This window comes from Gigantopelta aegis, chromosome 11 (genome assembly GCF_016097555.1).
Source record: "Gigantopelta aegis isolate Gae_Host chromosome 11, Gae_host_genome, whole genome shotgun sequence".
NCBI lineage: Eukaryota > Metazoa > Mollusca > Gastropoda > Neomphalida > Peltospiridae > Gigantopelta > Gigantopelta aegis.
In genome coordinates, this window is record NC_054709.1 from 28,322,664 (window position 1) to 28,466,842 (window position 144,179).

Consider the following 144,179-nt stretch of genomic DNA (forward strand, 5'->3'; position numbering starts at 1 on the left):
ACATGGTTATCATCTAGTATGTAAAATCTGTGTCATTGTAATGGTTTTTCCTAGATTTCTGTCTGGACAAAATGTGAGTAAAATCTAACGAAAAATAAAGGTAGGAGAGCAATTTTTGGTAGTTGTTAACATTTTGGTTCGGACTTTAGGATCGATCCCTTTCGGTGGGCCCATTGGACTATTTCTCGTTCCAACCAGAAGGCCACGACTGGTATATTAAAGGCCTATCTGTAGGATGGTGCATGTAAAAGATCCTTTGCAACTAATGGAAAATGTAGCGGGTTTAGGGCCGTGGTATGTGCTATCCTGCCTGTGAGATGGTGCATATAAAAGATCCTTTGCTACTAATGGAAAAAGTAAGCCTAGTGGGTTTCCTCTGTCAGAATTACCAAACATTTGACACCCAATAGCCGATAATTATTAATAAATCAATGTGCTCTAGTGGTGTCGGGAAACAAAACAAACTTCCACTGTGTTTCTGTTTAGCGTTAGTGGCTACAGCACTTTGGGGTCATTCAAATATTACGTAACGCTCGAGGGGATGGGTGTAGGTCCAAACGTTATGTAACATTACAGGGGGTGGGTGTATTTTATTGTTAAAAATCTTTTATTTTGTTTTGTGTTTTTCACAAACGCTCTGTCACAGATTTCCCCCAGACATCCACCTCTTGCTCCGCCGTGCCTGAAGATCACTAAATGTGGAACAAGGCCCTGGCCGGAAATCAATCATTTTATACTAAAGTACAGTGTACTACATTTGCATATATTGAATTACCATAAAGACGTTTTGCAGCAATTATTGTAGCTGGTGTGGGCGTGTAGTGTAGACTGTAGCGAGCGATGTTTATAATGTGGCCAGGTTATCCTCCGGAAAATTTATTTAAAAAAAACAACAAAAAACAAAAAAACCCATTGCTGGAGCTAGAGGGGGTTCGATACCGAAAGCCTCCACCCGCATACGTGTCTGTGCGAGGTAGAAAAAATCGATCGAATGCTCGCCTGAGGTGCTTGCGTCGCAGGATCGAATCACCTCGGTGGATCCATTCAAGTGATTGGGTTTCTTCTCGTTCCAACCAGTGCACCACATGTGCTTTCCTGTCTATGGGAAAGTGCATATAAAAGATCCTTTGCTGCATTAGGAAAAATGTAGCGGGTTTCCTCTGATGACCACGTGTCAGAATTAACAAATGTTTGACATCCAATAGTCGTCCCCGTCGGTGGGCCCATTGGGCTATTTCTCGTTCCAGCCAGTGCACCACGACTGGTATATCAAAGGCCGTGGTATGCACTACCCTGTCTGTGGGATGGTGCATATGAAATATCCCTTGCTGCTAATCGAAAAGAGTAGCCCATGAAGTGGCGACAGCTGGTTTCCTCTCTCAAGATCTGCGTGGTTCTTAACCATATGTCTGGCGCCATATAACCGTAAATAAAATGTGTTGAGTGCGTCGTTAAATAAAACATTTCCTTCCCTCCTTCCTTCCTTCCAATAGCCGATGATTAATTAATCAAAACAAACTTGTAACTTTTTTTTTACATAACCGTAGATCAAAATGTGTTGAGATAAAATAGTTCTGGATTTTCTTTAAAATCTAACAGCCTAATAAAAACGCTAGCACGGTGTGCTGTGTTATCGTGCACTTTTAACACGAGACTACTCATTAGCAGCTGTTACTTACATTGGGAAAGAGAAAGTTGCTGAGTGGCAGGAGGATGACCTGGGGTGCTATACATCGGCAATAGGTTTTCTTTCAGGTAGATTATCATATAGTGGCGGATCTAAGGGGAGGCCCCAGGGGCCTGCTACCCCACCCCCAAAATTTAGCGACAGTTATATATATATATATATATATATATATATATATATATATATATATATATATAAATTGTTTTCGTTTTTAACGTTGGAAAAACCGAGGGAAATTCTTTAGGATATATGTCATTGCCCCCTCCCCTAAATAGGGGTCGAGTCGAGTCGGGTCGGGCGATGTTTTTAGACGATCGGGTCAAGCATCATACTTTAAACACATTATTTTTTTTACAAACTTACCTCTATGTAAAGTGGTACATTCTGGGAGAATGGCCCATATATATTACATGTATGTATTGCTGTATAAATATCTATATAATGTATGTATGTCGAGGTTGACGACTACATGCACAGATATTAACGCACTGGTGCAGGGGATAATTAAATCCTTTCTAGCCTCACAAATTGTCCCATGCTGTTGCTGGGACTCGAACCTGTGGCTCCGAATCGCCCGCCAATTGCAGACTTGCCACGATACCTTCTGAGCTATTGTATGTATGTATGTATGTATGTATAAATGTATGTATGTATGTTTTTAAAAAACACTATCTTACCTTAAAATATTTCATTTATAAAGCATTAAATACCAGGACTTCTAGATGGGTTTTTTGTAATCCACCAGCCATGGAATCAGTGATTAAAAAAACCCTTTATTAATCACAATTAAATATTCACAAGCCTAACTTTACTTTAAGTTAATACAATTTTACTAAATATTAAAAATAATCAAATATGTCGCCTAAAGAGTTTAAAAACACTAACATTGGAAGGGGGGGGGGGGGGGGGGGGGGGTCTGGCCAGGATATTCATATTTACAAAATAGACATAACTTCAACATTTGAAAAACAATATATTCTTACACACCAGTTGGTGAGAACTCCATGTGTTATTTAGGATTACACATACTTGTTAACACATGTACGTGTGTAACAATTTAAAGACATACGACTGGCTGCTCCTATGTGATGACCAGGTCACCAATGTTATACGTCCAATAAAAAACCAGCGCGATGGAAATCGATTAGACTGTGACGTATGGTTAACCTGACAATCATGTGTGACGCGTAAGTTTTGCAATGGCTGTAAATAACGTTTAGTCGAAACATATGTTAAATTTGCTTATAACCTGGTTTTTGAGGATATGTAAGAAATATAATAAAACATTTGTGTCCGTTAGATACCATGTATCTCACAACTCGTTGTTTAAAAGCGTATCCAACTCGCTTTCGCTCGTTAGATACGTTTTAAAACAACTCGTTGTGAGATAAATGATATCTATCTCAATTTTTACTAGCCGTAGGGCATGGCAACAGTAATTATTTACTAGCACAACACTGAATATCACTAGCCATGGGAGTGGGGATACCATAATCTAGAAACCCTGTAAATACAGATAAATACATCTGAAATGACCTTTCTTCGAATTGTTTCGTTTGGCCATTATTAATAATAAATTCGTACATACAAAATTGTTTTAGACAAAATTCAATATTGAGATACTACAAAACATTACGATGTCCAGAAATACGTTGGTTATAGAGATATTCAGATTCTTAACAAGAAAATGAAAAGGGATATTCCTGAGTTGGCTGCAATATTTAAGATGTTATCAATTAACAGAGACTTTTTAACGATTGTAATTACATATCAAATATATTTTTCTGCATAAAATATTAGTGGAAATATTAGTATATTAAACGTGTTTCTGATCGTTCTAATATTTGTACTAGGTTAAATTTCATTTTATTTCCTAAAATATATTTTATTAGTCGGAAGCATCTTACAATGCAGCAAACTCAGGAATGTCCCTTTAAAAATGCAAAATATTTTATTTGGTGAAAACCTTTTAAAATGGCCACAAACTCAGGATAATGTGTTGAATCAGTGGCCCACGTTTGTCATACTTGCACCACACTCTGGCGGCGGAATTGGCGCAACAAATGACGGATGTAGAGAGGGTGGGTGTTTATTAAAGCTGCAGTCCCTGGAATATTTTTATTATTTAAGCATATAGAATAGATGATTCAGTTCTGTTTGGTACATAAAAGGTCCACCACATCGCTATAGTTTCGCAATGCTCGTTTATCTACATTATCTAGGTCAACTACAAACGCATTGGCCAGCTTTGTTTTTCTTCATTTAGCGGGACGCCAGTAGAACTGGGACTTTACGTAATTTGCGCAGGCGCTGAGCTTCTCACGTGATTTTGAACAAATTTAACTGTCTTGATCGAGGGGTCGTCTCATATCTCCAAAACATATTTATATCCATAGAGGTATGGTACAACACCTTTCCAGGGGTCGGTGGGGGGTTTGCCATGAAATTTTGACAGTGGCCAGCGGTTAGCATACGCGTTACATGTAAGGGGGTGTTACTAATTACGTAACGCTCTAAGGGTAGAGTAGGAGGGTGTTGTGTTCGATTTATGTAACATTTTTCAAGACTATATGTTATTTTTATTCATTACTTTGACGTAAAAAGTGTTTTTTCGGAAAAGCGCGGTCAGTCTAGGATCGATCCCCATCGGCGGGTATATAAAAGGCCATGGTATGTGATATCCTGTCTGTGGGATGGTACATATAAACGATCCCTTGCTAAAAACAAATGTAGCGGGTTTCCAAGGCGCGTATGCAGGGATTTCAGCGGTGTTGGGGTTATAGACTGTGTTGAGCGAAGTTTATATGGGGCCCAGAAAATATATTTCAATTTTTTTAAAGCTTGGGCAGGTAAGGGTTTCGACCTTCAATACCCCCCCCCCCCCCCCCCCTGCACATGTACCCGATTCCTCTCTAAGATTATATGTCAAAATTACCAAATGTTTGACATCCAATTGATGTCGTTACACAAACAAAAAAATAAAAAAATAAAAACAAATATTTACCCTTTCCAAACGAAAGAATATTTATTAGAATTTTTCGATTTTAACACACGTAAAATTAAGAAGTGAAAACGTTCATTATCTACTTTTTACTTAAAAGATATATACATGATCAATGTGTTACTAGTATACAAACTAAACTTTAAAAGTTCTATTAACACTTTATAAAATATTAATTCTGAAACAGGAAGGTACGATTGTCGATAATGCATTGTCAAGATCAAACCAGTTTTAACGAAAGACTTTAGTACCGTATCCTCAACCGAACGTTCTTCGTACAGCGCAAGATTTCTCATTTCATTTTTTGAGACGAACCCTACAATTTCAAATCCACAAACGCACCTGTTAACTGAAACTGACAACAGGCTGTCGTTTGTCCTTTGCCGAGCAATGGCGGCACAGGCGACGAATCGAGCGTATACTTTTGACGATCTCCGTTCATAGCGAACACACACGCGTTTTTTAACAGTGCATTTGAGCTTGTATTTAATATGTGTACATGGTGTTATAATATGGTAACCAGAGACTTTAACGACGAAAACCACATCATGAATAAACAAAGAAAAAGAAAGAAATGTTTTATTTAACGACGCACTCAACACATTTTATTTACGGTTATATGTCGTCAGACATATGGTTAAGGACCACACTTATTTTGAGAGGAAACCTGCTGTCGCCACTACATGGGCTACTCTTCCGATTAGCAGCAAGGGATCTTTTATTTGCGCTTCCCACAGGCAGGATAGCACAAACCATGGCCTTTGTTGAACCAGTTATGGATCACTGGTCGGTGCAAGTGGTTTACACCTACCCATTGAGCCTTGCGGTGCACTCACTCAGGGTTTGGAGTCGGTATCTGGATTAAAAATCCCATGCCTCGACTGGGATCCGAACCCAGTACCTACCAGCCTGTAGACCGATGACCTACCACGACGCCACCGAGGCCGGTTCATGAATAAACAAACAGTCCATTGGGGACCGCTTGTTTAACCCACATCCGGTATCGCTACGTGAATAAATTATAATTGCACGGGAGCAATCGGAAACACTATTGACTGAAAAACTGAATGTAGAAACCCTTGGCAACTCTCCCCACGTTCGCATGCACCAGTGCCCGATCTAAGTGGGGAGGAGGCAGTGGACCGCCCCCCCCCCCCCCCAAAAAAAAAAAAAGAAAAAAAAAAAAAAAAAAAGAAATTGCGACAGAATTTGAGTAACAGCTAATAAAAAGGTCTGGCCTTACGAATACAGGCCCCCCCCCCCCCCCCCCTAAATGTTTTTCTGGATCCGCCATTGTGCATTTTCGCAGTCTAAAGTGATAAATTATAGAATGGACTCAATGGAAAAACTACTGACTCATGACTACGTGTTTTCGAAGCCATCTTAGCGTGTTAAGTTATGATGCCACGTCCTCAAACGCCATAGCCTACGACGGTTTTACGATAGGCCAGTCGTAACACTAAGACAGCTTCGACAATCTAAGCCGAGGTCACATACGTGTTTTGTTACTAAAAATCGAGATACAAAACTTCAGCAAATGTTTTTACCAAACCGTCAGTTATTTCGCAATTTAGGAAGGAAGGAAATGTTTTATTTAACGACGCACTCAACACATTTTATTTACGGTTACATGGCGTCGGATATGTGGTTAAGGACTACACAGATATTAAGGGAGAAAACCCGCTGTCGCCACTTCATGGGCTACTCTTTTCAATTAGCAGCAAAGGATTTTTTTTATGCACCATCCCATAGACAGGATAGCCCATACCACGGCCTTTGATGTACCAGTCGTGGTGCACTGACTGGAGCGAGAAATATCCCAATGGGCCCACTGACGAGGATCGATCCTAAACTGACCGCGCATCAAGCGAGCGCATTACCACTGGGCTACGTCTCGCCCCTCGCAATTTAGGACAACATGGGGTGTATAGCAAGGACGAAGTGACAAGCCAGGTAGGATATCACACCTTTTTCCTGAATGCTGGTCAACTCGCCCCAAAGCCAACTCACCCCAGCGTTTGGTCAACTCGCCCCAGTATTTGGACAACTCGCCCCAAACTTTACTGTCCGTAAATAATTGTGACGAAATTAAAAATGGATGTCTACAACTTTGGTGTCATTTTATTGATTAATATTACAGTTAAACTCTTATATTACGACCACTTATTAAAATGGTTTTATATTGGCGAGATCCAATAATTAATTACAATGGAATGTCAAGCCTATTTTAACGACGTTTTTGAGTTTGTCTCATATCCTTAAAGGAATGGTAGGCACGGTTTGTGGACTCCGACTGGTGTGCATATTCAACAATATTAAATGCACATTATTGCTTAAACTATTGTTATATTTAATTAATAAAACGGTAATGTTATGAGTTGACTAAACAGTGTGGGGCGAGTTGACCAATGGCTGGGGCGAGTTGGTAGGGGGCGAGTTGACCAACGGCTGGGGCGAGTTGGTTTGGGAGCGAGTTGACCATCGACGACGTCAGATTTGCTGAGCTCTGGATATTGTATATCAACTTGTAAAAATATACAGAATGCTAATGCTAATTCTCCGGCATATACATCGGAACGTAGCCCAGTGGTAAAGTGCTGGAAACATGCGTGGTCGGTCTGGGATCGATATCCGTCGGTGGGCCCATGGAGTTATTTTTCGTTCCATCCAGTGCAGCACGCAGTGACGGATCCAGAAAATCCATTTAGGTAGGGGGGCTGGGGGAAGGGGGCGGGACGTAGCCCAGTGTTAAAGCGTTCGCTTGATGCGCAGTCGGTCTGGGATAAATCCCCGTCGGTAGGCCCATTGGGCTATTTCTCGCTCCAGTGCACCACGACTGGTATATCAAAGGCCGTGGTATGTGCTATCCTGTCTATGGGATGGTGCATATAAAAGATCCCTTGCTGCTAATCGGAAAGAGTAGCCCATGAAGTGGCGACAACGAGTTTCCTCCCTCACTATCTGTGTGGTCCTTAGTCCGACGCCATATAACCGTAAATAAAATGTGTTGAGTGCGTCGTTCAATAAAACATTTCGTTCCTTCCATTTTGGGGGGACCCCAATGAAATGAGACGGAATGCCAAAGGAACTTTGGTGGAGGTTTGGAGGGGGATGAAAATTAATATATAATAAAATTATAACTGTCGCAAAATTTGGTGGTGGGCGATCTGGGCCCTGGAACCCCCCCCCCCCCCCCTGGAACCCCCCCCTGGAACCCCCCCCCCCCCCTGGTATATCAAAGGCTGTGTTATATGCTGTCCTGTGTCTGTAAAAGTGTACATAAACGACCCCTTGCTGCTGACGAAACAAAATGTAGCGGGTTTCCTCCAAACACAACGAGTCAGAATTATATATATATACTACTCAAAAGAATTTAAGGGTCAGACGATATTTTCGACATTATTTTCTGAATGTCAATTATATTAGCTAGACCATAATGTCACACATGGTATTGTTCCATTTTGACGAAAGTGGGTCTAAACAACCCATAAATGAATTAAAATCCACTGTCATTGACACTGTCGACTAGTTCTAATGGCGAAAACATGCTTACATTTGCACGTAAATTAGGGCGAAAGCGAAAGGTCTGCTAAGTTCCCATAACTTACTTTTTCACAAAGCGCTTCATTTGCACGCTTTGCATGTGTATTCCATGTTCCCAATGCTGAATTTCCGTATAATAGGAGCTTGCGTTCGTGTAAGGTGCACACTCCAAATTCGACAATGTTACGACATCAACTGACTATCGAAGATCAAGGAAGGGCTATTGCTTGGCTTCAGGAAGGCAATACGCAAAGAAATGTTGCTCTAAGACTTGGTGTCAGTCAGAGTGTCGTTGGCCGACTGTGACAACGGTACCAAGCAACGAATTCTGTTCGAAATCGTCCACGTTCGGGAAGACCCCGAAGCACTACAAATAGAGAGGACCGCTACATCACCAATATGGCTGTGACGGGACATGCGCTTAAATTTGTTTCGCCTGTGGCGATTTTAATTGTGTTAGAGGGCCGTGTGCAGTTTATTGCCCGTAGCCCAGGTGGGCAACTTGTTACGTAATACTCTGCGCGACCGTCCTCGATCGGTACGCCTAATACACACCCTCAGCCAAGTGCGGAGGCCATGTGGCTAGTAGTTACGTAATATCTCCGGTAGTGCTGTTTATGGCCAGGAGATTGCTCGCGGTTGGCAACAGCCAGACTGACGATCAGAGAGAAATATACCGACTCTAGTAGATGTAGAATATGAGATGATACGTGAGGTACCGCCTTGTACCCCCAGGCAAAATCCCGATTTATAATAAATAGCTAGTGTTTTAGAGATATCGAGGAGAACGAATAGGAAGGCTCCGAGGGAACGTTAGTCCGTTTGGACTTTGGTAAATATATTATTTCTGCTCTGTGTATAACCTTGATGTGATTGATGTGACTTTAAATATTTTGATACTGTATTATACCAATATTCTTTAGACAGTGTCTTCGGTCATCTGACGAAGTAAATCGTAGACTTTTTGTTCTAACATTATATGAGTATTTGGTAATATAAAGCTTAGCCAGTCATCCTAGCGGACCTAGGTACACTGTAGGTTATTGTCTTTATTGTGATAGGTACCAATATTAATTCTGTGTCACAAGGTTACTGAATGAGTAGTTAGAGTTAATTAAAAATTAACCAGTTAGGAATGGTGTTGTAATTCCTTTATTAATTAACTTCTCCTGCAAGCGTTTCTCAATTATCACACGCGTGGGTGTTGTGTAACGGTGAAGTGATTCGCATATTGTGTAACTAGACACCTAGAGATTAACTAATTAAGTGATCAGTTCTGGGTTGTTATTATTGCTGTTATTAATTACTACTACGGCTGTACATTTGTCAGCGTAGATTAATACAGATTCCAAAGTGTATTGTGTTTTTGTTGTGTTTCTAGAGAACTAACGTGCTATAATAATATATACTTTATATAAGATCGTATCTCTGATCATACCTAGAGACGAGCCATACTAGGGTTTAACAGCCTGTTACAGAGAGATCTAATAGATATACAGTTAGGAGAGATATTTTGATAATCGTGTTTTATTCAGTTACGGGTATTATAGAATCCCCGTGACAATGGTTCTACGTCAACGCACAACCACTGCACGCCGATTACGTGCACGCCGATTACGTGACAATCTGCGGACTGCGACTGGAACTCGAGTGTCTGATCAAACCATACGCAATCGTCTGAGAGCCAATAATCTACGCTGCCGTCGCCAGGCTGTTCGACCACCACTCCTACCACGTCACAGAACGGCCAGACGTCACTGGTGCACACTTCATCTGCGGTGGCAACGTGTTCAGTGGGGTCGAGTGATGTTCACTGATGAGTCCAGGTTTAGTCTCCAGTTCAACGACGGTCGGGTTCGTGTCTACAGACGTCCTGGGGAGCGCTTCGCTGACGTTAACGTTAGACAACGTCACCGGTTCGGTGATGGCAGCGTCATGGTGTGGGGCGGCATCTCTATCCACAACAGGACCCCCCTCTATGTGGTGGATGGCAATCTGAATGAAATCCGCTATCTGAATGAGATTATCCGGCCGTTGGTTCTCCCAGGCCTTCAGCAGATTGGCGACGGGGCAGATCTGCAGGATGACAATGCCAGACCCCACCGCGCCAGGGTGGTAACGGACTTTCTCAGACAACAAGGTATCGCCAGGATGGATTGGCCAGCATATTCGCCTGACTTTGCCCCAATAGAGCACGCCTGGGACGAATTAGGCAGGAGAGTTCGGGATAACCATGCCCCTCCGGCCAACCTTCATGATCTGGGTCAACTTCTTATGGCAGAGTGGCAGGCCATTCCCCAAGAGTTCTTCAGACGTCTGATCAACAGCATGAGGCAACGATGTGTCGAGTGTATTCGCGCCAGGGGTGGATTCTCACACTATTAAACGAATGTTCTAATGTGTAAAATCCATGTTTAACAACCTTCAACTTTGACAGCATGTCATGTGACTTTCTTGTATACAGTGACGTTTATTTGTGGTTTTTTGTAAATATGGAACAATAAATTAAATTTTTGGTGTAGTTTACATCATCAATCTAATACACTCTGAAACTTATTTGGTTATACATTTTTGACCCTTAAATTCTTTTGAGTAGTATATATATGATTTTAATCGTTTGACACAGGAATTAAGAGTGAAATAATTTTATCCTTGTTATGACTGGTCAGGGGGCTTGGCAATGGGAGGAGTTAAAGCAGGGTTCGAAACTCGCCAAAAAGATATGGTGGCCCAAAAAATAATAATGGGTATTGGCAAATTATAATAAGCGAACCACGAACCACAAGCAACATTTTAGTATGGAATAAATTTATGCAATTCAAATATTAATAGTGGCTCATATGGTATAGCTCTAAAGAAGATATTATTTGGGCGACTAACGCCATTATTGTTAAATATTTAAGTGGCCCAAACGGGGCAATCTGCCACAGACCGTTTCGAGCCCTGTTAAATGTATGAGTAGTCATGCAGTTGTACGTGCAGTGACTTGTTTTAACAGTTCAGGTGACAAATTGGGTTCTAGTTGGTGTCGTTAAACAAAGCGAACATTAACTTCGTTGCCATTAAACGCAAAGGGGCGGACGTAGCTCAGGGGTACAGCGTTCGCTCGATGCGCGGTCGGTCTGGGATCGATCCCCGTCGGTGGGCCCATTGGGCTATTTCTCCCTCCAACCAGTGCACCACGACTGGCATATCAAAGACCGTGGTATGTGTTGCTGTTAATCGAAAAGAGTAGTCCATGAAATGGCAACAGCAGGTTTCCTCTCTCAATATCTGTGTGGTCCTTAACCACATGTCCGACACCATATAACCGCAAATGAAATGTGTTGAGTGCGTCGTTAAATAATAATTAAAAAAACATCGCCTTGCTTCATTTCCGGTTAGGATACAGCTTTATTGTAACAGTTCAGCTGACACGTCGGGTTCTAGTTGTAGTGTCGTTAAACAACACGAACTTCCAACTTCATTACCATGAAACGCACAGCATGCCTAACATGCATAGCAACATCGTTATCTACGAATTGAAACAGGTGTCATTATGATTATAGAAAACTATCCGTGTCATACGAATGACCTCACCAGCAATCAAAACCAAACCATATCCATGTCATTCACCTAGGAAGCAGGGGCGCATCCAGGATTTTGTAACGGGGGAGGTGTGGTGTCCAAAAACAAAACAAATTCGAAAAAGGGCAGGTTTGAGTTTGCTGAAGACAAATGAGCATAATTCCCAAAGGAAATAAAAGAAAGAAAGAAATGTTTTATTTAACGACGCACTCGACACATTTTATTTAAGGTTATATGGCGTCAGACATATGGTTAAGGATCACACATATATTGCGAGAGGAAACCCGCTGTCGTCACTTCATGGGCTACTCTTTTCGATTAGCAGCAAGGGATCTTTTATATGCACCATCCTACAGACAGGATAGTACATACCACGGCCTTTGTTACACAGTTGTGGAGCACTGGCTGGAACGAGAAATTCCCAAAGGAGACGAGATATGTTGGAATGTTCGGGAGTATAATCTCTGGAAAAAAATGTGCAATAAAAAAATGTTTGGTTTGTTTAACGACATCACTAGAGCACTGATGAATTAGTCCTTGGCTATTGGATGTCAAACATTTCGTCATTTTGACATGTAGGCTTCAAGAGGAAACCCGCTACATCGTTCCATTAGTAGCATTTTGCCTAATGCAGCAATGGATCTTTTACATGCACTTTTCCACAGAAAGGAAAGCACATACAACGGCCGTTGACCAGTTGGGGCGCACTGGTTGGAACGAGAAAACAACTCAGTCAGTTGAATGGATCCACCGAGGTGGTTCGATTCTGCGACGCAAGCATCTCAAGCGAGCACTCAACCGACTGAGCTAAATCCCGTCCCTTGTAATAAAGATGCCTAGGGAAGCATTTCCAGGGCAATTTAAAAATAAACAGGCTGGGGGTGGGTGGTTATGGGATCTTTGTGACCCCCCCCCCCCTAAATCCGCCAAAATGCAGATTAAAACAAGTTAGGTTCAGAACATCCCGCACCAATCCCACCCCACCCACCCCCACCCCCACCCCCACCCCCAAAAAAGAAAAAAAGTTATTGTGCAAGCATAGGGAAAATATATAATGGGTCCAGAAGGGGTCACATCGGTTCCGTAACAGCAAGGGATATTTTATATGCATCATTCCACAGACTGGATAGCACATACCACAGCCTTTGATATATCAGTCGCGGTGCACTGGCAAGAACAAGAAATAGCCCAAGGGCCCCCCCCCGTACCACCTCACCCCCCACCCCAAACTGACGATTATGTATCAATTGACTCCTTCCCAGTTAAAAAGCTAATTAATAGACCTATAACCCCATCCCACCCTAAGTTCAGGCTGTAGGAACAAGGGTGCCGTTGGTTGGGAGGTGGGGGGGGGGGGGGGCTGTTTTCACACTTGAGGACGAAAATATAGACTGTTTCTTTTTGTCCTACTCTATCTAAAGATAAAAATGTGGCTTGTGCCCCCACCTCCCTCTAAAAACTATACCCCCACCCCACTAGAGATTGTGTCCCACCGCACCCCATCCTACTCCATATATCGTTTGTACATTTACTGGCAGTTTCTGACGACTTAATAAATTAACTTGATTTTTGCGCTTATATACAGGGCCGTAGCTAGGATTTTTTTTTGGGGGGTGGGGGTGGGGGCATGAATTCTGTACATACCTAAAACTTCACAAACGGTTAAGAAGAGGCGATTTTCCGTTTCTATTTTTACTGGATTTATACACACACACACACACACGCACGCGCACACACACACCCTGCCGCTAGCTACGGCCTTGATATATATTCTGTTATATGTTTCAAGCATATTGATCACTGTACTAAAACAGTTGCCTGGGCTGTCCTAGAGTTAGTCAGTGGCGGCTCCAGAAAATCCATTATGGGGGGGGGGGCAGTGAGATGAGGTCGAATGCCAAGGGAATTTTTGGGGGAGGTTTGGAGGGGGATTGTAAAAAAAAAAATTGAAAATTAATATACAATGTATAATAAAATTATAACTATTGCAAAATTTAGGGGGGACGGGTGGGCCCCCCTAGATCCGCCTCTGTTAGTAGTTTTATCGAAAATGAAGTCAGTGTAGACCTATATATGTATACTAGGGCCTAGTGACTCTCGACTAAGCCATTAAAACTAAATCGGAGCGAGACCATTCGCGTATATCCAATCACCTCCCCCCCCTCCCCCCCCCCCTCTCTCTCTCTCTCTCTCTCTCTCTCTCTCTCTCTCTCTCTCTCTCTCTCTCTGCAATAAGCTTTACTACCAATAATATTTTGTCTGTGGTCCTCGGTGCATCCATTCAGCTGATTGTTGTTGTTTTTTCTCGTTCCAACCACTGCACCACAACTGGACAACGGCTGTGGTTTGTACTTTCCTATCTGTGGGAAAGTGCACATATGAAAGATCCCATGCTGCATTAGGAAAAGTGAAGAAGCGGGTTTCCTCTGATGACTACGAGTCTGAATTAGAAAGAGCTCTAACCACTTATGCCACTGATAGTCCTAGCGCCTAGCTTATAGTCACCCATTGCAAGACTGCCCTTCCCACCGAATAAACCAGACGTGTTTTCACAACCTCAATCAACATTGCTGACGTAAGCCAGCCAAGCAAGGTGAAGGACGCAGTCCCAAATCGTTGACCGAGATATGCTGACACCCCTTACCACAACAATAGAATGATCCTCATTGGTATTGAGGAAGCCTTCATGCATATCCGAATGGCGAGATGGTTTGTTATGAGAATGTGTGTCACAGTGAAAAATGTGCCTTCGCTCGACGTTTAACGGACATGTAAGCCAAACAGAAGTGTCTAAGATGGTGCTGACAAATCGACGAGCGTAGATTTCACGTTGGTGAAGGGTACAGGTAAGAAATGGCGATGTTTTTTTTACCGAGACGATCTAAGCCAAACGGTGATAAAATGGGTTGCTAAAACACGAGGGCTTGTCCGGTACAGGAGTATTGACATTTGGAAGTAGCACGCGAGGTCATTGGTATACACGACCGACATTTGTGAACCCCTTTCTCTCCCCAGTCAAAAAAGTCGCGATGGAACTAAAATAAAGCGTTAATCGAGGACGAAACAAATTACCCTATGTCTGTCAGGGTGTTACGATCTCTGACGTCATCACAGACGTGTAATATTTACCGTATATACCAGAATGTTAGTTCTTTGAGTAAAGATCATTGTATATTATGTATTCCAGATTTTAGATCTTCACGTACTATATTCAGTAAATATTGTTTATTTATTATCACTGTTGCTTAGTTATTTGCTTATTACAGCAATATGTAATAGAAATAACAGCAATAGCAAACGTTTTATAATATATTTTAATTATTATTATTATGGTATTTTTGGGGGGGCACATCACTTGTGATAAATAATGACAGACCACTTTCCTTATGTGAAATGGATGCCATGTTTAGACAATAATTCAGGGGTACATAATAAAAACAAAACAAACTATAAGTGCCACGACTAAGTGGTTATGAATTTGAAATGTTTTGAAACTGGACACTGCATTTAATATTTTTTTGCAAATTTTAAACATCATTTTACTATCATCTTTCAAAAAATTATTAAAATATATCCATTAATTCCCAAGATTTTAGTGTACATAATTTTGAAAACAGAAAGGAATGTCTGTTTAATGAGTACTATTTAATTAGACTACATAAGTAAATCAAACCTATAGGAACAACATTCAGACTGCACCAAAGCTGAGACGATAAAGGGTGTGCCTAAAATATGTATGCCACCCAAAAGGCAAGCCCAAAGTACGTAAAACAATGCTAACCTCAAACCATTTCACCTCACAATCAATAGGACCGGCCTCGGTGGCATTGTGGTTAGGCCATTGGTCTACAGGCTGGTAGGTACTGGTTTCGGATCCCAGTCAAGGCATGGGATTTTTAATCCAGATATCGACTCCAAACCCTGAGTGAGTGTTCCACAAGGCTAAATGGGTAGGTGTAAACCACTTGCACCGACCAGTGATCCATAACTGGTTCAACGAAGGCCATGGTTTGTGCTATCCTGCCTGTGAGAAGCGCAAATAAAAGATCCCTTGCTGCTAATCAGAAAAGAGTAGCTCATGTAGTGGCGACAGCGGGTTTCATCTCAAAATCTGTGTGGTCCTTAACCATGTGTCTGACACCATATAACCATAAATAAAACATTTCTTTCTTTCAAAATCAATAGAATGTTAAGCTATAGTTAGATTAAAACAACTTGAAATGCATTTCTGAATATGTAAAACTCGTTATTAGTTATTATGAACATTAGTACACTAAAAACACACCTTGGTGTACTCTGAACAGAAAAAAAAATCGGTTCTGCCCAAATTAGTGTGATATAAAGCTTGGTGGGGTGGGGGAGGAGCAAAGGTCCCCCAGTTTCTACGACCCTGCTATTTGATATCGGACAAATGGTTATTGACATTTCGTCCCAAATGGTTAAATAATATAAAATGAACATTCGTTCATTCATGGGGCAGGATGTAGCCCAATGGTAAAGCGTTCGCTTGATGCGCGGTCGGTCTAGAATTGATCCCTGTCGGACTCGGTGGACCCATTGGGCTATTTCTCCCTCCAGCCAGTGCTCCACAACTGGTATATCAAGGCCTTGGTAAGTACTATCCTGTCTGTGGAATGGTGCATATAAAAGATCCCGTGCTGTTATCCAAAAAGAGTAGCCCATGAAGTGATGACAGCAGGTTTCATCTCTCAAAATCTGTGTGGTCCTTAACCGTATGTCTGATGCCATATAACTGTAAATAAAATGTGTTGAGAGTGTTGTTAAATAAAACATTTCCTTCATTCATTTATTTGTACTCGTTTTCAAAGCTTCTGTGCAATTAAGGTTCAAGCACGCTGTCCTGGGTACAAACCTCATCTATCTGGATATGTCTGTAAAGGACATTGTTTAGTGGTTAGTGAGTGAGAAGTCTTACATAACAAACTCACTCTGGGTAGGAGCTTGTACTAGAATGCCAGCAATGGGGAGGTGGGTAGAGGGGGGGGGGGGGGGGGGTGTTATTAAATGTGAGGTGACATTGACTTTCTAGACCGATTGTCATTGGGTGTAGTCTTGATAAAACAGACTTTCTGATCCAATTTGTAACCATTCGGAACATCTTATTTCAATGTCATATACATACATATATGTTGGTATCTTTGCTATAGATCTAGATGTGGTTCTTAAAATCAATATTGCTTTCAGGGGTGTCGGAAGCAGTATGGGCAGGAAAGATTTTTTTCTCTTCCTGTGGCACTCCCATAGTATAGATCTCATCATATACATCGTACCAAATTTTAATTGCTTCTTATGTTCCTGTTTATTGAAGCATATTGCATATCATGCTTACTTAAAAAAATTGATAATTAAACGTTTTCAATTTTTTAAAACAAAAATGGAATAGGTGATTTCATAAACTGTCGTACAGGACAATCGGAGGCATTTTCGTTTTGTAGCAAAAGAAGGATATAAAATGTTAAAACATATATGGTCCAGTTAGACGGAGATACCATTGTTAATTAATAGTAACTAAACTAATCAGTCATCTAAATATAATCAAATAGGATACAATATTTCACCTCCAAACCACTGAAATGTTAAAGGGACATAACCTAGTTTTTTAAACACTAAGGCATATTTTTACCTATTATATAGCCATTTTTGATAACTGAAATCATACTTTACTTAGATTTTATGGTTTAGATTACCATTTCCATACATTCGAAGTGTTTTTGGTCATCCTGGTGTTTTTAATATCACAAAATCCATTTCTCATATTTTTATAAACGCACGTGCATCTGAGAAGTAACAGTTATGGTGTCGAGTTTGAGTCTATTTTTAGAGGGCATTTCACCATTTCAAAGTCACAGACTCATGTTTCCCTCACTTGTAACTTTATCCAAATGTGTTACAGGTTTGTAGATTAACTAAACTTAGTGTTAATTTTCACGGGTTGAAACTAGGTCTGTCCCTTTAAGTTTTAATCAGATTAAAACAATTTGAAATGCATTTCTGAATATTGACAACTTTAAAGCAGCTGTTAATGACAATGTACTGAACTACGGTCGACGACGGTAACTTTTTGCACTCTTGTTTTGGCTTCGTACACAATAAATATAGCATATTTTACTGTAATTTCATTTGAAATCCATATTTCGTAAAAGGTACAATTTTTTAATTGCAGGATTTTCAGGTGCATTAGTAATGTTCAAACAAAAAAATTTCAACAGCAATTTTGCATTGAAATTTTTCCAGCATTCTAAAAACGGAAACATTATGTACCCATTGTATGGTTATTGTAAAGAGATGCAAAGTTACGTCATTGGAATACTGACTTTAAAATTCAAAATTAGCTATATTATTGCAATGCTTCGTCACATTAAAATAAAAATTGGTCTATTAACCTTGACCCCTGTCAAATTTCTATAACATGCAGACAACACTGTTTACAGGTCAGTATTTTAAAAAAAATATTCATATTTCTGGACAAAATATTAATTTGAAGTTTTAAAAGATGAAAGAAATAAAAAGGTACCTTTTGTCAAATATATCATATCATTTCCATTGGATATGTTTTATTTATTGTGTATGAAGCCAAAACAAAGGTCCGAAAAGTGACTATTGTCCATCTTAAAGGGACAATCGTGAGTTTGTTGCACTGTAAGATATGTCCGACAAATAAAATATTTCTACGATTAACCTTACATATTAAATATATTTTCTTGTTTACAATATCAGTGACTGTATATTCAATGTGTTTCTGGTTGTTTTAATATAATTTATAAGAAGCCCAAACAATATTTTAGGAAATAAAATAAAATGTAACCTAGTACAAATATTAAAACAACGAGAAACACGTTTAATATACAGTCACTAATATTTTATGCAAAAAAATACATTTGATATGTAATTACAATCGTTAAAAAGTCTGTTAGTCGATAACATCTTAAAAATTGCAGCAAACTCAGGAATGTCCCTTTAAAACGACCTTCCTGCACTCAGAAAAAAACAGGTAAGACTGTGTATATATATATATATATATATATATATATATATATATATATATATATATATATATATATATATACACACAATGTAATACATTGCTGGTTGATTAGCTTTTATATTTTGCTGTTTGGGTATTTTAATTTATGGAATTGTCCAAATATGAATATTTCGTGTTTGTGCTACTTAAATCCAGGGTTGTTTTAAGGATCCGCTCAGCTGGGTCTGTTGCACTAATAAAAGCAGGATCCCCTTCCCAGGATATATATTTTGCAACATCTCGGGGAAGAGGGAAAAAATCACCTGAGATGACCTGGGGCCCATAGCACGTATTACGTGTGCTACTAGGATAAACCGGCTCTGTCTAAATCAAGTTTGAGCCACTGGAAATGAACATTTAGTGGCAATTATTGTTCGACAAATGTTTGAGAAAGACACTAGCCTTCACAGAGGCTTTGGCTAGTGCCCTGTCAGAGTTTCTGCCAGAGGGTAAGACGGGTATGGCGCCATACCCAAATATTTTTGCAGATTTAATTTAAGTTTTGCAGACAAAATTAATAACTCTTATCATTACTGTATGATTTTCTTAACCCTAACCCTAACCCATTTTCTTTCTGGGTGAGACCCCCCCCCATACCTCCCCCCCCCCCCCATACCTCCTATTAACTGCGGTTGCATTCAGCACATACAATTGTAAACAGTCAATTTCATAGCGCCATACCCACAGTTTTTTTTCTGGCAGAAACACTGCCTGTGTATTATAGTAATACAGTTGATAATTTCCACCAGCCCTCACAGAAGCTTTGGCTAGTGCCCTGTGTATTATAGTAATACAGTTGATAATTTCCACCAGCCCTCACAGAAGCTTTGGCTAGTGCCCTGTGTATTATAGTAATACAGTTGATAATTTCCACTAGCCGATAATTTCCACAAGCCCTCACAGAAGCTTTGGCTAGTGCCCTGTGTATTATAGTAATACAGTTGATAATTTCCACCAGCCGATAATTTCCACAAGCCCTCACAGAAGCTTTGACCAGTGCCCTGTGTAATATAGTAATACAGTTGATAATTTCCACTAGCCCAAACCAAATATTTACCAGCCAGGACCGAGAGCTAGTGGATTTGTTGAACTCTGTTAGCGGCCGAGATATATGTTTTTGGACCACTAACAAGTTATGAGCCCAGCCTAGTACTAGTAGTACACGTACCAGCTTTAAATCCCATGGCTTAATCACTTTACCATCGAGACAAGTTAAAAATAACCTTTCCTTTATTTCAAGTTATTTCCGTGCTTATAATCCAATTAAGGTTCAAGCATGCTTTCCTGGGCACACACACCTCAGCTGTCTGCCTAGGATAGAGGGTCAGGGGTAATTGGTTAGTGAGAGAGAAGAGAGAGTAGTGGTCTTACACCTACCAATTGAGTCATTAAAACTCGCTCTGGATGGGAGCCGGTACTGGGCTGCGAACCCAGTACCTACCAGCCTTTATTCCAGGGGGTGAGACGTAGCTCAGTGGTAAAGAGTGCGCTTCATGTGCGGTCGGTTTGGGATCGATCCCCATCAGTGTGCCCATTGGGCTATTTCTCGCTCCAGCCAGTGCACCACGACGGGTTCATCAAAGGTTGTGGTGTGTGCTATCCTGTCTGTGACATGGTGCATATAAATGATCCCTTGCTGCTGATTTAAAAGAGTAGCCCATGAAGTGGCGACAGCAGCTTTCCTCTCTCAATATCTGTGTGGTCCGTAACCATATGTCCGACGCCATATAACCTTAAATAAAATGTGTTGAGTGCGTCGTTAAATAAACAATTTCTTCATTTCCTTTCTTTAATCTAATGGCTTAACCACTTCACAACCCAGACAAGTTAAAGGCATATTGTCACAGATTTAAAGGCATATTATCACAGACCACTGACTTATTTAATGATCTAACAAAGTATTACCTGAACAAAAATAATTTGATTTGTCCCTAAACGTACTTTATTCAACCATCTTCATAACCACCATACTCCATTTATTAATGACATTTTGTAAAAATAATTGAATTATGGCAATGGTCCATAATTCAAAAACTAAAGTTGCCGAGAGAGATGACATGAATTTCACTCCCTCATGGTTCAGTTAAGGTGATGCGACAGCTAGATTTGGTTTCCAACAATTAATGTAAATTTTATTTATTATCCATTTTTAGAGAAATAAGGTCCTTAAATCCGTGACAGTATGCCTTTAAGAATAACCCTGAGAGTGTGGCTTTAAATATAATGTACTACTGTTGAAAACAAGACGTACCAAGCAATAGATAAAATGGTTGTTTATTACCTTAATTGTTATCTTTACTCACCTGACCTGGCAGGTGATGAATAGTTAAGAAGGGTGCACTTGGTGGATTAGCATCCCCAGTTGCTATCTGAGGGAGAGACTGGTAAAAATGATTTAATCTCCTCAGCCAATCATGCGTTAATACACGTAGGTACGCACACGGTCGACAACGGTCATTTATCACACACAGGTTTTGGCTTCATACGCAATGAATGTAACATATGCAATACATATAACATATCCACTATTAATTTTTTGATAAGATATATTTGACGAATGGTACTTTTTATTTCTTTCACATTTTAAAGCTTGATATTTTGTCTATAAGTTACAAAAAATAAAAACATACAGACATGTTAACAGTGCTGTCTGCTTAATATACATAGTGTACATGTATGTAGAACGGCGCACTATTTTAACAGGGGTCTTCGGAAAGTAGACCGGTTTTAGCATTGTAATAATATAGCTAATTTTGAATTTGAATGGTGTCGTATTCCAAAGATGTCACTAAAAACATCTAGCTTGAATCAGCTTTTTAGGGCAGTTTTTAACTGATTAAGAATAAATTCATTCATTCATTGACAATTTTTCAACACTGGTTTGGGCTAGGCGGGCCGTTTGTAGTCCAACTGGTAGACAGTTTACATGGCTAAGGTGGGTGTGGGCAGTAAAACACAAGGCGTGTGTTGGCCAGCCAGATTAGTAACACCCCCGGTGATTTCTGGTTGGACTATACCAATTAAAATCCCATAGGCGACCATGTTAACGTTTGTGTTTAAAAACACTATATGCAATATATCAACCAAACTATGACCCATAAATATCGGTACTACAAACCCTACCTCAAAGTATTAACTGCAGAAAATGGTACCTTTCATGGCTCATTTTCGGTGTAACCAGATGTTTTTACAACACCCCTAGTTTCGCACAAAATTTTAGTACTTCTTTTTACATGTACCCCATACATGTTCCAAGCACAAGGCTACTTGACACAGTGGTGCTACATCAAATAAAATTGCATACATTTTTAGCCCAGATGAAACTAATTTTTTTTACAACCAACACATTCACATTTATAACCAATCACATGACTTGTGATGTTCACTTCTCTGTCAAAAGTTTGGTGCACCTTGAACTTTGACCCAGCCGGAAATTAATTGGTTTAGTGCTACCTATACAGATAACATACATTTTTCAAAAGGTGGCTAATCATGTATTTTTATGATAACCAGGATCTGGTGTCTTCTAACTTAAACTGACAACCTCACTGAAACTGTTGTTTCTACAGTGCAACCTAATATAATGTACACCTCACAAAGCACATGTATTTTGTACAGTTTTGTGCAAATGCAATATGTCATATTTGAAAAAAAATAAAAATAAAAAAATAAAAAAATACTCCTGAAGATATTTACTGTCGGATGTGTGTGTGTGCTCAGCTATATATGTAGACAACATGGATATTCAGAGTACCTCAACTCCTTAAACCTATTCCATTGAAACACAGACATGTACTTGACTGACCCCTAGATTATGAAGACCTTAATAGGCACATCAAAGAAATATCAGTGTTAAAAAAATACAATGTCTGAGGAAGGAAAAATCAACATGACTGCACCTGTATGAAGTAATGACTTAATGTCCTGCACATCACTGTTGGAGGGAAATCCTGTATGCTGAGTGTGGGTATCTTCAATTTACCATGTGCGGGAATTTCAAATCCATCAGCTATGCGGATTTTCAAAATGGGCCATCAAAACTATTGGCAGCCACCAATATTCCTGACTATATTGTATGTATACCCTACTGTAGTTGGAGGTTTTAAATATTTGTGATATCTGGAATTATCATGCAGCTTTTACATATTTATTTTGGATTCATTACTAAAAAAAACCCTGGTTTTAAATGACATAATTACTAATCCCGATCAATACAATATGTATATTGGATGTATTCTTACAATCTGTAATCCAGCATATTATTTAGCTATTAACATTGGATAATACAGCTTTAACAATGAAATAAATTATCAACTTACACCAAGGTAGATAACAAAATCTGGAAAAAATTGTTCTAAATCTAGTATACACTTAAAATGCACTTCATGGGATTTTTTTATTTTTAAAGATTTGATCTGGAGACCTAAAGATATGTTTAACAAGCTTATTGTTATGTATAAATGAGAATAGAAGGCACAATAGTGACCAAAAATGTAATTATGGCTTTGGTAAAGTTTTTCTTCAAATTAAAAATTTTGTTTGCATAAAACTACAAATTTGTCTGAAATATGACTTAACATCCTATAAGTATGTCAAAAGGACAATAAAAATCAAGGTCTTTAAAAAGTTAAGCTTTCAGAAGTACATACATGAAACATTAAAAGGACATTCCTGAGTTTGCTGCATTGTAAGATATTTCTGACTAATAAAATATTTCTACGATTAAACTTACATATTGAATATATTTTCTTGTTTAGAATAGCAGTGTCTGTATATTCAATGTCTTTCTGGTCGTTTTAATATTTGTAAGAAGCCCAAACTGGATTTTGTCTTCAAATAATTTCGTAGTATGATTTTTTTATATTTTAGGAAATAAAATGAAATTTACGCTAGTACAAATGTTAGAACGATCAGAAACATGTTTAATAGACAGCCACTAATATTTAATACAGAAAAATATATTTGATATGTAATTACAATCGTTAAAATGTCTCTGTTAGTCGATAACATCTTTTCAGCAAACTCGGGAATGTCCCTTTAACTATGTTTATTGAAATTAAAGACATTAAGCGATAAAGCATTCGCTCGAAGTGCGGTCGGTCTGGGATCGATACCCGTCAGTGGGCCCATTAGCCTATGTTTTGTTCCAGCTAGTGCACCACAACTGGCATATCAAAGGTCGTGGTATGTACTATCTTGTCTGTGGGATGGTGCATATAAAAGATCCCTTGCTGCTAATCGAAAATAATAGCCCATGAAGCGGGTTTCCCCTCTCATTATCTGTGTGGTCCTTAACCATATGTCTGACGCCATATAACCGTAAATAAAATGTGTTGAGTGCGTCGTTAAATAAAACATTTGCTTCCTTCCTAAAGCGACCATCTCCAGGTTTGGTTATAATGTTGTACAATACAATATGCCACATGTGCATGATAAATTAATGGTTGATTTTGTTTGTTGTTTTTCTAATGATTAAACAGCCTAGTGTAAAACGTACATATGCCACATCCACAACTACCCCTGTCTTATAAAGTTAACATTTGTTTAGCACTAGCACATTGATTTATTAAAATTCAGCTATTGGATGTGAAACATTTTTTTTTTCTGACAAAGGAAATCTGCTACATTTTTCCATTAGTAGCATTTTCCACTGACAGCACATACCATTATTTTTGAGTCAAAGTCACTGTTAGAATAATAAATAAAAAAAACCTAATCAGAGAACGGGTCCACCGAGGGGGTTCGATCCTTGGATCAAAGCATCTCTGGTGGCTGTTCTAACGAGTGAGCTAGATCCCCCACAGTGCTGTCATCTCATCTATAGGTATCGGCCTCGGTGGCGTAGTGGTTAGGCCATCGGTCTACAGGCTGGTAGGTACTGGGTTCGGATCCCAGTCGAGGCATGGGATTTTTAATCCAGATACCGACTCCTAACCCTGGGTGAGTGCTCCGCAAGGCTCAGTGGGTAGGTGTAAACCACTTGCACCGACCAGTGATCCATAACTGGTTCAACAAAGGCCATGGTTTGTGCTATCCTGCCTGTGGGAAGCGCAAATAAAAGATCCCTTGCTGCTAATCGGAAAGAGTAGCCCATGTAGTGGCGACAGCGGGTTTCCTCTCAAAATCTGTGTGGTCCTTAACCATGTGTCTGACGCCATATAACCGTAAATAAAATGTGTTGAGTGTGTCGTTAAATAAAACATTTCTTTCTTTCTCATCTATAGGCAATCTTTCTTCTGCTATTTGCATGTTGTATACATACTATTGTCCTCTTAAATTACTTAGAGCCTAATGTGTTGTGTTATGGTTTTTTTGCTAATATTACATTTAATTCCTATTCAGTATGTTGTTCTTGACATACTCATGGAAACAAACCCAAACCCAAATTTCGTATATATAATCTTTAATAAAAAAGACACAAAGTTTAATTATTTCTTACTATATAATAATTTGTTAAATTTCAAGATTTTAATCTTGCAGAAACTCTTTGCTCTAGTGGTATCATTAAACAGATACTAACTTTAACTCTCATGTACTTTGACAAATTTAAAAGAGGGGTTCTCTTACTAGAATATTTTTTTTTTTTTTTTTTAAATCATAAAAATTAATTTTGCAATTTTAGGGGATGTAATTTTACCCCCTCTATCCTCTGGCAGAAACCCTTCTGCTAGGTGTATTCCACCAAATCAAATCCCATAGACGACAATTGTAACATATGTGGCTAAAACTCCTACCTGCAGTGTATCAGTCAACAGAAACACCATGGATATAAATACTACCACCCCTCACCCTTAAAGTGAATCAGAAAAAAATTGGGGTCAAGCTGCTCATTTCAGAGTTAACTGGTAGCATCTATGACTACCCTAGTTCCACACAAAATTTGAATACTTTTTTTTACAGGTACCCCATACATGTTTTAAGCACAAGGCTACTTGACACAGTGGTACTAGATGAAATAAAATTGCATACATTTTTTGCCCAAATGAAACTTTTTCTCTTTTCTTTTTTACAACCAACACACTGACATTTATCACCAATCACAGGACTTGTGGTGTTAACTTCTCTAACACCTCATACTTTGACCCAGCCAGAAGTTATTTGGTTTAGTACTACCTGTTGGTTGTTGGTCCTGTGGGTTTGAATTGAACTGAAAACTTGTTTAACGTGCTGATATACCACAAAGGTTTCGAACACACCCATCCTGGGCTTATCCTCTGATATCGCCAGCGACTTAGTCCTGGACAGGAAGGAGGAGGGTGATTTTGAGGTGGGCGGAATTTGGAATATAAAATTTAGAAGTTAGATCAGAGACCTATAAATCCACTAGGAGTATGGGTTTGAGTGCTCGGTGAACTGAGGTTAACAGGTGCCTGCAGGTAAGTAGGCTCAAGGTCTTTTAGATGTTACAGTCCTCGATTGTAGATCTATCTTGATGAAACATCTGCGGCCAATACAGATTGCCTGCAGATGCCTGAGCCTAAAAAAAATACCATGTGTTTTTAAGGCCATGTTCCAAATGTTGTTTTAGGTAGAGTACGGTAGATCACCTTTGTTATTTTTCTATTTATTTTTATTTGTCTGTTTGTTTGTTTGTTTATTTAAAATAAAGAAAGAAATCATTTTATTTATTTATTTATTTATTTATGTGTGTCATAGCTCAGTGGTAAAGTGCTCACCAGATGCACAGTTGGTCTAGCATTGATCCCTGTCGGTGGGACCATTGTGATGTTTCTTATTCCAGCCAGTGCACCACGACTATTATATTAAAGGCTGTGGTATGTGCTGTCCTGTCTGTGGGATGGTGCACATAAAAGATACCTTATTACTAATGAAAAATTGTAGCAGGTTTTCTCTCTTAAGACTATGTTAAACTGACCAAATGTTTGACATCCTAAAGAACATTTAAAATAGGGGCGGGGAAGGGGGTGGGGAAACCCATGCAATTGTTCATGACAGTCAGCAGTGCCATGGAGTTTTTAATTTTCCACAGCACTTCTTTGTCTTGGATTATATGAAGTTTTTTTTTCAACTGCATGTTTTTTTTTTGCTCTGGACATTTTCTTAATTGCAGGTTGTTTTTTGGGGGTGGGGGCACGAGCACAGGACCCAGTAATCACCACCACCCCCCCCCCCCCCCCCCCCCCATCCCCTGTGTATTTGCAAATGATTTACATCATCTTATTTTTTTTTTTTTTTTTTTTTTTTTTTTTTAACCTGGCATAAAATTGTGGTTGACCCAGATACATTTCAGGTGAAGCAAGTGTTAGAGGTGTGGGGTGTTAATTTTATTGTCTTCACAGTTTGAGAGAGAGTTAACATGATTGTCACGCAGCAGTTGATCACATGTTTAATATGTGCTGGGATGAACAAACTCAAGGTGAAAGAAAGAAAGTAAGAAATGTTTAATGTGTGCTGGGATGATCGCACTCACGGTGAAAGAAAGAAAGTAAGAAATGTTTAATGTGTGCTGGGATGATCGCACTCACAGTGAAAGAAAGAAAGTAAGAAATGTTTAATGTGTGCTGGGATGATCGCACTCACGGTGAAAGAAAGAAAGTAAGAAATGTTTAATAAGTAAGAAATGTTTAATATGTGCTGGGATGATCGCACTCGAGGTGAAAGAAAGAAAGTAAGAAATGTTTAATATGTGCTGGGATGATCGCACTCACGGTGAAAGAAAGAAAGTAAGAAATGTTTAATGTGTGCTGGGATGATCGCACTCGAGGTGAAAGAAAGAAAGTAAGAAATGTTTAATATGTGCTGGGATGATCGCACTCGAGGTGAAAGAAAGAAAGTAAGAAATGTTTAATATGTGCTGGGATGATCGCACTTGAGGTGAAAGAAAGAAAGTAAGAAATGTTTAATATGTGCTGGGATGATCGCACTCGAGGTGAAAGAAAGAAAGTAAGAAATGTTTAATATGTGCTGGGATGATCGCACTCGAGGTGAAAGAAAGAAAGTAAGAAATGTTTAATGTGTGCTGGGATGATCGCACTCACGGTGAAAGAAAGAAAGTAAGAAATGTTTAATATGTGCTGGGATGATCGCACTCACGGTGAAAGAAAGAAAGTAAGAAATGTTTAATGTGTGCTGGGATGATCGCACTCACGGTGAAAGAAAGAAAGTAAGAAATGTTTAATATGTGCTGGGATGATCGCACTCGAGGTGAAAGTAAGAAATGTTTAATGTGTGCTGGGATGATCGCACTCACGGTGAAAGAAAGAAAGTAAGAAATGTTTAATGTGTGCTGGGATGATCGCACTCGAGGTGAAAGAAAGAAAGTAAGAAATGTTTAATGTGTGCTGGGATGATCGCACTCACGGTGAAAGAAAGAAAGTAAGAAATGTTTAATGTGTGCTGGGATGATCGCACTCAAGGTGAAAGAAAGAAAGTAAGAAATGTTTAGTATGTGCTGGGATGATCGCACTCACAGTGAAAGAAAGAAAGTAAGAAATGTTTAATGTGTGCTGGGATGATCGCACTCGAGGTGAAAGAAAGAAAGTAAGAAATGTTTAATGTGTGCTGGGATGATCGCACTCACGGTGAAAGAAAGAAAGTAAGAAATGTTTAATGTGTGCTGGGATGATCGCACTCACGGTGAAAGAAAGAAAGTAAGAAATGTTTAATATGTGCTGGGATGATCGCACTCAAGGTGAAAGAAAGAAAGTAAGAAATGTTTTATTTAATGACGCACGGAACACATTTTATTGTATAGTTATATGGCGTCAGACATATGGTTACGGACCACACAGATATTGAGAAAGGAAACCTGCTGTCGCCACTTCATAGGCTACTCTTTTCAATTAGCATCAAGGGATCTTTTATATGTACCATCTCACAGACAGGTTAATACATACCACGGCCTTTGATATACCAGTCGTTGTGCACTTGCTGAAACGAGAAATAGTCCAGTGGGTCCACCGACGGCGATCGATCCCACACCAACCGCGCATCGAGCGAATGCTGTACCACTGGGCTACATCCCGCCCCTTATGGAATTGAATGCAATCACAGTCAGCAGGGGGTATTGGGGTGGGGAAGGCCTCCCCAGAAAGAAAATGGGTTAGGGTTAGGGTTAAGAAAATGACACGGTCATTAATTTTGTCAAAAGGTTTTTATTAAAAAAATTAAATCTGCCAAATATTTGGGTATGGCGCCATACCCATTTTACCCTCTTGCAGAAACCCTGATTAATTTCAACCAAGTCTATATTAAAAGGTATTTCTTTGAGCACTGCCGAAACAAATATTTTCAAATGAACTACAGGACCTGCTGTGAAAAAAAACTGAGGGAAGGGATTAATTGTTCTCCTAACTTACAGTACATGTTGATTATGGGGAGCCCTTTAATATATTACCATATTAATAGCACCGGGGGAGTAATGGGGAGCATGAGTGTTGGCTCCCGTTGAACAGCACGAGACCTGTAACTATAGGGGGCGAGACATAACCCAGTGGTAAAGCGCTCGCTTGATGTGCAGTCGATCTGGGATCGATCCCCGTCAGTGGGCCTGCATGTTGGGCTATTTCTCATTCAAGCCAGTACACCATGACTAGTACATCAAAGGCCGTGGTATGTGTTATCCTGTCTGTGGGAAAGTGCATATATAAGATTCCTTGCTACATTAGGAAAAAATGTAGTGGGTTTCCTCTGATAACTACGTGTCAGAATTACCAAATGTTTGACATCCAATAGCCGATGATTAATTAATCAATGTGCTCTAGTGGTGTCATTAAACAAAACAAACTTTACTTTACTTTATAGGCTAAAAATGTCTACTACTGAAAACCAAATCAACACACACCTCAACTACTCATTTTAATTTTTTTTTTTTTAATGGTAACAACCAACAGCAGCCGTAGTCTCATTATGATCTAACAGTAAAGTAAAGTTTCTTTTATTTAACGAAACCACTAGAGCATCTTATCATTGGCTATTGAACGTCAAACATATGGTCGTTCTGACAGTTTTTTAGAGGAAACCCGCTGTCTTCACATAGGCTACTATTTTATGACAGGCAGCAAGGGATCTTTTATTTGCGCTTCCCACAGGCAGGATAGCACAAACCATGGCCTTTATTGAACCAGTTATGGATCACTGGTCGGTGCAAGTGGTTTACACCTACCCACTGAGCCTTGCGGAGCACTCACTCAGGGTTTGCAGTCGGTATCTGGATTAAAAATCCCATGCCTCGACTGGGATCCGAACCCAGTACATACCAGCCTGTAGACCGATGGCCTAACCACACATGTTTCAAGTAGGAACTCCCCTACAGCGCCATGTGTAAGAGGGAAGGAAATATTTTATGTAACGATGCACTCCACACATTTTATTTAGGGTTATATGGCATCAGACATTGTTAAGGACCACACAGATATTGAGAAAGGAAATCTGCTGTTGCCACTTCATGGGCTACTCTTTTCGATTAGTAGCAAGGGATCTTTTATATGCACTATCCCACATACAGGATAGTACATAGCACGGCCTTTGTTACGCCACTTGTGGAGCACTGGCTGGAACGAGAAACAGCCCAATGGGTCCACCGACGGGGATCGATCCCAGACCGACCGCGCATCAAGCGAACGCTGTACCACTGGGCTGCGTCCCGCCCCTCATGTGTAAGAGGGGGGACACGTCTCCACACCCACCCTCTCTGCCACCCCAATGTCAAATTCCTTCCAACGCCCCTGGCTTGCTGTGACTATATAGGCTAAACAATTCTACCACTGAAAACCAAAACACTCTTTTCTCCCCCCCCCCCCCCCTCCCCCCCCACCTCTCAATTATGATGTTTTTTTAATGGTAGCATTCTAACAACAAAACAGCAGCTGAGTGAGGTGCGGAGTTCTGAATATATCATTTTGTTTTCTCGTGCATGTCTCTACGGCTTTCTTTGAAACTTAAGAAAACTCTTGTTTGCGCGTTCACTCTGGCCTGACGAGAGTTATTAATATTTATGTTCCCTCCCTTCATAGAGCTGCACCATTAGCACCCCAAGTGTGCTTTGTGTCGTTCTGCAGCACTGCAAACGGCCGCATGTTGAATGACATTCAATTGAATAATGACGTTGTTCTGTTGTAACGTACTCGAGCCTAACAAAACCCGCCAAGTGGAACAGGGTCATTGAATAGCATGGCAGAGAGTTCATTTCCCCATTGTACACTTGTGTGTTCCGATAATAGTGCGGATAAGGAATGGGATGAGTTGTTGGTTCGGTTGCCACTGCTGTTTTCTGTCCATTGTTTGTTGTGTTGTTATTAGTACGTCTTTGTTTTCTTTATCAAATGGAGCGGTTGGACTTAAATGACTTCTATGGGGGTCTTTTAATTTTCATAGCCACCGACCCAAGTCCCTTGCCATTGTGGTTGTTATTAATATATTTTACATCATTGTTTTCTTTATCAAATGAAGCGGTTGGACTTAAATGATTTCTATGGGTTTTTTTTAATTTTATAGCCACTGACCGAAGACACTTGCCATTGTTGCTTGCTATGTTGTTGTTATCAGTCAGGGCTTCTACAATTGTGTTTTAAATCCACTAGCCACGGGATCAATGATTTTTTTAAATTTACTAGCCATGATTAAAAATTAACTAGCCCTACTTTACATTAAGTTAATATAATTTTACTAAATTATAGTTATAATCAGATATGTCACCTAAAGAAGGAGACAGAGATTAAAAACACTAACCTTGGGGTGGTGGGCAGGCAGGATATTCATATTTACAAAATAAACTTAACTGCAACATTCTGATTTCTTCATTTTTTTCACTAGCTGTCGGGCATGGCAATAGTAGTTATTTACTAGCCCAACATTGAATATCACTAGCCATGGGAGTGGGGCTACCATAATCTAGAAGCCCTGTCAGGCATGGCAATAGTAGTTATTTACTAGCCCAACATTGAATATCACTAGCCATGGGAGTGGGGCTACCATAATCTAGAAGCCCTGTATTAGTATATTAGTACATCATTGTTTTCTTTATCAAAGGAAGCAGTTGGACCTCTATGGGGTCTTTCAATTTGTTTAGCCACTTACCCAAGTCCCTTGCCGTTATTGCTTGCTATGTTGTTGTTAATATAGAGAATAATACATGAGTGACCGTTAGATACCATTTATCTCACAACGAGTTGTTTTAAAATGTATCTAACGAGCGAAAGCGAGTTTGATACGTTTTTAAACAACGAGTTGTGAGATAAATGGTATCTAACGGACACGAATGTATTATTCTATTTCTTACTTATCCGCAAATACCAGGTTTTAGCATCTTTATGGACTAAAAGTTATTTACAGCCGTTGCATTTGTAGCGAACTTACACGTCACAGACACATGATTGTCAGGTTAACTATACGTCACAATGTAATCTATTTCCACTGTGTTGCTTTTCACTGGCTGCTTGGCACTGGTGACCTTGTCATCACCTAGGAGCAGCCAGTCGTATGCCATGAAATTGTTAATACACATACGTGTGTTAACAACCCATGTGTTATCAAAAATAATGCATGGTGTTCTCACCAACAGGTGTGTAAGAAAGTATATTAATACATCATTCTTTTCTTTATCAAACCTGGGCAGGACGTAGCCTAGTGGTACAGCGCTCGCTTGATGCGCGGTCGGTGTGGGATCGATCCCCATCGGTGGGCTCATTGGGCTATTTCTCATTCCAGCCAGTGCACCATGACTGGTATATCAAAGGCCGTGGTATGTGCTACCCTGTTTGGGATGGTGCATATAAAAGATCCCTTGCTACTTATTGAAAAGAGTAGCCCATGAAGTGGCGACATCGGGTTTCCTCTCTCAATATCTGTGTGGTCCTTAACCATGTGTCCGACGCCATATAACTGTAAATAAAATGTGTTGAGTGCGTCGTTAAATAAAACATTTCCTTCCTTCCTTATCAAATGGAGCGGTTGGACTTAAATGACTTCTTTGGGGTATTTTAATTTTTATAGCCACTGACCCAAGTTCCTTGCCATTGTTTGCTGTTGTTATTAGTCAAAGAACATTTTGTTTTCAAAACCTTAATTAACAATATTTCTAGTCAGTTGAAAATTGATTAACAACTGCTGTTTAATGTTTTATAAGTGTGTCGCGATCTTTAATTTAAAACTTGCGTGGCAAAATGCGACACGATACTGAACAAAATATTATCTGTTAGTATATTAGTACATTTTTGTTTCCTTTTTTCCCTCTCGTTCCAACCAGTGCACCATAACTGGTCAAAGGCCGTGGTATGTGCTTTTCTGTATGTGGGAAAGTGCATATAAAAGATCCCTTGTGGCATTAGGAAAAATGTAATGGGTTTCCTCTGATGGCTGCGAGTCAGAATTACCGAATGTTTGACATCCAACAGCCGATGATTAATTAATCAATGTGCTCTAGTGGTGTCGTTAAACAAAACAAACTTTAACTTTTTTATTCAAGATGTGCCGAAGTGTCGTTGTTCAAACAAAACATTCCTTTCATTCTATTTTCACTTCTTAATAGCTTTTTTCGTGAAAGGCCGTGGTATGTGCTTTCCTGTCTGTGGGAAAGTGAATATGAAAGATCCCTTCCTGCATTAGGAAAAATGTTGTGAGTTTCCTCTATTGACTACGAGTCAGAATTACCGAATGTTTGACATCCAATAGCCAATGATTAATTAATCAATGTGCTCTAGTGGTGTCGTTAAACCAAGGGTGGGAATTCTCCTTGGATCAGCGGTTTTCCTCTCATGGAACATTGTGTTTCCTTGCATTTTAATCATCCTTTCCTCCAAAATGTGTTGGATGGCACAGATTTTAACCTAGGATTTCAAGAATTGCCCCTCTAGATTTCCTCTTTTTTACAGTTCACCAATTCCCATACCTGTAAACAAAAAAGAAACTTTTTCTTGAACAGCATCTAGCAGTTACCTTTGCAAGCGTTTCTCTTTTGAATCTATTTTTGATTTTATCACCGTAATTGTATTCAATTTCAGCCAAGCATAGCCATGTTGCCATTTACGGTGGTTACCTGTTGTATTAAATTGTCATAGGTTTTAATATGTTCTTTCAATTTGTTAATCAGACTATGAAGACGGAATATTGCATCACAGCCAACATAAAGTGGTTGACGCCTTTCGTAACTGAACAATTTTACCGGCAGTTTTCAGGTTACACACCGCCATTAATTACTCCATGCAGGTCAATGCAATTTCTGTCAGAATATATGCTGTGAAAAATACAACACTATCACAGGGATGCAGAAATGGAAAATATTTCACTAGCCCGCTGGACCAGAACCAGCTAAAATTTACTAGCCCGCCAGACTTTTTACTAGTCCGTCAGCCTATAGAATATATTACCGGTATTGTTCAACAATAATATAATATACTCTGTCTTCACTTCAAATGTTTTTGGTTTTTTTCTTTCTTTCTTTAATGACAAAAAATTAAGGACACTTGGTAAGTGATCAACATCATGTAGCAAACAAAAACAAGACCCAAACCTTGACTGACAAATCAATAAAAAAAGAGTAATACTCTGGTAAATACTAAGTTTTTCACATTTCTCTTATATAGATGTACAAAATTCGAGAGACCTCACAAAAGTGTTTAACAGAACAATCTATTCAGAACACACCGTGGATTCAATGCAAAAACAAAATATGTATATAACAAATTAAATTAGTCGGTCAAAAAAGACAGATCGCCTTGATTGACAAATCAATAAATTTTTAAATACTCTGGTAAATATTAAGTTTTTCACATTTCTCTTATATAGATTTACAAAATTCGAGAGACATCACAAAAGTGTTTAACAGAACAATCTATTCAGAACACACCGCGGATTCAATGCAAAAACAAAATATGTATATAACAAATTAAATTAGTCAGTCAAAAAAGACGGATCGCCTGTCGGACTGGTAGTTGCATTTTTTAACTCGTCATTCAGAATTGTTAATCGCATTTGCCGAGCGGGCAGGCGAGTACATTTTGCAGCCCTGTATCAAGAGGGTCATGTGACTACTAATTTTAGTGAGACCTCTCAACTGACAAGTTCCGTGTAAAAATAAATCAACATAAGTCGACCAGAATTGTTTTCAGGTAGCAGCCCTCATGCCTGAGCAGCACCTCGTGTTGCTGTTATACAATTTACACTATACCACTTGAACAGTAACTGTTGTTATCAGTCGGTACTACATATAACAAGCAACTTAAACCTTTAGACTACTAGATTAATTTTTGACAAAAACCACATTCATATTTGAATCGGTAAGTATTATTTTTGTGGGTTTTTCAAATTTTTATGATATTTTAGATCAGTTAATGTTGATTAAAATTAGGTAAAAAAAATAAAAAAGAAGAAGAAAAAAAAGTCGCGTTTACTTACAGGCATTTGTGGCCAGCTGTCCACTATATATGTCCATTATTTCCAATAACAGTGCTTTTCTGACCAGAATTGTTTTTTAAAAAACGAACTACGATTCATATCCTAATATTTGGTGATTTTTGTTGTTGGCAAAATGATAAAATTTATTATCAAATTTGCTGTTACAGTCAACGGTTATATGGCGTCAAACATATGGTTAAGGACCACACAGATTTTGAGAGGAAACCCACTGTCGCCACTACATGGACTACTCTTTCCGATTAGTAGCAAGGGATCTTTTATTTGCGCTTCCCACAGGCAGCATAGAACAAACCATGGCCTTTGTTGAACCAGTTATGGATCACTGGTCGGTGCAAGTGGTTTACACCTACCCATTGAGCCTTGCGGAGCACTCAGGGTTTGGAGTCGGTATCTGGATTAAAAATCCCATGCCTCGACTGGGATCCGAACCCATTACCTACCAGCTTGTAGACCAATGACCTAACCACGACGCCACGAGGCTGGTCCTATATATAGAGATTGTTATATGAGCTTGTGTGTCGTACTGATTTTACGAAAAGAGTGGCAGGATTATTTTATTGCTTCAGCGAGAGCGAGGGTAATACATGAATCCTGACACAAGTTTCGTAAAATCAGTTCAACTCACATACGAGTAATAATTTATTTATTATCCATATTATAATTGTGATATATTTTTTTATGAAGAACAGAAGTTTGTTTTCGTTAACGACATCACTAGAACACATTGATTTATTAATCATTGGCTATTGGATGTCAAACATATGGTCATTTCGACAGTCATAGAGATGAAACCTGCTACATTTTTCCATTAGTAGCAAGGGATCTTTTATATGCACCATCCCACAGACAGGATAGCACATACCATGTGTGTGCTTCATGTGATTTTTATTAACTCAGTTGTGATGAAATATATGTATTGACCTACTGTGTTTCAGCGTGATATTCATGGTGGTGTTAATGGCAATCACTGCAGTGGTCTATTTTTTGCAGGCTGCTGGTAACGTGGTGTTGTCGGCACTCCTTCAAACCGTTCCTACCTTTCATTTGCTCATTCGAAGTCCTTGGACATCGTACTTGCTTCGATATGCTGGCTTTGACAACATCGGTCACAGACTTATCAAACAAGTGGACATTGTCGTCGACTCAAGCACAATCTGTCCAGCCGTAATCTTTGAGACAAGAAGGTAAGTTCCATTTCATAGTTATCAGATTTTAATTTTGTGGTGGAGGACTGGACGGCAAATGAGTTGCCTTTGGTTTAATAACAGACTTGTCAAACACGTAGCAGTTGTCATCATCTCAAGTAGAATCTCTCCAGCCGTAATCTTGAAGACAAGAAAGTAATTTACGTTCTAGTTCATAGGCATCAAGTTTTAATTGGGGGTGGGGTATGTACACCAAATGTTGTCTTTGGTTTAATAACAGATTTATCAAACAAGTAGCAGTGGTCATCCCAAAAAGAATCTGTCCAGCCATAATCATAGTCGAGAAGATAAGGTCCTTTGAATTTTAATTTGGGGAGGGGTGCTAAGCAAGTGTTGCCTATGCAGGGCTCACCCTGTCCCTTGCCAAATTAGCGAAATGCTAATTTTAATACAAATTGGCTGCGACTATTTAGGGCCGCATTTTTACGAAGGATATTTTGCTTAAATGCAGGTGTTTTCACAGAGAGGAAACCCACTACATTTTTCCATTAGTAGCAAGGGATTTTTTTATATGCACCGTCCCACAGACAGGATAGCACATACATATCAGCCTTTGATATACCAGTCGTGGTGCACTGGCTAGAGCGAGAAATAACCCAATGGGCCCACTGACGGGGATCGATCCCAAACCGACCACACATCAAGTGAGCACTTTACCACTGGGCTATGCCCGCCCATTAAACATTGTAAGTCATAACCAGGCTTTATAAATTCGTCCCTTAGTCGTCAGCTGATGAAATATTTCTTAAATTAACCATAGTTTAACAATGTTCAAGGAAATGCTCTTCATATCTGAAAAATGGTGAAACCAAAATTTTTAAATTACAAGAAGTGAGAATCCCACCTTTGGTTTAATTACAGAAATTAGGGAATCAAGGTTGCCCAGCAGAAGTTGTCTGCCTGTGTGAATGTAAATTTTTGGCCTTTTTTTAAATATCAGTGTGGTTCTTAGCTGATGCCATATAACCGTACATAAAATGTGTTGAGTGCGTTATTAAATAAACCATTTCCTTCCTTCCTTCCACACAGATATTGAGATAGGAAACCTACTGTCGCCACTTCATGGGCTACTGTTTTCAATTAGCAGCAAGGGATCTTTTATATGCACCATATATGCACATACCACAGCCGTTGATATACCAGTCGTGGTGCACTGGCTGAAATGGAATGAGAAATAGCCCAATGGGCCCACCGATGGGCATCAAGTGAGCGCTTTACCACTGGGCTACGTCCCACCCCAAATAATATGATTGAGTGTAAGTGGTACACAGTGTGTGGAATATTTCACCTGCAGTAGTTACAAGGTTAAAATATGGACAATGCATTTCATGGTATTAGAAATAGCAGGATATAACCAGAAACACTTTGGATGTATGGGAATGGATAATTATCTAAAGAACAAAATCTAGCTTAATGTTTGATTCCAATGATCAAAAAATGGCTCTGATAGTGAAAAATAAGCCATAGTGTTTAGAAACTAGGGTCCGTCTCTTTTAAAAAACAACCTCAGTGTATTGGCTTTATGAATAATATGGTCATACGACCCTGAATTAAAAAACCCATATGTCTGGTTCATTTACATAGATTAATGGAAATTCTTCAGTCCTTGATCAAAGATCATTTCTCTTTTTATGATGGGTCCCACACGTTTTAGTTGAAAGTGGAATCTTGGCTTATGTCCATTTAATTAAATGTCAGTTATTTTAGGTAGATTGTTATTTTAATTAAATGTCTAGTTATTTTAGGTAGATTGTTATTTTAATTAAATGTCCAGTTATTTTAGGTAGATTGTTATTTTAATTAAATGTCTAGTTATTTTAGGTAGATTGTTATTTTAATTAAATGTCCAGTTATTTTAGGTAGATTGTTATTTTAATTAAATGTCCAGTTATTTTAGGTAGATTGTTATTTTAATTAAATGTCCAGTTATTTTAGGTAGATTGTTATTTTGGCTTATGTCCAGTTATTTTAGGTAGATTGTTATGTCCATTTAATTAAATGTCAGTTATTTTAGGTAGATTGTTATTTTAATTAAATGTCAGTTATTTTAGGTAGATTGTTATTTTAATTAAATGTCCAGTTATTTTAGGTAGGATATTGGAAATGATTCAAGGGAGGCCACCTTTTAATTAAATGTTCGGTTATTGGAAATGATTCGAGGGAGGCCATCTTTTAATTAAATGTCAAGTTATTTCAGGTAGACAACTGGAAAGTTTTATAGACCTCTTTGGTGCTTTCTTTATATCCAGTGGGTAAAGGAGGTAATGAGCCAAAATAATATCACAAATAAATTATCAGTTTTCTGTTATTCTAGGGAGATGATGGCACTTCAATCTGCTAATAAACCTTTTTTTTTCTGTCTTCTATTTCCAGAGATGGGTTGGAATCAGCTTTATCAATCTGCATTCTAATAAACTTTTTTTTTCCTTTCTTCTATTTTCAGAGATGGGTCAGAACGAGTTTTATCAATCTGCATTCTAATAAACCTTTTTTTTTCTGTGTAACAAAGGCCGTTGTATGTACTATCTTGTCTTTAGGATGGTGCATATAAAAGATCCCTTGCTGCTAATCAAAAAGAGTAGTAACAGGAGGTTTCCTGTCTCATTATCTGTGTGGTCCTTAGTCATAAGACTGACACCATATAACCGTAAATAAAGTTTGTTGAGTGCGCCGTTAAATAAAACATTTTCTTCCTTCTAATAAACCTTTTTTTTTCTTTCTTCTATTTCCAGAGATGGGCCAGAACCAGTCTTATCCCGATGGCACGTCAACTGCTGTTCCCGGTGAATCCGACTGCGGCAGCAGTGGCAACCACATGTCGGGAGCGAGTGAAACATCCGACGACGCAACCCACAGGGACGGCGTTGACAAGAGAATGGTGGCTGTCAATCAGGCTCAGTCGGTGCGAGCCGCCATCGACACCCTCATCGAGTCGTGCCTCGTTGCCAAGGACGACGGGATGAACGGAGAAACTGTGAAAGCACCTGCCGTAGGGTATTCATTGGAACAGCTCACCAACTTGAAGGAAGATGCAGGAAACGGTAAAAAACCGGGATCGGCCGATAAGAAGTCTTCGATCAAGAAAGAAGCCGACAGTAAGGCGTCTTCGAAAGACAGAGATGACGACTTGACTCCAAAGACATTTGGCTCTCTGATGGAGAAAAGCATCATCGAGTTAATCAAGAAAGGGGATGATGAGCTGGAGGAACTGGCCATGATCGGTGGCCAAAATCAGGATGAGAAACCCGCCGAGGGATCTGTGAAATGTGATAAGAAAAACTCGCCTGGCGAGCAGACTAAGAGTGCTGTAGGTGGTGGTGGTAGTGGTGATAAGACGGCTAACTCTGGCAAGACGAATGCCCAGCAGCAGGCCGCGCCTGTAACCCAGCCCAAGCGAACTGTTCGTCTACAAACCCTGATAGACACAGTCCTCGATAATTCATTGGCTCACGACATGCCGTCCATTTTTGAAAAGAGAAAAAACGATGCTCTTATAAACGACTTGATGATGGGCAGATCCGAAAGCGCATCTAAGAACATCACTCCACCAAAGCCGTCTCAAACTAAGACCTCCAAGGCAACAACAACAACAACAACAGCAGCAGCAACAACAACAACAACAGCAGCTGGTGACATGAAGGAGAACAAGATGATCTTCTTGATGGATCACATAGAAAAAGTTCTCGAAAGGAATTTCGAAGCCAGCAACGAAGAATCGGATAATGACTCCAATCTACAGATTCTGAACCAGTTGTCATGGGACTCTCCGCCCACCTCAACATCCACACCGACCCAGAACACTGAAAGCCCACCCAGGACAAAGCAGAGCGAGAACCAGTCTCGAGCCAGTTCGGGCTCCAACTGTTCGGAGGGGACGATCAGCGTACAGGACATCGTAGACCGAGTGATAAGCCAGACTGAGGTGATCAGCAAGCTGTTGTCCCCGAGTGACTCAGCCGCCACTTCTCGGGCTGGTAAAGAGGCTGGTAAGAACAGCACGGCTTCTCTTGGTGGTGGTGGCGGCGGCAGCAGCAATAATCAGCAGCAGCAGCAAGCTGTCAGTCAGGTTGGTTCAAAACTGACGGAACAGTCACGGTCACCACAGAGTCGGCCTTCTTCTGGATCACATCTGATGGAAGGACATTCGTCAAAAATGTCTGAACGTGACAGTTCCCGGGGCCGGCCCCGGGCATCGACATACGACAGTCATCAGATGTGGAATCTTCGGCACGCTCAGGAGGCAGGGCGGTCTGTCATGGGCCGGTCTCTGGAGAAGAGCTCACAGGAGTATCGCCAGCTCGATGTGGCGACGTCAGGTGGCGAAGGACTTCACGGTATGTCGAAGAACAACAATGGCAGCAAGTCGGTTTCGAACCCAGGTTACGGCGCCGGTCCGTTGGTGCTGCCTCCCTACATGAACTCGCTAGCGCCCACTTCAGGGATCATCTCGTTTGCTCAATCTCCCGTATTCCGCCCTCCCGGTCATCAGATGTTTGTGCCCCGTTACCCAGTGCCCATGTTGAGAGTGGACATGCCGTCTGATGGGCCCCAGGCTCTACCTCCTCATCCTCCTACCGCAAACTGTGCTTGCGTCGCGTGCAAGTTCCACATGGAAGAGCATTCGCCGAAGCATGGACTTCTTGGTCCAGTGAGTCCATCGTCATCAGGCGGGATGCTGTCGCCGCACCACAGACAGATGGACTCCTCCTCGTACTACCAGCAGCGCCTCGCCAGCCAGCTGCACCCGGCCGGACCAGGCCAGCACAATCCTTACATGATGAGAGACTATGGCAGGCCAAGTTCCAACTCTCCCGGTCGACATCCCATGCCCAACGCACCCCAGATGCCGCCGGTCGCCAACAACAAGCAGCAGCAGGGTGTGGGACAGACACAAAAGACCGTTCACTACCCTCCATCTGTGCCTATGGGTGGATTGCCGCGCGATTCCGAGTTCCATGGATATACGAGTTACGAGAAACAGAAACAGGAGATGCTGAAGGTCGAGCCAGCTAGTTATCATGCGCAGCACCTGCCGCAGATTTCTGTACAGAATCCGTTCGAGACTCCCAGGACGGATGTTTATAGTGGTGTAGATCCCAGCTTTCTTGTTGGAAGGTTAGAACCCGGTTTACAAAGGAGCGAAGACTTTGGAAGGGGAAGTAATTACGAGCATTCGGTGGACAAAAGACTGCAGTCACTGCCGCCTCGAACGAGTCCAGCACAAGCTGCGATGCACGATGAGTCGCGGAGAGAACGGGGGCACGCGTCCAGTCAGATCCTTGACCTGACGGTGAAGAACGAGGCAAGAGCTCATGTAGAAAGGGCTCCCAGTAGATCTGAACCAGTTGAAGAATCTTCTGATGAACCTCTTGATTTATCCAAGAAATCATCTGCTTCAGGAATGTTCACAAGCGACCAAGCCAAGAGGCTACAGCAGATTCACACGCCAAAGACCGAACCGGTTGGATTCCGTAAACCTGACCCTGGGATCAAACTGGAGGTGAGCAGCAAACCGCCACCTCACCACCAGCCACACGTGGACGGCAATGCAAGGTACAGTCATCCGCAGCCGAGAGAGGTTCACCCGTACCCTGGTGTTGCAGCTCCGTCTGTGTTCAGCATGAATTCCCGAGTGCCAGGACCAGCCGAGATGGCTCCAACGGTCAACCCGAACATGCTGATCTCTCCTGGAGGACAGAGACCTCAGCTTCATCCTCTTCCTGCTCCAAGCCTGGCCACCTCTTTGATGCCGTCATCGTCATCATCATCTGCTGCGATGCTGCAGACGTACATGGCACACGCCACTGTCGCTGCTGCTGCAAACCACACCTTGCCACCGTCTGCGATGGATCAGAGAGATAAGTTAACCATTCCGGGACAGCCGAGGTCCAAGTCCTCAGAGCCTGTCCTGAAACCACAGAGAGAGTCACCTCAGCTGGACTTGCCCGACACTAATCTGGAAAAGGGTGACATCGCGACGAGGAGGAATTCAACGACAGGGCGGAACGAACCCATTCAGAGTATTATCGGGAATCACAACCCCAACGACATTCTCTATCTGATCTGTCGGATCTGCAGACAGTCGAACGGCAGCCCTTACGCATTCCGAAAACACTTTCGAAACCATCACGGATTTGAACCAAAGGCTGAACACACCATCGTTCAGACGATATCGGCCACAAAGTCGGCTAGACAGAATCCGTATGCATCCAACGGTCCTGAAGCCGACTATGGGCCTGAGCCCGGGCAGAGTGGTGCTGAGGAGCAGAGTGCTGTGGAAAGAACACCGAGCCAGCCGAAGGAAGGTCAAGGATCGTCATCGGAGTCGTTTCCCTTACAATCCTCTCCTCAGAACGAGGTCGGTAACAAATCAAAGAACTACGGCAGCAGGAGTGCAGCAGACGGGAAGCAGCAGGGTGTTGTCAAAGACAACCGGGAAAACACAAAATACCTGGAGTGTCCGGAGTGCAAGCAGACTTTCCAGCTGAACGATTTCGGTTCGTACAAGAGACACTGCAGACAGCACAACCAGTCACGCACTTCTTCAGGATCGTTCATTGCACCCGAGCTGTCAGACCCCCAGGACTCGGTGGACAAGATGCAGGGTGGGATAACAATGTGTAAGATATGCGGCGTCCCTTTCTCTGTGCACTACATCGAGGACCACGTCCGGTCGGTCCACGGCTACTTCTGTTCCCAGTGCCCCGATGTGTTCAAGACTTCGGACGACCTGCAGCTGCACTCGCGGTCCGCCCACTTGAGTAGCTTTTTGCCCACTGCCTCTCCCGGCATTCCTGCTGCTTCTCCTGGGATACGGCTGTCACCGAGAATTCACAGCCCGTCGCACGCATCTCTGCCATCGAATTCTCCCAGTCTGTCGAACTCGCCACACCATCGCAGTCCATCTCGGACGGGAGGAGTCTTGGCATCAACACCGTCACCCGGCAATGTGAGTCAGAAAGCGAACCGCAATAATATGCATTCCTCGCCCGGTGATCCTCCGGGATCGTGTGTTCCTTCCAGCAAACCCGGTGCTGTGGTGGCCATCACCCCGAGCAGGGTTTCGTCTGCAGCCGCCGAGAGCACTCACAACTACGGACCAATTTCCTTGACGTGCGAGATCGAACGGATGCCCGCGGACAACCTAACCATCAGTGCAAGTCCCGACAGCAGTTCGGACAACGTGGCCAAGTGTTCGATGTCCATCAGTGACGTCACAGTCTCGTGCTCTCTGACGAGCAGCGACACACCAGAGGACAGGAACAAGGTGGTTTCCAGCGTCAAGGGCAGCAGCAACAGCAGCAGCAAGACGAAGGCAGACGACGACATGGATTCGACAGTTTCCGGCTCACCGTCCTCCGACATGATCATAGACTTACCTGCGGCCGACGGGGACGTGCAGAACTTCTTCTACAAACACAAAAAGTTTGGCGGGCATCGTAAGCGCACGGAATCGTCCGACGGTTCGGAGGTTAGTGCTAAGGCGATGAAACGCAGGAATGACGATTCAGCCTCGGGGCAGAATGTAAACGAGGACTCTTCTGGCAGTAGCTGTGGCTCGTGTAAGAGCACCGACGGAGAAAAACAACAGCCGGACGACCGCGTCCTCGCAAAGGAGCAGAACAATGTCGTAGTGCAGACCAAGTCGAAAGTGGACGGCAGGATTAAACAGGAGGCTCGACATCAGCTGCCTTTTGTCTGGGACAGAGTGACACGGATACAGGCAGGGAAAAATATTAAACCACCTGACTATATGACTTAAATTCAAGGTCAACATGACCTTGTAGAGAACCTAGACCTTTATAGAGAGACTTGACCTTGACCGTGACCTTGTTTTTATGGGTAATGCTACTGGTTTGACTATGGGCTACATAACTGTGGACAGGAATTTAGGGTTATATGACCTGGCAAGACAGATGGCCTTGTACATGATTTTTGGGGGGTAACTTCTTGTACCAGTTTATGGCAAGTGCACATTGTATCACAGTGTACATGAGTTATGCATGAGTGTACATGAGTTGTGTATGAGTATACATGAGTTATGTATCACAGTGTACATGAGTTATGAGTTATGCATCACAGTGTACATGAGTTATGCATCACAGTGTGCATTTGTTATGCATCACAGTGTAGATGAGTTGTGCATCACAGTGTACAAGAGTTATGTATCACAGTGTACAAGAGTTATCTGACCTTGTTAACTTAAACCTAAAATGTGACCTTTGACAGTTCATCTGACCGTGTAAGGCAGTTTGAGTTAAAATGGGTTCAAGCTGGAACCTGATTTTTTTTTTTTTTTAGCAATTTGGCAAATCTGGTTTTTAAAAAATCAGCAGCCAAATTGACGCTTCAGTTAATCAAAGATAATACATGTGCATAACAAAGTCGGGCTCTCTAAAGAATTGTATTTATTTGAAGAGTTCATTATCCAGATTTTAGATTTTAGCATACGGTATACTGATGTCAGTATAACTCGACACTATGACAATACAGATTGTGTCAAAACACAATCTATTCCCATTGAACAGTATGTTAAAACTCTTCCTTTGTATGTTCTACACTACGGTACGTTATGTTGGAACAAAACCACGCTTTTCTCATATTGACGTAAATGGATCAGGTGCGGATTTCAGGATTTCTGAAAAGGGGGAGCGGGGAGGGTTCACACTAAAGTCTCTGGAATATTTTTATTATTTAAGCATTTAGAACAGTTAATATAATCACGTTTCCCCTTAAAGGTTATGGTCGGTTTTCAAAAAGGGGGGTGGGGGATCCGGATCCCTGGACCCCCCCCCTTCCCCCCCCGATTTGCTACTGTGGATATATTGAGTTTTGGAAATTAACCTTTCATTTGATTTTTTAAATTACCATAGGATTTTTCACGCGATTCAGTAAAGAAATACATATGCCAAATTTAACTACAGTTGATTCCTTGTATTTGCCTGTGGCAGATCCAGAATATTAATTGGGGTGGGGGTTGGGGGCAGCGACATGTGGCTGAAGACCACAAACATCCCTGAAGGGATTTTTCAGATTTTTCCAATGTAAATGTATATATTTTTTAAATACAGATATAACTGTCGCAGGGGTGGGGTGTGCGGGCCCTGGGCCCCTCCCCCCTTAGAAGTTAGTTTGTTTTGTTTAACAACACATCTTGAGCTTGATTTATTAATTATTGACTATTGGATGTCAAAATATTTTAATTTTGACATATTTTTAGAGAGGGAATACCATAAAATTTTACAATAGTAGCAAGGGATATTTTGTATGCACCATCCCACAGACAGGGTAGTACATACCACAGCCTTTGATATACAAGTCGTGGTGCACTGCCGGGAACGAGAAACAGCCCAATAGGCCCACCAATGGGGATCAATCACAGACTGACCATACATCAGGCGAGAACTATACCACTGGGGTATGTCCCACCCCAGGAGTATTCAAATGTATGGATTTAGATGAATAGACGACAAAGCAATTTGTTTTCCAGTTTGTTTTGGAATAAAGTTGTGTGTTGGTTAAGGTTCTTTAAAATCGCACCCATTAAAAATATACCGATGGGGAAAAAACATAAAGAATTGTTTTATTTAACGACACACTCGACACGTTTTATTTGCAGTTATATGGCGTCGGACATATGGTTAAGGACCACACAAATAATGAGAGAGGAAACCTGCTGTCTCCACTTCATGGACTATTCGAATAGCAGCAAGGGATCTTTTATAAGCACCATCCTACAGACAGGGTAGTACATACCATGGCCTTTGATATACCAGTCGTGGTACACTGACTGGAACGAGAAATAACCCAATGGGTCCACCAACAGGGATCGAGCACAGACCGGTTGCGCATCAAGCAAGCATTTTACCAATGGTGATCTAATACTAGTCTCCGACTGTCAAAGGGGCGAGACATAGCCCAGTGGTTACAGCTCTCGCTTGATGCACGGTCGGTGTGGGATTGATCTCCGTCGGTGGGGCCATTTCTTGTTCAAGCCAGTGCACCACGACTGGTATATCAAAGGCCGTGGTATGTGTTACCCTGTCTGTGGGATGGTGCATATAAAAGATCCCTTGCTGCTAATCGAAAAGAGTAGCCTATTCAGTGGCGACAGCGGGTTTCCTCTCTCAATATCTGTGTGGTCCTTAACCATATGTCTGATGCCATATAACCGTAAATAAAATATGTTGAGTGCGTCAAATAAAACATTTCCTTCTTTCTTTCCGATGGTCTGCAAGCAGAAAGTTGGTCAACTCAACTGTTGTGTTGTAATTTCTGATTTGCGACGGGTGCACTCCATTTAACAACTAATGGGTTATACGGCACGAGTCGACTGGTAAGAGTGCTTAGACTAGCAACTGGACAGTCGCTGAAGTCTGACCAGCAGAAAGTTGGCTGACATTTGGTAGTCTGAGCCTAGCATAATTGGTAATTCAACCAACTTTGTGCTGGCAGTTAATAGTCTTGACATTAGCATTATATGACGAGAATCGAGTTGTAAGAGTGCTCAGACTAGCAACTGGACAGTCGTAGAAGTCGTGAGACCAGAAAGTTACCAACTTTGTGCTGGCAGTTGGTAGTCTGATACTAGCATTATACAATGAGAATCGAGTTGTAAGATCGCTCCCGACTAGCAACTGGACAGTCGTAGAAGTCGCGACAGCAGAAATTTGACTTATTTTAACAATGTGATTATGTGACTTTACTTTCATAGCGTCTTCATCTGTGCATAACCTTAGCCAACACATAATTGGTTATGTGGCATTTAATATTTAGCATATGTGACCATAAATGACATTTTGGTAATTATGAGTCGAGGCTTACGGGGTCACATGATGGTGATTATGTGGATTGTGAGTCGAGGCTGATGGGGGATCACATGACCTGATTTTGAGGTGGTTTATGGTTTCATCATCTCTGTACCTAGGTTTGCGAAACTTGTTGACATGGACTCGAGCATAGAATTAAAAAACTGCTCAAGTTTCTGTCTTTAATCCATATGCTAGTATTAGACTGATTATTATTATTATTATTATTATACAGCTGTGTAAACTTAGGCCTTAAAATGAGCAAAGTAGATCATACATTCGCCGACTGCAGATTTAAGCAAATAGTTTTCCCTGGTGATATTGGTGCAGGAATAACTTGAACTTGATCTGGCTTTAACTATTAAATATTCAAGATGAACATATCAACATAGACCATGCTGTAGTGTTTCTCAACTGCCTATTTAGCTGCACGAAGTGCAGGTTTAGGTGCCACCTTCTTCTTCTGTTCAGTGGGTTACGTGGAATATAAATATATTATTATGTGTTCAAGCGTACATATTTCATGTGTATCATTATCCGAGGATTAATATATACAACATTGTCACTAGAGGAAGCCAATGCTAGAAATAGTTTTATTAGCAACGTTTACATTACCGGTGCTCTTTTCTTCTTTTTTTCAGTGTCACATCTCGCTTAATTAAAAATAACAAGGGGGTGATGGGGCAGTGTAAAATAACTTTGGACAGTGAAAAAAAGGACTCTGGGAGGTGGGGAGGCCGTGAAAAAGAAATTGGGACAGTAAAAAAGGACGTTGGTGAAAAAAGGATTGGAGGCAGTGTAAAAGAACTTGGGGCAGTGAAAAAGTACTTGGGGACAGTAAAAAAGGACGTTAGTGAAAAAAAGATTGGAGGCAGTGAAAAAAGAATAGGACAGTGAAAACGGACTCTGGTAGGTGGGGGGGGGGGGGAGGGACAGTGAAAAAAACTTTGGTGTTGGCAGTGAAAAAAGAATAGGGTATAGTAATACAGTCAAGCAGCCACAGACTGTAAGTAAGTAATACGGTCAGTGTGTACTACATTAGATGATTAGGGAGAACACCAATATGGCCATGGCTACTTAATACAGATGGCCACTTGAGCAAGTTTCACTTGATTTTAGGAGAGTTGCTCACCTTATGACCACCCTTCCCTGGTATGACCCTGGTTTTTCCCACAGGTATAAAAAGTACCTTAGCAAGAGGCTTATATAGACTTGTAGTGCATATAATGTGATTAGGATTAACTAGTTGTTTTTCTAGTATGAGCAGAGAATGTAGAGATATATAGAGCATAGGTGGGGGGGGGGGGGGGGGGGGGTGTCAGAAGAACACATACCCCCACCCCACCCCACCCCCGCTGAAGCAAATGGTCCACTTTCAGAACTAAAACATACAGGTTTATACATATGGAGTTTCTGGTGGTGCAAAAACAAAATAGAAAAAGGGTCCACTTGGTTCATGTTCGGAAAACACACACATCCTGTTTTTAGTATTTTTAAGCAAGTGGCAAAAGGTTTTTAGCCTGTCTCGGGGTAAAATATTGAAGATTGCCATGACATTTTATTTACAGTTATATGGCATCTGAAATATTGGTTACATATTGAGAGGAAACCCGCTGTCGCCACTTCATTGGCTACTCTTTTTTTTCGATTAGCAGCAACGGATGCCTAATATGCACCATCCCAGACAGGATAGTACATACCACGGCCTATATTACACCAGTTGTGGAGCACTGGCACGAATGAGAAACGGCCCAATGGGTCCACCGACAGGAATCGATCCTAGATTGATCGCGCATCAGGCGAGTGCTGTACCAGAGCTACGTCTTGCCCTAAAATTAATGGTGGTGTAAAAACAAATAGTTCAATTTTTTTTAGGTGCGAATTTTTATTTTTTTATTATTTTTTTCCAGCTTTGTTTAGCATGGCTTCCTAGTTATCAAGATGTTACTTGTTTGTTTGTTTGTTTTCTGGTGTTTTGTTTGCGAAAGTGTAAACATTAAATGCGCTCTAAGCGGTAATTATTCGAGTGAAGCCTGTTGTGAGTCTTGTTTGTACATAGACATTAACGTACACCTGTTGATTGCGGAGCTAAGCTCGATATTGGATTGATTATTCTCATTTGCCATTAAACCAGTCTGAATGACATTGGATCTTATCTGCAATTCTGTTTTTTGTCTCTGTTAGTACAATTTTCAGTCCAACGACCATATATTGAGTACAATTTTCAGTCCAACGACCATATATTGAGTACAATTTTCAGTCCAACGACCATATATTGAGTACAATTTTCAGTCCAACGACCATATATTGAGAGCACAGGTCCCCCCAAACAGAAGGAAGAAAGGAATGTTTTATTTAACGACGCACTCAACACATTTTATTTATGGTTATATGGCGTCAGACATATGGTTAAGGACCATATAGATATTGAGAGAGGAAACCTGCTGTCACCACTTCATGGGCTACTCTTTTTCAATTGGCAGCAAGGGATCTTTTATATGCACAATCCCACAGACAGAATAGCACATACCATGGCCTTTGATATACCAGTCGTGGTGCACTGGCTGGAACAAGAAATGGCCCAAATGGCCATCCATGGGGATTGATCCCAAACTGAATGTGCATCAAGCAAATGCTTTACCACTGGGCTACATCCCTTCCCTCCCAAACAGAAACCCCTAGTACTAATACATACATACACATACATACACATACATATATACACATATACACACACACACACACACACACACACATATATATAATTATAATGGAAATTGTGGAGAAAAGGGTTTGTTAGGTTCATATTCACCCCCCCCCCCCCCCCCCCACATCGGTGGACCCATTGGGCTATTTCTCGTTCCAGCCAGTGTACCACAACTGGTGTAACAAAGGCTGTGGCGTGTACTATCCTGCCTGTAGGATGGTGGATGTAAAAGATTCCTTGCTGCTTATCGAAAAAGAGTATCCATGAAGTGGCAACAGCGGGTTTCCTCTCTCAATCTGTGTGGTCCTTAACCATATGTCTGATGCCATATATCCGTAAATAAAATGTATTGAGTGCGTCGTTAAATTTTAACATTTCTTTTTTTCTTTAAAGGGTTGGGGAGGGGACAGGATGTAGCTTGCATTGTAGGATTGAAGTAATCAATAAAAGTAGTATAGCCACTAATGCTATGTAAAAACATACAGGAAGGAAATGTTTTATTTAACGACGTACTCAACACATTTTATTTACAGTTATACGACATCGGACAACACAGATATTGAGAGAGAAAACCTGCTGTCGCCATTTCATGGGCTACTCTTCTTCTTTTTTCTATTAGCAGCAAGGAATCTTTTATACACATGTATGCACCATCCCACAAACAGGATACTACATACCACAGCCTTTGTTACACCAGTTGTGGAACACTGGCTGGAACGAGAAATAGCCCAATGGGTCCACTGGCAGGGATCGATACTAGACTGACTGCACATGAAGCGAGCGCCTTACCACTGGGCTACGTCCCGTCCCTAAAAACGTACAGTGTAACTAATTGTGGTCTGTGGCCATCACATTGGCGAACGTTCACTAAGAATCCAGTTTCATTTCCGTGTCTGTATACAGTTAAGATGCAAGCACGCTGTCCTGGGCACACACCATAGGTATTTTGTCGGTCTAGTCTTACATCCAGGACAGCGAGTTAATGTGATTAATTGTTGTCGGTGCACTAAGCCATTAAACAATTTTTACAATTGTATACTCAATAACCTAGCCTTACCCAAGTTAAAGTTTGTTTTGTTTATCAGTGGCATACGAAGGTGCCAAAAAGTGGGGGGCACACTTTTATATTTACACACTTTTACACATGCCCCCGCCCCCCCCCCCCCCCCCCCCTCCCACTTCCTACGCTAGTGTTTAGACAATTCTAGTTAGTTTGTTTTGTTTAATGACACCTCTTGAGCACACTGTTTAATTAATCATCGGCTGTTGGATGTCCAACAGTTTGGCAATTCTGACTCATAGTCATCAGAGAAAACCCGCTACATTTTTTCATTAGCAACAAGAGAGGTTTTATATGCACTTTCCCACAGACAGGAAAGCACATACCACGACCTTTAACCAGTTGTGGTGCACTGGTTGGAATGAGAAAAATGGCATCTTGATTTATTAATCACTGGCTATTGGATGTCAAACAGTAGTTTGGTAATTCAGATATACCATCTTGGGAGAGGAAACCCACTACATTTTTCCATTAGTAGCAAGGGATCTTTTATATGCACCATGTCACAGACAGGATAGCACATACCATGGCCCTTCATATACCAGTTGTGGTGCATTGCACTTTATACCTGAGCTACGTCCAGCACCTAGGCACATATGGATGACCTAAAAAAAAAAAAATTTAAAAAAAATGTTTTTAGGAATGTTTCACTCGAAAGAAGGAAAAAAAAAGAAGAAAGAAATGTTTTATTTAACGACACACTCAACACATTTTATTTACGGTTATATGGCGTACGGCATATGGTTAAGAACCACAAAGATTTTTTTTAGAGGAAACCCGCTGTCGCCACATAGCCTACTCTTTTACGACAGGCAGCAAGGGATCTTTTATTTGCGCTTCCCACAGGCAGGATAGCACAAACCATGGCCTTTGTTGAACCAGTTATGGATCACTGGTCGGTGTACGTGGTTTACACCTACCCATTGAGCATTGAGACTCACTCGGGGTTTGGAGTCGGTATCTGGATTAAAAATTCCAGGCCTCGACTGGGATCCGAATCCAGTACCTACCAGCCTGTAGACCAATGGCCTGCCACGATGCCACCGAGGCCGGTAAAGCTTTATTAGAATGCAGATTGATCAAACTGGTTCTGACCTATCTCTGGAAATAGAAGAAAGAAAAAGAAAGGTTTATTAGCAAATAGAAGTGCCATCAGGATAAGACTGATGAGAATCGATTGCACATCGAATGAGCACTGTACCACTGAGCTATGTACTGCCTCCATGCTCTAGTGGTGTCGTAAAAGAAAACAAACTTTTATATCAGTGAATTACTGAGCTACTTGCTCCCCTTTCTGATATACAGTGAAGTCCTTCTAAACCAACACTTTGGGAAAGATGGGAAAATAGGACTGTTTTAAGAACCATATATATCATATGAAATTTTATTACCCATATGGGCTCAAATATACGGGGTAATATTTTTTCGATCTCTGCACAGTATGCAGATTGCTTCTACAGTCACTGATTGGCTGGCTTTAAAAAGACAAGATTTGATTGGCAATTACATACTGCCGGGACTACTTTTTGTTCATTCACGATTCCATTCATCGGTCAAACTATTACTCCGAACTTCAAATATTTTTTTTACAATACGAACATTTACGGAATTAAAAATCAAAATATATGTACAAATGTTTAAAAATGTTTTTATTTTATTATTTTGACTGGTTTTTTTGGAACTATTCTTTGGTGGATACTGTTGGGTGTGCACCGGTAATGGCACGTATGAATATATTGTTATGGCTGGTAGAGCTTGTTAGTTGTTACAGCAGCGAGAACGTAAATATACTTTTAAAATCTTTAAAGATTGACAATGGGTAATAAAGAGAATAACCAACTCACTACGAGGAATTACGGATTATCTGTCCCTTGTGAATTAATTCACTCGGGACAGATAATCCGTAATTCCTCGTAGCTCATTAGTTATTCTCTAAATAATACATAAACCTTAAGAAAAGGTATGTGTAGTCGAAAAAGTGAAGACTCAGTCTTTATAGTATATTTGTATAGCCAAACATTTGATTGCAATCAATAATCTAAGATACAGAATGTGTGCATAATAATAATAATAATAATAATAATCAAATAATACAAATAATCATCTAATTATGAAATAAGAGTCAGGATTTTTGTATTGCCTGAGTTAAAGCAAGGGTAATACATGAATCCTATAATAAAAAAAATTATTTCCATATTATTATTGGGGTTTTTTGTGGGGGTTTTATGAATTACGAGGATCATCTCAAAATATTTCAACCTCAACTAGAAGGAGACGATGAAATGACGTCATATTTCACATTCAGTCTTAGCTAGAACTGGGAAAAGCAACGTCATGTTATGACGTCGCTTCCCAAAATTACGTCATTACAGTTGTTATTACACATGTGCTTCATATGATTATTATTAACTCGGTTATGTTGAACCATGTGGATAATAAAAATAGAGACTGGTCTCCCATATGGCCCTTCACTAAACTATATCAAACATTTATTACACATTTATAAACAAAATTCCATCAAACCCTAATAACATATAAAATAGTTATATACACTGTGAACAGGGGAACAAACATACTTAATGCCATTGGTGAGAACATCATTCATTATTTTTGATAACACATAGTTGTTTACATATGTACGTGTGTTAATAATTTCAAGACATACGGCTGGCTGCTCCTAGGTGATGACCAGGTCACCAATGACATACATCCAATAAAAAAACAGCACGATCGAAATCAATTACACTGTGACTTATAGTTAACCTGACAATCATGTGTTCGTGAGGCTAAGTAAGCTAACAGTTGCAATGGCTGTAAATAACTTTTAGTTGAAAAAGGTGTTAAAATTTGTTTAAAACCTGGTTTTTGAGGATATGTAAGAAATAGAATAATACATTCACGTCCATTAGATACCATTTATCTTACAATTCATTGTTTAAAAACGTATCACACTTGCTTTCACTCGTTAGATACATTTTAAAACAACTCGTAATATAAATGGTATCTAACAGCCACTCATGTATTATTCTCTATATACAAACCAATCTAATTAAAATTAGCTCCACTATTACATGTGGATCTAAAGACAGCCAGTTGGAGCTCATGTCCACCAAACAAAACCTTACTTGCAGAATCCTGCCAGGGATTTAAAAATAATTTGAAAACATTCCGAATTATCCTGAGGGTATACGACATGTTTTGTGTGAATTATGAATGCCTTAAAACAGGTTTTATTTTATAAAATAAATAATTTTAATGTAAAACTGAAGACTGATTTAGTTTTTTTAAATTTTATAAATAAATAAATAATTTTTAATGTAAAACTGAAGACTGATAACCCACCCCGTACGTATTGGTATGGTTCGCTGTACTGCGGCCACTAAAATAGACTCGCCCGATATTTTTAGAATTTGTATGCTCCCAAATAACGTTATAAAAGGCAAAGTGTGATTGGTCAATATTTAAATTGTTATTTACAGACGAAATGTTACCTGGACATTGGGGACTACGCAGTGTTGTTAGTTTTAAATCACTGGCAGGATTCTGCAAGTAAGGTTTTGATTGGTGGACATGAGCTCCAACTGGCTGTCTTTAGATCCACATGTAATAGTGGAGCTAATTTTAATTAGATTGTATACAAACTTGGATGGTCTCTCATAAGATTTTTTAAATTAAATAGTACTTGTACTATAATGTTACACTTAGGTTATAAACTAACCTTGTGACCCTTTGGCACAGGTATTTTTGTTTGAAAGAGGCTACGAATGGTGCATTTTTGACATTTTCATTGAGCTGATTCCACATGGAAATTTAAGCTAATTCTATTAATTATATTCATTCAACATCACACACAAAAAACCCAGTCCAATGAGCAGGGCCAGATTTAGGCCTTGGGGGGGGGGGGGGGGGGGGTCAGGGCACTTCAGTTTCGGGGGCCCCTCAACATAGAAATTAAATTACATGACACATACATTTTTTAAACTAATTTTGTAATTAAGTCCTCAGTCTGGGGGGGTACCCAGGGCAATTTCCCCCTTTGCCACCTTATAAATTCGGCACTGCCAATGAGTGACAGTAAGGGCTTAGCCTCCTCAAAGTTAAAGCCTTGGGCGTCAAATCAAATTTGAGAAATAAAACCGTTTAACATCACCCCCCAAAAAACCCAGTCCAGTTAGTGACAGCAAGCGCTCAGCTTTCTCATTTGTCTCCACGCTTTTCCGGTTCAAACGGAAATGGACGTACAGGATCCGGTAACCCGGACGACGCTCTCAGGCTCTGCGAAGCAGCTCCATTCATCTGTCGTTCGGAGTTGTCTCCACTTTGAACCAGACTGTGTAGAGAAGACGTCTTGCCTTGTGAGCTGTATATCAAGTCTCGCAGTGAGCGAATCCGCACGCGTTTCTGAGTTTTGCCGTAGATGCTGTTGTCCATGATGATGAGCTGGCTGTTGTTGGTCCACGCGTCACTGATGTCGCTCACGGGCACATTGACATTGTACAGCATTGTCCGGTTTTGTCTACAAAATGAAACAAAATATATTTTACGCTCAGAATGTGAAATCTGTGACATTTTCAGGAGAAAAGCGTTCGTGAGCAATTGGATTGCACTATCGTTAAAGTTTGTTTTGTTTAATGACACCACTAGAGCACACTGATTTATTAATCATCGGCTATTGTATGTCAAACATTTGCTAATTTTAACATTTAGTCTTAGAGAGAAAACCTGCTACATTTTTCCATTAGTAGCAAGGGATCTATAAGCACCATCTCACAGACAGGTTAGCACATACCACGGCCTTTGATATACCAGTTGTGGTGCACTGGCTGGAACGAGAAATATGCACCATTGTTTTTTGTCATATCACATTAATTTAATGTTGGGCATAAAAACCTGTAAATGACTTTGGACAAAGGCAACTCAATTTTTAAAGTCGCAGACCCTATGTTTTTTTTAAAACACTACAGCTTAAGTTTTCACTATTAGAGCCGTTTTTGATCATTGAAATTAGACTTATATTTTATTGTTTTGGTTATTTATCTCTGAACATCCAAAGTCATCCTGGTGTTTGTGATACAACAAAATGCATTTTTCATAATTCTAAAAATGTGTGTAGCCTACTTCTGAGAAGTAACAGTAATGGAGATAGGAAAGGAAAGGAAATGTTTAACGACGCACTCAACACATTTTATTTACGGTTATATGGCATCCCACATATGGTTAAGGACCACAAAGATATTGAGAGAAGGACCACAAAGATATTGAGAGAAGAAACCCGCTGGCGCCACTTCATCGGCTACTCTTTTCGATTAGGAGCAAGGGATCTTTTATATGCACCATCCCACAGACAGGATAACACATACCACGGCCTTTGATATACCAGTCGTGGTGCACTGGCTGGAACGAGAAATAGCCCAATGGGCCCACCGACGGGGATCGATCCTAAACCGACCGCGCATCAAGCGAACGCTTTACCACTGGGTTACATTCCGCCCCCAATAAAGGAGATGAGCTCAAGTCTATTTTTAGAGGACATTTTTGTTTTAATGTCACAGACTCTTGTTTCACTCTATTGTAAATTTATCCAGATGTGTTACAGCTTTGAAGATTAATCAAACTTAGTGTCCATTGTCACGGATTGCATGGAAATACTTTTCTTGCAACTGGAATTATTAAAGGATCTTTAATTATTAACAGATCTTTGATTATTAATAGATCTTTAATTATTAACAGACCTTTGATTATTAATAGATCTTTAATTATTAACAGATCTTTCATTATTAATAGATCTTTCATTAAGAGATATTTAATTATTAACAGATCTTTCATTATTACAGATCTTTAATTATTAAAGGATCTTTCATTATTAACAGATCTTTAATCATTAACAAATATTTAATCATTAACATATATTATTAATATATCTTTCATTATTAACAGATCTTTCATTATTAATAGATCTTTCATCGTTAACAAATGTTTAATTATTCCTTTAATTATTAACAGATCTGTAATTATTAACAGATCTTTAATTATTAACAGATCTTTCATTATTACAGATCTTTAATTATTAAAGGATCTTTCATTATTAACAGATCTTTAATCATTAACAAATATTTAATCATTAACATATATTATTAATATATCTTTCATTATTAACAGATCTTTCATTATTAATAGATCTTTCATCGTTAACAAATGTTTAATTATTCCTTTAATTATTAACAGATCTGTAATTATTAACAGATCTTTAATCATTAACAAATATTTAATCATTAACATATATTATTAATATATCTTTCATTATTAACAGATCTTTCATTATTAATAGATCTTTCATCGTTAACAAATGTTTAATTATTCCTTTAATTATTAACAGATCTGTAATTATTAACAGATCTTTAATTATTAACAGATCTTTCATTATTACAGATCTTTAATTATTAAAGGATCTTTCATTATTAACAGATCTTTAATCATTAACAAATCTTTAATCATTAACATCTATTATTAATATATCTTTAATTATTAACAGATCTTTCATTATTAACAGATCTTTCATTGTTAACAGATGTTTAATTATTTCTTTAATTATTAACAGATCTGTAATTATTAACAGATTTTTAATTATTAACAGATCTGTAATTATTAACAGATTTTTCATTATTAAGAGATCTTTAATTATTAACAGATCTTTCATTATTAACAGATCTTTCATTATTAACAGATCTTTAATCATTAATTTTTTTTTAATCATGAACATATATTATTAATATATCTTTAATTATTAACAGATCTTTAATTATTAACAGATCTTTCATTATTAACAGATCTTTCATTATTAACAGATCTTTTATTAACAGATCTTTAATTATTAAAAGATTTTTCATTATTTCTTTAATTATTAACAGATATTTAATTATTAAAGGATCTTTTAAAACTAAATGGCTGAGCTGGTCTTACCTTCTTTTGCGTCGTATAATGCAGACAGTCGTAATAACACAGATGGCAATCAACGCCAGTCCTCCTATTACAGCAAGTGCAATATACAGGTCTGAAAAACATAATATACATACACAGTGAAACCTGTCTAAACCAGAGCACGCCCGGGGACCTAACATAATATACATACACAGTGAAACCTGTCTAAACCAGAGGGGACCTAACATAATATACATACACAGTGAAACCTGTCTAAACCAGAGCGGACCTAACATAATATACATACACAGTGAAACCTGTCTAAACCAGAGCACGCCCGGGGACCTAACATAATATACATACACAGTGAAACCTGTCTAAACCAGAGCGGACCTAACATAATATACATGACACCTGTACAACATAATATACATACACAGTGAAACCTGTCTAAACCAGAGCACGCCGGGGACCTAACATAATATACATACACAGTGAAACCTGTCTAAACCAGAGCGGACCTAACATAATATACATACACAGTGAGACCTGTCTAAACCAGAGCGGACCTAACATAATATACATACACAGTGAGACCTGTCTAAACCAGAGCGGACCTAACATAATATACATACACAGTGAGACCTGTCTAAACCAGAGCGGACCTAACATAATATACATACACAGTGAGACCTGTCTAAACCAGAGCGGACCTAACATAATATACATACACAGTGAAACCTGTCTAAACCAGAGCGGACCTAACATAATATACATACACAGTGAGACCTGTCTAAACCAGAGCGGACCTAACATAATATACATACACAGTGAGACCTGTCTAAACCAGAGCGGACCTAACATAATATACATACACAGTGAAACCTGTCTAAACCAGAGCGGACCTAACATAATATACATACACAGTGAAACCTGTCTAAACCAGAGCGGACCTAACATAATATACATACACAGTACACAGAGCGACCTAACATAATATACATGTGAAACCTAAACCAGAGCGGACCTAACATAATATACATACACAGTGAGACCTGTCTAAACCAGAGCACGCCGGGGACCTAACATAATATACATACACAGTGAGACCTGTCTAAACCAGAGCACGCCGGGGACCTAACATAATATACATACACAGTGAAACCTGTCTAAACCAGAGCACGCCGGGGACCTAACATAATATACATACACAGTGAAACCTGTCTAAACCAGAGCGGACCTAACATAATATACATACACAGTGAAACCTGTCTAAACCAGAGCACGCCGGGGACCTAACATAATATACATACACAGTGAGACCTGTCTAAACCAGAGCACGCCGGGGACCTAACATAATATACATACACAGTGAGACCTGTCTAAACCAGAGCGGACCTAACATAATATACATACACAGTGAAACCTGTCTAAACCAGAGCGGACCTAACATAATATACATACACAGTGAAACCTGTCTAAACCAGAGCGGACCTAACATAATATACATACACAGTGAAACCTGTCTAAACCAGAGTGGACCTAACATAATATACATACACAGTGAAACCTGTCTAAACCAGAGCGGACCTAACATAATATACATACACAGTGAGACCTGTCTAAACCAGAGCACGCTGGGGACCTAACATAATATACATACACAGTGAGACCTGTCTAAACCAGAGCACACCGGGGACCTAACATAATATACATACACAGTGAAACCTGTCTAAACCAGAGCACGCCGGGGACCTAACATAATATACATACACAGTGAAACCTGTCTAAACCAGAGCAGACCTAACATAATATACATACACAGTGAAACCTGTCTAAACCAGAGCACGCCGGGGACCTAACATAATATACATACACAGTGAGACCTGTCTAAACCAGAGCACGCCGGGGACCTAACATAATATACATACACAGTGAGACCTGTCTAAACCTGTCTAAACCAGAGCGGACCTAACATAATATACATACACAGTGAAACCTGGGGGACCTAACATAATATACATACACAGTGAAACCAGAGCGGACCTAACATAATATACATACACAGTGACCTGTCTAAACCAGAGCACCTAACCGGGGACCTAACATAATATACATACACAGAGCGGACCTAACATAATATACATACACAGTGAGACCTGTCTAAACCAGAGCTGTCTAAACCAGAGCAGCCGGGGACCTAACATAATATACATACACAGAGTGAGACCTAACATAATATACATACACAGTGAAACCTGTCTAAACCAGAGCGGACCTAACATAATATACATACACAGTGAAACCTGTCTAAACCAGAGCACGCCGGGGACCTAACATAATATACATACACAGTGAGACCTGTCTAAACCAGAGCGGACCTAACATAATATACATACACAGTGAGACCTGTCTAAACCAGAGCGGACCTAACATAATATACATACACAGTGAGACCTGTCTAAACCAGAGCGGACCTAACATAATATACATACACAGTGAAACCTGTCTAAACCAGAGTGGACCTAACATAATATACATACACAGTGAAACCTGTCTAAACCAGAGCGGACCTAACATAATATACATACACAGTGAGACCTGTCTAAACCAGAGCACGCCGGGGACCTAACATAATATACATACACAGTGAGACCTGTCTAAACCAGAGCACACCGGGGACCTAAACATAATATACATACATACACAGTGAAACCTGTCTAAACCAGAGCCTAACATACATACACAGCCGGGGGACCTAACATAATATACATACACAGTGAGACCTGTCTAAACCAGAGCAGACCTAACATAATATACATACACAGTGAAACCTGTCTAAACCAGAGCACGCCGGGGACCTAACATAATATACATACACAGTGAGACCTGTCTAAACCAGAGCACGCCGGGGACCTAACATAATATACATAACAGTGATGTCTAAACCAGAGCACGGACCTAACATAATATACATACACAGTGAGACCTGTCTAAACCAGAGCGGACCTAACATAATATACATACACAGTGAAACCTGTCTAAACCAGAGCGGACCTAACATAATATACATACACAGTGAAACCTGTCTAAACCAGAGCGGACCTAACATAATATACATACACAGTGAGACCTGTCTAAACCAGAGCGGACCTAACATAATATACATACACAGTGAAACCTGTCTAAACCAGAGCGGACCTAACATAATATACATACACAGTGAAACCTGTCTAAACCAGAGTGGACCTAACATAATATACATACACAGTGAAACCTGTCTAAACCAGAGCAAACCAGAAGTGGACCTAACATAATATACATACACAGCCGGGGACCTAACATAATATACATACACAGTGAGACCTGTCTAAACCAGAGCGGACCTAACATAATATACATACACAGAGAAACCTGTCTAAACCAGAGCACACCAGGGACCTAACATAATATACATATACAGTGAGACCTGTCTAAACCAGAGTGGACCAACATAATATACATACACAGTGAAACCTGTCTAAACCAGAGCGGACCTAACATCATATACATACACAGTGAGACCTGTCTAAACCAGAGCACGCTGGGGACCTAACATAATATACATACACAGTGAGACCTGTCTAAACCAGAGCACACCGGGGACCTAACATAATATACATACACAGTGAAACCTGTCTAAACCAGAGCACGCCGGGGACCTAACATAATATACATACACAGTGAGACCTGTCTAAACCAGAGCGGACCTAACATAATATACATACACAGTGAAACCTGTCTAAACCAGAGCACGCCGGGGACCTAACATAATATACATACACAGTGAGACCTGTCTAAACCAGAGCACGCCGGGGACCTAACATAATATACATACACAGTGAGACCTGTCTAAACCAGAGCGGACCTAACATAATATACATACACAGTGAGACCTGTCTAAACCAGAGCGGACCTAACATAATATACATACACAGTGAAACCTGTCTAAACCAGAGCATGCCGGGGACCTAACATAATATACATACACAGTGAAACCTGTCTAAACCAGAGTGGACCAACATAATATACATACACAGTGACACCTGTCTAAACCAGGGCACGCCGGGGACCTAACATAATATACATACACACTGAAACCTGTCTAAACCAGAGAGGACCTAACATAATATACATACACAGTGAAACCTGTCTAAACCAGAGCGGACCTAACATAATATACATACACATACACAGTGAGACCTGTCTAAACCAGAGCATGCCGGGGACCTAACATAATATACATACACAGTGAGACCTGTCTAAACCAGAGTGGACCTAACATAATATACATACACAGTGAAACCTGTCTAAACCAGAGCGGACCTAACATAATATACATACACAGCGAGACCTGTCTAAACCAGAGCATGCCGGGGACCTAACATAATATACATACACAGTGAGACCTGTCTAAACCAGAGTGGACCTAACATAATATACATACACAGTGAAACCTGTCTAAACCAGAGCGGACCTAACATAATATACATACACAGTGAAACCTGTCTAAACCAGAGCACGCCGGGGACCTAACATAATATACATACACAGTGAGACCTGTCTAAACCAGAGTGGACCTAACATAATATACATACACAGTGAGACCTGTCTAAACCAGAGCGGACCTAACATAATATACATACACAGTGAGACCTGTCTAAACCAGAGCGGACCTAACATAATATACATACACAGTGACACCTGTCTAAACCAGAGCGGACCTAACATAATATACATAGACAGTGACACCTGTCTAAACCAGAGCGGACCTAACATAATATACATATACAGTGAAACCTGTCTAAACCAGAGCGGACCTAACATAATACACACACACAGTGAAACCTGTCTAAACCAGGGCACGCCGGGGACCTAACATAATATACATACACAGTGAAACCTGTCTAAACCAGAGCGGACCTAACATAATATACATACACAGTGAGACCTGTCTAAACCAGAGCGGACCTAACATAATATACATATACAGTGACACCTGTCTAAACCAGAGCGGACCTAACATAATACACACACACAGTGAAACCTGTCTAAACCAGGGCACGCCGGGGACCTAACATAATATACATACACAGTGAAACCTGTCTAAACCAGAGCGGACCTAACATAATATACATACACAGTGAGACCTGTCTAAACCAGAGCGGACCTAACATAATATACATACACAGTGACACCTGTTTAAACCAGAGCGGACCTAACATAATATACATACACAGTGAAACCTGTCTAAACCAGGGCACGCCGGGGACCTAACATAATATACATACACAGTGAAACCTGTCTAAACCAGAGCGGACCTAACATAATATACATACACAGTGAAACCTGTCTAAACCAGAGCACGCCGGGGACCTAATATTGATCTGAATTAGACAGGGTCCGGTGTTTAGAGGGGGTCGCGTTTTAGAATTTTAAAATTTTGGGACCGCGAAACATGGCTGGTGTGGACAGGATTTTGATTTGTTCAGTGTCTGGTTTAGACAGGTTTCACTGTATATAGTTGACTGTCTAAGCCAGATTCAAGGGGGATTAGCTAATTGTGCCAGAATTCACAGAGTTCCTGATTATACAGGTTTCACTGGAGGGAGGGAGGAGAGAGTAAGGGTGAGACAGAGCAAAGGATGGAGGAAGAGCTTGTGGCTGGGTTATGGATGGATGGACGGACGGACGGACGGACGGATGGATGGATGGATGGATGGATGGACGGACGGACGGAAAGATGGAGGGATGCTCTTTCTAAACTCAATGGGACAGTTATCATAATCAGTTTAAAAAATGAAAAAGCCATATTCTAAAATAAAACCAAATAAACCATATTTTCACTCTTCAGTAGTACAGTATGACCCCCCTCTCCCATCCCACCTGACCACGACACACATACACATATATTAATTCAAATATATAATAATTCAAATATATAATATGCTAAGTCAGAAATGTACATATTCAGAATAAAGGTAGCAATACCTTCATTAAGTCGTTTGAAAGTCACTCACTACATGCAGAAATTCAGAATAAAGATGAAAAAACAACAGTGAAAGTAATTATGCAGGCATTGGGCAGTGCAATGGTTTTACGTGCTCATGTGTGTACATAACTGTATCTGTACATGTGTATGTGTCTGTGCTTGTATGACTGTGTATTTGAGTGAGAGAGTGAGAGTGAGAGTGAGAGTGTGAGAGAGTGAGAGAGTGAGAGAGTGAGAGAGTGAGAGTGAGAGAGTGAGAGAGTGAGAGTGAGAGAGTGAGAGTGAGAGTGAGAGTGAGAGAGTGAGAGTGAGAGAGTGAGAGAGTGAGAGAGAGAGAGAGAGAGAGAGAGACGGAAGGAGGGGTTTTGGTTAGGTTAACGTTGGTTGGTTGGTTGGTTGGTTGGTTGGTTGGTTGGTTGGTTGGTTGGATGGATGGTTGGATGGACAGACGGTTGGATGCTCTTTCTAAACTGTAATCCACCATTAATCATACAGTGTAAATTGTTCAACAAAAAGGTGCTTCTACTCCCCCCCCCCCCCCCCCCCCCCGACACCTTATAAAAGAACCCCTATGAGTGTATATCAAAATATACCTCGATACTCATCAGTACTCTTTTCTTGAGGGAGCTTTGCTGTTAAAATGGTGTAGGATGTTGCTGACGTCACATCCGTGTGGGCATTATCAGCTGAAGACTTTGCTATAATTAAACAAAAAAAACCCACAAATTAACGAAAGCTTGCAGCGAAATTTTTTATATTATTAATTTTTGTTCTTTCTTTCTTTAAATCAGCCTTGCTTTCTCTTCTTTAAATAAAAAGACGTCTTTATGGAATCCCGCTACGAACATGATTGATGGAACAGTAGGGATGATATAGTGAGGGGAAATTTCATATTTATTACAACCGTGGGCTGGGCATTGAGAGACGGACTAGCGGGCGGCCCACACGCAAATATCTCTATCTGGGATCGACTGACCTGTCGGTAATAACAGGCCTCTGTGGCATAATGGTTAACACATCGGGTAGGTAAATGGGTTCGCATCTTGGTACCTGCTCTTGATGAGAGTGAGTTTCTGAGGGCTCTTTTGTTTATTTGGACAGGACTCAGTATCTAATGACATCACATGCATACAATTTGTACAGCGTTGTCATGACATTACCGTTTCAGACTCTTATTAGAGTCTCGAGTCTAGACTCTAAAAGTTTTACAAGCACCAGGCCTGGGATCAATTCTCTTTGGTCGGCCCATTGGGCTATTTCTCATTCCAGCCAGTGCACCACGACTGGTATATCAAAGGATGTGGTATGTGCTATCCTGTCCATGGGATGCTGGATAAAAAAAGATCCCTTTCTACTGATAAAATGGGAAAAAATTAGCAGATTTCGTCTCTAAGACTATATGTCAAAATTACCAAATGTTTGACATCCAATAGCTGATGATTAATATATCAGTGTGATCTAGTGGTGCCAAACAAAACGAAGTTTAACTTATTTATTAGACTTATTCATTATTTCTTCTTGGAAGTTTATGCCCTGGGTTGATGTCCTTCAATCTTGTTTTGCTTATGAGTAGGTTAAGTGTTCAGTAACGCAGACAGACAGACAGACAGACACACACACTTAGCTAGACAGAACAGGGCTTTAAATTGCATCACTGTCAATGTGGCGCTCGCTTGCTGCACCGTCGGTCTGAGATCGATCCCTGTCGGTGGGCCCATTGGGCTATTTCTCTTTCAGCCAGTGCACTACGACTGGTATATCAAAGGTCGTGGTATGTGCTATCCTGACTATGGGATGGTGCAATATAAAAGATCCCTTGCTGCTATATGGCATCAGACATATGGTTAAGGACCACACAGATATTGAGATAGGAAACCCGCTGTCGCCACTTCATGGGCTACTCTTTTCGATCAGCAGCAAGGGATCTTTTATATGCACCATCCCACAGACAGGATACTACATACCATGGCCTTTGTAATACCAGTTGTGGAACACTGGCTGGAACAAGAAATAGCCCAATGGGTCCACCGACGGGGATTAATCCTAGACTGACCGCGGATCAAGCAAAAGCTTTACCACTGGGCTACATCCCTCTCCATCCATTGTAATGTCTCACCATTGTCTTTAGTTGGCATCTGAGTTATCTCCCTTGTTGATACAGTAGTTGTCTCCCTTGTCACAACAGAGGCATTTGTGGTTGTCATTTTTGGAACAGAAGCGGTGGTGGTTTTGCTGACCTTGGTACTCGGATACAAAGTCAAGACTGGTGTCGTATCTAACGATATAGTAGTCCATGGTTGTTTCTTCACCGTAGACAGTGTAGTATCTGCCTTTGTCACTGTTGTTGCTGCTGTCGCTGTGCGCTTTATGGTTGTGACAGTTGAAGTTGTGACTGGTGTTGATGAAGCCAATGTAGTGATCTTAGTGGATGCTGGGAGTCTTGATACTGTCGATGTTTTCCTAGACGCTGTCGTCGTAGATGATGTTAATGAGGTTGTTGTTTGTCTCAGTGTTGATGTCAGCAGTGATGTAGATGATTCATGAGTTACATGCAATGTTGTATGGCTTAAACGAATTGTTGGCATCAATGATGATGGTGATAATGATGATGATAAAACCTTTCTGGTAAAGGTTGACTTCAATGGCATCATCGTTGGTGGTCTTGATGTATGAAAGTCTGCAACATGATATAGTTTATTGATCACATTCACTGGTGTATATACACACACCAGACACATACACATACACATATACATACACATATACACACACACACAGATACATAACCACAAAACTAGTTCTAGACACAAAACACACATGCAGCTTGCCCTCAAGGCATTATGGTAGTGACTCCCTCCCCCTCCCCCCCCCCCCCCCCCCCCCCGCCAATTAATTCTGGAACAACCCAAATATTAGATATTATTATTATTATTATTATTTTCTTAAAACACCAAAACATTTTAAAACATGGAGACAAAGACTTTTTTTGACAAACATATCTGAATGGTGAAGCCACAGTATTTTCCAGACTTCTTGACAGGGCCATGCTCCACGTTTGCTGTCAGTTGAGCTATGACATCTCAGTATTGCCTAAGCCTAGAGTACAGGAACTTTCAGGTAGCACTAATACCAAATAATTTCTGGCTGGGTAAAAGTTTGAGGTGCACCAAACTTTTGATAGAGAAGTTCAAACCACATGTCAAGTTTGGTTATAAATGTGAGTGTTGGTTGTAAAAAAAATTAAGTTTCATCTGGGCTAAAAATGTATGCAATTTTATTTCATCTAGTACCACTCTGTCAAGTAGCCTTGTGCTTGGAACATGTATGGGGTACTTGTAAAAAAAAAGTACTTCAATTTTTTGCAAAACTAGGGGTGTTGTAAAAATGAGCCATGAAAGGTACCATTTTCTTCAATTGATACTTTGTGGTAGAGGTTGTAGTACTGATATTTATGGGTCATAGTTTGGTTGATATATTGCATATAGTGTTTTTAAACACAAATGTTAACATGGTCACCTATGGGATTTTATTTGGTATAGTACAACCTATAGTGTTACCATGGTGACATTTCCGTTTTATAAACATGGTGTCTAGCCACATCATTTTATATGTTAACAAACTACATTTCTCCCGTTTTCTTAATTTAAATAATTAATATCTATTTGCATTATTGTCGTCAAGGGAAGCAGGACGTAGCCCAGTGGGTAAAGCACTCGCTCGATGTGCAGTCGTTCTGGGATCAATCCCCGTCGGTGGGCCCATTGGGCTATTTCTCGTTCCAGCCAGTGCACCATGACTGGTATATCAAAGGCCATGGTATGTACTACCCTGTCTATAGGATGGTGCATATAAAAGATCCCTTGCTGCCAATCGAAAATAGTATCCCATGAAGTGGCAACAGCGGGTTTCCGCTCTCATTATCTGTGTGGTCCTTAACGCATATAACCATAAATAAAATATGTGCATCGTTAAATAAAACACTTTTTTTTTTATTGTCCTCAAAACATGCAGCAAACGTACCAGAAATGCAGACGGATTGCAGATTAGTGCTACACGGAAGTGACATCATAACGACATTGCCATTTGTTCCACGCAGGCCAGCTAAGCATTTTGTGACATTGCTGTCTTGACTACCATTGAAACTGGTTTGAATCACTCTTGAATCTGTAAAGAAAGAAAGAAAAAGAAAATATATAATTCAGTCCCAAACCCCTGAAAACTGGATACCTCTAAAACTGCACAAAATTCTTCGTCCGTTAGATGTTCGGTTTCGAGAAGTGTATATAGACACAATAATAAGTTTGTTTTGTTTAACGACACCACTACAGCACATTGATTTATTAATCATCAGCTAATGGATGTCAAACATATGGTCATGTTTGACACAGTCACATAGAGGAAACCCATTACATTTGTTTCATTAGTAGTGCAGGATCTTCTATAAGCACCATCCCACAGACAGGATAGTACATACCACGGCCTATGATATACCAGTCATGGTGCACTGGCTGGAACGAGAAATAGCCCAATGGGCCCACTGATGGGGATCGATCCCAGAACGACTGCACATCAAGCGACACTTTACCACTAGGCTATGTCACGCCCCTTACTGATTTAGAGTGGTTTCACTGTATAGTAGATGATTTGGGAGAGAAATAATTTGTCCTCTTTAAACAGGATCAGCTTTCTGAATCAATTAAAACATATTTCATTTAATTGAAAAAAATATATATTAGTCAGGCAGCAATAATACAAGGTCTTCTTTAATAAACAAACATGGCAATTCTTGAGGGGACAGGGGTGGTGGTGGGTCACTCAACGGTCTTCTCTGCCCCTAATCTCTGGAAAAAAAAATCAGTTATGTAACAGAAAAATCAACCTCCATTGAAGGGATTCGAACCACAGAAATGTATTCATGCAGACATACTACTAGTATTCAACGGTATATTGCAACGGTTGTAACTTGAGACCGAAGGCTCAGTATAGAGTCGAGCCAAAAGTTTTAAAGAAATGTGCATGCACCGCTTAGGCGCCTAAATTATCTGCTGCTATTGTATATTGTATGGTAGCCTCTATTTGTTATTTATAAAAGAAAATTATTAGTCTAATCATGCACCAGGGAATGGGCATTTTTCCTCCAAATGTATCTATTTTGTTTCAGTAAAGGGCTGATATTTAGTCCTTTTACAATAGTGTTAACTTCCGCAAGCTGGACAGAGGTTCTAGAATACGGTGGCCCGATGCCCGAGGACAGTGGTTTTTTAGATTCGGGCAGCAGCAGCAGCAGCAGGAGCAGCAGCAGCAGCAGCAGCAGCAGCAGCAGCAACAACAACAACAACAACGGTACGATCGTACGAAAATAAAACAAACATCTACAAGTCACTTCTTTCGATTTGCAAACATCAAAGAAACTGTTTTATAAAACGTTTTCTTTTGTATTTTATTTTAACTTTGAGCAAACAATTATGTATTTAAAATATAATTTCAACGTAACTTTGAGGTAACCGATCAGGTAATCCACAGGATACACAAATATAATTCACGTAACCGAACAATTGGTTACCTAGGTAAAAACCACATGAACCGACTTCCGAATTATTTCAGATTTCGAAATATTGTCCCCTGATTACAGGTCCTGACTTAGTTATAATTGTATTAAGAACACACCCAGTCCCTACGTCAGCTCCAAATGTAACAGAAAAATCAACCTCCACTGATGAGATTCGAACCACATACTCTCAGTACAAGAGTCCAGTGCTCTACCACCTGAGCTAATAGGGAAATTCCCACTAGCTACTGCTAGTAGGAGCACTTTATACCAATACTATTACAGCTACAAAAAAAGAAAGAAAATAACTCACTATCTGTCCATTTCCAAAGGGAGTGATGTTTGTGAAGGCCAATCCAGTAATACTGGGGTCCATGTACACCAGCATGAAATGGTGGGTTGTCTGCCCTTGTCACACGTGCTACAGAGAAGTTGTGGAAATGTTTCGCCTTCTCCCATGTCAGGTATATGTCCACTCTTTGAGGTTGACATGTTTTACCTGAAAAATAATCAAAAACAATGTTATCTGTAATTATTAATAATGTGGTGCAGGACTTATGGTAAAGCACTTGGCTGATGTGCAGCTGATCTGGGAGATGGAGAGGGAGTGGAAGAGAGTTAGAGAGAGATGGGGTTAGAGAAAGAGAGAGGGAGGGATACAGAGGAAAGGAGAGGACAGAGAGGGGGAGAGTGAGAACCATAGAGAGAGGAGGAGATAGAGAGAGAGAGAGAGAGAGAGAGAGAGAGAGAGAGAGAGAGAGAGAGAGAGAGAGAGAGAGAGAGAGGCCGAGAGAGAGGCCGAGAGGGAGAGGGAGGGAGGGAGAGGGAGGGAGGAGAGGGAGAGGGAGAGGGAGAGGGAGAGAGAGAGAGAGAGAGAGAGAGAGAGAGAGAGAGAGAGAGAGAGAGAGAGAGAGAGAGAGAGAGAGAAAGAAAGAAAGAAAGAAAGAGAAAGAGAGAGAGCTAGAGAGAGAGCTACATAGCTAGAGAGAGTGGGAGGTAGAGGTAGATAGATACACAGAGACAGTCAGAGGGAGGAAGAGAAAGAGACAGAGGAGACACAGAGACAGACAGACACATAGATATACTAAGGCTTTCATGAAAAAAAAAAAAAACCCTAAGAAAACCAATGGTAATTATTGAAGATTCTAACATGTTTGACCAAAGAATGGCTTCCGAAGGACAGACTGGGCATCGCACATATCAGTTTCCATGCTAACTGAGATGGACAGTGGCCGATTTAAAAATGCACAGTCGTCTAGAAGAGTGTTGGAATTTTGTGACCAGGGAAAGAGAGTTGTGTCTGAAAATAAAAAAACACAGACATAAATATAAACAAAATTTGTTTTCCGGCATTTTTTTAAATTTTTTTATGAAATGCTTTGTAAAGTTTTATTATGTACGGCTACAGATCAAGTTTGACTTTCATAGCAACTTACCCATTTTGGACACCCTCCCACCCTCACTCCATAATGCTAGACCATACGTAAAGTTTGGAGACCCCCCTCCCATTCACATACAAGTCATATGATGGGGGTTAATTACAATGTACAGTTTAGTGATTTGGAATATGCATTTTAACTCGCCGTGATAGACCATTTATGATGGAAGGAAGGAAATGTTTCATTTAATGACGCATTCAACACATTTTAATTACAGTTATATGGTGTCGGACATATCTTAAGAACCACAGATATTGAGAGAGCAAACCCGCTGTCGCCACTTAATGGGCTACTCTTTTCGATTAGCAGCAAGAGATCTTTTATATGCACCATCCCACAGACAAGATAGCACATACCACGGCCTTTGATATACTAGTCATGGTGCACTGGCTGGAATGAGAAATAGCTGAATGGGCCTACCGACAGGAATCGATCCCAGACCGACCACACATCAAGCGAACGCTTTACAATTTGGCTATGTCCCGCCCCAGAGCGTTTATGAAAACAAATACAATAAATTATATTAGTAATTAAAAAAAAAGTATTACGTAACAGCGTTCAGTACACCCACCCACCTCCTGTACTGTTGCTACATATCGTTTGGACCTACACCCACCCACCCACCCACCGAGCATTACGTATATTTTAATATTATCATTACATATATATATATATTGTGTTGAGTTTGGTGTTCCTGGGGATGATTACCAAATAAATAATGCATGTTAGTATACTTTTGAATACAGGTGCCCTTTTCAAACACTGCAACCCTCTCCCACCCCCATCCCCACCCCATCCCGACCCCACCAGACAAATGCATCTGGTCTGTGAAGATCTGTGGCATATTACACATTTTATGGAAACCAAAATAAGCTTATAACAGTAGTTTAACACTCTTGTTGAAACTCAGAATGGCCACTTTTATCTGCTTTTAACATATTGTCCTGGGCACACACTTCAACTATCTGGGCCCAAGTTCACAACACACTGAACGCCAATTTTTGCATGTAAATGTAAATCTATAATAATTATAAACTGTACAAATAATATAGTTTGGGATATGTCTATATAGTTTGCTTTCATCTAGAGCTACCATGGTTTGACGTAAAAAAATTGTTAAAATAAAAAGTTAGTTTCTTTTGTTTAACGACGCCACTAGAGCACATAGATTTATTAATCATCGGCTACTGAATGTCAAACATTTGGTAATTTTGACATATAGTCTTAGAGAGGACTACATTTTTTTCCTTTACTAGCTGAGAATCTTTTATATGCACCATACTACTGACAGGATAGCAAATCCCACGGCCTTAGATATACCAGTAATTGTGCAGTGGCTGGAAGGAGAAATAGCCCAATGGGCACACCGACGGGGATCGATCCTAGAATGGCCGTGCATCAGGTGATTGCTTTACGGAAAAATATCCGCCCGGTCCCCCCTTCACCTGACCCTAACCCTAACCCTAACCTTAACTCCAACCCTAACCCCAACCCTAGCCCTAACCACAGCCATAACCCCAACCCTAATCCCAACCTTAACCCTAACCCTAACCCTAACCCTCAACCCTAACTAAAAATAATAATGGAGGGGACCGGGCGGATATTATACCTACCGACTTACCTCCATGATACACACTCAACGCCGACAAACCACCACATGACTCCTCGAAGTTGTTCCAGCAGTGATAATGACAGTCACTAGAAGATCGATTTTGGTATCCACTTATGTTAGAGAAACAATAGCAGTGATTCGTCTGTGACAAAAACAAAAACAAAACACTGTTTAAAACCCAGACTTCACTAAAAAAAATTGATGGGATTAATTTATTTAAAATTTTAACATTTAATTTTAACAAATTTTTAAATTCGAAAAATATTCTCTATTGGTCTGCAGACTGGGCCTGGTAATCATTATACCAAGTTTCAGAAAAATCCAGTCAAAATTCTTGAAGACGGACTTTCAATGTTAAATTTCTGTTTAAATTTTTAAAATTTAAAATGCCCTAAATATCTCACTATTAGTTTGTGGAGACTGCCGGGCCCGAGTGTATTATAATTCCAATTTTCACAACTATCAAAATATGAAAATAAATAAGTTTTAAAAAATTGTTAAAAGTAGATTTCCTGTGTTTTCCCCTGCATCTCTGTCCATTATCGATACACCTTATATAAATGGCTGACGGTCCAATAATATCTGAACCACTACACCGTCAAATGCTAGTTATTCGACCATTTACCTGTAATGCGATGTATGGAGTTTTACAAACTCTGAAACAGTCGACAACCTCCAGACACGCTTCATTCCTTGGCGTCAATTGGTCGAGGGGAATATCAAAACAGCCCACGTGATCGTAAAGGGGGCCGTCATCTGTAAATCATCCAATCAGAAACAAGATTACATGACGCATAACCGCACTGACGTAAGATATTAAAGTTAATACACATTTGACTTCATTTTGAAGATCTTAACCGTACACATGCGCGTGTGCAGAAATTGTTTACATGTTCAATGTCTGTTTTCCTTATGAATATATGAAAACAAACCTTAACCCCAGAATATTTATACATCAATTTCATCAACTAAACTGTTATTCCAAATAGGCCTACTCTACTCATTATGAACACATGAAAACATACCTAAACCCCAGAATATTTATACATCAGTTTCATCAACTAAACTGTTATTCCAAATAGGCCTACTCTACTCATTATGAACACATGAAAACATACCTAAACCCCAGAATATTTATACATCAATTTCATCAACTAAACTGTTATTTCAAATAGGCCTCCTCTAGGGTCTCCACGAGCACTAGAGAACTGTGCAAGGAAGAGCACTCTCATTAAAGGGACATTCCTGAGTTTGCTGCAATTTTAACATGTTATCCACTAACAGGGACGTTTTAACAGGATGCAGTCGATTCGACCACTAGACAATTCGTCCACGGACGATTCGTCCACTGAGGAACTCGAGACGATTCGTCCACTACAAAAAATCGGTTCCGGATGATTCGTTCACTGGGTTTTTATTTCCCCAGTACATTTCGTCCACGGACTAAATACTGTGTACTACATGTACGTGGGGGCTAAATAAATTATTAGATATATTTTACCCCGTATTAAAGTCTTCCGACGCGGAGGCTTGCATTACCTATTTACCACATCGTGACATGTGAGATAATGTACGAGCGAGTGGACGAATCGTCCGCATGATAATGAATACAGACAGTTAATAAAAACTGGATATTAATGTTGAATTCTAACTCTATTTTACTTTTTTGGTTATAGTATACCACAAAATAATGTTAAGAAACGATTACAATGTCAAAGAAATAACTATTAATATGTTTGAAAAAAATGCAGTCATCGAGAGGACGAATTGTCCGAGGTGAGTGGACGAATCGTCCGTGGACGAATTGTCCAGTGGACGAACCGTCTGGAAAGCGTTTTAACGATTGCAATTACATGTCAAATATATTTTTCTGCATAAAATATTAGTGGCTGTATATTAAACGTATTTCTGGTCGTTCTAATATTTGTACTAGGTTAATTTCATTTTATTTCGTAAAATATTTGTTTTTCGTACGTACGAAATTATTTGAAGACAAAATCCAGTTTGGGCTTCTTACAAATATTAAGACGACCGCAAACTAAGGAATGTCCCTTTAAATCATATTTTAAACTTTGACTTTAAATTATTTTAACATGCTCATATACCACTAAGGTTTCAAGCATGTCTGTCCCGGGATCCGCCCCTGAATAGCCAGGGGCATGATCCTGGACTATATTCAGGGCCGTAGCTAGGATTTTTTGTTGGGGGGAACTGAATAGTTAATAGCCTAAAACTCCTTAAACGATTACGAAGAAAATTTTCTTTAAGAAACTGCCCCTCCCCCCCCCCCCCCCCCCCCCCCCCCCCCCCCCCCAGCTACGGCCCTGATATTTTACATTTATTTTGCAATATGCTTGCTGCCAGTTACATTATAACGCTATAACGTTATACATTATAAGAGAAAATACCGGCCTCAGTGGTGTCGTGGTTAAGCCATCGGACTACAGGCTGGTAGGTACAGGGTTCGCAGCCCAGTACCGGCTCCCAATCCAGAGCAAGTTTTAACGACTCAGTGGGTAGGTGTAAGACTACTACACCCTCTTCTTTCTCACCAACAATTAACAACTAACCCACTGTCCTGGACAGACAGCCTAGATAGCTGAAGTATGTGCCCAGGACTGCGTGCTTGAACCTTAATTGGATATAAGCACGAAAATAAGTTGAAATGAAATCAAGAGAAAACAAAAATTGAAAGTTTGGAATGCAATACAATGGCATGATTTGAAATCTGTGTTCAGCGCTGGAATTAAGATGCATAATGCTATTTTACTTAAATCCTTAATTTTATTATCATCTTGTGTCGGGTTTGATTGAAACATATTTTATTGCTTTTTAAAGAACAAATGGATTAGGCACAAGTTACACAGCGTACTAGGCCTTCTGCATAATACATACATAATACGACAGTATCTAGTACTCAAGTCTGGGTCAATTTTGACCCTCGAGTACTCGAGTCCTCTATTTTGGACTCATGGACGCCCTGGCCTACTCCTATTATTATAGATGGCGCATATAAAAAGTTTTAATAATACTTTGCTATTAATGGAATAATCAAGCGGGGTTCATATCGGACTTTCTAGGGGCGGGACGTAGCCCAGTGGTAAAGCGTTCGCTTGATGTGCATTCGGTCTAGGATCGATCCCCGTCAGTGGGCCCATTGGACTATTTCTCACTCCAGCCAGTGCACGACTGGTATATATCAAAGGCTGTGGTATGTGCTATTCTGTCTATAGGATGGTGCATATAAAAGATCCCTTGCTGATAATTGAAAAGAGTAGCCCATGAAGTGCCGACAGCGGGTTTCCTCCCTCAATATCTGTGTGGTCCTTAACCATATGTCCGACGCCAAATAACAGTAAATAAAATGTGTTGAGTGCGTCGTTAAATAAAAAAATTTTCTTCCTTCCTTAACTTTCTATTGTTGAATCATTGGATCATCACTATATATGGTGAGCGATAGTTGAAGAGGAGCAATATCCATACAACTCTTCATGCCAGTAATTAATAATGTAGTTCCACTGCCCTGCAATCCTGTCTTTAATGGGGGCGGGGGGCTCATGAGATGTAGCCTAGTGGTAAAGCGCTCGCTTAATGCGCGGTCGGTCTAGGATCGATTCCCGTCAGTTCTCGTTCCAGCCAGTGCACAACGACTGGTTTATCAAAGGCTGTGGTATGTGCTATCCCGTATGTGGGATGGTGCATATACAAGATCCCTTGCTACAATAGCCAATGAATAATAAATCAATGTGCTCTAGTGGTGTTGTTAAAGGGACAGACCCTAGTTTCAACCTGTGAAAATTAACAATAAGTTTAGTTAATCTACAAACTTATAACACATTTGAATAAAGTTACAACTGAGTAAAACATGAGTCTGTGACTTTAAAATGGTGAAATACCTTCTAAAAATAGACTAACACTCGACTCCATAACTGAGACTTCTCAGACGCACGTGCGTTCTTAAAAATATGAGAAATGTATTTTGTTATATGAAAACACCAGGATGACCAAAAACACTTCGAATGTACGGAAACTGATAATCTAAACCATAGAATCTAAGTAAAGCATGATTTCAGTTATCAAAAAACGGCTCCAATAGTCAAAAATATGCCTTAGTGTTTAAAAACTAGGCTATGTCCCTTTAAACAAAAGAAACTTCTTCCTCTTCTGTCTTTAATGGCTTTGATTTCTCACTAGGCCAACATACCAATCCATTTCCACTGTGTATTGACAAATTTTCCTCCTAGCCAGATTTTGCGGTCCTTGCCAAAAATGCGTTCAATGTCACTGATTTTGATGTCGTCAAGTTTTGGCAAACGAGAGTGTTTATTAGCGCATTGTTTCTCTGCTTGATACCAGTTGGGCTGGAGTGGTACTGGAAAATAAGACAAAATATAGTTTACTTAATCATCGGCTATTGGATGTCAAACATTTGGTAATTCATAGACTCACAGACACCTGAGAAAACCTGCTACATTTTTCCATTAACAGAAAGGGATGTTTTATATCAGCTTCACACAGACAGGAAAGCACATACCACAACCTTTGACCAATTGTGGTACACTAGTTGGAACGGGAAAAACAGAAAGATACGGATATAGACAGAGAATCACACACACACACACACACACACAGAGAGAGAGAGAGAGAGAGAGAGAGAGAGAGAGAGAGAGAGAGAGAGAGAGAGAGAGAGAGAGAGAAGGGGGATAGAGAGATACACACAGAAAAGAGACAGAGAGAGAGAGAGAGAGAGAGAGAGAGAGAGAGAGAGAGAGAGAGAGAGAGAGAGAGAGAGATTGCATCTTTGCATAGATTACAAACAATTAGTGTCAGGTTATGTATATCCCTAGATATATATTTAGTTATTAACCGTTATAAACGATATATATATCACACAGGTGTTAAATATGCATAGATATTCACGAACTGTGTTATATTATATTATGATTATATTATAATTATATTATATTATATTATAACATTATATTATATTATATACATACCTGCTTTTAGAATGGCGGGCAGTGTAATAATGAATACAATAAACAGACTATTCATTTCGTCTTATTTTAAGATTCAGATGGTTTCTCGTAGTATGTTTACTTGTGTATCTGAAAATAAATAATTACTGACAAATAAATGACAATAGAACTAAATAGACAAAAGGTGTTACAATGATATGATTTTGCTGAAGATGGTAGTGTGGTGGTGGTGGTGGTGGTGGTGGTGGTGGTGGTGGTGGTGGTGAGGAGGATGATGATGTGGGTTTTTGTTGTCGTTGTGTTGTGTTTTGTTGTACTGTATTGTGTTGAGTTAGATTGTGTTGTGTGTGTTGTGTTGTGTTGAATTGCCGTGTCGTGTTGTGTTGTGTTGAATTGTTGTGTTGTGTTATGTTATGTTATGTTATGTTATGTTATGTTATGTTATGTTATGTTATGTTACCGGTGCCGCAAGTGTGTCCCATTAATAATATTTGATTTCATATGGTTTTGTTGTGTGTTTCGGGAGGTGGGGTGGGGGTGAAGGAATGTGTGTTTTAGGTTTTTATTTTTTGTTTTTGTTGTTTGTTGTTTTGAAGCTAATTTTTTGCTAATGCTGTGATGTTGTTGCTGGCAGTGTTATGTCGTGTTGTTTTTTGTTGGCTTTTGCTTTGGGAATCGAATTGCATGTTTAATTTATTTTAATAAAATTTTACTAGACTAAATATTATTTTACTATTTTATATTTGACTACACTAAATACTATTTTATATTTGACTACACTAAATACTATTTTATATTTCATTACACTAAAAACTATTTGCCCTTTCAGAAATAGTTGCAACATTTATTATGTACATTGTTCTTTATTATCATAGGTGAACCAGTTTCGGTGAGCATAAGCATTTGGTTGTAAAGCATATCAATATTTATAAACAGACAGTTGTTATCCAAATAGCCACCTTTTTACGCTTCAAATGAGCACTAAACTGTCCGCTATGTAGTAAAGTTTACCGCGTCAAAACATGTACCATGCATCAGCCGTAAATATTGTTAACTACGTTACATGTTTCGGTCAGTGAAACGTTCAGTGGTATAGCTTACAGCCAAAACTTCCCAACACAAAACCTTTCAGTGTTTTATCCAAACATGTATGTTGTTTAACAAAACATATACTTATACATTTTTTTACAAAAATTCCATGAAGTGCATGCATAATAATTAAAACAACAGAATTACTTTTAGATCCCTAGTTTAACATAAAGTTACAAAAGTTTTATAATAATTACAAACAGAGTTCATGCATGATAATTAAGACAACAAAATCTTCTACGTTAATTTAAATCAAATTACCTTGTCTTCTCCGATTTTGTTTTCTTTGCGTCTGTACTTGACATATATTCTAAATATGTGTCTAAATAAAGCAGACGACATCTTTAACTTCCGTTGTAGCTGCGCATCCTTTGCTACAAGGGTATGTTTGAATTTCATCGGGTTGATAAGCTTGTCAATTTCACAGTCATGTAAACAAGGGATGTTAATTTCAGTGGTTCGTTTGAGCTAGCATACGTCAAGACTGTTGCATGCTTTGAATATTAATGCCGATGATAAGCGTCTGGTCCCACCCTGCCGCTTGTAAATAACCTCTCTACACTGTTCAGAATGAGATTTGGTAATACATGTATTATGATGGCATTCTCGTGGTTGGATATAATCGGAATTTAATTTGCAATATTATTTCCAGGGCCGTAACTAGCGGGAAAAAAATGATAGAAACTTAAAGGAAATTCTCTTCTTAACCGTTTAAGGAGTTTTAGACTGTTAACTACTTAGTTGCCCCCCCCCCCCCCCCCCTCCTTCGGTCCCAGTGTATTGGTTTTTGATTTATCATCTAGAATGAGACAGATCCTAATCTAGACATTTTCTTCATAACAATGACGCAGACATTTTGTTAAGAAATCTAATATGTATTGTTCTGTTTCTAGATTTGCTTGATTAGAGCTATCAGCCGAAATCGGTTGTTTGGACAATTACGGTTTTCAGATTATAAACACTCGTGACAAGGAAGTCTTCCAAGGTTTCAACTAGGCTGACGAATAGCGTGTAGTGACAGTACGCAGACATTCAATTGAAGGAATTAAAAAATAATTTCAGCACAAAACACAAAACCCCCCCACCCCAAAACCCAATACGAAATAAAAACAAACAAAAATATAAACATCGGGTATAAAAAAAAGAAATTTGTTTTGTTTAACGACACCACTAGAGCACATTGATTTATTAATCATCGGCTATTGGATGTCAAATGTATGGTCATTTTTGACAAAGTCATATAGAGGAAACTCGCTACATATTTTTTTCATTAGTAGCAAGGCATATTTTATATGTACCATCCCACATACAGGATAGCACATACCACGGCCTTTGATATAGCAGTCGTGGGGCACTGACTGGAACCAGAAATAGCCCAATGGGCCCACCGACGGAGATCGATCCTAGACCGACCGCGCATCAAGCGAACGCTTTACCACTGAGCTAGGTCCCGCCCCTCAATATAACAAAGGTAGTCAAAATGGTGATAAAGATGGTCATCAATAAAAAAAAAAGTTCTAAAATTATCAATAAAATAGTAACAACAGCGGTGATAGTTAGTTTCTTTTCTTTAACGACACCACTAGAGCACATTGATTTATTAATCATTGGCTATTGGATGTCAAACATTTGGTAATTTTGACATATAGTCGGAGGAAACCATTTTCCCTCAGCAGAAAGGGAGCTGTTATATGTCCTTTCCTACACAGGACAGTGTATTCCACGGCCTTTGATATACCAGTCGTGGTGCACTGGTTGGGACGGGAAAAAGACCAACCAGAGAACATAGGCACTTGATGACAGGATAATTTAAATATTCTCAATATACCACAATATACCCCTCAAAAGAACCCTCTAAGGCACGCACTAGCCTACATACAAACCCCTGAAAATATTGCTATGGTCAAAGAGAAAGAGAAAAAAAAAGAAGAAAGATAATAATAATAATACAAGTATAATTGTATCATGAAATTTAAAATATGATTAATATTTGCAATAATTATCAGAAAGCTTGTTTTATTACCATAAATTAGCGTCCCAACCACTAACAGGTAGCCTATATTGTTACAAGGCTTAACAAGCGTTTTCCCTACACTGAACGCAAAAATATAAATTTGAAAACTGACTTGAAATAATTGAAAAACAATTAATTAAACTTTTTAAATCTCTAAACTGGTTTATAAAGATGCTATAAAATGTCAAATGTAGATATTATACAAAGTAATTAAAAAACTTACATTTTCAAAGTCGGATATATAATAATAGTTTTAATAGTTTTATGGTCCTGATGAAGTGTTTTTAATACCTGATTATATCAACGTCATAAGGTATTTTTCAAGAAGCATATGATACAAATTAAGCTGTAAAAGTATTTTTTTACTTATTTTTACATTTTTCTCCTGTAGTTTCGTGGTTTAAAATTTGCATTATGGGCGGGGTAAAATCCTCACTTCGTCCTGGCCGGGAGTAAAACGCGAATCAAAATGCTTAGGATAGGGTGCTGTTAAAACAAAATAAAACAAAATAAAACAAAACAAAAATAGTACTGAATGTTTATCGGACATTGGGCTTTCAATCACAGTGATTAACTCAATGCAGTAACCACCGTATCATGTAGTAGCGATAGTGTCATTGGGAAATAGTTTATTATCCTGTCATCAAGTACCTATGCCAGAGAATGGGTCCATTGAAGTGGATCGATCCTACGACGCAAGCATCTCAGTCGAGCGCTCTACTAACTGAGCTAGTGGAGTGTCTGTGTGTCTGTGTGTGCGTGTATGTGTGTGTGTGTGTGTGTGTGTGTGTAGGTGTGTGTGTGCGTGTGTGTGTGTTTGGTGTGGTGTGTATGTGTGTGGGTGGTGTGTGTGTGTGTGTATGTGTGTGGTGTGTGTGTATGTGTGTGTATGCGTGTGTAGGTGTGTGTGTGTGTGGTCTGTCTGTGCGTGCGTATGTGCGTGTGGTGTATGTGTGTGTGTGGTGTGTATGTATGTGTGTGTGTGTGGTGTGTGTGTTTGTGTATATGTGTGTGTGTTTGTGTGTGTGTGTGTGTGTGTGGTGTGTGTGTGTCTGTATATATATATGTGTGTGTGTGTGTGTGCGCGTGCGTGCGTGTGTGTGTATATGGTGTGTGCCCGTGCGTGTGTGTGCGCGAGTGATGTGCATGTGTGTGTGTGTATGTGTGTGTGTATGTGTGTAGTTTGACATGCCTGGATTTGGGGGTCGAAACCCAATCCCTGCTTAAGCAATTTATTTTTTTAAGACATTTTCCGGACAGCATATTTTGAGCACGCTATAAAATTCGTTATTCTAGACTCCCTCCTGCTACAATTCCTACCCACTCGCCTGAATTCCATCATAACGGTCCATATAGCGTTTAAAGGATAATATTAGGTCATTTTCCACATACACGTTTAGACATTGTACATCAATACTAATTGTAGTAGTGTTGGTACAAAGTGCTCTTACTGGCAGTAGCTGGTGGGAATTTCTTTATTAGCTCAGTTGGTACAGCGCTGAGAGTCTGTGGTTTGAATCCCTACAGTGGATGTTTGTGTTTCATTAATTGTTTTACAGTATAAACTATTTTAAAATATTAATAAAGAATAAAGTTTGTTTTGTGTAACGATAACACTGGAGCACATTGATTAATTAATCATCTGCTATTGGTAATTCTGACACGTAGTTCCTAGAGGAAACCGGCTACATTTTTCCTAATGCAGCAAGGGATCTTTTACATGCACCATCCCACAGACAGGATAGCACATAATATGGCCTTTGATATGCCAGCCGTTGTGCACTGAATGGAACCAGAAATAGCGACGGGGATCGATCCCAAACCGATCGCGCATCAAGAGAGCGCTTTACCACTGGGCTACGTCCCGACCCTTATTTGAAAATAATTTTATATTTGAGATATATTTAACTTTCCTAGAAAGAAAGAAAGAAAGAAAGGAAAGAAAAAGAAAAAAAGAAAAAAAAAGAAAAGAAAAACGTCTCCATTGTTGTGTTTTAAAATTTCATTTTATAATATTTGCATTGAACCAGTCAGAATTATCAAATGTTTGATATCCAATAGCTGATGATTAATAAATCAATGTGCTCTAGTAGTGTCATTAAACAAAACAATTTTTTAAAACAGGTAGATGGAAAAAGGCGCCATTGCACGATAGTGTGTACAATAACGTTATTTGAGATGTGTTTTATTATGTAGGTCTACTTTAAAAATTAAAAATTAAAAGTATATTGGGAATTAATTATAACTTACAACAATATTGTCAATCAAAAACCATACATGTTTATATACATTTTATTTTATTTAACTGTAAGTTGTTGGGGGGTTTTTGTTGTTGTTTTCTTAAATGCCGGTATCCTTTGTAAACTGTGTATGCGAAAAAATACTTTATCGGCTTAAAAGCATGTGGATTCATATACCTGTATAATAATTTTGCAAATGTAATTTAATTAATTTATTTATTTTTGTTCTATAAATTTTATTCTAAAACAGATTACGTTATCATTTCTGATCCACCAATACATCGATCAGCGTAAAAAAATTAACATTTTAGGTAACAAACATTTTAAAAAAGGGTAAATTTTGTAATGTTTTAAAAACAAAATTATTCAGGCCTACCTTATAACAATCTTTTCATCGACAGTGCTTGGCTGTTATTGAGCTATACATTTGTTTTAATTCATCCTCCAGTTCTTGCGACAAGAATTACAATTGTTGACAGATACAGAAAATCGCGATTAAAAATCACAGAATGCGTGTGTAGTGTATGAATATCCAGTTTAGGAATTTACATTATAAACACATAACTCTGTCGTCCAATCCGAAATAGATCTGAAAGGAGTGGTCGATTTATAAAGAAGAAGTTTGTTTTGTTTAACGACACCACTAGAGCACATTGATTTATTAACCATCGGCTATTGGATGTCAAACGTGGTCATTTTTGACAGTCACAGAGAGGAAACCCGCTACATTTTTTCATTAGTAGCAAGTGATCTTTTATATGCACCATCCCACAGACAGGATAGCACATACCACGGCTTTTGATGTACCAGTCGTGGTGCACTGGCTGGTGCGAGAAATAGACCAATAGGCCACTGACGGGGATCGATCCCAGACCGACTGCGCATCAAACGAGCGCTTTACCACTGAGCTACGTTTCGCCCCTGATGATGATGACGACAGTGACTAAGATATATTTTAAAATAATAATAAAATAAACAAATAACTAAGTAAATTAATTAATTAATTAATTAATTTAAAAAAATAAAAACAAAAATAAATTAATTAATTAATTGCATGTAATTTAAAAAAAAAAAAAAAAAATCTAAATAAGTTTCTAACTTCAATACTAGCGGCAATCATTTCGAAAATTGGTTAATGAATTTATACCTCTTTCTCTAGTTATATCTTGTTTTAAACATCTTACTATTAATGCCCCCCCCCCCCCCCCCCCCCCCCCTCGCTCCACTAGTTTCTGGATTTTTGTTTTCACTCGTATCTTGTTCTATTTTACCTCCTCGGTTGACCCATCTGAGGTTTTCCTGTCCCAACCTGTGCCCCGCGACTGGCATATCAAGGGCTGTGCTCGGTTGTCTCCTATCTGTGAACAAAATGCATATAAAAGATTCTTTGCCGCTAATGAAAAATGTAGCGGGTTTCGTCTGAAGACTATGCAATGTTACAAATTTATGACAAACTTTGTTCTCTGTTTCACATATACCGGCCTCGGTGGCGTCGTGGTTAGGCCATCGGTCTACAGACTGGTAGGTACTGGGTTCGAATCCCAGTCGAGGCATGGGATTTTTAACCCAGATACCGACTCCAAACCCTGAGTGAGTGCTCCTCAAGGCTCAATGAGTAGGTGTAAACCACTTGCACTGACCAGTGATCCATAACTGGTTCAAAAAAGGCCATGGTTTGTGCTATCCTGCCTGTGGGAAGCACAAATAAAAGATCCCTTGCTGCTAATCGGAAAGAGTAGCCCATGTAGTGGCGACAGCGGGTTTCCTCTCAAAATCTGTGTAGTCCTTAACCATATATCTGACACCATATAACCGTAAATAAAATGTGTTGAGTGCGTCGTTAAATAAAACATTTCTTTCGTCTGAAGACTATGCAATTTTAAAAATTTATGACAAGCTTTGTTATCTATTTTACATAATTATACAATTTTTATTTTTAGTGAAAATAATCACATTGATGTACTTACCTTCGTTTCGACACCTACTGGCCGATCGTTATTTTTGTGATGGGGTGTCGTTAAACATCCATCCATCCATTCATCATTCATTCATTCATTCATTCATTCATTCATTCATTCATTCTATATTAATGTTTTCAAATTATTGCAGTATAAATTATCTACCATTCAGTTTCCACAACCAAGACTGTACATAACCTTAAAAAAAAAAAAAAAATTAAATTATAAATATAATGCTGGGTGTTTTTTAAAGCACGGGGTGGCGTAGAGGTCAGAACAATAAACCGTGATATAGGGCATCTTCCATCTAGATGCAAGGAGCAGTAACTGTTGTAAAAAAAAAAAAGAGTAGCCTACTTTTTAGTATTCTAGGACAACATAATATAGTAAATTTTAAAATGTTGGAAGAGGCATTAACATAAGTGTTTACCTTTTGGCCAATCCCAAACCACTTCTGACGGTAATAAAATGTTTTACACAATCATAAAATTGCTTCGAGTGAACGTGTTTATTAGACCAAGTATTTTGTGTTTGAATACACGACCGCAAAATCGCTCCGTGTAATCTGACCTTTAGCTATTTAATAACTAGTGGTGTTTAATTTGTATATCTTGGAATACCTGATCACAAATGAATTCTTTTGTTACTGTTGATACAGTAATACAGACGGCGAGAGAAATATTTATTGAAATGACTACGTAGTCTTGACAAAACGATAACTGTCCAAAGTTTGTATTCAACAAATGTCTTTGAAATGCGTAAAAACAAATGATAACGATTAATCACGAATGTTCATCTTATCAGTTGGTATTAGTTGTTTTCCCGTGACCGGTTTTATCCATCCTGTCAGGGGCGGGACGTAGCCCAGTGGTAAAGAGCTCGCTTGATGTGCAGTCGGTTCTGGGATCGATCCTCGTCGGTGGACGCATTGGGCTATTTATCGTTCCAGCCAGTGCACCACGATTGGTATATCAAAGGCCGTGGTATGTACTATCCTGTCCGTGGGATGGTGCATATAAAAGATCCCTTGCTGCTAATTGAAAAGAGTAGCCCATGAAGTGGCGACAGCAGGTTTACTCTCTAAATATCTGTGTGGTCCTTAACCATATGTCTGACGCCATATAACCGTAAATAAAATGTGTCGAGTGCGTCGTTACATAAAACATTTCTCTGTTTCTTAATGCTTGTAAATAGCCCAAACTGGATTTAGTTTTCCAATAATTTTGTACTAACGAAAACATATACAAAATCTAATTGCCCTTTCCAAATAAAAAAAAATCCTGGATCTGCCCCAATATGCAATTTTAATCATTAAAATGTCTTAGCAATGGAAGGGGGAAAAAAGAAAGAAATGTTTTATTTAACGACGCACTCAACACATTTTATTTACGGTTATATGGCGTCAGACATATGGTTAAGGACCACACAGATTTTGCGAGGAAACCCGCTGTCGCCACTTCATGGGCTACTCTTTCCGATTGGCAGCAAGGGATCTTTTATTTGCGCTTCCCACAGGCAGGATAGCACAAACCATGGCCTTTGTTGAACCAGTTATGGATCACTGGTCGGTGCAAGTGGTTTACACCTACCCATTGAGCCTTGCGGAGCACTCACTCAGGGTTTGGAGTTGGTATCTGGATTAAAAATTCCATGCCTCGACTGGGATCCGAACCCAGTACCTACCAGCCTGTTGACCGATTGCCTAACCACGACGCCACCGAGGCCGGTTTAGCAATGGAAGGAAGGAAATGGTTTATTTAATGATGCACTCAACACATTTTATTTACGGTTATATGGCGTCAGACATATGGTTAAGGACCACACAGATATTTAGAGGAAACCATCTGTCGCCGGGCTACTCTATTCGATTAGCAGCAAGTGCTCTTTTATATGCACCATCCCATAGACAAGATAGCACATACCACAGCCTTTGATGTACTAGTCGAGGCGCACTGGATGCAGCGAAAAATAGCCCAATGGGCCCACTAACAGGGATCGATCCCAAGCCTTAGCAATGGATAGTTATTTAAAGTCTGTGTAAGTGAAAGAAGATGCACCTATATGTAGTATGTACATGTATTGTGTTGGGGCGGGATGTAGCCAAGTGGGCCCACTAACAGGGATCGATCCCAAGCCTTAGCAATGGATAGTCATTTAAAGTCTGTAAGTGAAAGAAGATGCACCTATATGTAGTATGTACATGTATTGTGTTGGGGCGGGTTATAGCCCCCAGTGGGCCCACTAACAGGGATCGATCCCAAGCCTTAGCAATGGATAGTCATTTAAAGTCTGTGTAAGTGAAAGAAGATGCACCTATATGTAGTATGTACATGTATTGTGTTGGGGCGGGGTGTAGCCAAGTGGGCCCACTAACAGGGATCGATCCCAAGTCTTAGCAATGGATAGTCATTTAAAGTCTGTAAGTGAAAGAAGATGCACCTATATGTAGTATGTACATGTATTGTGTTGGGGCGGGTTATAGCCCCCAGTGGGCCCCCAGTGGGCCCACTAACAGGGATCGATCCCAAGCCTTAGCAATGGATAGTCATTTAAAGTCTGTGTAAGTGAAAGAAGATGCACCTATATGTAGTATGTACATGTATTGTGTTGGGGCGGGTCGTAGCCCAGTGGGTCCTGTGTAAGTGAAAGAAGATGCACCTATATGTAGTATGTACTAACAGGGATGGATCCCAAGCCTTAGTATGGATAGTCATTTAAAGTCTAAGTGAAAGAAGATGCACCTATATGTAGTATGTACATGTATTGTGTTGGGGCGGGTCGTAGCCCAGTGGGCCCACTAACAGGGATCCCAAGCGATCCCAAGCCTTAGCAATGGATAGCCATTTAAAGTCTGTGTAAGTGAAAGAAGATGCACCTATATGTAGTATGTACATGTATTGTGTTGGGGCGGGTTATAGCCCCCAGTGGGCCCACTAACAGGGATCGATCCCAAGCCTTAGCAATGGATAGTCATTTAAAGTCTGTGTAAGTGAAAGAAGATGCACCTATATGTAGTATGTACATGTATTGTGTTGGGGCGGGTCGTAGCCCAGTGGGCCCACTAACAGGGATGGATCCCAAGCCTTAGTATGGATAGTCATTTAAAGTCTAAGTGAAAGAAGATGCACCTATATGTAGTATGTACATGTATTGTGTTGGGGCGGGTCGTAGCCCAGTGGGCCCACTAACAGGGATCGATCCCAAGCCTTAGCAATGGATAGCCATTTAAAGTCTGTGTAAGTGAAAGAAGATGCACCTATATGTAGTATGTACATGTATTGTGTTGGGGCGGGTTATAGCCCCCAGTGGGCCCACTAACAGGGATCGATCCCAAGCCTTAGCAATGGATAGTCATTTAAAGTCTGTGTAAGTGAAAGAAGATGCACCTATATGTAGTATGTACATGTATTGTGTTGGGGTGGGTTATAGCCCCCAGTGGGCCCACTAACAGGGATCGATCCCAAGCCTTAGCAATGGATAGTCATTTAAAGTCTGTGTAAGTGAAAGAAGATGCACCTATATGTAGTATGTACATGTATTGTGTTGGGGCGGGATGTAGCCAAGTGGGCCCACTAACAGGGATCGATCCCAAGCCTTAGCAATGGATAGCTATTTAAAGTCTGTGCAAGTGAAAGAAGATGCACCTATATGTAGTATGTACATGTATTGTGTTGGGGCGGGATGTAGCCCAATGGGCCCACTAACAGGGATCGATCCCAAGTCTTAGCAATGGATAGTTATTTAAAGTCTGTGTAAGTGAAAGAAGATGCACCTATATGTAGTATGTACATGTATTGTGTTGGGGCGGGTCGTAGCCTGGGCCCACTAGGGATCATCCGCCATTCAGCAATGGTATAGTCATTTAAAGTCTGTGTAAGTGAAAGAAGATGCACCTATATGCCTAGTGGGCCCACTAACAGGGATCGATCCCAAGTCTTAGCAATGGATAGTCATTTAAAGTCTGTGTAAGTGAAAGAAGATGCACCTATATGTAGTATGTACATGTATTGTGTTGGGGCGGGTTATAGCCCCCAGTGGGCCCACTAACAGGGATCGATCCCAAGCCTTAGCAATGGATAGTCATTTAAAGTCTGTGTAAGTGAAAGAAGATGCACCTATATGTAGTATGTACATGTATTGTGTTGGGGCGGGTCGTAGCCCAGTGGTAAAGCACTCGCCCGATGCACGGTCGCTCTGGGATCAATCCCCAACGGTGGGGCCATTGGGCCATTTCTCGTTCCAGCAAGTGCACCATCACCGGTATATCAAAGGCCGTGGTATGTACTATCCTGTCTATGGTATGTTGCATATAAAAGATCCCTTGCTACTAATGGGAAAAATGTAGCAGGTTTTCTCTCAAGACAATACGTCAGAATTACCAAATGTATGACATCCAATAGCCGATGATTAATAAATCAATGTGCTCGTGGCGTCGCCCCTGCACGTGCTGTAACCTCACCGTGGTGCAGGGGTGTAACATTCTCTTTGAGAATGGCTAATACAGCACAATTGAAATTTTGAGTAAAAGTTAGTATCTATCTGTGATATTTGTATTTTTACACAGTTCTTTACACTGTTTTTATTTAAATCTTGAATTTTTATATTGATGTTGATCATCACTTTGTTTGCATTACCATAGTTTGACACCCAATAGCCAATATATTTTTCATGCTGGGGTGTCGTTAAACATTCAATCTTGTGGTGTCGTTAAACAAACAAACTTGAACTTGTATTATGTGTTATTACGAAACAAAAATAAAAACAAGACAGCTAACTGAAAACAACAAACAGGTTTATTCATTTAAGTACAGTAAACAACAATAGTGTTTCAATAATAAACAATGCATGTATACAAACAGCACATCCATACGTCATGTTAATTTGTTTTCTCATTAACAAACACTTCTCACCAAATCGGAAGCACTACAAAGTCGAAACAGGTCCCAAAAAACAAACACAAAACACCAAACAGATAAACACATGAGCATTAGCAATATTACTCCATTTTACAATTTCTTTCATCACTATCAACAAGACTGAATTTATCCTCCCATGATAATTATCAACAGTCAACTGGCTACAGATTTTCGAAGTTATCTTAGCACTGTGATATCGTAAAACCATCATAGGTTATGACATCACTACAACACATGCCATATGCTAAAACAGTTTTACGATATCGTAGTGCTAAGATAGATTTGAAAATATGAGCCCAGGTTTGGAGAGATTCCACTGTATTTTCAAGCATAATAAACATCCTGTTTTTCAGAGATAAAAAGCTATTTTTACACACTTACAAAACAACTTTCGCACATTCATAGGATACAAAAGCAAAGTATCACAAGTACTTTCTACCGATTTAACATTTAATGTACACCATTTTGAGCGCACTCACCAAAACACACTGCCCTATATTGTTTACAACAAAGACGAAAAAAACCCACAACATTCTACTGCTTCTGTACCCGATGGGATATTTGAATGCACACACAATGTGCAAAGAACAATATTTCAACAAGGAAGTTTAAATACTTCACAAAAATATTGTTCTAATTATTTTGAGGGTGATGGATCTTTAAAAATCAGATTTCAGTTAATAAGTGCCATAAAGAATTCTCTAGTAACTATTAAAGTGACAGACCCTAGTTTTTAAACAGTGACATTTTGTTTTACTATTAGAAGCATTTTTGATAACTGAAATCACAAGTTCAAACTTGGGTCTGCGACCATATATTTTAAAGAAACACTGCTAGTAAACAGACCTGTCAACCCTCCCGGCATTTGATCAAATCTCCCACAAACCTGTGCGGGAGACAATTTCTCCTGTTAAATGATATTTTTGTAAGTATAAAAAAAAAAAAATTATGCACATTTGCCAAAAAAACATAAGGGAAGCAACTCCACATTTTTTTGTTTCTCTCATTCGGAAAACGTCGGCTAATTTCGGTTTCCGAGAATGTAACAGGCCGAATTGTCCCGGCTGTTTAATGTTTGCCGAAGTGAGAAATGTGGGATATTTATATTGTTAAAAAAGCACATGGAGTTTATAAAATGATGTATTATTATGTTTGTTGTCAGTGTTGCCATACATAAAACTATCCAATTTAGTCCTAATAATGCCTCTGACTTGTAAAACGTCTTCACACTAGATTACATAATGCAACTATGACGAGTCTGAACTGCCAGACTCTGGCCCAGAGTTGACAGCGATACACACAAAACATAATAAAATCACATGTCACAGCAAGACAACGAAAATACCAATTAGCTGTATGAACATACTTGTGTCAGTTAATTTTGTAAGTTTGTGCAGTAAAATGTTGGTAACAATTGTACACTTCAAGAGATTATTTTTGTACAATTAATAAATGTTGTGTCTGACATAAAGTTACTCACGGAAATGGGTATAATTCTGGTATATTTTCACACGATGTCAGTAATGAGGTTTTACTTATGATTAATGGAAATACAATGTTTATTGCATCATTATAATGATTTTTAAGTAAGTACCACGCCACTGTTCCTCATTATAGTAAAAACTTAATATTAATTTATAAGATTTGTATAAATTTGTTTTAGTTACTTAGGTACAAAAACTACAAATAACGATGATGCAACCTGTAAGTGTAATACTGTAAACATACTAATTAATGTTTTAATTTCTTGTTTATGTTCTTAGCATTTTTGAATAAAAGTTATTTTTTAACAATATGTATTAAATAATAATAATATTTAAACTTAAAACAAAAAATAATAATACATATATATTTTTTTTAATTAATTAATTTATTTATTAATTTCAAGATCTACAGTTAACATGTATATGCAACATTATGTAGTGTTCATGTAACTTATTGTAATAACTTTTACAAAACACTTGCGATTTTGGGTTCAATTGTGTGCATTAAACAAATCTGGGTGTTTTTTTTTTACAAAATCTCCTGCTTTTTCAACACACACCTCCTGCTTTCTCTCGACTAAAGGTTGACAGGTCTGCTAGTAAAGTACCTTTAAAAATCAGACTTGGTGCGTACAATTCAGTGAATAAGTGTTACGGCCAGTTCTCTAATAACCGAGGTTCTCAGCTGAAGTCATACAAAGTGGAGTTGTTATTCCCACTTAAATTATTCGCGGATCCAGACTTCGTCAACTTTTTATTTTTATTTCCTTTTGAGCCCGATGGTTTGCGTGTCCTCTTCCTTGAACCTGTACCTACAAGAGAAATTAATTATTATGTCAGTGTGGTAAAAGAAAGGAATATTTGTTAAACAACACCTCAGCACATTTTAAACTATGGCTTTGGAGTCTAGCATATGGTTGTTTTTACATCTGGTCTAGTACAAATGAAAATTTTATAATTAATGATGGACCTGAAAATCTTACTGTTATTGGTGGGATTGAAAATCTTACTGTTATTGGGGGAATTGAAAACCTTACTGTTACTGGTGGGATTGGAAATCTTACTGTTATTGGTGGAGTTGAAAATCCTACCATTATTAGTAATGAAAATCTTACTGCTATTGGTGGAATTAAAAATCTTACTGTTATTGGTGAAGTTGAAAATCTTACTGTTTTGGAGGGAAATTGAAAATCCTACAGATATTGTTAATAATGAAAATCTTACTGTTATTGGTAGAATTGAAAATCTTACTGCTATTGGTAAAATAGAAAATCTTACTGTTATTGGTGGGATTGAAAATCTTACTGTTATTGGGGGAATTGAACATCTTATTGTTATTGGTGGAACTGAAAATCTTACTGTTATTGGTGGAATTGAACATCTTACTGTTATTGGGGGAATTGAAAATCTTACTGTTATTGGTGGAACTGAACATCTTACTGTTATTGGGGGAATTGAAAATCGTACTGTTATTGGTGAAATTGAAAATCTTACTGTCATTGGTGAAACTGAAAACCTTACTGTTATTGGTGGAATTGAACATCTTACTGTTATTGGTGGGATTGAACATCTTACTGTTATTGGGGGAATTGAACATCTTACTGTTATTGGTGGAACTGAAAATCTTACTGTGGGGAACTGAACATCTTACTGTTATTGGGGGAATTGAAAATCTTACTGTTATTGGTGGAACTGAAAATCTTACTGTGGGGAACTGAACATCTTACTGTTATTGGGGGAATTGAAAATCTTACTGTTATTGGTGGAACTGAAAATCTTACTGTGGGGAACTGAACATCTTACTGTTATTGGGGGAATTGAAAATCTTACTGTTATTGGTGGAACTGAAAATCTTACTGTGGGGAACTGAACATCTTACTGTTATTGGTGGAATTGAACATCTTACTGTTATTGGGGGGATTGAAAATCTTACTGTTATTGGTGGAACTGAAAATCTTACTGTTATTGGTGGAACTGAAAATCTTACTGTTATTGGGGGAATTGAAAATCTTACTGTTATTGGTGGAACTGAAAATCTTACTGTTATTGGTGGAACTGAAAATCTTACTGTTATTGGGGGAATTGAAAATCTTACTGTTATTGGTGGAACTGAAAATCTTACTGTGGGGAACTGAACATCTTACTGTTATTGGGGGAATTGAAAATCTTACTGTTATTGGTGGAACTGAAAATCTTACTGTGGGGAACTGAACATCTTACTGTTATTGGGGGAATTGAAAATCTTACTGTTATTGGTGGAACTGAAAATCTTACTGTTATTGGGGGAATTGAAAATCTTACTGTTATTGGGGGAATTGAAAATCTTACTGTTATTGGTGGAACTGAAAATCTTACTGTGGGGAACTGAACATCTTACTGTTATTGGGGGAATTGAAAATCTTACTGTTATTGGTGGAACTGAAAATCTTACTGTGGGGAACTGAACATCTTACTGTTATTGGTGGAACTGAACATCTTACTGTTATTGGGGGAATTGAAAATCTTACTGTTACTGGTGGAACTGAACATCTTACTGTTATTGGGGGAATTGAAAATCGTACTGTTATTGGTGAAATTGAAAATCTTACTGTCATTGGTGAAACTGAAAACCTTACTGTTATTGGTGGAATTGAACATCTTACTGTTATTGGTGGGATTGAACATCTTACTGTTATTGGGGGAATTGAACATCTTACTGTTATTGGTGGAACTGAAAATCTTACTGTGGGGAACTGAACATCTTACTGTTATTGGGGGAATTGAAAATCTTACTGTTATTGGTGGAACTGAAAATCTTACTGTGGGGAACTGAACATCTTACTGTTATTGGTGGAATTAACAATGTTACTATTATTGTTAATAATGAAAATCTACATTACTGACGAAAAGCTTACTGTTATTGGTAATAATGAAATTATTGTTATTGATGAAAATTAAAATCTTACTGTTACTTGTTAAAAAATAAAAATCTGTTATTCGTTATTTAAAATTAGTGTTATTGATGGAACTGAAAATCTTACTGTTATTGATGGAACTGAAAATCTTACTGTTATTGATGGAACTGAAAATCTTACTGTTATTGGTAATAAAAGTTTACTGTTATTAATGAAAAACAAATCTTACTGCTAGTAGATAGAAAACAAAATATCTTACTGTTATTGGTGGAGTTGGAATCGGCGGGGGAAGAATTGGAAGAAGCTTCCCACTGAAGCGTTTCCCGTAGCGACTGATTCTCCGCATCATCATAGCTGTCGATGTCGACATGAATATCTTCTGCATCTCCAGTACCACTGAAATATGTGAATTTAGATCAGTAAAAACAAAGTCGTCTCCAGTACCACTGAAATATGTGAATTTAGATCAGTAAAAACAAAGAAAATCTGGACGATACATCGACTAACAACTGATTTTTGAAGTGCCATTTACATATGACCTGTCAATGTAAAATGTTGTGCATATTTAGGATTTAACATGGCTCGAACTTAATGGCGGCACCGACGGCAATTACCATCGTTGAGATATAAATTGCCGTAGGTAGACAGCATCACCAATGGCACTTTTGTGCTGTCGATAAAGCTCCTCAACAATGGTGGAATGTATACACCTGGTGTACATTATCTGCCAAAATTTAACATTTGCACATTTAAAAGATGTCTACATGTAACAAGATAGCCTTTCAGTCATGTTTATTTGCTGTAAAAAAAATTGCCATAGGCAGGCACAAAATTGCCGTCGGTGGGCTGTTTCAATCTTTGCAATTCTTTTAAAAATTGCTGTGGGAGACAAATTGTTAATTTCAAGTCCTGTTTAAGCAGTACACTGGTGGCATCTAAGTCTGCACACCTAAGCATTTGTGTTATATTTTAAAGTTAAAATATTTCTTTAAAAATATTTATTTCACTGCCACAGTACAATGGAACAATAAACATGTTACAGCTAAAGTTATTTTAATTTTAATGTTTTTTAAACTCAAGTAATGAATGCATGTTTAGTGGAACCCCCTTGCATTTACTGGCCTGCATGACGGCACATAAGTCTGCGCAGCAAACATTAAAACAACCACTTCTGTCACTAATGTTTACATAAAACAGCAACAAACAATGGATCCAACTTTTATAAGTTCTAAATAACAAACACTTCCTGTTATAGTCTGTTTCAGAAACATTTAGATTGTGCAAATGAGATAAATATAAATGGTGTTCCATGCTCCTTAGTTTGGACAACACAAAATGACAAGATAAAAAAAGCCAATGTAAAAATATTTGATCATTATTCAACAAAAATTGTCTGTTATTAACTGTAAATGAGCACAAATAGTGTTCGTTAAACATATAGGACAATCAATGATAATTTTGAAACAGACTATAGCTAAAATAGGCCATGCTGTAAGTGCAATCTTCAAAGTCTGTGTGCAGCCATTTTGCATTGTGTCACTCGGAGGGAAATTCAAAGTATGCTTGGATGTTTACGTCAACAGATAAAATAAGACATTCTGATTCATTTCATTTATGGATTCATAAATTACAATAAGGTATGTATTGAAGCTTCTATGTAACTTTATGTAAGTTGATATGTAAGGTTGATCATTACAACGTTGACAGACACGTGTTGACAGGTGATACAAAAACACGTTGATCGAGGCTGGCAAAAGTATACTTTTAGTGCATTAATTCAGAGTTTTTTTCAATAAAAGTGTTATCGACCAGTTTTATACGTATATTCACAATCAAGATGTGTTGTTTTAACAACGGTTTTGTGAATTAAATTAACGTTGTTTGTTTGTTTACAAACATAGTTACATACCCCGACACTTGTTTCAAGACGTAATGTAACATCATTAACGTGCGCAGACTTTTGTGCCACGCAGACTAAGGTGACATGAGTGTACGCCAAAAATTAAGATCAATTTGGTAAATTTTATTGAAAAATCTGTAGCCAAATTCAAAATAACATTTAACTAAAGAGAATTTATTTTTGAAAATAGCTATACACATACAAACAACAACCGCTTTTCGAATTTGGCAAATTGCTATTAGTGATGGGAATCGGTTGGGATTTCTTCATCAATCATCGGTTATAACTGGTTGGCACCAACCGATCAACTTTCGATTACACAATCGGTTAGAATTCCATGACAATAACATAGCTTTGAATTATAAGGACCATGTACCTATTGTCGTGTGCACCCTGCAAATGACTAATTTTACCTTCATTAACTATTTAATGTAATTTTTATTGATGTACACATAAAAACAAACCCAAACCACTGTATATTTCCATCAGTGTTATCATCTAAACTGGAGGATCAGTTACAATTAACATTTTCCCACACAATCGATTATTGATTTTTATAATCGATCATCACATTGTAAGAGCCAATCCGATCAATTTTTGATTGTAATCGATCATTGGAACATCACTAATTGCTATACATATATGGACCTATGTATATTTGCCAAAATAAAAAAGAAGAAAGTTGTTTTGTTTAACGACACCACTAGAGGACATTTTTAACGACTCAATGGGTATGTGTAAGACCACTACACCCTCTCCTCTCTCAGTAACCAACTAACAACTAACCCATTGGCTTGGACAGACAGCCCAGATAACTGAGGTGTGTGCCCAGTACAGCATGCTTGAAGCTTAATTGGATATAAGCACGAAAATAATTAAAAAGAAGATGACGACGACTAGAGCAGTGATAAGTTTTAGCTAATGAAAAAATGTCAGAATTACCAAATGTTTGACATCCAATAGCTGGCGATTGATAAATTAATGTGCTCTAGTGGTGCCGTTAAACAAAACCGACTAGAGCAGTGCCCTGCCCGATTACCTGGCTGATCTGAGGAGTGTGATTCTCACTTGACGTCTCTGTTCATCAGTGTGCTGAGGACACCGCACCGACCTGTTAACAAACAAATCATTCTGCAACATGTCAACACTTTTTGCAGTTTAAAAAGAAAGCAAAAAAATATTTTTTAATTCCAAAATATTTCAATACAATGTATGAAAGAAAGAAAGAAATGTTTTATTTAATGATGCACTCAACACATTGTATTTATGGTTATATGGTGCCAGACATATGGTTAAGGACCAAACAGATATTGAGGAAGGAAGGAAGGAAGGAAGGAAGGAAATGTTTTATTTAACGACGCACTCAACACATTTTTTTTTATATACGGTTATATGGCATCAAACATATGGTTAAGGACCACATAGATATTGAGACAGGAAACCCAATGTCGTCCCTTCATGAATTCCAAAATATTTCAATACAATGTATGAAAGAAAGAAAGAAATGTTTTATTTAACGACACACTCAACACATAGCCAGTGCACCATGACTGGTATATCAAAGGCCGTGGTATCTGCTATCCTGTCTATGGGATGGTGCATATAAAAAATCCCTTGCTGCTAATCGAAAAGAGTAGCCCATGAAGTGGAGACAGCGGGTTTCAAGACTCTGTAACATCATTAACGTGCGCAGACTTTTGTGCCACGCAGAGTGACATGAGTGTACGCCAAAATTAAGATCAATTTGGTAAATTTTATTGGAGTCATCTGACCAAATTCAAACGGACATTTAACTATAGAGAATTTATTTTTGAAAATAGCTATACCATACAAACAACAACCGCTTTTCGAATTTGGCAAATTGCTATTAGTGATGGGAATCGGTTGGGATTTATTCATCAATCCCACAGACAACTGGTTGGCACCAACCGATCAACTTTCGATTACACAATCGGTTAGAATTCCATGACAATAACATAGCTTTGAGCCCAAGGACCATGTACCTATTGTCGTGTGCACCCTGCAAATGACTAATTTTTCCTTCATTAACTATTTAATGTAATTTTGAATGTATGACACATAAAATTGGAAACCCAAACCACTGTATAATGTCCATCAGTGTTATCATCTAAACTGGAGGATCAGTTACAATTAACAGTTTCCCACACAATCGATTATTGATTTTATAATCGATCATCACATTGTAAGAGCCAATCCGATCAATTTTTGATTGTAATCGATCATTGGAACATCACTAATTGCTATACATATATGGACCTATGTATATTTGCCAAAATAAAAAAGAAGAAAGTTGTTTTGTTTAACGACACCACTAGAGGACATTTTTAACGACTCAATGGGTATGTGTAAGACCACTACACCCTCTCCTCTCTCAGTAACCAACTAACAACTAACCCATTGGCTTGGACAGACAGCCCAGATAACTGAGGTGTGTGCCCAGTACAGCATGCTTGAAGCTTAATTGGATATAAGCACGAAAATAATTAAAAAGAAGATGACGACGACTAGAGCAGTGATAAGTTTTAGCTAATGAAAAAATGTCAGAATTACCAAATGTTTGACATCCAATAGCTGGCGATTGATAAATTAATGTGCTCTAGTGGTGCCGTTAAACAAAACCGACTAGAGCAGTGCCCTGCCCGATTACCTGGCTGATCTGAGGAGTGTGATTCTCACTTGACGTCTCTGTTCATCAGTGTGCTGAGGACACCGCACCGACCTGTTAACAAACAAATCATTCTGCAACATGTCAACACTTTTTGCAGTTTAAAAAGAAAGCAAAAAAATATTTTTTAATTCCAAAATATTTCAATACAATGTATGAAAGAAAGAAAGAAATGTTTTATTTAATGATGCACTCAACACATTGTATTTATGGTTATATGGTGCCAGACATATGGTTAAGGACCAAACAGATATTGAGGAAGGAAGGAAGGAAGGAAGGAAGGAAATGTTTTATTTAACGACGCACTCAACACACTTTTTTTTATATACGGTTATATGGCATCAAACATATGGTTAAGGACCACATAGATATTGAGACAGGAAACCCAATGTCGTCACTTCATGAATTCCAAAATATTTCAATACAATGTATGAAAGAAAGAAAGAAATGTTTTATTTAACGACACACTCAACACATAGCCAGTGCACCATGACTGGTATATCAAAGGCCGTGGTATCTGCTATCCTGTCTATGGGATGGTGCATATAAAAAATCCCTTGCTGCTAATCGAAAAGAGTAGCCCATGAAGTGGAGACAGCGGGTGATACCTTGTTGTCTGAGAAAGTCCGTTACCACCCTGGCGCGGTGGGGTCTGGCATTGTCATCCTGCAGAACTGCCCCGCCGCCAATCTGCTGAAGGCCTGGGAGAACCAACGGCCGGATAATCTCATTCAGATAGCGGATTCCATTCAGATTGCCATCCACCACATAGAGGGGGGTCCTGTGGTGGATAGAGATGCCGCCCCACACCATGACGCTGCCACCACCGAACCGGTGACATTGTCTAACGTTAACGTCAGCGAAGCGCTCCCCAGGACGTCTGTAGACACGAACCCGACCGTCGTTGAACTGGAGACTAAACCTGGACTCATCAGTGAACAGCACTCGACCCCACTGAACACGTTGCCACCGCAGATGAAGCGTGCACCAGTGACGTCTGGCCGTTCTGTGACATGGTGGTCGAACAGCCTGGCGACGGCAGCATAGATTATTGGCTCTCAGACGATTGCGTATGGTTTGATCAGACACTCGAGTTCCAGTTGCAGTCCGCAGATTGTCACGTAATCGGCGTGCAGTGGTTGTGCGTTGACGTAGAGCCATATTGGTGATGTAGCGGTCCTCTCTATTTGTAGTGCTTCGGGGTCTTCCCGAACGTGGACGATTTCGAACAGAATTCGTTGCTTGGTACCGTTGCCACAGTCGGCCAACGACACTCTGACTGACACCAAGTCTCAGAGCAACATTTCTTTGCGTATTGCCATCCTGAAGCCAAGCAATAGCCCTTCCTCGATCTTCGATAGTCAGTTGAAGTCGTACCATTGTCGAATTTGGAGTGTGCACCGTACACGAACACAAGCTCCAATTACACGGAAATTCAGCATTGGGAACATGGAATACACGTGCAAAGTGTGCAAATGAAGCACTTTGTGAAGAAGCAAGTTATGGCACTTAGCAGACCTTTCGCTTTCGCCCTAATTTACGTGCAAATGTAAGCATGTTTTCGCCATTAGAACTAGTCGACAGTGTCAATGACAGTGGATTTTAATTCATTTATGGGTTGCTTAGACCCACTTTCGTCAAAATGGAACAATACCATGTGTGACATTATGGTCTAGCTAATATAATTGACATTCAGAAAATAATGTCGAAAATATCGTCTGACCCTTAAATTCTTTTGAGTAGTATATAAGTGCAATATACCGTACAGAGGTGGATCGGGGGGGGGGGGGGGGGGCGGCGGCGGCCAGGGGCCTGTGGCCCCCCCCCCCCCCCAAAATTTTGTGAGTTATAATTTTATTATATATTAATTTTTTTTTTTTTTTACGATCCCTCTCCAAACCCCCCAAAGTTCCCGTGGCATTCTGCCTCATGTCATTGCCGCCCCCCCCCCCCCCCCCAATGGATTTTCTGGATCCACCACTGCTGTACACTAGAAAAATATGGTGGTATATATTGTCTACAGCCACAGATACAGACTGAGAAATACATGTAGTTTAACTGTACCGTGTACACATCTTGCTTGTCTTCTCAGATATAACCCCACAAGTCTGCAAAACGAAATTACAACAGTAAATAAAAATACACGTCTGTATCTTTGTAAAAGCAAACGGAACGTTTATATGAATTGTCGAACATACATATCATAAGCAGGGAACTTCCTACTTTTTAATTAGTAACCGATAATTAATTGTCAATAAGATATTATCTTCTTGATATATATGTGACAGGCTACTTATATTTCACATTTTAAAGGAAATGTATATTTAATTTATGACACATATTTTTGTTTTAAATGGAGAAAACTAAACAAGTTACTGTGAGGAAGATTAATATTATACCTGTGTTTTCTATCATACAGTGTGAGAAACACACACACTGTAATATAAACAGTCTCTTAGGAGTGTAGTATTCTATTTATTACACACACACACGCATCAATGAATGAAAATGAAACAATTCCTTCCAACATAACCAGAGTCATCAGAAAGTTAAAGTTTGTTTTGTTTAACTAGAGCACATTGTCCAATCTATGCTTAAAGAAAAAAAATTTAAAATAAAATAACACCACCATGCTCCAACATTAATTTTGCGATACCGGCCTCGGTTTGTGGCATGGTTACATCATCGGGCACAAAGCTGGTAGGTACAGGGTTCGCAGCCCGGTACCAGCTCCCAACCAGAGCGAGTTTTAACGACTCAATGGATATGTGTAAGACCACTAGACCCTTTTTTCTCTCACTAATCACTAACAACTAACTCACTGTCCTGGACAGACAGCCTGGACAGCTAAGGTGTGTGCCCAGGACAGCGTGCTTGAACCGCAATTGGATATAAGCACAAAAGTGAGTTGAAATGAAAGATAATACATGTACCACGAGAGAGCATAGCATACAACCTTTCTATATTATTATTAACAGAAGTTTAATTAAATAACACAAGTTACTGCATCTGGAAAGTTAGTTGAATTTTATGGATTCGATGGAATGCTAAGCATCCTGGCTAGGAACATGATGTCATTCGGGTGAACACGTAGAACGCATTTGTTCATTAAAATATTTTTTTACTGCAGTCAGAATGGTCTTTATTACTATAGTAAGATTACATGGGTACGTAATAAAATTTAGCATGTAGTGAAGAAGAAGGAATGTTTTATTTAACAACGCACTCAACACATTTTATTTACTGTTATATGGCGTCGGACATATGGTTAAGGACCACACGGATATTGAAAGAAGAAACCAACTGTTGCCACTTCATGGGCTACTCTTTTCAATTTGCAGCAACGGATCTTTTATATGCACCATCCCACAGACAGGGTAGCACATACCACAGCCTTCAATATACCAGTCGTGGAGCACTGGCTGGAATGAGAAATAGACCAATGAGCCCACCAACGAGGATCGATCCCAGACCGACCGCACATCGAGTGAGCGCTTTACCACTGGGCTGAACGGAAATATATGAATGAATGGTGATCTGTCAACATAGCTTGGATCTAGGTAGAATCTTAATTTCATCTGGTCTTGATAAAATAATGAGAATCGCAGATGTCAGAAACAACATAAGTGAAATGTTCGTCACCTACTTACGTGTAATAACAAAGCTTTTCTGTCCTCTGCAAATAAAAAACATGACAAGTTATTAACGATTCAGTAGTAATAAGCGAAAGTGTAACAGGAAAGGAAAGGAATGTTTGTTTCATGAAATCTCATCACGTTTTAAAAATACAACACCTTGGTGTTAACCATGCGGCCATTTTGACATTTGGTTTCAGAGAGAAAAAAAGTTACAGTGAAACCATTGGGACCAAGATGTATGTCCGGTTTAAGATGAATATGGTTTATATTTATAGATAGGTTAAGTTCTATACAGATTCCGGTTTATAGAGGGTCCGGTTTTGAGAGGTTTCAATGAATACCCACTGCTGCCACACAGGCTACTCTTATTAATAAAGCAGCAAGGGGTCTTTTATTTACACCTTCCAACAGACATTATTCCACACACGTTGTCTGTTATTAACTGTAAATGAGCACAAATAGTGTTCATTAGACATATAGGACAATCAATGATAATTTTGAAACAGACTATAGCTAAAATAGGCCATGCCATAAGTGCAAACTTCAAAGTCTGTGTGCAGCCATTTTGCACTGTGTCACTCGGAGGGAAATTCAAAGTATGCTTGGATAAAATAAAACATTCATTTCATTTATGGATTCATAAATTTCAACAAGGTATGTATTGAAGTTTCTATGTAAACGTGTGTAAGTTGATATACAAGGTTGATCATTACAGCGTTGACAGACACGTGTTAACAGGTGATAGAAAAACATGTTATCTAGGCTGACAAATGTATAGTTTTAGTGCATTAATTCAGAGTTTATTTTTAATCAAATTGTTATCTACCAGTTTTATACATATATTCACAATCAAGATGTGTTGTTTTAACAATGGTTTTATGAATTAAATTAATGTTGTTTGGTTGTTTACAAACATACCCCGACACTTGTTTCAAGACGTCATGTAACGTAATTAATGTGCACAGACTTTTGTGCCGCACAGACAAAGGTGACATGAGTATATCGTCCATGGCCCTGTTTTGGTGAGACCCCCGTTTTGGTGGGTGTGTGGTTTGTATGCAACAGAACGCACATTTCAAGACTTCTGACATCGTTGACTTTTGTATGGGGAAAGTAAACAAATGTCTGTCACATTCACAAAAAATATTTGTAAAATTCAAGTTAAAATGAGCAAAGAAATCAAGATTGAACCTATTCCAGTTATAAACATGGCATATTTCTTAGTACCCTTTTTCTATTATTTTCAAAGACTAAGTTGAAAGAAACTATTTTAAAACATATTTTTGTCAGTCATCAACTGTACTGCTACCTAGTTATTTAAGTCACATGAACATCGTTGTGTTGACATCATGGGGACCAGAACAAAATATAAACTCAACGTTAAGTGAAATATGGGGTTTTTTAAAAAGTACAAACAAAAACAAGTCATATTATGTAAAAAAAGATATAGAAATGTATTTTTATTGAATCACACATTTTTTATTTAAGCCAATGAAAATTATTATGCAATGAAAAATAAATTAATCAATCTATTGCACATCTGTTCACATTCTGAACAAAGTTAATAATCTTTTTAAATTTTTATAAATTGTGAAATTAAAATCACTGTGGGCATTAGAACAATCTAAATTTTGTTTTTAACAAACATGAATTTATTTTAAAAAAAGTTATAATAACAAAATACAGTTTATGTTAATATTGGTTCCCGAGGACTCCATTGTGATAAAACACTGAAAAGTTTTGTTTTGGAAAGTTTTGACTGTAAACATTTTCACTCACTGAAACAGGTCGCATAGTTAACAATATTTACGACTGATACATCCTATAGTTCTTGACGCACGTGCAGAAAACTCTGCTACATAGCAGCCAGTTTAAGGTGTTTATTTGAAGAGAAGAAATACTACTAAAAAGGATATGTGGATAACACCTGTCTGTTTATAAATACTGATATGCTTTAGAACCCAGTGCTTATGCTCACCGAAACTGGTCTCCCTATGCTATTACCTTCTTTTTTTTGCAACTAGCCAGATTATTCAGGCAACTATATTTAGAAATTCTAAACAAAACACATGGAAGACATAGAAAAAGCAATAAAAGTAAGACACAAATTATAAAACTTATAATACTGTACAGTTTTTATGTGGTAAATTAATGGAAAATGCTATAAAGACTAAACACAGGAAGCTTCGGTCATATGACCTGTGACCGAACAGGAAGCAGAGGAGCCATTGGAAGATTTGAAGCCATCCCATTGGCTGTTGGGATGTTTGGACCAGTCTACTATCTTAAGGGGAATATGTTATTTATTTAAGGTCAAGCTAAGTTGCATTGTACTAAACTTCATGTCAAAAACTTACAAAGTTTGGTCTACATTTGTCAACAAACATTAAATGGTTCCCCTGTGTACATGTCTGACACTTTCATGAAATATAAACTGAACAACACAACTTAGGACTATTTCTTTCATAATGACCAAATGAGTTGTCAAAATGCACAGAGCAAAGATCAGCAAAAATGACATCGCTTATCAAAATAACATCATTTACCAAATACATGTGTATCTTCATTTGGCAATCACCTCATTCAAATAAAAGCAAGTGAATGTTTGCATTCCTATGCCATTAAAGTTTACACAAACAATACTAATGCTAAACAAAACAAATTCAGACATGTATTGTGAAATTATGTACAAAAATTTAATCATAAGATTTGGCCGTATTTATGTTTCGGTTCATGCAAGTATGAACAAAAAAAACAAAAAAAATTATGTGCAGATTTTTTTTTGTATCAGTCTCTACGCCGAGTCATACAGTTTATTGCAAAAATAACTGAGGTAAATTTTAATATCAATTCCATTATCAAAAGTTAGGGTGGTGGTGGTGGTTTAACCAGCATAGATCACTACCTGCATTCTCCATCAGCTGTTTGGTGTAGAATTCACCTTTCCAGGGGTTGTGGAACAGGGGAAAAGTGTGTGTGTGTGTTGGAGGGGGGGGGGGGGGGGGGGGGGGGAGTGCAAGGATTCCCCATTTTCCCCTGTTACTGTACTTAGAAGGCTGAAAATACCACATTTGAACACCTGAAATTCAAAATTCAACACCCCCCCCCCCCCCCAATAACAGGTTCTGGACCCCACAGACCATCGCACAGAAAGTTACCCTACCCCAAACCCCATTTTAAATATACTCCGTGGGCACTGCTTTCAGAGTTTAACTTCAAGAGGTTACAAAGGTGTTCTGAGTTAGGCTACTCTACTACATGTACATATAAATACTTACCCACAGACAGGACAGCACACACCATCATCCTTTGATCACACATGTAAAATCTATGGTAATTATTTTAATACATGATTGAAGCTTGCTGCCACTTCAAAGATCAAAATTATTTTTTGTCTCCGTGACATCAAGGTGTATTTTATATGCATAATGTATTCCACCAGACAGGACAACACAAACCACAGCCTTTGATTACAGGTCCTGCATCTATAAATATAATATATGATTTAGTGTTATTGTCACTAGGACTACACAGTACGCTAATATCAGCATTAAGAGATATTTTGTAAGCACTCTCTACACAGGACAGCACATACCACAGCCTTTGATTACAGATGGAGAATTTATTATTACTATAACATATGGTTTAGAGTGTTACTGCCACTACAACTACTTAGTACTTTTGTTATTAGCATTAAGGGATCTTTGATACTTTTCTTTACAAACAAGACAGCACATACCAGCCTTTGACTCCAGTAAAGTTTATTTTATTTAACGACACCAGTAGAGCATGTCGATTTATTAATCACTGACTAATGGATGTCAAACATTTGTTAATTTTGACATGTAGTCTTCAGAAAAAAAAACCTGCTACATTTTTTCATTAGCAGCATGTGATAATTAAGTATTTTTCTAGACAAGATAGCACATACCATGGCCTTTGAGTACAACAAAACAATAATCGATGCACTGAGTGAACTGATACTATGACGTTGTTTCGAGTTACTATTAACCTGTTTTTGATGAAGAAAGGATTCCATTAATATGGCTTCAACTCTATGAACCACTTGGACGTTAGTTTAAGTTAGATGAACCACTTGGACGTTAGTTTAAGTTACCGTAGATGAACCACTTGCACGTTAGTTTAAGTTAGATGAACCACTTGCACGTTAGTTTAAGTTAGATGAACCACTTGGACGTTAGTTTAAGTTAGATGAACCACTTGGACGTTAGTTTAAGTTACCGTAGATGAACCACTTGGACGTTAGTTTAAGTTAGATGAACCACTTGCACGTTAGTTTAAGTTAGATGAACCACTTGGACTTAGTTTAAGTTAGATGAACCACTTGGACGTTAGTTTAAGTTAGATGAACCACTTGGACGTTAGTTTAAGTTACCGTAGATGAACCACTTGGACGTTAGTTTAAGTTAGATGAACCACTTGGACGTTAGTTTAAGTTAGATGAACCACTTGGACGTTAGTTTAAGTTAGATGAACCACTTGGACGTTAGTTTAAGTTAGATGAACCACTTGGACGTTAGTTTAAGTTAGATGAACCACTTGCACGTTAGTTTAAGTTAGATGAACCACTTGGACGTTAGTTTAAGTTAGATGAACCACTTGGACGTTAGTTTAAGTTACCGTAGATGAACCACTTGGACGTTAGTTTAAGTTAGATGAACCACTTGGACGTTAGTTTAAGTTACCGTAGATGAACCACTTGGACGTTAGTTTAAGTTACCGTAGATGAACCACTTGGACGTTAGTTTAAGTTAGATGAACCACTTGGACGTTAGTTTAAGTTAGATGAACCACTTGGACGTTAGTTTAAGTTAGATGAACCACTTGGACGTTAGTTTAAGTTACCGTAGATGAACCACTTGCACGTTAGTTTAAGTTAGATGAACCACTTGGACGTTAGTTTAAGTTAGATGAACCACTTGGACGTTAGTTTAAGTTAGATGAACCACTTGGACGTTAGTTTAAGTTACCGTAGATGAACCACTTGCACGTTAGTTTAAGTTAGATGAACCACTATGAAGTTAACTTGGTTAGATTAGTTAGTTATATGAACCACTGAGATGTTTGGATGTTAGCTATATGAACCACTGAGATGTTTGGATGTTACCTATATGAACCACTCAGATGTTTGGATGTTAGCTATATGAATCATTCATGTTTTGATCTTAGCAAGATGAACCACTCAAATGTTTGGATGTTAGCTATATGAACCACTGAGATGTTTTGATGTTAGCTATATGAACCACTCAGATGTTTGGATGTTAGCTATATGAACCACTGAGATGTTTGGATGTTAGCTATATGAACCATTCATGTTTTGATCTTAGCTAGATGAACCACTGAGATTTTTGGATGTTAGCTAGATGAACCACTCAGATGTTTGAATGTTAGCTATATGAACCACTGAGATGTTTGGATGTTAGCTATATGAACCACTCAGATGTTTGAATGTTAGCTATATGAACCACTCAGATGTTTGGATGTTAGCTAGATGAACCACTCAGATGTTTGAATGTTAGCTATATGAACCACTGAGATGTTTGGATGTCAGCTATATGAACCACTGAGATGTTTGGATGTTAGCTAGATGAACCACTCTGATGTTTGAATGTTAGCTATATGAACCACTGAGATGTTTGGATGTTAGCTATATGAACCACTGAGATGTTTGGATGTTAGCTATATGAACCACTGAGATGTTTGGATGTTAGCTATATGAATCATTCATGTTTTGATCTTAGCTAGATGAATCACTGAGATGTTTGGATGTTAGCTAGATGAACCACTCAGATGTTTGAATGTTAGCTATATGAACCACTCGGATGATTGGATGTTAGCTATATGAACCACTGAGATGTTTGGATGTTAGCTATATGAACCACTCAGATGTTTGGATGTTAGCTATATGAACCACTCAGATGTTTGGATGTTAGAACCACTCGGATGTTAGCTATATGAACCACTGAGATGTTTGGATGTTAGCTATATGAACCACTCAGATGTTTGGATGTTAGCTATATGAACCACTCAGATGTTTGGATGTTAGCTATATGAACCACTCAGATGTTTGGATGTTAGCTAGATGAACCACTCAGATGTTTGAATGTTAGCTATATGAACCACTGAGATGTTTGGATGTCAGCTATATGAACCACTGAGATGTTTGGATGTTAGCTAGATGAACCACTCTGATGTTTGAATGTTAGCTATATGAACCACTGAGATGTTTGGATGTTAGCTATATGAACCACTGAGATGTTTGGATGTTAGCTATATGAACCACTGAGATGTTTGGATGTTAGCTATATGAATCATTCATGTTTTGATCTTAGCTAGATGAATCACTGAGATGTTTGGATGTTAGCTAGATGAACCACTCAGATGTTTGAATGTTAGCTATATGAACCACTCGGATGATTGGATGTTAGCTATATGAACCACTGAGATGTTTGGATGTTAGCTATATGAACCACTCAGATGTTTGGATGTTAGCTATATGAACCACTCAGATGTTTGGATGTTAGAACCACTCGGATGTTAGCTATATGAACCACTGAGATGTTTGGATGTTAGCTATATGAACCACTCAGATGTTTGGATGTTAGCTATATGAACCACTCAGATGTTTGGATGTTAGCTATATGAATCATTCATGTTTTGATCTTAGCTAGATGAACCACTCAGATGTTTGAATGTTAGCTATATGAACCACTGAGATGTTTGGATGTTAGCTAGATGAACCACTCAGATGTTTGAATGTTAGCTATATGAACCACTGAGATGTTTGGATGTTAGCTATATGAACCACTCAGATGTTTGGATGTTAGCTATATGAACCACTCAGATGTTTGGATCTTAGCTAGATGAACCACTGAGATGTTTGGATGTTAGCTAGATGAACCACTGAGATGTTTGGATGTTAGCTAGATGAACCACTGAGATGTTTGGATCTTAGCTAGATGAACCACTGAGATGTTTGGATGTTAGCTAGATGAACCACTCAGATGTTTGAATGTTAGCTATATGAACCACTCGGATGTTTGGATGTTAGCTATATGAACCACTCAGATGTTTGAATGTTAGCTAGATGAATCACTCAGATATTTTGATGTTAGCTGTATGAACCACTCAAATGTTTGGATGTTAGCTATATGAACCACTCAAATGTTTGGATTATTACTATACAAACCACTATGATGTTAGTTATATGAACAACTTTAAAGATAGCTTGTAGTTCGATGAATCATTTGAAGTTAGCTTCATGAACAAATCACAAATTAGTTAGCTATACGAACCACTCAGAAGTGTGGACGTTAGTTAGACAAACCACTCAGAAATTACCAAGATGAACCACTTAAAAGTTAGCTAGAAAGCTACTTAGAAGTTAGTAAAGTGAACTAGTTAGAAGTTAGTGAGACAGACCATTAAGATTTTAGCTATATGAGCCACTTGGAAGAGAGCTAGCTATAGTTCGTCCCATCCTCCTATAAAAATGTTTTTTTTTGTAAATAATTTCAGTTATGTTTGACGTAAGAAGAAAAGTAAAAATGTTCTGAAATTAACACCAAGAAAACCACAACTATTTTTGTGTGTAAATTCGAAAACAATCGTTTGAGAAATAAATAACTCCTAGTAATTACATAGTATGAAAAAGGGCATTTCCTGTGGGACGGACTATAGATGAATGTTAGTCAGATCAACCATTGTGAAGTTCGATGAACCATTGTGAAGTTCAATGAACCATTGTGAAGTTTGATGAACCATTGTGAAGTTTGATGAACAACTCCGCAATTGGTCAACTAATAAACTACTTGTTGTTACATGCAGCACGTAGAAGTCAGATGAACCACGTAAGATTTCTTCCCAGCAGTGAACATTGTTTTTTTAACAATCTATGAGGGTTTCGGCCAAAGGGTAAAATGGGAATGGCGGATTTGGCAGATTTAATTTTTTAAAATTAACTTTTCATTACTATATGATTTCTTAACCCTAACCCTAAATGTAACCCATTTTCTTTCTGGGGGAGGTCCAAAATATCCTTGCTGACTGGTTGCATTCAATTCTACAGCGCCATACCCAAAAATTTCTTTCTGGCAAAAACACTGTCTATCTATTTCTGAACCAACCATTTTTTAAATTGCACACAAAAAGGTGGGGTTTTTTTGTTTTGTTATTTCCAAAACACTTTCTTCTTTTTTCTGTCCAATGAAACCGAAATAATTTACAAAAAAACACTGTTCATGGAGGCTGAGAAAGGCTATAATGTACATTAATTAGTTAGCAAGACAAACAATTTGGATGTTAGCTAGATGAACGACCTAGATGTCATGAGGCACAGGTTCAGCTGCAATGAAAACATCCTAACATGTTAATCAAGGGTGTCCAATACTGTGACCCGTCTCACCCCAAAGTGAAATAGCGCTACCAATGAGCTGCATCGTGCCCTAGCCCAAATACTCTGCTGTTCAAGAGCTAGACGGACATTTGGATAGTTGTAATTGCTCTTTGCCATCAGAGATAACTCCGTAACGAAAACACAGGATTTGTGCTTCTCTGCACCAACCTCGGTGGTGTCGTGGTCAAGCCATCGGATAAGAGGCTGGTAGGTACTGGGTTCGCAGCCCGGTTTCCTGCTCTAGGTATACCTCTGCCACTCGCCAATTGCGAATTTTTAGAACAATTGGTGAATTTTACTTTAATTTGGTGAATGTTTTTTTTTATAATAATTCATATTTTGTTGAAAACAGCTTTAGGTTTTGTATTTTTGAGATAATCTGGCGAAATTTTCTGATCACCCAGAGCTAGCCCACCCAACCAGAGCAAGTTTTAACGACTTAATGGGTAGGTGTAAGACTACTACACCCTCTTCTCTATCACTGACCACTAACAACTAACCCACTGTCCTGGATAGACAGACCAGATAGCTGATACGTGTGCCCAGGTCAGCATGCTTGAACCTTAATTGGATATAAGCACGAAAATAAGCTGCAATGAAATGAAATGCTTATCATCAAACAGACAAAGATTCTAACTAATATAACAATAACCCTAAGTTTGACTTTTAAACACCTTTACGTTGATCCTTTTAAAGTTTGCTGATAACAAATATTTCACGTTAATCACCAATACATAAACTACTGGAAGAAACAGGACAGCAAACCGTTTTTAAAAAAATTAAAATTAAATACCTAGGTACTGACGAGTATAGTGTGTATTAACATGTGAAATATTTATTTGAGAATTCAAAAATTATCAGTCAATAGCATTTAACGTCAAAGTTTGTTTTGTTTTAACAACACCACTAGAGCACATTGATTTATTAATTATCGGCTATTGGATGTCAAATATTTGGTAATTTTTGACATATAGTCTTAGACAGGAAATCTGCTACATTTGTCCATTAGTAGCAGGGGATCTTTTATATGCACCATCCCACAGACAGGATAGCACATACCATGGCCGTTATAATTATTATACCCGTCATGGTGCACTGGCTGGAACAAGAAATTGATGATCTCAGACAAAACACTTTCAGTGATAGAAATAAGCAGAATTTTTTACTAGTCCACCAAACAACTACATCTATAAAGCAGGCATCGAAATAAGTCAAGAACGGTCGTTCAGGTTACCGGGAGGTTACCACATGTTAGAGAAGTCGACAACGGTGTTTCGTTCTCGATAAAAATTTCAACGAACGGTAGTTTCGTTTCCGAACGTAAACCAGGCAATGCATTCAGGACTTCTACGTTTCATTATCTCGTCAGGAATTGCATCGATGTTCGCGCGCAAGTCATTCCGCGTTTAAGCAGCGTCCACTAGATGAATTTATGTCTGCGTTTTGTTTTCTCGTACAAAATTGCACCGATGTTCGTGCGCACTTGTGGAATTACAAAGCAAATTTTGGCAATCCGCATTTAAGCAGCGCCCACTACATAAATTTACTTCCGGATTTCGTTTCTCGTACCGATGTTCGCGCTCACCATTACAATTTCAGAACGACCGCGTAGTAGTAACAGGAATTCAATTCTAACTTTCATATAGTTGTGGAAACCTATAGGTTACCAGGTTATATTTTGTGGTAACCTGTAAATGGGTTACCAGACACAATGCTTATTTCGATGCCTGTAAAGTTACTTGTCTGCCAATATTTTCACTTGTCCAAATAAATGGTTGTTTTATTCAAGTACCAGGATGAAGTTTGTGATTGCTAAAATGAAACTGCACTGAAAATTTTTTACTTGTCCACTGGACAACCACCGAGGCACACTTTGCTTGTCTGAATAGATTTTCAATTGTCGGGACAAACGGACAAGTCCTTATTTCGAACACGGACTTTAATCTCACTGGATATTTGTTGTATTAGATTGGTTATCTTTGCGTACTGAGACAATTCGGTGGTAGGCAAAAATCCCATGTTTTCATTTATAAATCATTATCTCCGATGGCACAGAGCAATTAGAAACCTCTAAATGTTGATCTAGCTGTCAAACGGCAAAGTTACTTGGGTTACATCTTGCCCTTGTTAAAACTGTTGGAGCCAGAATAATGGAATCCGTGATTCAGCCGTTATTGAAAAAGTAGAAATACGTGACAATTACCTATTGTCATATACTCATAACTCAAAGTACTAGAATCTGGGGTGGATGACCTCTCGTTCGTTGGGGTATCACCTGCAAAAATGAACAACACATCTCTACAGAGCATGTGTAAAAGTTTTTTAAAATATGCACATAATCTAACTACTGCAATTACATTTCATTACTGCTTATTTCGACGGTTTTCATTTTAGAAACGTACGTTTTGGGTACGTACAGATTAACAATTTTAAAAATAAATTAAATTTCTGTTTATAAAGGTTTAACAAAAATTAAAAAACATTTAACAATATTTCTGGTTATGAGGGATGTGAGACCCATTTAAAAACGATAATTCTTCTAATAAAAAAAACTCATCTACCGAAAAATAATAATTGTGCACTGTGATGTACATTCATGAGTGCAGCTATAAAGCAAGTTTCACCGATTTAGAACTGAAATTTTAACACCGTCGTAAAACATTTGTGTTTTGTTTAACGACACCACTAAAGCACATTGATTTATTAATCATCAGCTATTAGATGTCAAACATTTAGTAATTTTGACATATGTTAGAGAGGAAACCTGCTACATTTGTTTTCTTCAGAGGCAAAGGAATCTTTTATATGCACCATCCCACAGACAGAACAGTACATACCACGGCCTTTGTAATACCAGTCGGTGCACTGGCTGTAATGAGATATAGCTCAATGGACACACTGACAGAGATCAATCCCAGACTGACCATGCATCAGCTCCAAGTTCAGCCAGCGAACGTTTCGCAAACTATTTGACTGGTTCCGAACAAGGCCATTTGATTTACTGGCGGACCTTTTTCTGTTTGGTCTGGCTGAACTCAACCCAGGCAAGTGCTTTACCACTGGGCTACGTCCCACATCATTATGTTTTTAAGTACATATTTAAACAGATCTGCTTGAAGGAAGGAAGGAAATTGTTTATTTAACGACGCACTCAACACATTTTATTTATGGTTATATGGCGTCGGACATATGGTTAAGGACCACACAGATATTGAGGGAGGAAACCCGTTGTCACCACTTCATGGGCTGCTCTTTTTCAATTAGCAGCAAGGGATCTTTTATATGCACCATCCCATAGACAGGATAGCACATACCACGGCCTTTGCTGTACCAATCTGTGGTGCACTGGCTGGAGCGAGAAATAGCCCAATGGGCCCACTGATGGGGATCGATCCCAAATGGACCACGCATCAAGCGAGCATTTCACCACTGGGCTACATTCCACCCTAGATCTGCTTGAAATCCAAACTAACTATTTTGGTTGTCAGTTTCATACTTTCCTGTTTAGTTTGGCAGTACTTGGTTTTCATGTATTTTGATACTCTCACCTAATTTGTCAATCAAAAATTGACAAGCAAAATTTAATTTATTATGACCAATAGTAAACAAGCATTTTGAGAGTAATGCTAAAGCAATACATGTCCCCTACCAGGCCCAACAATTTTTCGTATCTCCAAAATTCAAGGGCCGTAACTCTGTAAAGTGGGTAAATCATCACGAAACTTCAACTTGATCTGTAAAGCTATAAACAAATGATAAAGCTATATACAAAATTTGATCTTGATATCTCCAGGCATTGCAAAAATCCAGAAAACAAATTTTCACATCTCCTAAGTTCAAGGGCATAGCTCAGTCAAAAATGGATAAATTGTCATGAGTCAAACTTGATCTGTAACAGTACATGATGAAACTATACACAAATATATCAATATCTCAAAGCCTTCTGCAAAAAACATCCGGAAGACATATGTAGGACAGATGGACAGACAGACAAACGTACGGACAGAGATGAAACCTATAGTTCCCTCAGGCTGGACCGATAGAGGACTAATAAACAAATAAGATACAAGTAAGATAAACATTATGATAGGTTCGCTATATAACAAAATTGGTTTATTTTAACAGTTAATTCGCTATACATAGTTCGTTCTATACATTAAAGGAACAGAACCTAGTTTCAACCCGTGAAAACGTTTAGCTGATCTACAAACCTGTAACACATTTTGATAAAGTTACAATTGAGCGAAACATGAGTCTGTGACTTTGAAATGTGAAATACCCTCTAAAAATAGACTCAAACTTAATTCCATTTAACTGTTACTTCTCAGATGCAAGTGCATTTTTTTTAAATATGAGAAATGCATTTTGTGATATTAAAAACACCAGAATGACCAAAAACACTTCGAATGTACAGAAATGGATAATCTAAACAATAAAAACTGAGTAAAGTATGATTTCAGTTATCAAAAACGGCTGTAATAGTAAAAAAAACCATATGCATTAGTGTTAAAAAACTAGGGTATGTCCCTTTAAATGTATTAATACTATATAGGGGGAAATCAGGACTTTACAATCAGTTTGTTCTAAATGGTAGTTTGTTTAAGTGTATTCGTTCTAAAAGTACTTCACTGTATATATGACAGATTTTGAATTATATTTCAGATAGTCGTTTTCCAGCGAATAAGAAATGGGAACACTCATCTGACTTTCTGGTTCCCGCAGTATTAAACGACAAAGGTGAACAATGCTATAAAATGACATACAATTATAAATAAAAAAAGTGAAACTAAAAATAAAACACGAACATACTTCGATCCTCAACTTTACTGATAAATCGTCCAGTTTTACTTCTTCTCGGAGAGTTGACTATCAACCCCTTGTCCTTCTTCAATTTCTTTCCTGAAAGTAAATGAGGCAATTCCATAAGTGTACTAGATAAGCGGGGGAGTGGGGGAGAGGGAAAGGGGGAGAGAGGATTGACCCGCTAATTTTTTTCAGTGCAAGTCGTCAAATTCGGGCAAAAATAAGTGATATTAGGGCAAAATGATCTGGCTTGAAACTTTTTCACCATGTATTTCCATCATTCTACCAACAATATTAGTTGTAATCCGTGTTAAAATGAGTTATCCCAATTCAGGCATTTTTGTTTAATTCAGGCAAAAATCAGCCTTAAACCACCCACCTTACAAAAATGGGGAGCCCTTCAACTGTTTAACTACTAAAATAGAAAGACTATTTGCAGATACAACACTAATTATCTGATAGTAACTTCCTTCAAAAAAAAAAAGTACTGAAAAATTACTTAGGCATAACAGCAAAGACAAGAATACCATTAAAAGATTTAAAATAAATTCACATCATGTTTTTTCCCCCATATGCTTCACTTGTCCAGTCCACATTTCAACATCAAAAATATTTAATATCTTTAATCCCAAAATTAGGAAATATCTGATTTTAAAAAAAACATCTCCTCTTTAAGTTAGTATATTACTGCTTCCAACTAAGCAAAAAAAAGAAAAAGAAATTAAAAACTGTAATCCTTTTAAAATAATGGAATTTTAAAATTGTACTTAGCATTTTCTGTGTAAAAAGCAACTATAAGGAACACCTTGATCACCGATGATTACACCGGTCTCAATGGTTCTTAGTAACTAAAGAACCAGTCTAGTCAAAATTGCATCAAACTTCAAACGGTAGTCTAAAGGATCTTAGCACTAAGTCCATAGCTACCGTATGCATGCGAGGTGATGGTAGCGCTAAGATCATAGCTACCGTATGCATGTGAGGTGACCGTAGCGCTAAGTTCCTAGCTACCGTATGCATGTGAGGTGACCGTAGCGCTAAGTTCCTAGCTACCGTATGCATGCGAGGTGATCGTAGCGCTACGATCATAGCTACCGTATGCATGCGAGGTGATCGTAGCGCTACGATCATAGCCACCGTATGCATGCGAGGTGATCGTAGCGCTAAGATCACAGCTACCGTATGCATGCGAGGTGATCGTAGCGCTAAGATCATAGCTACAGTATGCATGTGAGGTGATCGTAGCGCTAAGATCACAGCTACCGTATGCATGTGAGGTGATCGTAGCGCTAAGATCATAGCTACCATATGCATGCGAGGTGATCGTAGCGCTAAGATCATAGCTACCGTATGCATGTGAGGTGTGTGAGGTGATCTTAGCGCTAAGATCATAGCTACCGTATGCATGTGAGGTGATCTTAGGGCTAAGACTGCTCCCTAAAATAGGACCCAGAAGTTATTAAGTAATGGTATCTCAGTGTGTTGCAAGTAAAAAAAAAAAAAAAAATCACATTTGCTGCCAACGTTACCTTTTTTATCAGCCACAAGTGTCCACTCATTGTCATTGTCATCTTCTGCCGCGCTGTCGTCGCTGTCCCGCTTTGTGTTGTGGGCTATTCTGAAGTGAAAGATCACACAACATAATTAAATCATTAAATAGAGGTCTGCCCCGATTAGAGGCTGCGTCTTATGAGTGTCGCAAAACAACAGGAAAGGAAGAAGGAAGGAAGGAAATGTTTTATTTAATGATGCACTCAACACGTTTTATTTATGGTTATATGGCATTGGACATATGGTTAAGGACCACACAGATATTGAAAAAGAAAACATGCTGTCACCACTTCATGGGCAACTCTTTTTGATTAGTAGCAAGGGATCTTTTATATGCACCATCCCACAGACAGGATAGTACATACCACGGCTTGTTACACCAGTTGTGGAGCACTGGCTGGAATGAGAAATAGCCCAATGGGACCACCAACAGGGATCGATCCTAGACCGACCGCGCATCAAGCAAACACTTTACCACTGGGCTATGTCCCGCCCCATCTGCATTGATCGAATGCCGTGTCTCACAGCATCGCAAAATAAACAGAAGCCTAGGATATTGACGGTAATTAACTGTAGGAGTTTCAATACTTTGTATAAAATTGAAATAGCTTTTATTGGAAAGGAAAACCTGCACATGTCATCTGCTATTTCACTACAACTTAATAAATTTATTACAATATTTAACCTTTAAAGGAACTATCCCAAGTTTGTTGCCAGTGTTCAGAAGTTGCCACCTAACAGACGTTTCAATGATTAAGACTGCATATTAAATACATTTTACTACCGTATATCTTCGCCTATAAGTCGAATTTTTTTCACCCAAAAATTATTTTATAACTATTACCCGACTTATAAGAGGGTAAAAAAATTTCACCCAAAAATTATTTTATAACTATTACCCGACTTATAAGAGGGTAAAAAAATTTCACCCAAAAATATTACCGTTTTGAGGATTATTTTACAAGTTTTATTGTTGAAGTTTGCCCTGTATTTATACTCAAATATGTTAATTTGACATTTATTTTGTATAACCTTTTTTTTGGCATTAGAACAGTTTCGGTTATGCAAAAAGGCGTGCAATCTCTCACATGCCAAGAGAACAGTCCACTTAGTTAAAATAACAGTCATCACTGTGACGAAACCACGTTGTTTCGTAAACCCGATTCAGGCCCCTCCTTCAATTGAGGTATAGAGTTCCGAATGTTCGGAAAACCCTATATGGGCCTCGTCTACAGACTGTGAGACAAAGGACTTCCAGAGAGAGGCCAAATATTCCAATCCTCTGTGTTTGTGTTCATGTATAAGTTTTTATATCGGCCTACCTACCGTTGTGTAGGAACAATATTTATATATGTATTTAATATGTACATCTTCGGGCAGATTCCATATATTTTTCTTTATATTGTAACTACACATATTATTGTACCTATACTTAGTGAGAGTACAAATACTGCACCTTCGGGTGAGTTTGTGATAAGAATTTACCTACATTTTACATGTTTTTAACCTCTACTAAGTACGGGGAATGTTTTTAGTAAAATCTGTTATGACCAGTGGATGCGCCGTATCAGATACCTTTAGGATCATGTTGCCCTGTAGTTTGAGATTGGGTTGTTGTCTTAAGAGACGATAATCCAATTAGCGAACAAACACTAATTAACTCAGTTACAGGCTGATAGCCGGTCTAGCCCCCAGCGGTGCAGCGGAGTCCGCGTTAGGGGTATAAAAAGGTTTGGCGGGACTTTTAAGGGGGAGCCCGACACTCACTGTTCCCACGATAGGGTACGGGCTACGTCTTGGTATTTCTTGGATGCCGGTCCTCAAGAGAGATATTCTTGAGAGACCAAACCTCACCGCTGGACCGGGTAACTATGTTTCTGATCTGTCAGGTCGTTGATGTTTTATTTGGGTGATATTATTGTCTGTTTAGTAGACCTCGTATGTGATGTCGGTAACCCTAACCTGTGGATTAATCTAACTGATAGATAGGCCGGATAAAGTAAGAATCAGAAGTTAATCCGATAAAGAGCTCGACTAGGTATTGTAATTAACAAGTGGGAGGCTAATATAAGAATAACCCTTATATCCATGGTTAGATTTGTTTACTGTTAATTTAACAGGTTAATTACGTCACACGTCAGTTATGGAATGCCGATAATTTGGCGTTCATTATAGGTATAGTACTAGTGTAATCTGTAGGTAGCCTAGAGAGGGCTGGGGATTCCGGGCAACGGGTAATTAACCCTGTAGGATTAAGACAGACTGTACCGTGAAATAAAAATATTGCTGTCATACTATATATAGGTATATATCAATAGGAAGGATTTGTATGGTGTAATAATAATTGTTTCCCAAAATCACTGTTGTTGGAGTTATTTTTCATAGGACCATAAATAGTATAGCAGCCAACATTACGGCTGGGAGATAAAAGTATACAAGTGTGATGGTTAATTTTGTCACGTGATCGACTATAGTCCATGACCCCTAGAGGTACGAGCCACCTAAGGTATTATATATACTGTGGGACTAGATCACCGTGACAGGTAGGAGTAAAGATAAAAATGGGGCTCTCGCCCGGGATCTGAAACGGGATGGTATTTTGGTTAATGCAATAATGGGGGCTATAGAAATTTTTTTATTGCAAATTATAGTGTCAATTAGTATTGTGGTATCCTCGTAAAATAAATAATTCAATATGAGTCAAAATTTGGTGGACAATCTTAGCGTTACGCAGATTAAACGTAGCAAGAGGGCGGATTTAGTAGAAATAGCCAAGGACAGAAACATTGACATAGAGCAGGCAAAAACGATTAGTGAAATGAGGGATATAATTATAGCAGAGAGCTTTGGTGTCGAAGAAGACACGGAAGGAATAAGGGTGGAGCAAATAGATCCCATCCCCGAGGTAGAAGGGGTTACGCTTAGTGCTGAACAACAGGTAGCATTTAAGAAGTTGGAATGGGAAATGGAAATGAAAAGATGGGATAGAGAGAAGGATGAAAATGAGAGAGAGAGACAGTTTCAGATAGAAAAGATGAGAATGGAACATGAGTTTCGAATGAGAGAAGGAGAACCTAGAGGGGCTCCAAGTGATCATGATAGGAATGAGGTGGATAGTCAAGGTTTCAGGCTGTCCGAGGCATATAGGTTGGTACCTGTGTTTGAGGAAAACCATGTGGATAAGTTTTTCCAGTTATTTGAAAGGATGGCACAGGAGTTATTGTGGCCTAAAGAGAAATGGTCGTTGCTAGCTCAGAGTAGGTTTAGAGGAAAAGCAAGTGAAGCGTATAGTGCATTAAGTGATGGAAGTGCTAGAGATTATGAGGTTTTAAAGGAGGCTGTCTTGAGAGCATACGAGTTAACTGGGGAGGCCTATCGACAAAAGTTCCGTCATATAAAAAAGTTAGAATCTCAGACATATGCTGAATTTATTGCTGTGAAATCTAGATTGTTTGATCAGTGGATTAGATCACAAAAGAGTGGGGGTAGTTACGAAAAACTGAGAGAAATGGTTATTCTAGAAGACGTAAAAAAGGGTTTGCCCATGAATGTAAGAATGCATTTAGAGGATAAACAAGTTGATACTTTGGAAGAGGCGGCGGCGTCTGCCGATAATTTTTCTCTAATACACAAAGTTCAGTCGACGCAGTCCAGTTTTAGTTATCATCAAAACAGTAGAAAACCCCAGTTTGGTAGTGCCAGTGTCAAACCGTCTGGCTTTCATTACGTCAGTTCTTTAGCTGGAAGTGGAAAACATAGGGTTCAGCAGCGCCCCTCAGTATTAGGACAGGTTGATCAGAGATCTCAGTTGTCGGCACAGGCAAAACCATTTCGACCGAGGTGTTCTTATTGCCACATGGATAATCATGTAATTGCTGACTGTTTTAAGCGGAGAAGGGATAACAGTAAGGTGGTAGCATTGGTTCAACAAGAAGAGAGGTGCAAACAATCGCGTTTGACAGGTCTGCCAGAGAGAAATATGTATGAAGCCTATATTTCCTCTGGTAAGATTGGTGACGTCAGACTGGACCACCCACCGACGCCGGTGACCATTTATAGAGATACAGGGGCAGGTCAGAGTTTAATTGTTCAGGGAGAGTTGAATAAGGTTCCTCATTCTTACACCGGGAAAAGTGTAGTATTAACCGCAGTAGGAGGTCAATGTATGACTGTCCCTTTGCATGAGATATATTTAAGTTCCCAGTTTGTGACTGGAAAGGTAATTGTGGGAGTAGTACCACATCTACCATTTGCCAATGTTCACGTTTTACTTGGGAATGATTTGGCCGACAAATGTTGTCAAAAACGTTGTGACCAATTGGAGGTTCAAGAAGTACCCATTAGCGTAGTAGATAAGGACATAGGGGATATCAAGTATCCAGCTTGCGCCACGACCCGATCAATGACCAGAAAGGCCAAAATAAGACCAGCTGACGATATTAACCTATCAGAGACGTTCCTGAGTCATGAGGCCGAGAGCGAGTTGGGGAAGCGTAACACCGGGGGGAAATTCCATACTCCGAAGTTACGCAACCCTTTGGTCTCTACATCAGCGCCCGAGAGGTGTGACATTCCTCCACAGCCATGGAATAAGGAAAGTCTAATGAAGGCACAGAGGGCCGACCAGTCATTAAGAGTTGTTTGGGATAAAGTTGTGGATTATAAGGAAGTTAGAGATAGCAAAGAAAGTTTTTATGTGCACCAGGGGGTTTTGATGAAAAAGAGTTGTGAGAAAGTTATACCTGACTGTGAGGAAATGATTGAGAGGTATAGAGTAGTGGTACCTACCAAACATAGACGGGAATTACTGAGTTTAGCTCATGAAGGGACTTTTGCTGGACACTTGGGTAGAACTAAGACCTATAATAAACTTGTGTCCGATTTCTTCTGGCCTGGGATGTATAGAGAGACGTGTGAATTTTGTGACAGTTGTCATGTGTGCCAAGTTACGGGTAAGCCTAATCAGAAAATACAACCTATTCCCTTGAAGGCAGTCCCAATTGTCGGGGAGGCATTTTCAAAGGTACTGATAGACATAGTGGGGCCTTTACCTAGAACTAAAAACGGATATGTGTATTTGTTAACCATAATGTGTGTTACAACTAGGTTTCCCGAGGCTATCCCCTTGAAAAAAGTTACTGCACCCATTGTAGCAAAGGCTTTAATTAAGTATTTCACCATGACCGGGCTCCCAACTGAATTACAGTCAGATAGAGGAAGCAATTTCCAAAGTAAATTGTTCCACCAAGTTTTGGGTCTGTTAGAAGTACATCAAGTTCGATCGAGTGCTTATCACCCAGAAAGTCAGGGAGCACTAGAAAGATTTCATCAAAGTCTTAAAAGTATGCTTAAATGTCATTGTATGGATAACGGGACCGATTGGGAGGAATCTTTGCCCTATGTGTTGTTTGCCGCACGAGACGCCAAGCAAGAATCCTTGGGTTTTTCCCCCTTTGAGCTGGTGTTTGGACACACCCCGAGGGGACCCCTCAAACTGATAAAACAAAAATGGTTGACAGAAACTAGGCCAGAAAATTTGCTAAACTATGTAGCTAGAATTAAGGACCAACTGTGGCGAGCCACTGAACTGGCTAAAAAACACCTAACCAATGCTCAGATTAACATAAAAAGGCAGTTTGACAAACGGGCTAAGGAAAGAGAATATAAACCTGGGGATAAAGTGCTGTTGTACTTACCTATTCTAAGGGGGTCATTACAAAGTAGATATTTCGGACCGTATGTTGTCAATAGACGAGTTAGTACCACAGGTTACGTTATCGACACCCCAGACAGAGAACGAAAGACACGATTCTGTCACATTAATTTACTGAAAACGTATCGTGACAGACTGCCGATCAAACCAGTGTAGTCCATCATGAGTGAGGTCGATGAAAGGAAACCAGACGCACTTGAAACAGTAGATGTAAAACTGTCAAACAGTGAGGTACTGGCCAACTTGGACAACGCGCTAGATCATTTAGAGCCAGCCCACAAACCAGAACTGTCACAGCTGATTAAAGAATTCAGCTGTCTGTTTCCAGATTCTCCCAGTGTGACAAATGTGATAATTCAAGATGTGATTGTGGACAAAAACGTTATACCGATTAAACAACATGCATACCGCATAAACCCACAGAAACGGGCCTTCTTGAAAAAAGAGATGGACTACATGTTAACTCATGGTATCGTGGAACCGTCGAACAGTCCCTGGGCGTCACCAGTCCTTCTAATTCCTAAAGGGGATAATTCATTCCGTTTATGTGCTGACCTACGAAGGGTTAACCAAGTGATACGGGGCGATTCATTCCCCCTCCCGAGGCTCGAGGACTGTATTGACAGGGTGGGCCATGCCAAATTCATTTCGAAGATGGATCTCCTAAAAGGCTATTACGCCATTCCGCTGACCGAACGAGCTAAACAAGTACTCGCTATCGTTACGCCTGAAGGGTTGTACCAGTTCCGCGTCATGCCATTTGGGCTGAAAACCGCCCCCGCCGCGTTTCAAAGAATGATGAACTGTGTATTGGCAAACATGGAGAACGTTAGTGTATACATTGACGATGTAGTCTTGGCGACGGACACCTGGGAGGAACACCTGAGGGACCTGAGAGAAATATTCATGTGATTTCAGAAAGCCAACCTAACTATCAATCTCAGTAAATGTGAATTCAGCAAAGCCTCGGTAACATTTCTCGGTCATACGGTGGGTCACGGATGCGTGGCGCCACTGCATGCTAAAACCCAGTGTATTAACAATTATCCAGCGCCAACCAACCGACGCGAAGTACGCCGTTTCCTAGGGATGGCGGAGTACTACAGAAGATTCTGCAACAATTTTGCGCACGTCTCGGCCCCGATTACCTCACTTCTAAAGAAAGAGGTGAAGTTCAAATGGACCGACAGTTGTGAAACCGCTTTCGGACTTCTTAAACAAATGCTGGTGTCAAACCCCGTGATGGCAGCGCCAGACTATCGGCGTCCTTTTAAGCTAGCTGTCGATGCCAGCGACGTTGGGGCCGGAGCCGTTATGTTTCAAGAAGATCAGAAGGGACTCGATCACCCCGTGAGTTTCTTTTCAAAAAAATTTGACGGTCACCAATGTAACTATTCAACAGTTGAAAAAGAAGCCCTCGCCATGATTTTGGCACTCAAGCACTTTGACATTTATTTGAAAACTGCGCTACATCCTGTGGTGGTATTTACAGACAACAACCCTCTAACGTTCATACACCGAATGAAGGCGACCAATCAAAGAATTTTGAGATGGAGCCTCATGTTACAGGACTACCCAATTACGATCCAGCACTGGCCAGCAGCCAGTAATGTATTGGCCGACGCCTTATCAAGGGCGTAAAGATTTCCCGTCGTCTTGAGTGGACAGCGGTCAGCTGTGTTGTTTTGTTTTTCTTACCAGAGACATAAACACTAAGAGTGATTACTGGTAATCACCCTCTGTTGCTATTATGTATATGTATGCCCATAGGTGTCTGTTAACGCACTTGGATTGGTGTTTATTAATTATCTGTAAATGTATGAAGAAACGATAACTACGAATATTTCCGTACTGACTGTAGGGTAAATATTCTTTGTTGGGTGGGGGTGTGTGACGAAACCACGTTGTTTCGTAAACCCGATTCAGGCCCCTCCTTCAATTGAGGTATAGAGTTCCGAATGTTCGGAAAACCCTATATGGGCCTCGTCTACAGACTGTGAGACAAAGGACTTCCAGAGAGAGGCCAAATATTCCAATCCTCTGTGTTTGTGTTCATGTATAAGTTTTTATATCGGCCTACCTACCGTTGTGTAGGAACAATATTTATATATGTATTTAATATGTTCATGTTCGGGCAGATTCCATATATTTTTCTTTATAATGTAACTACACATATTATTGTACCTATACTTAGTGAGAGTACAAATACTGCACCTTCGGGTGAGTTTGTGATAAGAATTTACCTACATTTTACATGTTTTTAACATCTACTAAGTACGGGGAATGTTTTTAGTAAAATCTGTTATGACCAGTGGATGCGCCGTATCAGATACCTTTAGGATCATGTTGCCCTGTAGTTTGAGATTGGGTTGTTGTCTTAAGAGACGATAATCCAATTAGCGAACAAACACTAATTAACTCAGTTACAGGCTGATAGCCGGTCTAGCCCCCAGCGGTGCAGCGGAGTCCGCGTTAGGGGTATAAAAAGGTTTGGCGGGACTTTTAAGGGGGGAGCCCGACACTCACTGTTCCCACGATAGGGTACGGGCTACGTCTTGGTATTTCTTGGATGCCGGTCCTCAAGAGAGATATTCTTGAGAGACCAAACCTCACCGCTGGACCGGGTAACTATGTTTCTGATCTGTCAGGTCGTTGATGTTTTATTTGGGTGATATTATTGTCTGTTTAGTAGACCTCGTATGTGATGTCGGTAACCCTAACCTGTGGATTAATCTAACTGATAGATAGGCCGGATAAAGTAAGAATCAGAAGTTAATCCGATAAAGAGCTCGACTAGGTATTGTAATTAACAAGTGGGAGGCTAATATAAGAATAACCCTTATATCCATGGTTAGATTTGTTTACTGTTAATTTAACAGGTTAATTACGTCACACGTCAGTTATGGAATGCCGATAATTTGGCGTTCATTATAGGTATAGTACTAGTGTAATCTGTAGGTAGCCTAGAGAGGGCTGGGGATTCCGGGCAACGGGTAATTAACCCTGTAGGATTAAGACAGACTGTACCGTGAAATAAAAATATTGCTGTCATACTATATATAGGTATATATCAATAGGAAGGATTTGTATGGTGTAATAATAATTGTTTCCCAAAATCACTGTTGTTGGAGTTATTTTTCATAGGACCATAAATAGTATAGCAGCCAACATTACGGCTGGGAGATAAAAGTATACAAGTGTGATGGTTAATTTTGTCACGTGATCGACTATAGTCCATGACCCCTAGAGGTACGAGCCACCTAAGGTATTATATATACTGTGGGACTAGATCACCGTGACAATCACTAATAGCAAAAATGTAAACAGTACTAACTACCTGTTGCCTGAGTTTTTATTTTGAAATCTGGTCACTGGCATTAATGGTTGTTCAAACAATGTTTTGTCGGTGATTAACTTCATGAATATTACTGAGCTTTCCCTTAAAACAGATTAGACTGATCTCTACAGTTCACTAGAGCAATAGGGACATACATCATTTGGTACAAAACCAGTGTACTTTCCAGAGTTGTCCTCCTTACATGTATTAATATGGCGGCAAAACATGTGATTAACTGATACTTTCAGTTTTATCGTAGTGATCTGTTGTCAGTGTTTATAAATAAAGTTGTTGTCTGTGCACAAAACCATGCTGTACAGTGCTATACGGTGACAGTCAAACAGCTTTCACTATCTACTAAGGGAATGTTTCGTTTTGATGCCATGTAGTTTGATTGCGATGTACAAAACGTGAAAACTGAAGTTTGTAAAATAATTTTCTTTTGTTCAAATATTGTATATTATTGTTCTTATGTGCTGAAAATAAGAAATACTTCAATATTTATAAGTTGTTTTTCATGGGTCGACTTATAAACGGGTCAATAAAAAAATACGTTTTCAGGGCTTGAAATTAGGGACTCGACTTATAGCCGAGATCGACTTACAGGCGAAGATATACGGTACATAGCGTTTCTGCAGTCTGGGCTACTCACAACCATTAGGACTATCAGAAACACATTGATATTATAAACAAGAAAATATATTTAATACGTGATTTTAGTCATTTAATGAAAATATCAACAGAGTCTATGTTAATTGGTATTTGTCGAGGCTCTGCCGATTAATTAGACGAGGTTGATATTTTACATATTAAAAAAAAATGAGTCGCAAATTTTATTTATTCTATATAACACTTCTAAAATAACATTTAAATTCGATATTTAGTAAATCAAAGTTCTTAAGTAATATGACACTTGCAGATCTACAAGTAAAATACCTTCGACTGGCTATACGTGAACTGTTTCGTCCCATGCCCCTACACTTACAGATCTACAAGTAAAATACCTTCGACTGGCTATACGTGAACTGTTTCGTCCCATGCCCATACACTTCTCGAGATGTGGGGCAAACCGGGATGCCGCCAGGTGGCGCTGGCAGTGTGGACAGACACACTCAAACTGTTTTTTCGTTGGAACCTGACCAAACACATCCACTCCTGGCCGAGTTATCACTTCTGAAAAAAAAAAAAAAATAATAATAAAAATAAAAATTATTAGAGTTCAGAGGTATACCATACATACTGTTCGCTATCGGTATCATGTCTATACCGATTTACCATACAAAGCAAATCTCAAAATACTGAAATTTTGGTATTGGAAAATGTTTTCCGCCATTTAGTAAAGCACTAAGAATATATCTGACAAACTGGCCAATTAGAAGAGTGGATGGACAACGTTCTTCCTCAGAATGGACAGAAAAACATGTTCATGCATTTTGTGTCAACGGAAAGTATGAAATTAGCAGGTTAGCCTTAACTCTCAGCAGTGTTCGAGATTAACAGTATCCCAATATCCCAGAATTTAATTTTGGATACCAGACTTCAAGAACCCAGTATCCCACTGGGATGCCATACACTACTAAATTCTCAGGTGGGATACCAGATTTTGAAATGTTAGTATCCAAGTGGGATAATGGCCAAATTTTTTTATCCCGAACACTGCTCGGGCATGCATATGAAGCCAAGTATACGGAAAACACCGCACAATATTGGTATCGTGTCAATACCGAATACCGTACCGACACAGAGGTAAATCACCCACAAAATGCCAATACCGAACGTAAAATTTCAACATCGCCCAGTTCTAAAAACTACCACTGACCACACTACGGGGTGGGCAGTGCTATAATAATTATTTTACGTCTGGAGATTCTGCTACAGCTTTATAATATAAACAAAAAACATCTGCTTTATTTAACATCACCATTACAGTTTATTGATTTATCAATCATCGACTATTGGATGTGATCATGTCAAACATTTGGTAAGTTTGACGTATAGTGTTAGAGAGGAAATCGGCTACATTGTCCATTAGTAGCAAGGGATCTTTTATATGCACCATCCCACAGACAGGATAGCACATACCATGGCCTTTGATATAATAGTCGTGGTGCACTGGCTGGAATGAGAATTAGCCCAATGGGCCCACCGACGGGGATCGATCCCAGACCGACTGTGCATCAAGCAAGTGCTATACCACTGGGATATGTCCCGCCCCCACATTTTTATAACAATGCATACAATTTTTAACTTTTATTCCACTATTCTCTTTCCTTTCTCTCTTCTTCCCAATCTGCCAGCTCCTACTATGGTTCAAATTATTTTGCTGTCCACATCCACATCCCAGTCCAAGGTTGTCCTACCAGCTCGTCATCTCTTGAGGCCATTCATGTTACACACCTGCACCTATACATACTATATGATTTTTTTTTGTTAAATAAAATATTATTTTGCGAGTTTTACTGTATAATCAATTTTTTTTTTTTTTAATGTTTATGTACATACCATGATTTTTTTCTGACCTGAAAATAAAGAAAAAAGGAATATTAATCGTTTAACTAACTTAAGACAAATACGAAACATGTATTCACCACTTCCATCTAAATGAAAATTATGACAAATAATTTTTTTTAATTCCTTAAATTAACCACATTTTAATCATTTCAAAAAAATATTCTATAGATCTGAAAACTGGCTAAATCAAAATAGGTTCCAGAGTGAACCGGACTACCAATCATATAACTGTAACAACTACACACAAAAAACAATTTCAAATAATTCCATAACAAGCAGAATAAATAACATTATTTTAATGATTAAAATCACCTGAAACAGGGGTCTGAATTTATAGTTTTATTGTTTTAAACAGATCAGTATGTTGCCATGAAAGTATGAACACATACAAATAATAATCCGATTTATCTTACTACCTACACCCGTTACAACAGGTTCATTGTTTATTAAGCCTTCAAAGAGGCGCAATTATTTCATAACACTTTGGTGTCCTAATTACTGGGGAACTGCCGTCATTGTTTAAAAGGTGACCACTGGCAGACAGTCGACATAAAATCACGTGCTGGCGTAGACAGAACTAATTACTACATACTGTAAAATACTTTATTTTTGCGTTTTCCACGCGAAATTAAAGGCTAACGAAAATTGGATATTAATTTTTTTTTTTAAATGTAGTCTCATTCAATCAGATCTGAAACATCATTAGTTTCCGCTTCACAGTAGTAACAATGCGACACTTATAATTTTACATCACGAAAGAAAGAAAGAAATGTTTTATTTAACGACGCACTCAACACATTTTATTTACGGTTATATGGCATCAGACATATGGTTACGGATCACACAGATTTTGAGAGGAAACCCGCTGTCGCCACTACATGGGCTACTCTTTCCGATTAGCAGCAAGGGATCTTTTATTTGCGCTTCCCACAGGCAGGATAGCACAAACCATGGCCTTTGTTGAACCAGTTATGGATCACTTGTCGGTGCAAGTGGTTTACACCTACCCATTGAGCCTTGTGGAGCACTTACTCAGGGTTTGGAGTCGGTATCTGGATTAAAAATCCCATGCCTCGACTGGGATCCGAACCCAGTACCTACCAGCCTGTAGACCGATGGCCTAACCACTACGCCACCGAGGCCGGTTTTTACATCACGAAGCAAGACGTGATAATAATAATAGGTTTTCACACTGAAGGTTTTATAATATTTACCTGTTGGTCAATCATAAACCGTACTCAATTAGTATTTTGACAGTAATAAATAATGTTTAAATCAAACTTGCGCTAGCATTGCGCCTTCAAATTCCGTTGTTTTCGGGTTCGGTTTTTATAACAATTTTGAGGATTACAAAAAAGAGCACGGGGTAGCCGAAGCACCTTGCGTAAGCTTACAATATTTTGTAAACAATAAATGTCAAAATTATTAACTGGTACTTAATTTTTTTTTATTGTGGGAGGGATGGGAATTCTCGAAAATAAATGCTCGCGAACTGACTCATTTTCATTAAATCGCAAACATTTGATCTCGTGAAAATAAAGTATTTTACAGTAAACCATTCTTTTGTTCTTGAATTTGCATCTGAAGTCCGGAATAGACAGCATCTGGTGTAGATAGAGTTTTGTTCATAATGAATTAATGGTAGCTGGACAGGACTTTAAAACTGTGCCGGTTTTTACAGAATGCCGGTTTTGACAGAGTCCACTGTATAAAACAGCTTCCGATGGGTTCCCATGATCACAAGGCATGGAACCATAAAAGCATTTCCCATGAAATTTGAAATCCTATGGCCTGATTACATTGCAGAACCCAAATTTCATTCAAACATTAAATTAAAAAATTTACTTACATGGTTATGCACGGCAAAGTAAAACCGAAATGAGTGACTTAAATTTTGAATTCTTAGGGGCATGCCAATCAATAAGAGAAAAGGGGGAAGATGAAAAATTAAAAGATGATATTACTGATACAGTGAACTGGTCTAAAACGGACCCTGAACAAAACAGAATTCTATCAAAACTGGCCGAATTTCATGGCCGTGAATTTTCTAAATTCTAAACACCGGATCCTGCTTAAATCAGATAAATATTATTTCCCCAGCATGATCCGGTTCAGACAGGTTTCTTAGTAGTAATGAACAATATATTGAATGTTGTCGCTCTTTTAAGACAAAATACAATACAAAATAACCACATATGGTCCAGTTGTGGAGAACTGGCTGGAACGAGAAATAGCCCAATGGGCCCACCGACAGAAATCGATCCTTGATCGATCGTGCATCATGTGAGCGCTGTACCACTAGGCTACGTCCCGTCCCTTGGTGCAATGGATGCTAGTTAACAAGTACATACACCGGATCAGAGTCTCCTAGAAACAGGGTTCCAATCCGCGCCGATCGGTGGACTTCAAAACACAGGCCCAGTGTGACTTCGTCTATAAGCTCCATCATCACCTCTTTCTGAAACAGAAACAATGATAGATTTAACGACTCCCCAGCACACAACTTTCCACAACTTTGTAAATGTTTTATTTAACGACACACTCAACACATTTTATTGACGGTTATATGGCATTGGACATATGGTTAAGGATCACAGATATTGAGAGAGAAAACCAGCTGTCGCCACTTCATGGGCTACTCTTTTCGATATGCACCATCTCACAGACAGGATAGTACATACCACAGCCTTTGTTACACCAGTTGTGGAGCACTGACTGGAACAAGAAATGACACGGAAAGAATGATATATTTAACGACTCCCCAGCACACAACTTTCAACGACTTTGTGAAGGCAAGATGATTTATAAATCAATGTGCTCTAGTGGTGTTATTAAACAAAACAAACTTTTTTATAAAGGCAATTTTCTATTGATTTTTTTAAAAATAATTTTATGGGATTCATCTTTATTATCAACATAATCCTGCATGAGTTGATAAAAGTATGAAATTTGAGGCTTGCCAAAGCTTTTTATAATTTTATCAACGAGTGCCGATAAATTATGATATCACAAGAAACGAGGGGGTATTCTTTTTATCATTCTTTTCATTTGCGACAATTTTTAAAACAATGTCAGTAATGTGGGTTGAATGTCACTATGTTGGGCAGCGGTAGACTCGTTAACTAGCAGAACGGCAGTGGCGTGACGTCACTAATGATAGGTGCTCAAACATACACAGTGACGTAACAAAATAATGTATTGTGATTAAAATTTGACCAATCAAGAAAATAAGAAGCGATATATCCTAGGAGAATATCGCAGGAAATATAGCAAATTAAAGTGCCAGCGATATCATCTACAAAAACCTTTAATGGATGTGAAATATATATACAGTCAAACTTTGATAACTCGATCACTACATGGGCTACTCTTCCGATTGGCAGCAAGGGATCTTTTATTTGCGCTTCCCACAGGCAGGATAGCACAAACCATGGCCTTTGTTGAACCAGTTATGGATCACTGGTCGGTGCAAGTGGTTTACACCTACCCATTGAGCCTTGCGGAGCACTCACTCAGGGTTTGGAGTCGGTATCTGGATTAAAAATCCCATGCCTCGAATGGGATCCGAACCCAGTACCTACTAGCCTGTAGACTGATGGCCTGCCACGACGCTGGTGAAGGGGATGAGGAAATAGTCTGAGTTTCAGGGAGTTCGAGATTTTAAAATTAATTTACGAGTTCAAATTTGAAACGGCATTGCAACTGGTTGATTTCGCTTAATATTGCAAGAAGCGTGCACTTCGCTGCCTACCTCTGAATTCTGAAAACTATGTATCCCCAGTTAAAGGCAAATTAATATATCATGGTCACCACACCACACCCCAGTTCTATGTTAACTATAGATACTTCCATGTTGACGCCTGTTCTTGTCATGTATGTTAATTATGTATTTGAATTGTCCTCTTGTTACAGAATATTATTGTAATATGTCAGTGTTGTTTAATAAATCTTGAAATTTTTATTCCCATGAATGACAATACATTCGTCTATAAAATACCATCAGCAACAACAGTTTGATGAATCAGTTAGGTGCATACTATATTAAATCTTTATAGTGAGACCAAAGAATTAAGTCGAAAGATCAAGTTTATCAAGTTTTCGAAGTTTGAGTTTTCGAAGGCCGTTATTACAAGTTTGTATAGCAACTCGTCCGGGACCGTCGCTTCAGGTCGAGAGATCGACGTTTTCGAGATCAAAGGTAGAGTTATCGAAGTTTGACTGTATATGCAATAGGGTCTCCACGAGTACTCGGGCACGGGTCGAGTCTAGCAAGACTTCAGTGTACCCAATAAGGAAGAGCACTCTCATTTAATTATTTTTTTTTTTAACATTATTTTATCATATGCTTGCAGCCGGTTACATTATAGGGCTATGAGGCATGAAGGGAAAACAAAAGTCAAATGCACGTTATTTAGCCATATACTTGCTGCCAGTTACATTATAGGGATATGAGACATGAAGGGAAAACAAGTCAAATATGTGAAATGAAATACAATGCATGATTTGGCATCCATGTTCAGCGCTTGAATTACATGCATTATGATATTTTATTTTATGCCTTACTCTTATTATCATCTAGAGTATGGGTCGAGTTTGATCCTCAAATACTAGAGTCCACCATTATGGACTCGTAGAGACCCTGGTATGCATAGGACAAACTGTAGTCATGCAAATATACGAGGGACATATTCCCTTTACACCGGTGGTGAAATTATGTTAACACTTCAGCTTCATTAGGGCAACATTAAATCAGCCACAGTACTTATCTGCACATGTGGACTGTTCAAATATTACATAACGCTATTTTGGCAAAATTAGACACCCTCCACCTTTGTAACGCTAGACTTTACACACCACAAAATATTATACAATGCTTGGAAACACACATACCCCTTCCAATTCACATGACAAGGTTTCTGCCAGAGGATAAAACGTGTATGGTGACATATCCAAATTTTATTTTTTAAAGTTAACTTTTTCACAAAATCAATTACTCTTATCATTACTGTACGATTTTCTTAACCCTAACCCTAAATTTAACCCATTTTCATTCAAAGGAAGGCCCCCCCATACTCCGTTGACTGTGGTTGCATTCAATTCTATAGCACCATACCCAAAAAATGTCTTTCTGGCAGAAACACTGCATGATAAATATTGAGGCCTCTAAGAAATGAAAATCTGCGTAAACCATTTATGGAGTAAGCAAAAACAAATCCAGGTAACCCATTTCGTTTTTTTAGGTAACCCATCATGAACACGTAAATGTTTTCATAAATTCAATGCGAGAACGAAAAATGGGTTACGCAAGTTATACTCAACACGCAATTTTTAGTGGCCCGATATTTATAATATAATGTTAACGTACTGTTGTACGATTTGGAAAAGCACAGATATGCATTTCAACTCGATTTATAATACTTATTGTGTATACATCTAGTAATGATGATCTAGCTATAACTACCTACGTAAAACATTGTCACCATGACAGAGCATTTGTGAAAAAAGATAAAGATTTTAGTAATAATAAAAAAAAGAGCATCATGTAACACTGTTAAATACACACATCCAACCCCTGTAACATTACGTAATGTTTAGACCTACACCCACTCATCTTCATAAATCAAGGCTAATATTCGTTCCTCGTATTCAGCCTTGATACATGTAGTCAAGAAATCGTGCCACAAAATGCTTAAATTTCATTGGATGCGATGAGATCTGATTGCAACGCTCCTTATAGATTCCCTTGTTATTGTAAACAAAGATGGCAGCGTCAGCGTCAGTGGAAACGTGTCGTGTTTGTCACGATATGTTAAAAAAAGGGTTTCGGCCGTTAATTTTTGATATTGCTTTCAAGATTGTCACATGTTACCGATGCTGTGATTGGTCAGCGATGTCATCGTGTAAGGGACATAATCGGTGTTACAAATTTTCTTCCAACAGAGGGCGCTAGTAGTGGATATCAGTAATCTTGACTACATGTATCAAGGCTGAATACGAGGAACGAATATTAGCCTTGATTTATGAAGATGACACCCACTCAACACCTCGATCCTTGCATAATATTTGAATGGCCCATAGAATAAAAAAAAAGGTAATTGAATAAGTTCTATTTTTATCATGAATTCAGATGGTACTGCAGTAAAACTGTCTAAAATAATAAAATCAGCGTCTACCCTGCCTATTGAAGTCTATTGCCAATACAAGATGGCTATAATATTTAGCATTTGATGTTTACCACCCACACCTTTTGACCAGTTCGCCCAGTGTCAGTTTATACTGACCTGGACTGCTAACAACCTTGCAGAGAAAACATCTGGCATTCAGTTAATTAAATTATCCTTTTTTTTTTTCTTTTAAAGAAATATACCACATAGTCACATAGTGGTACTTTTAAAAATGGCTGAAACAAAATTATTTTCAGGGGCAGCCCTGAATATTTGATGGGGTGGGGTCTTCTGAAATATACGGAATTTCAATCTGTTAATCTCAACATAAATGATAAAACGCAGTTTTAAATTGCTTAATTTTGCAAGCCAGCTATCATTAAAAAATTTAAATCATGTAACAAAATTGTACACGAAACTGCAAGTGCATAACACAAGCCGATAGGGTTGACGGTAAATTGTAAAGAGTCAAAGATGATTTCTAATTTTCTTCTGGTTTTATTTTTCGATTACTGTGTACAGACTCGTGGAAGTAAAACTATGCACTAAAACATACACAGCTCTCTTCCGTCACTGAATTGTCTTCAAGAAATGAATAATCAGCCTCAACCATCTTGAAAAAATGTGAAACAAGATGCCACAAATGTCAAAACTATATTTCAACGTGACTTTTTCTTTTTGTTGTTGTTGTCAGTTTTGTTTGTCCGTATTTCTAAGCTCCGCCTGCGCACTGACAGAGCGGAGAATGTAGGTCTCGTTATACAGTTCGAAAAAGTAAAGTTTTATTTAACGACGCCACTAGAGCACATTGATTTTTTATCTTATCATCGGCTATCGGACGTCAGACATATGGTCATTCTAACACTGTTTTTAAGAGGAAACCCGCTGTCGCCACATAGGCTACTCTTTTACGACAGGCAGCAAGGGATCTTTTGAGCTTCCCACAGGCAGGATAGCACAAACCATGGCCTTTGTTGAACCAGTTATGGATCACTGGTCGATGCAAGTGGTTTACACCTACCCATTGAGCCTTGCGGAGTACTCACTCAGGGTTTGGAGTCGGTATCTGGATTAAAAATCCCATGCCTCGACTGGGACCCGAGGCCGGTTAGTTCGGAAAAGAACAAAACTGAGTATTTCTGTCTTTTGATACCTGTCTTTGAACAATCCTGCAGTGATTTAAAATCTGTTTTGTTTAACGACACCACTAGAGCACATTGATTTATTCATCATCGGCTACTGGATGTCAAACATTTGGTAACTTTGACATATATCTAGACTGTCTTAGAGAGGAAACCCGCTACATTGTTTTTCATTAGTTACTTTAGTAGCAAGGGATATTTTATATGCACCATCCCACAGATAGGATAACACATACCAAGGCCTTTGATATACCAGCCGTGGTGCACTGGCTGGAACAAAGCAGTGATTTATTCATTGAATTTAAAGTTTATGTTTTTGTTACCCAATTCAAGTTACAATGCCGAGGTACATCGCCGATCGATGAAAAAAAGAAGTTTGTTTTGTTTAACGACACCACTAGAGCACAATTATGATTTATTAATCATCACCTATTGGATGTCTAACATTTGTTAATTATGACATAATTCGTAGAGACGAAACCCGATACATTTTTCCATTAGTAGTAAGGGATATTTTATATGCACGATCCCACAGACAGGATACCACATACCACGGCCTTTGATATACTAGTTCTGGTGCACTGGCTGGAACGAGAAATAGCCCAAATGGGTCCACCGACGGGGATCGATCCTATTCCGACCGTGCATCAAGCGACCATATACATGTAAAAGCAGTTGTAAATTTATTGGTGCATATTAATTTTTGTAACAAGTTACAAAGAACATGCCTCTGATGCTCATATTTTTTACAATGAAAAGAAAATGTTTTCTGTGTAATATATCCACAGTTGCACAAAGGATCTGTACATAATAAGCCCACAATTGTAAAGATCTACATTTAAGGCACTACACAATCGTTATAATGTTGTGTGTAATATATACTAAAAGGCAAAAGTTATTGTGACACACAAAAGACAAAGATAATTGATGATAAGTTTTTACTACTGTGTATGAAACGTTATAACATAGAAAGAGAAATGTCCGAAGGTATGGAAACGAGCAATAGTCCATGAAAAGGGCGCACCTGCCATATGCAAATGAGTCACATCACTAGAGGGGGTCCAGAGCGAAGTTCACACAGTCAGTAGCGAGTGTGTCCACCTTGAGCATTGATACAGGCCTAGCACCGTCGTCTCATTGAGACCACTAAACGCTGGAAAAAGTTCCTGGGAATGCCATTCCAGATCTGAGGAAGGATTAGCCAGAGTTCTTGGCGAGGGGTTGTCACGGGTGGTCGGCCGCTACGGGGACGGTCCCTGACCTGGTTGTTTTGTTGATATCGTTGCCGTAAGTGCCATATGGTGTTTCTGTGGACGTTGAATTGACGTGCGACGTCACGCTGCGAGGTCCCAGATTCAAGCATTCCTATGACTCGCCATCTGTTATTTTCACTGACGCGTGGCATGGTGAAATTGCATCATACAGTTCACTAATGGTGTTTTTCTGACTTCTGGACTTCAGAAGGCTGCACAGAGTGGCAATGATTTGCGATTGAATGTCTGGCCTTTTATGGTGAACACTGGACTCGATTTCTCCCAAATATTCCATTGTTCTTGCACAAAGCATGCAATCGCTGCAACAACTGCTTGGTTGCATTTCTTTGAGCTGTTTCATGCACATTTTCTGTGGTTTACATCCATAGATCCATTCACAGATTTATTACTCCAAACAATCCATGTGACAATAACTTTTGTCTTTGAGTATATTTTCTCTTCGTTTCGTTTCGATCGACATTTTGTTTTGTTGACATTTGATCGTAACCCAGGCGCGTAGTAATTACACTCTCTCTGTATTCATTTCAACTTCGTGCTTATATCCAATTAAGATTCAAGCACACCTCAGCTATCCGAGCTGTCTGTCCAGGACAGTGGGGTAGTTGTTAGTAGTTAGTGGCAGAGAAAAGGGTATAGCCTAGTACATGGTCTTACACTTACCCATTGAGTCGTTAAAACTCATTCTGGGTGGGAGCCGGTATCGGGATGTGACCCCGTACACACACACACACACACAAACACACACACACACACACACACACACACACACACAAACATATATATACTCTTCAAAAAAAGAAACGCAAAAGGGTACAAATGGGTTATAACTCCGATTTTATGTTTCCTACCGGTTCATGCTTTGTGAATACAAGGTCATTGCATGTCCCAAACACATTCCCACGGTTACATTCGATAAAACGCAGCTACTGTAAAATAAAGTTTTAAAATGTGAATATTCGCAAAAACGCAGCCACGTGCAAACCATGTCGCCACTGCACGTGCGTTGTCTGCACGTGCAACATGAACACCGACAGTATAAAAGTGCAGGGTGTTCGCTTGCCTGGCCTCTGTATCTGGCCGACAGTTGACAATCCAGGACATGCCACGTCTCAGTGAACCGCAGAGAAACAATGCCATCGGCCGACTAGACGCAGGCGAATCCAGAACGGCCGTTGCCAGGGCATTCCATGTGTCCCCAAGCACCATCTCCAGACTGTGGGACCGTTACCAGCAACATGGATCAACACGTGACCTCCCTAGATCCGGTCGACCACGGGTCACTACCCCCGGGCAGGACCGCTACATCCGGGTACGCCACCTTCGGGGACGATTGACTACTGCCACCTCCACAGCCGCAGCAATACCAGGTTTGCGCAGGATATCCGACCAGACCGTACGGAACCGCCTATGTGAGGTAGGAATTCGTGCCAGACGTCCAGTTCGAGGTGTCATCTTAAGACCACAACACCGTCGACTCCGACTGCAGTGGTGCCAGATTCATCGACAATGGCCTCAACTGCGATGGAGACAGGTGTGGTTCAGTGACGAGTCCCGATTTCTGCTCCGACGTCATGATGGAAGATGTCGCGTGTATAGGCGTCGTGGTGAACGTTATGCGGCAAACTGCGTGCAGGAAGTGGACAGATTCGGCGGGGGTAGTGTCATGGTGTGGGCAGCCATCTCACACAATGGCAGAACTGACCTGGTCCACGTGCAGGGCAACCTGAATGCACAGGGCTACATTGACCAGATCCTCCGGCCACACATCGTTCCAGTTATGGCCAACGCCAACGCAGTGTTCCAACATGACAACGCCAGGCCTCACACAGCACGTCTCACAACGGCTTTCCTACAGAACAACAACATTAATGTCCTTCCTTGGCCATCGATATCACCGGATTTGAACCCAATTGAGCATCTATGGGACGAGTTGGACCGACGCCTCCGACAGCGACAACCACAGCCCCAGACCCTGCCCGAGCTGGCAGCAGCCTTGCAGGCCGAGTGGGCCACCATCCCCCGGGACGTCATCCGTACTCTGGTTGCTTCAATGGGCAGGCGGTGCCAGGCAGTTGTCAACACACGCGGAGGCCACACCCGGTATTGACTCCAGATGACCTTGACCTTGGTGGTGTGTCCTATCACTTACTCACAATGGACTAGAGTGAATTGTGAACAATCCTGCAACATTTGGTAATTATCGGACTCACCATTCAATAATTAAATCAATTCTCCAAATGTTACGACAATGTGGTTTTGCGTTTCTTCTTTTGAAGAGTATATATCAGACATGGGGTAATCGTAATCAGTAATCGTAATCGTTTACATATTTTCATGTAATCGTAATCGTAGTCGATTACTCTGTTTGAGAATGCCATGTAATCGTAATCGTAATCGATTACATTGCTAATGTAATCGTAATTTATGATTACTTCAGTGATTACTACACTAGGATTAAAGTTTCAAACTGTATGAACTTGCACTTTTTTATGATTATATATTAATCATTATTACAGCATCCTTCAATATACATGTATCTATACAGTAATAAAGTTATTACCTACTAGCAATGTAAACAAAGTATGTAAGTTAGGAAAATATTTATACAAAATAATAGGAAGGCGTGAATCTATGATTACTTAGTTTTAAATAGAGTAAATATATATAATCTTCCAAAAAAAGTAGGGGAACCTGAAATTTTAATGCTAATATCAACTATTAGACTGAACATACGTTTTGACCACAGACATCCTAGTAAAGAACGTTCAGGTCTGTTTATCAACACACCGAAACACATTCCATAGTTTGCACATGCATCACGCAGTTGCCCCGTACACGTGCGTGAGGTGTCATTCTCGATTTTGACAATTTCCAGGAAGGTCCATTAATCACTGTGGAACATTATTTCTGTCAATCTTTATCATTCTGTTGATCATACAACTGTTATTGTTTTGTTATACTGATAAAAAAAACCTTCAACTTTCAAATTTCACTTTTGACCCCAATCGTCCTTCAAGATCTTTGGTGGTCATAAGACCTACTGTAATACTGAACTACCGGTTGTAATGTTTGCCCAATTAATTCACTATTATCACATAACAGCTAATATATATTACAATTTTGGCAATTGTAAATTCTTATTAGAGTTCAATACTTATTACAAATGCTCTTTGAAGTTAACCAGACTGTGTCTGTAATTAAGTATTACGTAGCGAGGCTCTCCACAACAGACGAACACCGACTACCAAACATAGGATCATTTCGTTCCGCTTAGTCGGCGATCTATTATTCTGTAATTATCACCCTAATCCTAGACCACCCCAGACGGGGGCGCTTCGCTTGTTTGACATGATTGACAATACATTCGTCTTTAAAATACTATCGGCAACAACAGTTTGATCAATCCACACGCGTCGAGTTTTAGAGGTGCATACTCTATTAAATCTTTATGGTGGGACCAACGAATTAGGTCGAGAGATCCAAGTTTTAGTTTTCGAAGGTCGTTATTACTAGTTTGTATAGCAACTCGCCCGGACCGTCGCTTCAGATCGAGAGATCGAAGTTTTCGAGAGATCAAAGGTGGAGTCATCGAAGTTTGACTGTGTGTGTGTACATATATATATATATACATGCCACTATGCATGTATATATATCCTTAGAGAAGCACGTGCATCGCGAAGTTCTGTAACTTTGCATGCCGAACCCTCCGTTGGTTGCACATAAAAGGCCACATCAACAGTGATTCAAAGAGACCACATAATAACGACACTGTAGGTAACGCAATAATGCCAAGATTGACGTCAGCTCAACGCAATAATGCCATTGGGAGATTGCAAGCAAGGGCAACTCAGCAACCTGTGGCAAGGCACTTCGGCGTCTCCAGACCATCTCTGGTTTATGGGCACGGTACAACACGACTCAAAGTGTTAATAACAGGCCACGGTCAGGTCGTCCCAGAGTAACCGCCGCCGTTTAAGATCGATACATCCGGGTGTGTCATCTTCGAAATCGAACCACAACAGCAACAATCACAGCGACACAAATCCCTGGACTACGCAGAATTTCTGACTAGACAGTTCGTAATCGGCTCAGAGAGGCAGGAATTTTCCCTAGAAGACCAGTGCGACGTAACGTTTTGACCCCACGTCACTTAGCGGAGCTTCTGCAGTGGTGCCAGCAGAGAGTGAGATGGACACGTGCCAGGTGGAGGACTGTTTTGTTCTCAGATGAGTCTCGTTTTCTCCTGACACGTGCTGATGGACGCACACGTGTCTATAGACGTCGAGGGGGACGTTATGCTCCAAACTGCGTGCAACAAGTCGACCGTTTTGGTGGTGGCAGTGTCATGGTGTGGACAGGAATCCATCATGATGGTAGGACGGCTCTTGTGCATGTGGCAGGTGCACTGCCGGGCATCAGATATTGAGACAAGATCATGCAGCATAACGTCATTCCGCTCATGAACATCAACGGTGGAATGTTTCAGCATGACAATGCTAGACCACATGTTGCACGTGTTAGTCAAGAGTTTCTGCAGCACCACGACGTCCAGACATTACTTTGGCCTGCCCATCCGCCGGCTTTAAACCCAACAGAACATCAGATTCAATGGATCTGCGTGTGTGCTGGAGGAATTCCCCCCCCCCCCCCCCCGACACTTCCGCAACATCTTACGGCACTGCAGCATGAGTGGCAAAACATTCCACATGTTGTGCAACGTTTTCAGATTTCTTCCATGCGTCGCCGTTGTCAAGCTGTCATCAGGGCTCGTGGTGGTCATAACCGATACTGACATTTTACCCACCCCTGTCACACATATATGCATATGTACATGTTGCATGTGGATTCCCAGAGATAATGTTTCGGACACAGAGTAATCCCCTTATCATGGCGTCTTCTTTGGTTGCGTGTATCATGTCTACCATTTTTGTTTTTTTAATTTTATTAAATTTTCAAAAATCATTGTCAAGTTTCTTCTCTTTTTTTTTTGAAGAGTGTATATATATATATATATATATATATATATATATATATATATATATATATATATATATATATATATATATATATATGAGAGAGAGAGAGAGAGAGAGAGAGAGAGAGAGAGAGAGAGAGAGAGAGAGAGAGAGAGAGAGAGAGAGAGAGAGAGAGAGAGAGAGAGAGACCGGCCTTGGTGGTGGTGTGTGCATATGTTACAGTCAATGTGTAAAACCAGGCAATCTGTAGAATGCCTGAAAATTTCAGGCAATCTGTAAAGTAACTGATTCACTCAGGCAATCTGTATATTGCCTAAATATTTCAGGCAATATACACATTGCCTGACTTTTCAAGGTGATTTCTAGACACATTGCCTAAAATGAAAGATCCACCATTCACTGACAGCAATTGTCATAAAGGTAAACACAACTAGTGACAAAATGCAATGTTATTTAATTCGCTACGGATTTGAGATAAAGACACATAATTGATAATGAATCACAAGATGCACATCATTAAAACAATCTGAATATTTTTGCTACGGATTTGAGATAAATACATTAAAACATATACAGATTCACATCATTAAAACAATTTGAATATTTTTGCTACAGATTTGAGATAAATACATTAACCAAAAAACCTGTTATATTAACATATTATTAATAGTACTAATTGTGGCATAGTGGTGAACTATTTTTGTTGTGTATGAAAAAGTAATAATATGCACAAAGTACAGTGTAAAATTAATTTTAAAGTGGTTCATTTGAAAGTAATACTATACGGTGATAACATACACAGTGTGCCATATAGTGACGAACAGTGTGAACATACCTGACAAGGATTCGGGAACATCATTGGTGACGTTGACTGTGTCCTGCTCAGATCCATCAGATTCTGAAGCATCCATGTTTGATGAACTGTCTGTTGTAGCATATGCTGCAATGAGATCCTCTTCAGACACCATGCGTTCCAAAATGTCAGTTTGTAAGACAGAGGTACGCAATCCAATTCGTGCATCAGTACCGAATAAGGCCCTGTATGGTGTCTGCTTGATGCCAGAATGATAACTACAATTTTTCTGGAATTGAACAAATCGCAATCCCATAGGCAGTCTGTTGAGTTGTTATCACCGAGCCATGCAATCAACATATCTTTCACATCACAGTTCAGCCGTTCAACGGATCCTTGACTCTGAGGGTGTCGAGGCTTGCCGTGAACCATGAGGAGATCGGGCCACAGAACCTTGAGTTCTGTGATGACAGATGCTGTAAATTCGCTGCCATTATCACTCTGTAGAATCTGAGGGGCACCGAGGAGAAGAAATATGTCCATCAACTGAAAGGCTACTTCTACTGCATGTTTAGATGTTAGTGGGCGCAGGACACAGTATTTTGTCAAATGGTCTTGATAGACCATGATCCACTTGTGTGGTGCCTTTGTCATGGATTGCATATCAATTAGATCCACTTTCCCTCGTGATCCAAAATTCTTTGATAATATCGGTCTCACGGTAATCCCTTTTGTCGTAGCACGTCTTCGTTTCTTTTGGCACTCAATGCAAAGAGACTTGAATAGTTCAATGCTTTCCCTCGTAATGATTGCATATCTAGACAAAAACTTAACCATTTTGTCGCGACCATCATGTCCAGTTGAAATGTAAGCACACTTAATGATGTCATACATTTCATCAATGTTCACAAAGTATATTGGTTCCTCTGCCAAGTTGGCACGCTTGCGAATTAACTTCATATCACCACATTGGAGTATTTCGTACCGTCCTAGAATGTAGTATTGTCTAGCAGTTTTTAATTTGACCGAACAAGCTTCCTTCAACTCATCCATTGTTTGGAAATATTCCTCTTTCAGCATAAGGCCAGCGATTCGACCAGGGGGAGAGGGGTTGTAAAATAGGGGACTAATTTGGAAACTTACACTAAATCAGGGG

At 39.3% G+C, this 144,179-nt stretch overlaps 3 protein-coding genes across 6 annotated transcripts; 1 reads left to right on the top strand and 2 right to left on the bottom strand.

The window, feature by feature from the left end:
• The first annotated feature begins 14,490 nt into the window (after positions 1 to 14,490).
• Positions 14,491 to 46,071, top strand: LOC121385266. The gene is made up of 3 exons (XM_041515872.1): positions 14,491 to 14,644; positions 36,208 to 36,401; positions 39,155 to 46,071. Exon 3 carries the CDS (start codon positions 39,157 to 39,159, stop codon positions 44,182 to 44,184), a length of 5,028 nt encoding a protein of 1,675 aa, XP_041371806.1. The 5' UTR covers positions 14,491 to 14,644; positions 36,208 to 36,401; positions 39,155 to 39,156; the 3' UTR covers positions 44,185 to 46,071.
• An 8,847-nt stretch (positions 46,072 to 54,918) lies between these two features.
• LOC121385127 lies at positions 54,919 to 77,600 on the bottom strand. Its single transcript, XM_041515665.1, has 10 exons — positions 77,546 to 77,600; positions 76,750 to 76,917; positions 73,171 to 73,301; positions 72,555 to 72,687; positions 70,645 to 70,794; positions 69,808 to 69,993; positions 67,967 to 68,110; positions 64,540 to 64,644; positions 57,958 to 58,048; positions 54,919 to 55,513 (listed from the first exon to the last, which is right to left on the bottom strand). Exons 1-10 carry the CDS (start codon positions 77,598 to 77,600, stop codon positions 55,195 to 55,197), a joined length of 1,482 nt encoding a protein of 493 aa, XP_041371599.1. The 3' UTR covers positions 54,919 to 55,194.
• A 13,681-nt stretch (positions 77,601 to 91,281) lies between these two features.
• On the bottom strand, positions 91,282 to 135,518 carry LOC121385375 (ataxin-7-like protein 3). Of its 4 annotated transcripts, none has more exons than XM_041516036.1 (12): positions 135,395 to 135,518; positions 131,026 to 131,132; positions 128,666 to 128,682; positions 127,168 to 127,336; positions 117,092 to 117,180; positions 115,569 to 115,658; positions 112,963 to 113,034; positions 102,356 to 102,381; positions 100,770 to 100,813; positions 97,059 to 97,130; positions 94,379 to 94,515; positions 91,282 to 92,037 (listed from the first exon to the last, which is right to left on the bottom strand). In XM_041516036.1, exons 1-12 carry the CDS (start codon positions 135,449 to 135,451, stop codon positions 91,907 to 91,909), a joined length of 1,011 nt encoding a protein of 336 aa, XP_041371970.1. In that variant the 5' UTR covers positions 135,452 to 135,518; the 3' UTR covers positions 91,282 to 91,906. The 4 variants fall into 4 exon arrangements, with proteins under 4 accessions (XP_041371970.1, XP_041371971.1, XP_041371972.1 ...); XM_041516037.1 differs by lacking the exon at positions 97,059 to 97,130 and adding an exon at positions 98,688 to 98,759; XM_041516038.1 differs by lacking the exon at positions 112,963 to 113,034.
• Positions 135,519 to 144,179: the final 8,661 nt, after the last annotated feature.

Coding starts and splice junctions, on each gene's coding strand:
- LOC121385266 (XM_041515872.1), top strand. CDS start 39,157: ATGGGCCAGAACCAGTCTTATCCCGATGGCACGTCAACTGCTGTTCCC.
- LOC121385127 (XM_041515665.1), bottom strand. CDS start 77,600: ATGAATAGTCTGTTTATTGTATTCATTATTACACTGCCCGCCATTCTA. Junction 64,645..67,966: donor GCAATCCGTCTGCATTTCTG/GTACGTTTGCTG, acceptor GTTTAATTATAG/CAAAGTCTTCAGCTGATAAT. Junction 55,514..57,957: donor ATTATACGACGCAAAAGAAG/GTAAGACCAGCT, acceptor TTCATTTTGTAG/ACAAAACCGGACAATGCTGT.
- LOC121385375 (XM_041516036.1), bottom strand. CDS start 135,451: ATGGTTGAGGCTGATTATTCATTTCTTGAAGACAATTCAGTGACGGAA. Junction 131,133..135,394: donor CAGTGACGGAAGAGAGCTGT/GTATGTTTTAGT, acceptor TTTCTGTTTCAG/AAAGAGGTGATGATGGAGCT. Junction 92,038..94,378: donor TTCCAACTCCACCAATAACA/GTAAGATATTTT, acceptor TTTCTCTTGTAG/GTACAGGTTCAAGGAAGAGG.